Source organism: Crinia signifera, chromosome 2, assembly GCF_055691185.1.
Source record: "Crinia signifera chromosome 2, ASM5569118v1, whole genome shotgun sequence".
In the NCBI taxonomy this organism is placed as follows: Eukaryota; Metazoa; Chordata; class Amphibia; order Anura; family Myobatrachidae; genus Crinia; species Crinia signifera.
Window position 1 is genome coordinate 97,610,890 of NC_139218.1, and position 144,179 is coordinate 97,755,068.

The window sequence follows — 144,179 nt, forward strand, 5'->3', positions numbered from 1 at the left end:
ACAATTTTGAGCCCCAGGTTCCTGAGTTTTTGGCCATGCCAGGAATCCAATTTGATTCCACAGGTCTCAGAGAAATTGACTTTTTCAAATTATTTTTCTCTGATGATTTTATAAATTTAATGGTGGACCAAACTAATTTATATGCCCAGCAGTTTATTGCTCAAAACCCCACGTCATCATTTGCTAGGTGGACCCCTGTAGATGCAGTAGAGATGATGACGTTTTGGGGTCTGGTGTTTCATATGGGCATAGTAAAAAAGCCAGAAATTAGGCAATATTGGAGTACAGATGTTCTGTACAGCACCCCATTTTACCGTATGGCCATGCCCCGGGCTCGATTTAAGACGATCCTTAAATTTTTGCATTACAACGATAATGCACAGTGCCCTCCCAGAGATGATCCCACCTTTGACCGGCTATTCAAAGTCAGGCCGGTCATTGATCATTTCAGTGCCAAATTTGCAGAGATGTACAAAGCTGAAAAATTTATTTGTATTGACGAGTCCCTTATACATTTTAAAGGAAGGGTTAAATTCCGCCAGTACCTTCCCAGTAAGAGGGCAAGGTATGGCATAAAAATGTATAAGCTGTGTGAAAGCACCTCAGGGTACACCCACATGTTTAGGGTATATGAAGGGAAGGATTCAAGAATTGAACCGCCAGAATGCCCCCCCTCCCTCGTAGGTGTTAGTGGAAAAATTGTCTGGGATTTAGTGCACCCCTTCCTGGATAAAGGTTATCACCTCTATGTGGATAACTTTTACACTAGCATCCCCCTGTTTAAGGCCCTTGGTTCAAGAGGTACAGCAGCTTGCGGTACTGTGCGCAAGAACCAAAGAGGCCTCCCAAAAACGCACATTGCCCAAGTAATGAGAAGGGGTGAAAGCAGGGGAATATGCACCGAAAATATGTTGTTGGTCAAATATAAGGACAAGAGGGATGTCCTTATACTGACAACAATTCACGGAGACAGTACCACCTCCGTCCCTGTACGAGGTACCAGTACCCACACCTCCAAACCTAATTGTATCCTGGATTACAATAAGTACATGGGCGGAGTGGATCTTTCAGATCAGGTACTGAAGCCGTACAGTGCCCTGCGGAAAACAAAAATCTGGTACAAGAAGCTGGCCGTGTATATCATCCAGATGGCACTGTATAACGCTTACGTGCTATTCCGTTCTACCGGCCAGAGGGGGACATTTATGCACTTTCAAGAGGAAGTCATAAAGGGCCTAATATTTGGGAACCAGCAGGCAGAGGGCCCCAGTACTTCTAGTACTGGCCCCCGTATTGTACCAGGGTAGCATTTTCCTGATGAAATCCCCTCCACTGGAAAAAAGGGCAGGACACAAAAAAGGTGCAAAGTTTGCTATAAAAAGGGAATAAGAAAGCAAACTATTTTCCAGTGTGACACTTGCCCCGACAAACCCGGCCTATGTATAAAGGAGTGTTTTAAAATATACCACACATCTATGGATTATTAGGTTCATAATTTCACCGTGCTTCGGGGGTCTTGCTAATGCCACATAGCACCCACCATTCATTCCACCAGAATCTGAGCCGCAAAATCCAAAAATCACTCCTTCCCTTCTGAGTCCTGCCATGCACCCAACTGGTATTTTTCGGTCACATGTGAGGCATTGCCGTACTCGGGAGAAATTGGGGCACAGATTTTGGGGTGCTTTTTCTCCTTCATACCTTCTGAAAATGAAAAATTTTGAGCCAGAACTGCATTTTTGTGTAAAAAAAATGTAATTTTTCATTTTCACTGCCCAGTTGTATCAAAATTGGTGAAACCCCTGGGGGTTTGAAATGTACACTATACCCCTAGATGAATTCCCTGAGGGGTGTAGTTTACAAAATGGGGTCACTTGTGGGGGGGTTCCACTGTATTGGTGCTTTGGGGGTCTTGCTAATGCGACATAGCACCCACCAACATTCCACCAGAATTTGTGCTGCAAAATCCAAATATCACTCCTTCCCTTCTGAGTCCTGCCACTTTTTGGTCACACATGAGGCATTGCCGTACTCGGGAGAAATTGGGGCACAGATTTTGGGGTGCTTTTTCTCCTTCATACCTTCTGAAAATGAAAAATTTTGAGCCAGAACTGCATTTTTGTGTAAAAAAATGTAATTTTTCATTTTTACTGCCCAGTTGTATCAAAATTGGTGAAACCCCTGGGGGTTTGAAATGTACACTATACCCCTAGATGAATTCCCTGAGGGGTGTATTTTGCAAAATGGGGTCACTTGTGGGGGGGTTCCACTGTATTGGTGCTTTGGGGGTCTTGCTAATGCGACATAGCACCCACCAACATTCCACCAGAATTTGTGCTGCAAAATCCAAATATCACTCCTTCCCTTCTGAGTCCTGCCACTTTTTGGTCACACATGAGGCATTGCCGTACTCGGGAGAAATTGGGGCACAGATTTTGGGGTGCTTTTTCTCCTTCATACCTTCTGAAAATGAAAAATTTTGAGCCAGAACTGCATTTTTGTGTAAAAAAATGTAATTTTTCATTTTTACTGCCCAGTTGTATCAAAATTGGTGAAACCCCTGGGGGTTTGAAATGTACACTATACCCCTAGATGAATTCCCTGAGGGGTGTAGTTTGCAAAATGGGGTCACTTGTGGGGGGGTTCCACTGTATTGGTGCTTGGGGGGTCTTGCTAATGCGACATAGCACCCACCAAAATTCCACCAGAATCTGAGCTGCAAAATCCAAAAATCACTCCTTCCCTTCTGAGTCCTGCCATGCACCCAAATGGTATTTTTTGGTCACATGTGAGGCATTGCCGTACTCGGGAGAAATTGGGGCACAGATTTTGGGGTGCTTTTTCTCCTTCATACCTTCTGAAAATGAAAAATTTTGAGCCAGAACTGCATTTTTGTGTAAAAAATTAAATTTTTCATTTTCACTGCCCAGTTGTACCACAATTGGTGAAACCCCTGGGGGTTTGAAATGTACACTATACCCCTAGATGAATTCCCTGAGGGGTGTAGTTTGCAAAATGGGGTCACTTGTGGGGGGGTTCCTAAATTTTAGCATCTTATGGTGCCTAGAAACCTACATGGTGCCTAAAAAATAATCTCATAAAAAGGAGGCTCCAAAATCAAGTAGGTGCTCCTTCTATTATGAAGCCTGTGGTTTGGTCAACGTGCACACTAGGGCCACATATAGGATATTTATGAAAACAAAAGAATTGGGGGAATCAATTTTTAGTCACATTTCTCTAGTAAAATCTACTGTGTTTCTTAGAAAAATGTATTAAAATTGCAAATCTGCAAAAAAAATGAAATTTTGAAATTTCACCTACACTTTGTTTTAATTCCTGTGAAACACCTAAAGGGTTAACAAACTTCCAAAATGCTGTTTTGAATACTGTGAGGGGTGCAGTTTTTGAAATGGTATCATTTATGGGGGTGTCTCACATACAAGTCCCTCAAAGTCACATCAGAACTGAACTGGTCCCTAAAAAAAAATCAGTGTTTGAAATTTTCTTGAAAATTTGAGAATTTGCTATTCATATTGTAAGCCTCCTAGTGTCCAAAAAAATTAAAAGGAAGTTGAAATAATGATGGAAACATAAAGTAGACATATGGTCTATGTTAGTTATTAACTATTTTGAGTGGTATGATTATTTGTCTCACAAGCAGAAAATTTAACATTTTGCAAATTGCTAAATTTTCCATTTTTTTAACGACATTTTGGTATTTTTCACAAAAAAACACAGACTGTATCGACCCAAATTTACCACTAATTTGAAGTACAATGTGTCACGAAAAAACAATCTCAAAATCACTGGGATAAGTAAAAGCAAAAAAAAGTTATCCCCACTTAAGTGATACATGTCAGATTTGAAAAAAAGGGCTCTGTCAGGAACGCAAAAACTGGCTCTGTCAGGAAGGGGTTAAGAATACAAATAGGAAAAATCATATTCGTATTCTTAGTAAATTTCTTCCGAAGCCCCACTGGAGAAGAGGTAGACTAAAGCCTGTGGTTTAGTGCACCTTTATGGTATTTTGGACAGTATAGCACAGCCACTGTATCTTTGTATGCACTGGCTGTGAACAAATATAGAAAAGCAGTAAGAGGCATCAGTAGTTGAAAGATTCCCACTGCACCAGCATCACATCATTTGCATGAACAGTTGTCAAATAAATGACCCTCAGGATGGCTGTGTATTTCACGCTTCCAGGCCCAGACCATGGCCACAGCACACATACAAGAAGATAGGGCTGACATGACAGTTTTGCATAATGCTTCGAAATAGTGCATACATTGAACGAAATTACTACCAATAATAGTTATCAACATAATATGGTCCCTGCTCCATACATGCAGTCGAGGATATAATCAAACTGAGTTGCATATACAGGACATGGTTAATGACCTGCTGGAGCACATATTACGATCTAGCGTAAACCATACTGCTCAGAAAGACCAATATTTCGCCCCATATAAGGCCCTGTATTTAGAGGATTGGCCCCTACCGCAATAAAGCTACAGAGTAAACTGCGGCGGCCATATTGGTTGGGGCACCAGCTCCTTGTGTATGCCTGTGGGTGCCCTGGGAGAGGTGGCCACCCTTATCCGCTCTGAGACAAGTGCTTGCCCTGTATTATTGCCACCTGGCCTGGCTACAGTCTGCTTGCCTACACCACAGACCCCTGCCCGATATCCTGCTGCAGGCACCAAAAATTGTGAACATGACTTCGGGGAAAGGCCTACTATGCTAGTCCCCTAAGATGCTCCACCCCACAGTGTCTACTTAAATAAGACGAGCTCTCCAAATATATTCTCGCCCCCATCAGAGGACTTACTTGGATATTAAAGCTTCATCTCCTACTTTTGCAGTGCTCTCTCCTGGGTTACTCATTACGTAATATCTCTGAGTCCCACTGTTATTCAGCTATGCCGTCGAAGAGAAGTAAAGTGTCAAAGGCGGTCTCTCAGGTGCCTTTCTTTAAACCTTCACCGCGTCGAACTGGGGGCCCGGGGCCCTCACCCACCGAAGCGATTACGGCCAGCCCTCAGTCTCTGAGCACCGATGTATCCTCCCGCCCATCCCTAGCAGATCCCCTGGCGACTCCGGGAATTGAAGACACGGCGGCCTTGACCGTTGGTACCCTAAAACAACTACTCTACCAGTTTAAGGAAGACATGACAGCTGAATTCCGCACTTCATTCCAAGCGTGCCAAAGATCAATTGAAGATCTGGGCGACCGCACAAACTCCCTAGAGACCAAAATGGGGGAGGTGGTTGGCTCTCACAACTCGCTTATAGATGCTCATGCGGCCCTGGAGGATGAAGTAGCTGCCCTTCGCGATAAAATCAGCGACATGGAGGACAGAACCCGCAGGAACAACCTGAAGCTAAGAGGGGTCCCTGAGAACGTGTCCAACAGCAGCCTACATGACTTCACCATGGATGTTTTCAGGAAACTCCTTCCGTCGGCTGCTAGCTCTGACCTCCTCCTTGACCGGATCCATAGGATACCCAAACCCAGAAGTGCTCCTGAGGGTGCCCCTAGAGACGTGTTGATGCGAGTCCACTTCTTCCACATTAAAGAAGCCTTGTTGAAAGCTGCTAGGCCTTCTTCGGACACTGCTGAAGCCCTGGGGTCCCTACAACTCTTTGGGGATCTATCTAGAGACACGTTGAATAAAAGACGATCTTTTCACCCTATAACCAGTGTGCTACGTAAAGCTAATATTTTGTACAGATGGGGATTCCCCACGAAGCTGCTCATCTCAAGAGACAGTTCCACTATTGCTATATCTGAGGTTGAAGAAGGGATGAGACTACTTCAAAGGTGGAACTTGCTTGAGCCTCCGTCTTCCTCCTCTCCTGAACACCGGCTTCAGCAGGACTGGTCGGTGGTGGAGAAGTGAGAAGCTTATAGTTTATAGTTCCTTACGTACTACCAGCTTCCCTTTAACGGATCTGGCCTATTACCCAAGTTCTAGCCTGATGTTTAGGCGTTAACTGTATTGCTCCTTGTCTACCTTTGTTTTTTGTTTTTGCCTGCCTTTGTTGGTTATTCCAATGGGGGAGGGTAATAGCTCTGATCTAGGGGTCCAGATAGGGTTTGGATTGAGGGATCTTCCCTAACACGTGACATTTCTGTAAAAAATTTTAGGTACTGCTTTCGATAAGAGGTAACGTGACTGCAGTGCCCTTATTGATTCCCTTAACTATGACAGTTATGCTATTTTATACTCGCCCGAATTATCCTCTTGATTGTCCCTATTCTTTATGTTGTCCTTGATAGAAAGATATTACCTTTGTTATGCTGTTATATTGACACTGTGGGGTAGGCTGCCACTACCCCCCCTTTAGGATGCCTGGTGTGGCGCCTTATTTTTGGCGTCTCACTTCGACTCTGTCTAGAGCCGTTTATGTATGTCTTTGTGTCCCCTGCCCTTGTGTTTGGTGTCTTCCCTCTTGTTTCTTCCCCCTCCCCTTTTTTCCAGGTCAATCTGTACACGCTGGGTCAGTAACTGCCTTCCGGACTGCCCTATGGTGAATTTTATTTCCCTAAATGCTAAGGGGTTGAACTCCCCCCAGAAACGGAGATTAGCCTTAACTTCCTTCTTTAAAATGAAAGCCGGCATTGTAGCGCTACAGGAGACGCACTTTACTAGATCTGCTCCGCCCAAACTCTTTGACAATAGGTTCCCCCAATGCTACATGGCGAATGGACCTCTTAAAAAAGCGGGGGTGGCTATATTGATATCCTCCAAAATCACTTTCACTGTTGAATCCCAGGTTGCAGATCCGGAAGGCAGATACCTAATGTTGATTGGCAAGTTAGAAGACTCCGAAGTAACGTTGGTCTCATGCTATGCCCCTAACTCTGGACAACTTAAGTTCTGCAGGAAACTGTGTGCTCTAGTTAAGCAACACTCTAGAGGAGCGGTCATCATAATGGGTGATTTTAATATGGTGCTGGATGCTACGATGGATAAATCTAAACCTATTGGTGGTCGCCCCCAGTCCACACCCCCTCCGTCCCAACCATTAGGGTTCCGTAATCTATTAGGGGAATACGGTCTATTTGATGCCTGGAGAGCCAAAAACCCATCAGTGCGAGACTATACCTTTTTTTCTAACCCCCATCGCACATACTCTAGGATAGATTTAGTCCTGACTGACAAGTGGACTTTACAGTCTATTAGTAAGGCCCGCATCTTGCCAATGACGTGGTCCGATCACTCTCCTCTACTAGTTAAATATGAGGCGAACTCACGCAGAGTGCCCCCGGGCTCTTGGCGGCTGGGTGCCCATACCTTGTCAGATCCAGGAGCTTGTGAGGCTATCAAGTCCTCTTTGCTGAACTTTTTGGCCACCAACGAGCCAAGAGATACTAGTATCTTTAACCACTGGTGCACATTAAAAGCAGTAATTAGAGGCTCAATCATTCAAGTTGCTTCTAGAATTAAGAGAGCACAAACGGCAGAAGCTAAGCAGTGTGAGTCAGACGTGATAAAGTTAGAGGCGGAACATAAAGCTAATCCGGGAAATAAGCAGACACTCAATTCTCTCCTTAGTGCCCGAGAAAAACTGAATGCATTAGCTCTTAGAACAGTCTCGAAGAATCTTTTTAAACTAAACCAGAGATTTTATGTGTTAGGAAACAAAGCGGGACGCCTTTTGGCTAGGAAACTTAGGGGACGTCAAGCCAAAGCAAGAATTCACGGTATTTATAACGCGGCGGGGTTAAAAATATCTGACCCATTTGAAATAGCCAATACCTTTGCTGAATATTACTCTGGGCTTTATAACCTGAAACGTGATGATGAGACCCCCCAGCCCACGGTCTCCGAGATTGAAGCCTTTTTGGCTGATGTCTCCCTTCCGAGCTTGGAGCCCAGCACAGTTGATGCTTTATGCTCCCCGTGGAGTCTAGCGGAGGTAGAAGCAGCCATTGACTCTCTGCCTAGAGATAAGGCTCCGGGCCCGGACGGGTACCCCTCCACGTTTTATAAACATTTTAAATCTATTATAGCGCCCATTCTTCTTAACGTGTTTAATAAGGCCTCCGAGACGGGTAATTTCCCTAAAGAGATGTTAGAAGCTCAGATTGTCACTATCCCCAAACCAGGCAAGCCCCCTACAACAGTTCAAAATTTTAGACCAATAGCCCTATTGAACACCGACCTTAAACTATACGCCAAGCTCATAGCTAATAGATTAGGCCCCCTTTTACCTTCACTTATAGCAGCCGACCAGGTTGGCTTTGTCCCGGGCAGGCAGGCCCCCGATAATACTAGAAGAGTATTTAACATTGTAGAGAGCTGCGAATTTGAAAAGACCCCCCTGTTAATTCTGTCCCTGGACGCTGAAAAAGCGTTTGACAGATTACACTGGGGCTACCTTAATTCTGTACTGCTCAAGTTTGGGTTCTCCGGTAGAATTAGGGACTCCATTTTTGCACTTTACTCTTTTCCATCTGCGAGAGTGTTTAATAATGGCTGTTTATCCAACCCGTTTAGCATAACAAATGGCACCAGACAAGGCTGTCCCCTCTCCCCACTCATATTCGCCTTAGCAATGGAGCCTTTAGCAGAGAAAATCAGAAGCTCCGTCCACATAGAGGGCCCTAAATTGGGAGGGATGAACCATAAAATTAGTTTATTCGCGGACGATGTTTTGTTGTGCTTACTTAATCCAGAGGCCTCTCTATGTGAGCTTCATAAAGTTCTGACTTCGTACTCCAAGGTATCTTATTACAAATTAAACACCACCAAGACGGAAGCTCTCCCCATTAACATCCCTCTAGAGGTAGTTAGGCGGCTGAAAGATCAATACCGCTATGCTTGGCAACTGTCCTCAATTAAATATTTAGGTATTCATATCGCTAGAACCCCCGATATCTTTAAGTGCAACTACAAGCCTCTGCTGGGAGCAATGGAAAAATTGATAGGGGAGTGGGGCCTCCACGAAATTTCATGGCTGGGCCGTATCGCAGCAGCTAAGATGGTGCTGCTCCCGAAGATATTGTATTTGTTTAGGGCCATACCTAGAATCCCTCCTAAATCGTTTTTCTCAGACTTCAATAAATTATTTGCAAAGTACATTTGGAAAGGATCTAGGCCTCGCATAGCTAAACGAGTACTTATTCTCTCCAAACGACTAGGTGGAGTGGCCTACCCGGACCTGTGGTGGTACTTCTCAGCTTGTCTATTGAATCAAGCAAGGGACTGGTTTGCGGCTGGACAGGTGAAGCCCTGGGTGACTATAGAACAGTCCTTCTTGTCTAATGTTCGCCTGTCGGAGTTATTCTGGTTGCCCAGGAAGAAGATTCCCTCGTGGGTGGGACCAGGCGTGGCAATCAGGGATACCCTGATACTTTGGCATGACTTAATAACCAAGAACCCAGAGGCCTCCCTGCCCAGTCCGGACCTGGCTGTCCTAACGATAGCATCTCTAATTCCTAACCTGAAACTAGATAACTGGGTAACAAATGGTATATCCACACTCAGGGACATATGTCCAGTTGGCAATCTCATGTCCTTTACAGAAATTTCAGAGAAATTTAACATTCCAAGACATGATTTTTATAAGTATCTGCAGCTAAGGCACTGGCTGTCCTCAAGTGTGGGTAGACCGGTAGTGTCACTTTCCTTTCCTAAAAGACTGGTCATGGTTTTGACCTCGCAGAATAATAAAGGGGGTATCTCGAGATGGTACACTGAACTGGTTAATACACTACAGCCGGATAAATTAGCATCACAGGCCAGATGGGAGATAGATTTGGGTAGATCTCTCACCAGGGAGGACTGGGATTGCATTACCCTCTCCTGCTTTAGGATCTCTAAGTGTTTAAGCCATTCAGAAATGTTCTATAAACTGTACCACAGAGCCTATCTCACCCCTCATCGGCTACATATAATTTGGCCGTCAGTCTCCAACCTTTGCTGGAGGGGGTGTGGATACGTTGGATCTCTCCTGCATATCTTTTGGGAATGCCCAAGATTGCAGCCGCTGTGGGAGGAGGTGTTTACCCTTTTGAAAGAAATTTTAGGTACACAGTTGCCTATGGATCCTGTACTGGCCTTGCTCCATCTTTCTCCGTCCATCCCAGAACACGATAGGTATTTGTTGGGTCAGATCTTAATAGCCACTAAAGCAGCGATTGGTCAGTTCTGGAAATCCCCGGAGACTCCTGATATACATCTTATCCTAGGTAAAATTCATAAGCACTATCTATTTGAAACGTCTGACTGCAGATATTCCTCATCCGCCAACTCCATACATTTTAAGTGGCTTAAGTGGAGTACCTATAGAGAGAAAAAAAATCTCCCACTAGGAGTCTCCTTCCAAGTAGACTCTGCTCAGATTTTATCCATTAATTAAGATACGATACGTCATATTGCCCTGGTTTTCCCCTTCTCTCCCCCCCCCCCCCCCCCTTCTGCCTGTCTTCCTGTGTGTCTGTCCTTTGTGTCTTCTGGGTTGTCTTTTATTAATGTTTTGTTATGGATTCCCCACCCTTTAACTTAGTAAACACATCAGTACTATATTTGCTTGTGTTATTTTGACTTACTTGTACCTAACATTGCCTGTTTGCTTGTGTTATTACCTGTCGAGACCTCATGTGAGGTACCACATGTTTTCATTTGTACTGATTTAATAAAAACTATTCTTAAAAAAAAAAGAAAGACCAATATTTCAAATATTGCTTATTTTGTGTGGTGCTTAAAGGACAATTCCTATTAGCATAAACTAGCATGCAATGATCGTAAATGAATGAGATCCATATGAAACCTATCCCCCCCAAAATTTTCATAATCACCAAGCCCCAATGTAGATTGGTCCTCTTCAATCCTTGTAGGCATCACCGTGGTTAACAAAGAAATGTAAAATAACTGCAAAGTCCTAAACTAACGAACTGAGAAGAATCCACATATACACATGGATTCTTTTTCTCTGACTGGAGGCCCTCCACATTGAAGACCCATCCGTCAGGTATGTTATTCTGATCCCAAAGCAGCTGCAATGGGTACCAATTTGAAGTACTGTAGTTAACCTATGCGCACAGAACCTGTTCTGGACACGCTAAAAAGGTCCTGCAACTTAGCACACAATATAGCGTCAGATGGACAGTAAATGCCATTTCGAGTTGAGGAGGGGGTGACCGCTTTCCAAATGGAGAAATGTCAGAGACAATTAGAGGGAGGAAAGAGTCCATGGACATTCACAATTGCATGGAGAATTCCTGGCCTCTGCCACAAACATTTCCACATCTCCCATGGGTGCCCTAAGCCAGTGGTTCTCAACCTCAGCCCTCAAATACCCCCAACAGTTCACATTTTTCAGGTCTCCACCTGTGATCTTTTAAAGTGTTAGTGAATGAGTGCACCCAACTGGAAACCGTGTACTGTTGGGGGTACTTAAGGGCCAAGGTTGAGAACCGCTGCATTAATCATGCAGCCCTCACCTGGAAATGCTATGTATCAACTGCAAACCCTTCTATTCCCCCTGGGAATTTGCCTTGATTGTCCTAGTGGAAGTGCACACCCCCCCCAACCCACTGCCATGTACCAAGACCTAGCTGATGAGCTGATCAACTTCTATTGCAGGTTTGAAAAATTAGTCCCCTGTGAACCAAACCATACCCTCTGTGCCACCCCAAATGTCGACAGCCAACTCCAGGTCACCCAAGTAGAGGTGGGGGAAATGTTCAAGAGGGCCAAACCAAGAAAAGCACCAGGTCCTGATGGGGTGTCACCATCTGCCCTGAGAGTATGTGCGGGTCAACTTGCCCCCATATTCACCAGGATCTTCAAAAAAATCACTGGAGCTACGCAAGGTTCCCTCCTGCCTCAAAAGCGCCACTATTGTTCCGGTTCCTGCTCTGACGTCTGTGATCATGAAAACATTTGAGCGCCTTGTACTGAACCACCTGAAAGCTGTGACTGACAACCAGCTAGACCCCTCCAGTTTGCCTACCGACGCAGTCAACCTGGGCCTGCACTACATTCTGCAGCACCTGGATATGAATGGTACCTATGCAAGGGTCCTGTTTGTCAACTTCAGCTTGGCTTTCAAACACAATTATTCCCAATAGCCTCCACCTAGGAGTCCCTGAAACTACGTGTTCTTGGATTGTGGACTTTCTGAATGATAGAAAACAAGTTGTGAAAGCGGGGAAATTCACCTCCCAAGTGTGGTCCATCAGCACAGGAGCACCCCAAGGCTGTGTACTCTCACCCCTGCTCTGCTCCCTGTACACCAACGACTGCACCTCAGAGGTGCAATCAGTAAAGATAATCAAATTCGCAGATAACAATACCGTCATTGGCCTTATAAAGGATGGGGACGAATCGGCCTATAGACAAGAAGTGGATAGATTGGCCCGGAAGGCTGTCTGTATTCCTCCGCTAACAATTGCTGACAGTGTGGTGTCGCTAGTGGACTCCTTCAAGTTCCTAGGAACCACAATATCCTGGGACCTTAAATGGCCAAACACTGATAAAACACAGCAGAGGCTATATTTAATTAGGCAACTGAGGAAGTTAAACATCCCACAGAAGATTCTGCTCCTCTTCTACTCCGCAATTGTGGAGTCTGTATTCTGGTACGGCTTCGCCAGCGACAGACAAATGCAGACTCCAAAAGGTAGTCAGGACTGTGGAGAAGATAATCGGGAGGAAACTTTCATCAGGCAGACGCTACAGGGCTATTCCCACCAGAAGCTTAAAAAGTTTCTTCCCTCAAGTGGTTCACCTGTTGACACGTGAACTCATGAACACCTGTCTAGTCGCGCCATAACCCTTTGCACATAATCTAAGTGTCCCCTCGGTATAACTTTCTGTATGACTGTACATGTTCCCCCACCTGTTTATAATGTATGTTTACTTGGCTGCTGCACAGCAAATTGAAAACAAATTCCTAGTATAAGCAAGTATACCTGGCCAATAAAGCGTATTCTGATTAAGACACCCAATGGTGAATGAGTGATCTGATGTTGCATCGTAGGATGCAGGTCACAGCACTACTGCAGCAGGAAGCATCTGCTTGTAAATAGACAGCTCCTGCTGCATTACCATACAGCACTATCACTGCTGCAGTGCTAGCCACTCAAACCACATCAGAATCAAGCCTATAGTGTGTGCTCATCATAAGATCAGGTACATAACGGCACTGCAGGTTATTTTCCTTTAATTGGTCTATGCTACCCGTTGTGGCTTCCTCCCTCCATGTGCATAGCAGACACATTCCGCTATCCTCCCCTAGCTACCTTACTATATGTACAAACTATAATCTTTTCGGTCTTTTATTTTGTTTTCTGTAACCTGTGAGAATATTCACTCCTTATATTCTTAAGGTGTTATGGTCAGCCAGAATACTAATGCCAACATGGGTCAGAATGGCAATGTTAGCGTGTTGGGGCAGGATTGCTGGGACTTGTAGCTTTACCCCACCCATTTCACCTGTCAATCCCCACCAGCTAGTGGTGCAGGTGTACCAGCAGATATTTAGATATATTGGCCAAAGCAGACGCGATCCAGACATATTGCTTGTACACACACTGGCTTACTACGTAATAATCTATCAGGTGAACAGCCGATTAGCCAATATTTCTGCCAGTATGTACCAGGATTAGACTTTAAAACACAAATCTGAACAAACGGACTTTTTAAAGCCGCAATAATTACATGGCCTGATTTTGTCTGGAAAGTGATTGAACTCTGTAGTTTATCATAGCAACAGTCAGCAGCCCACGCCTCTGGCAAACTGAAGCTACAAATATATTCCATGAGTTAAATAGAAAAAAACTGTCCTGCTAAGCAAGTACACTGAACACAAGCATGACCAGAAAGGTCACAGGAGCCATACACGCTTTCTTGATTTTCTGACACTTCATCAGATTACTGTGTCACTGGATTCCTGCTATAGAACAGCTTGTGTACATTTTATATACAACTATTATTATTTCCCTTTATTAAAGCAGCTTATGCTAAACTGTCATTGATGTTCTTAGGATGGGTTCTATCCTTGGGAATGATGGCCTTTTCCATCAGTACATGTTTTCTTCCTGTACTATTAGACTATACAATAGTCTAATAGTACAGGAAGATTATACAATAGGTGGAAACAAAATAAAAAAGCTTTAACGGGTGTCACTGTCACATTATAAAGAGAGCCTGCTACAGTATGTCACTCAGCAGTGTATACTCACTATATTTCTAATACAAGTTATTGCTCATGTAAAAGTAAGAATTAAATATTAACAAACAGACTGTATGACCACTGTGTAACATTGGGTGTTAATCTTCTTAAAGCAGTGGTTTCCAACCTCGGCCCAAGTACCCCCAGCAGTTCATGTTTTCCACGTCACTCGGCAGGTGCACAAGTGTACTCATTATTCAGTGACATTTTTAAAGATCCACAGGTGGAGTGTTCTGTGTGGGGGCCTGGAAAATGTTAACTGTTGGCAGTACATGAGGACCGAGACTGGGAAAAATCGGTTTAGTCACCTCCGCATGGAAAAATTCAGTCTTCCTTCCCAACACATACCATGCCAAGCCAAGCAGGGGGCGGGATAGTTTTATAGCACTTACTCCCACAGCATTTCTTCTGCAACCCCTTCAGCTGCCAAATTCAGCAGGGTGTGATGCTTTAACACAGGGATGGGGAACCTTCAGCCCTCCAGCTGTTTAACTACACATCCCAGCATGCCCTGCTACAGTTTTGCTATTTGGCCATGCCAAAACTGTTGCAGGGCATGATATGTGCTGTTCAACAGCTGGAGGGCAGATGGTTCCCTATCCCTGCTTTACCATAACTGCTCATCTCTTCTGGCCAGTCTGTCCACAACATGAGCACACCAGGAACCAGCATGGAAGAATATAGTGGCCACCAAATTGAGAACTAGCTAGTCCCTATCCGATACTACAGCACTCCTGAAGGATTATGGAGGATGCTGACCTGCAGTGACCATACTAAATATGGCATGGAGTGTGACTGGATGTCTTAGATAATGTAAGAATATAGCAACACAAGTAGATAAATACTGCATGTTGGGAACCCATAATAATGTATTAAGTGCTCATGGGTCTACAGCTGTGTATGTAAACTTGTGCTAGGAATAAGCAAGTCCCAAAAACGATAAAGCCACTTTGTAGAAACTGCCGTTTTATTTTTTGTTGGATAGAGTTACTCTTGCATCTTCTCGATTGTTTCTTCCTTATATTTGCCCTTCTCTTTGCCAACTTGGCGAGACTTGGCTTTGCGCTCCAAGATCTTCTTGCGATCCTTGTCTAGCTTTAGTCTGGTGATCACAACCTGAGAATAAAACAGGAGGGAGTTAAATCCACCGAGTAACCAGCACAAAGATGACACAAGTATTATTCAAAGCATTACATAAATACAATTATACAGGTGAGACTTAACTTTATGGGTTTTACCAAGTAAGATATTTGTAATGGTGATAAATGCCATCAGGCGGGTAATTTTTTTCAAAAACTTTTAGAAGCTACATTGTAGTATTTGTAGTTTGGAAGATTCCACAGACTAGAATATAACCCTAAGGGTTAGTGACATTCATATGTTGCTTTAATGACCATGTGTACAGGTATATAGATCCCCCAATAGTGCTCCCATGAGCCTTGAGAACTGTATGCAAGGGAGAAGAAAATTACTTTTTTGCTGCTGCATGCTTTAAGACAAGATAGTGGTTTAAAATTAATCAATTGATATACATTAATATACAGACCAAAACAATAAGAACAGGGGGTGGCGGAGGGGGGGAATGAAAAGGGAGGGAGGCGTGATCATCCAGATTTTCTCAAGGTATCTCATTTGTTGGAACAATATACACATATGGGGTCTCCAATTCTTGTATATAAAAACAGATATTTAAAGGTGCCCATACACGATACAACTGCCCGGTGCGATGAGATGTGCGCTCCCGTGCACATCCTATCGCACAGCTCTTTGTGCTGCACATACTTTCTGTACTAGATTGCATCTCATTGCAAAATGTATGCAATCTAGTCTAAATTGTATACAATTGCACTGTGTATGGGCACCTTAATACAGCGCGTGAATTAGACCATCTTCAATTCTTGTGCATATACAATAATGACATGAAAAAAATTGTGACTTATGGAAAAAAGGTGTGAAGAAATGTATAGCTTAGTAAACATAACAGACGTAACCCACAAGGTAGGACATAAAATACAGAGGATAAGAGATACTAATAGGACTACCTGAGTTGTACCTGCTGCTCACTCATGTGTCTCAGGGGACAGTGAACAGGTGGAGTGAGGTTGCAGTGACCTGGGTCCTATAAATATGAATCCTAATACAGAAATACAATTTGTGGTGTGAAGAACCTTTTGGCCCATCTAGTCTGCCCTAAACCCCTACATGCATCCACTTTCACACTCAGGGGGACGATCCGATTACACCCGAAGGGTGTGATTGCCGTTCGCATGCAGTTTTAACGCTGTAAACGTAACCTAATTAACCCTAACTCACACCATTCGCAGAGCCAAATTTGCTCGCACCCCTATGGAGGTGCAAGCACTTTTCAGCCCGCCGTAAAGTGCACCCAATATCACGATGATTCCCAACTTGCGAATCATCCACACCCTTCGGGTGTAATAGGATCGACCACTTAGCACAGCCAATTAGCCTATCCGTATATTTTTGGAGTGTGGGAGGAAACCCACGCAAGCACGGGGGGAGAATATAGGGTGGAATTAGTGAGACAAGAAATTGATTACACCTGCGCTGCTGAGCCTATGAGCTTTTGCTGAACAAAAGGACAACCGGAGACACTCAGTAATAATGTAGCAAATTTTATAAAAAGAATATAAATAAAGATATATATTTATAAATTCATACAGGTATATTTAAAAACAGATACAATAAAGCATGCTCAATAGAGAAATATAGCAGGAAACACTCTCCACTTGGATCAAAAAATAAAAATGCCTGATAGCAGAATTATAGCCAGTCTTGTTAGTTTAGCAAGGTTCAGCTGTTAGATAGCAAGGGGAAAGGGGGGATTTGCGGGGAACACAAGCCAGTAACGATGGAAGCAGGCAGATAGAATATGCACAGATGACAAATAGCGCAGCACCCTTTTAACGCAGATGGATGGTGTTCGGGAGACGCACTAATGTCCGGGACCATATGCTCACCCTCCTTAGAATGGATAGCTGGAGGGGCCGGGGAGCACGATGTTGTAGGTTGCTCGACCCGGTGTCCGAGATGTTGCTGTGTCTGCAGCTCTGACGGGGAACCCGATGGTGGCAGGGGCTCTACCCGGAGCCCTAACTACAAGCCAGCCGACTACATTTCCCATCAGCCACTACTGCCCACGGCTTTCCATCTCAGCCGGCAGCAGTTTGGAGCCTCCGTCTCTCTCCCCCCTCCGGCGGACGTCACCAAGCCATCGCTCCGGGTAGAGCCCCTGCCACCATCGGGTTCCCCGTCAGAGCTGCAGACACAGCAACATCTCGGACACCGGGTCGAGCAACCTACAACATCGTGCTCCCCGGCCCCTCCAGCTATCCATTCTAAGGAGGGTGAGCATATGGTCCCGGACATTAGTGCGTCTCCCGAACACCATCCATCTGCGTTACACGCGCTAAAAGGGTGCTGCGCTATTTGTCATCTGTGCATATTCTATCTGCCTGCTTCCATCGTTACTGGCTTGTGTTCCCCGCAAATCCCCCCTTTCCCCTTGCTATCTAACAGCTGAACCTTGCTAAACTAACAAGACTGGCTATAATTCTGCTATCAGGCATTTTTATTTTTTGATCCAAGTGGAGAGTGTTTCCTGCTATATTTCTCTATTGAGCATGCTTTATTGTATCTGTTTTTAAATATACCTGTATGTTTTTAAATATACCTGTATGAATTTATAAATATATATCTTTATTTATATTCTTTTTATAAAATTTGCTACATTATTACTGAGTGTCTCCGGTTGTCCTTTTGTTCAGCAAAAGCTCATAGGCTCAGCAGCGCAGGTGTAATCAATTTCTTGTCTCTTTAACCTTTTAGTGAGATTCAGCACTCTCACTTACACCTTGCAGCAGCCATTCTTATATATACGTTTTTTATTATATTGTATCATTTTTTTGGTTAAGCCCTCTTGCTTACCTGAAACAGCGCCAGGATCTGTGAACTTGAGGGGCTCTCTTTGGGTCCTCTTACGCTCACAGAAAATCCCATTCTTTTGGAATTAGTGAGGCAGTAATGCCAACAATTATACAATCTATTATAGTGTTCACGCTAGGCTGTTTTAGCAGTGCCAACCCTGCTAAAATATTTAAGGGCTAATTGCACCCTGCCAAAACAGCCCGCCCTCTCCCTTTTTCTGGTGCCGCGTGAAAAGATGCCATGCACACAGCATCTATTAACACTAAACAGAGAGCTTGAGGGAAACCCGGCACCTCTGCAGGTGCGACTCCCCATTAGTGAGGGCAATGTATGCAGCATGCCCCAGATGCAACCTAGGTGGCTGAACCCCCTACACTTTTCATCTGCAAAATGTGGTGACCCTGGGCCATGCATCCTAGCACGATTACTATGGCACTGAATAGAACATTTATATAGCGCACACATATTCCATAGCACTGTACTGAACATTTACATCAGTCCCTGCCCCAATGGAGCATGCAATCTTTATTCCCCAACACATGTACACAGACATTCTAGCGTTCATTTTGCTGGGAGACCATTTTTTTTTGATTGTGGGAGGAAACTGGAGTACCCTGAGGAAACCCATGCAACCGCAGGTAGAATATACAAACTCTGCACAGTTCAGGTCATGGCGGGAATCAAACCCATGACCTTAGAGCTGTGAGTAAGCAATGATAGCCATTACACCATGTTATATTTATCCCAAATACTCAGTAAATTATTAGTGAAGAAGCATGAGATAGAAGCACTTTTTCCAACAAATGCAATTCATATCGTATTGAATATTAGACCGACAGACTGTTGGCTACACTGGGCATTTGCTCAGTGGGCTGATAACAGTGAGGGTCATGGTGTAACAACTGCATCTATATGTTCTTTAGAAGTTAACCTAAAAAAACTTAGTAAGTACCCCCATATAGTTTTCCAAACCCACACAAATACTAGGTCATTCTAGCCAAAGTTATTTCAGTAGTTATAGATTGTCATTATCAAAAGAAAGATCACGTCTCTAACGTAAATCAGGGGTAAGCAACACAAACGTTCTGCTGCTTAACTACATAGACCAGAATGCCCAAACCACAAAACTGGCAGGATATGCTGGGATGTGTAGTTCCACAGTGGCTGGAGTGTCCCTTTGCTATATTGGGGTTGTGTAAAAAAAATGCAGGTATCGCATGAAATTTAAACAATGACTATCCACGGAAGAGTTTTTTTTTTTTAAATGAATGCAAGGAACAATATGTTGAGTAACAAGGCTGCCAGGAAGGGGTTTGTGTGTGATAAAATGAGATTGCACATGGCTATGTCCAAGTATGCAAAACAGTACATGAAAGAATGCACAAGTTTGTTCACATGAACAAGCTCTTGTACTTGCATACTTTTGTGTCTAAAACATATCCCTACCAGCCACATTTACAGTAAAGCACAGTTTTGCAAGCAAACGTGGGAACAGCCCGCTTTGGACCTGCTACTGGGGGGCAGAACCTTGTCTTATTATTTAAATACCACCACAAGGGTTCCACAGCTTAGTGAAACAGTTGCTGATAGAATTAAGGGGTCTACATACTAAACCTTGGAAATTACCAACCAGCACCTGGCTATTCAAAACACAGCAAGTAACATGGCCGATAGGAGCTGATTAGCTGGCACATTATATGAAGCCACTGTGGCTCTCATAGGCTTAGCCCATAGACCTGTAGATCACCTGGCTATATATGCTGAAAACGCTAAAATTAGAAGATGCCAAAGGCTGTTACTTGTTTCACATTGAGGTTATCTAAAGCTGGGTACACCTTAGATAAAAAACCAAACAAAAAAAACCCACACATTTATTGTTTTGAGGAACATCGGAACAATAAACCATCCAATGTTCAGTGTAGATTCACTTTTGCGCACGCACAGCAGGTCAATCTAATAGTCAACAATTTACAGCAAATCGTGCAGGGTGTATGCAATACCTTCATACAGTATATACCTGATCGTCAACGTCAGTATATTGTTTGTAAAATTGCACAGTGCGTACACATTATATGGTTTGTTGCAGAGTTCATGGCGACAATTGCGGGTTTGCACATGTGTAGCCAGCTTTAGACAGTATTAATTTAGCTTTCGCAGCCAAGTTCTGTGATAAGGAACAGCAGTTCAAATCTTACCAGCGTCTGAGTAACGCCAAAACATACACCTGGTGTAACTGGTGCCACAGCCTAACCGGAGTCCACAGCATCACTAGGAGGCGTAACAATTATACACCTTTCACACCAAAATCCTGGGTCTCCCAACACTGATTTCCAACAGTGTCAATACCTGTTCACATGCGGGAGCTGTGTTCTCATTTGCCAGCAGATGACTATTCGGGTGTTCATGGCACCTAGGTCGGTTGACCAGGGTCACCTGTTCATAAGGTCCTGTTAGCAGGGTCCTTTATGGTACTAACTTTGTTCACTACCAGGCTTAGTTTCCTGGATCACTAGACCTTCATGAACTCTTTCACACAAAAGCTGCCCATACACGCTGCTATGAGGGCGTGCTTTCCGTGCTGTACTAGCACAGATCACATTGCATTGCCTGTGCATGCAATGTAATGTGATGAAACCGAAGTACAAAAATATGTGCAAGCACATACTTTTTGTACTTCGGTTTCATCAAATTGCATTGCATGCACAACGGATGCACATGCAATGCAATCCGTGCTAGTACAGAACGCCCACAAAGCAGCGTGTATGGGCTGCTTTAGCCACGACCTGGATTAAACCAGCAATAACCCTGCGTACTGCAGCAGTATGTGCACACACCTCGTACCAAACAGGACCACAAGATAGATGTGAAACCAAAGCTGGAAGGCTGCTTTTGGATCCACTACACTGTCCCTATATCTCATTACACCCCCTTGCCCCGTTTACAACACAGTAGTGCCCCTTAATTATATTATACTTTATAGTACTATCCAATGGGTCTTCAAACTGCGGCCCTCCAGATGTTGTGAAACTACAAATCCCAGCATGCCTTGCTACAGTTTTGCTATAAGGGAGTGTTAAAACTGGCAAGGCATGCTGGGATTTGTAGTTTCACAACATCTGGAGGGCCACAGTTTGAAGACCCATAGCACTATCCCTTACACCACAGTATATGAAATGCCCACAATAGTAGTGGCTGCGGTAGGTGACGTTAGGATTAGGCAAGAGGAGAGGTTGTGAGAAAGATGGTTAGGGTTAGGCTCCGGGAGTGGAGGTTAGGTACTGAGAAGATTAGGCTGCAGGAGGGGTTGTTAGGATTAGGCATTGGGGAGAGGGTTAGGAAGCGGAGGTTAGGTTTTTTTTATACACATGTGCACAAATCATGAATATATAAAATATACTGAATACATTTGCAAGTTAACCTTAAAAAAATAATAATAATTGAAAAGGGGAGACATTAGGATAATTTAATACCCCCTCCCCTAAGAGAACAGTCTACATCTGCTCCTGAGATGGTGTCAGATATACATGCGGTGACTGGGGCATAAACATAGGAGCTGGACACAGGAGGCATCTTAGCGGAATCCCCCTCACCAGCACAGTCTCTGTGCTGCTGCTCCATCCTCCCAGCCCAGTCTCCATGCTGCTTATACAAACTAGTGTTAGGTTCTAGAAAACAACTTCAGTAGAAATAGGTTGTATCTACACTGAATTTTGTTTGTATTTCAAAAGCTACAGTCTAAGAAGACAAAGCTATCATCAATATATATCTTATACACTGGTGTCTGTTAAGGTCAATTAAATACAATGGGCCCGATTTTATTCAAAATTATGTGAACACCGGGAGCTCCTATTCTTACCAGCAGACTGCTAAGTTGAAGAATACCAGTACTCGCAAGTGTTTAGTTTTGAGTACCGGCATTTTCCAAAATAAGTGTTCCACAGCAATGCTGTTTGCACCATGCGAGTGCACAAAACATTGCCGCCCTACTTTTGTCAGGTTTCTGCTCGCATCCCAGGAGGGGCCCCGAGTAGAAATTCACTGGTCAGTGGTAGCAGCGCACTGATTAAAATAGCGCTGGAGCTTCCGCTCGGTGCTGTTCATTGTTTTCAAAAGGATTGCCCACATTGGATGCTTTCTAACAAGCCTACAAGGGATGTCACCAGCAATACCCATTTAGATCAATCATAAAACCTACACCAGCTGAGTGACTTTAGCCCAGAGTATGGTATAAAAGCATAAATATTCTCTGAATTAGCACATTCCATAGTTTCCAACAAGCTGTAGGACAAACATTTAACAGCTTGTACAAAGAAGCTTGCCATACCTTGCTGGGGTGAATACCAACATGGACAGTGGTGCCGTTGGCCTTCTCACGCTGCACACGCTCAATGTAGATGACGTATTTCTTTCTGTATACCTGGACAACTTTACCAATTTGCTGGCCTTTGTAATGTCCACGAACCACCTACAAAAAAGCGGGAGGAGAACTTAGGTTTTTAGTTCAAACTATGTGCAAAACAGCATATAGGGATCAGCTTGTTCCATCCGTTAATGAAGTGTTTTATCACAGGATAGACACCGCTCAACATGAGATGGATTAGTCTACCTCCCTTTTATAGACCCTCATTAACAGGTATAAAGGGGTACGTCTCAGTTGGGAGGCAAAAACATGTACATTTGCTTTATACAAAGAAATCTACATTAAGACTTTAAGTCTCGCTAGGAGCGTTATAGGATTATGCTACAGATTTAATTATTCTAGTAGCCAGAAAAAAATTATTCCTACTAATACTGTACACGATTAAACTTCATATTTTCTCATGAGACATTCCTAAAAGAACTCACATTATTGACTGATCACAATGCATTAAATGCCCTCATCCCACATCAGTAACTTTACATAATAAATCTACCATAACTATTTCTGTAGTAAGATCACTACCAATAAGTCACATACCTGCACTTCATCATCTTTGCGGATGGGCATAGAACGGACATTGTATTTCTGCCTCAGCTCCTTGGACAGGGGAGAGGACATGATCTTCCTGCGCACGTGAGAGGGGGCATTGAAGTGCCGTTTACGGTTCTTACTGCGGTCTGAGGTAACAAATGGACTGAACTTCATGGTGACTGAGGAAAAACACACAAAATCAATGCTACAGTATAGTATGGGTCTGCATCTTTAATACAAACCCTTCCAGATCAGGAAGAGCCCAATGTCACAGCAGGGGGCTCAGCGTAGCTTTAAAAAGCATGGGTACGGTGAAAATAACAAGGGCATTAAAGACCATTCAACTGGAGATGCAATCAGTAATATTTACAAGAATGTTACAGATCACTGTACATAATGGACAGCTCTCTCAGACATTATGTAAGGCCGGCAAACAGCCCATTACAACAGGAACATGGAGCCTCAAGCAAGTAATGTGCAATGTCCCACATGTAGTAACCCAAGCTCAGCATGTACATTACATGCATGGGAGCTGAAACTGGCAGCAATAGCTTCCTCCATTCGGGCACCTGTAGCTGCCAAGCCCGGTTATAAAGCAGTACGCAGCGCAGAGAGTGCCCGGGGACAGGGTGTAGCAGGGACAGCTCAGTGGCGTGTGTATTGCACATGGCGGCCCTCCACCAGCGGCTGCTACAGGGTCTACTCCGGGCCGGCACACACACCGGGCGGAGGGAGCTACGTGACACAACAGCCCCGTCATCCTGCTAATATGTATTTCCCGGGCACGTCAGGGGCTCGCTCAGTCATTAACCACCGGGACGTGGCGCCCACACCGCGCTGCGGTGGGAGATGGCAGCGGATTGTACGGTACACCGCTCCCCAAGCTCCTTACCCAGCTGCACAGTCCGCTATGGCCGCCGGAAAAGAGACTCAACAGCAACTTCCGATCCCATTAGTCGTGTAGCGAACTCTCGCGAGAGGAAGTGACAGGCAGTGAGCGGAGGGTGGCAGCACACAGCGACCCCCAGCGGCTCCTTGTGGCATATAATCGGCGCTAGCAGGTAGTCATGTGACCAACAGGGAGCGCGTCATCACTGCGCTGCGGCGCAGTTAGTTTACAGAGCAGTGAGTTTCCGAAGAATCCGTACAGCGGCCCCTTATGGCTGCTTTGTATTACTACTACACAAGCTGAGTCAGTGACTTGAGTTATAAGCAATTGCTGTGTGTCATGGTCTCCAGGATATGCACCATACTTGCCTACCTGACCCTCTCCATGTGGGAGAAAATGCTCTGTTCCTGCACTTCCCTGGTAATGTATAATTGCCATCACCTGTGGTAAAATACCTTTCTTATCAATTACCTAGCTCACCGCAGATGCTAACAATAATACATTACCAGGGAAGTCCAGGAGCAGAGCATTTCCTCCCACATGGAGAGGGTCAGGTAGGCAAGTATGATATGCACTCTATAGGGCGTTAGGATGGCTGGTTACTTATTTTTGGTTGCGTTTTCAAGCTTTTCTCAGGAGGTGTCAATCATCCTTTGTGCTACGATGTGGCACTCCTGCCGGTACTTGTGTAGTTTCACGGCGCCACCGCACGCAGAGTCTGTGTCTGAAACTTGGCAGACTCCCTGAACTAGACACCCCGGCAATCTAGACACTAAAGTGTCTAAATCCAGCTGTCTCAGCCAATCAGCAGCAGCTTTTTTGTATTCTCCTGTCCCCCGCCTGCAGCTCCCCGGGAGTTTTACATAAAAAATTTGCACATCAAGTGCCAGATCGTAAGTAAGCCTCCCTGGGATAAGAGCATACAGATTGTGCTGAAAATAATGTAGGATATAATACCTCCAGTCCCAACCGTCCCGCTTATCACTGAACCGCCCCTTTTTTTGGGATGTTCCTGCGCCCCTACCGTGACCGACAGTGTCCCACGGCAGGGGGAGAGCAGTTGGGAGTCCCCTGTCGTCTGTGAATAGATGCCATTCTTGCATCCATTGGGGCAGGGGTAATAGCCAGCAGCTCACAGAGGCGAAAACAGGGCATGGCATCGCTGGTATAGGCCACACCCCTTTTTGGTAGTCACGCCCCAAAAAATTGGCTGTCCCGCATCCCTAGCAATAAATGTTGGGAGGTATGGGATATGGATACAATATGACGTCACTGTTATTCTACACCTGGGGTAGCCAACTCCAGTCCTCAATAGTTACCAACAGTAAAGCTGTGTACACATGGGGGCGATTACAGTATATATCGCTGGCAATATGGCAATATGTGCACCGGTGATGAATCGCCGGGTGCGCGCTCCCGTTTTTAGCCCCCTTATGGTGGCAGGAGCTTGCTCCTGCGACCAGCTGATTCCCTCTGCGGCTCCCCCCGGCAGAGGTTTCTTTTCACCAGCGACCATCTCTGGTTGCCGATGAAAAGGAGACACTGAGCAATATATTGCTCAGCAATATATCGCCCCCCTGTGTACACAGCTTTAATGTTTTCCATGCCTCCTCACAGAATCACAAGTGAAGTAATTAGCTCCACCTGTGGATCTTTTAAAATGTGTTAGTGAGTAATGAGTGCACCTTTGCAGCAGCTAGGTTGTCAGGAAAATGTGAACTGTTGGTAGCTCTTAAGGACTGGAGTTGACTACCATTGTTCTACAGAATCTACACTATACTATTGTATGCTTTCTAGACAGAATTGAGTTGCATGTTCATCTGAGCAGCTCCCTCCCATACACATTATACTGTAGTGCACTATCTAGCACAGTGGTAGCCAACTCCAGTCCTCAAGAGCTACCAACAGTTCACGTTTTTCAGCTCAACTCACCTGTCCACAGGTGCACTCATTACTCACAGACACATTTTAAAAGATCCACAAGTGGAGCTAATTACTTCACTTGTGATTCTGTGAGATTTGCAAAACATTAATGCTGTGTACACACTTGTACAATCTGCATTGACTATATAGTCAAAATCTCATCTGGATCTCATGCAGATTGTATGGGTTTTATCCCAAGCGATCCAGATGCGTTCAAGATGCGCGCTCCCATATCTCAGCCAGAAAGTCTTGGCTGCCCTGTCTATATAGTGCAGATCTGCACTATATAGTCTAAATTGTATGCAGATAGTCTAAATTGTAATCTCATCTGGATCTCATGCAGATTGTACAAGTGTGTACACAGCATAACTGTTGGTAGCTCTCGAGGACTGGATTTGTCTACCCCTGATTTAGCATACTATTCAAAACTAGCTAGATAGTCCACAATCTAGCACACTAAATCGTACCGCGTGTAAGCACCTTAAGGCCGGTTTCACACACTCCGGCTCCTGCCGGACGGTGAAATCCCGCACGGCCAGGGAGCCGTGCCGCACACAGTAGTTGTGAATGGACACTATTGTGTCCATTCACACGGGACGGCCACGGCCCGGCCGCACGGCTGCAGCCGGATCCCGCCACTGGAAGGGACGGCTGCCGGGCTGTGGCCATCCCCTCCATGATAAACTAGTGTGTGCTGCACGGCTCCCTGGCCGTGCGGGATTTCACCGTCCGGCAGGAGCCGGAGTGTGTGAAACCAGCCTTAGGGTATTGGGTCCAACTTGTCCTTAGGACAAATCGGACTAATGTAAGGGGGCCTTAAGACTCCAGGTATGCTCTCTGGTCTAAAGGGGTGTGCAGGCTTAAAATGCATTGATCAATTCATAGGCCAGTATTCAATGCTCCCGATTCACCGTTTTTTTCGGCGAATCGGGCTGTTTTCACTCCTTGCGGTGAATTTTTTTCACTGAAAATATGATTCACCCTATTCAATGTTCACTGTTCGCCGAAACCAAACAGTGAATGCCGGACAGATCTCTGTTTCATGCTCGCTGCAATTCACTGGTGTATTTCAATGGGGTTTTCACTGGGATTCGCCGAGAGTGTATTCAATGCTCAAATGGAGAACTGCTTTCTCCATTGATTTTCGCCATGATTCTCCATTTTACATTCATCATCTTTTTTAGGTGAACTGGAATGTGATCTTTTAAAATAAAGCTTTTTTTGTTTTTTTTTTGGTGTAAAAAAAAATCAGATTTATTTTTCTGTGAAGGGGCATGCCATTTTTATTCATGTGCTTGCAGCACATGAATATATTTGTAATTATTATTTAATTTTTTTAAACTTTTTTTTTTTTTTTACACATTCGGCAGCAGGGGGCAGGAGCCGGGAGCCGCTCATTAATATTCATTTATTCACTGCACACTGGTCCCGATCATTACATATGCACGATCGGGACCAGTGAGTGTAGCGGCTCCCTAACACAGCCCCCTGCCAGCTCTGGTGGGCTCTCCTTGTGTCCCCCACAGCCCTCCATCACCCCCTTAGTGTCCGGCGCAGGCAGGGAGGCTTCCATCTCCCTGCCTGCAGCCGTCTCCCAGCTCCCCGGCGGCATTCGCCGGGGGGGGGGGTTAAAATTCGCCGCCAAGGGCAGAGAGCCCCCGACGCGTTGAATAGGGCGAATGGGCGGCTACACAGGATTCGCTGCCGCCCGCGAAAATCCCCATTGAATACCTACTATTGACTAAATCTACACTATTATTGTTATTTAATAAATATTCTGTCTAAACAATGTGGTCACAGAGTGTGTTGCACCCCAAATTGTGGAACGGTGATTGCCATGGATTAGTGCTTTTTAAATATTTTTTTATATATAGATAGATATAAGCCCATCACTTTGTATAATCCTTTGAAATTCCTAAAAGGCAAAAAAAAAAAAAAATTATGAATAGAGTTGAGAAAAACGATGTAAAATGTATATTGAATAGAACACTTTATTTATTTATTAACAGTTTCTTATATAGCGCACACAGATTCCGCAGCACTTTACAGAGCATAGTTATAATCAAAAACACATAACAAATTACAGTACAAGACAGTTTCGGACAAGTACATGGTTAATATGGATAGGTGCACCAGGGGACAGGACACTGAAGCAATTATCAGGGTGGCAAAGGTTTATATATTCTTTGAAAGGCACATAAGGAGAGAGGGCCCTGCTCGTGAGAGCTTACATTCTAAAGGGGAGGGTTAGACAGAATGGGGTGACACAGAAGGCGAAGAAGTGAGCATAAACAGGTTAGGTTGAGAGATTGTCAGGTTTTATGCAGGAGGGTGGGAAGAGGTCAGCTTAGTCTTTAATATTTTAAGTCTAAAAAAGTGCTGGGTCATCCAAGAGTAGACAGCAGAGAAACAGTTGGAGATATGAGTGAGGATAGAGGGAGAGAGATCAGGAAAGGATCGGTAGATTTTAGTATTATCAGCATAGAGGTGGTAGTGGAAGTTAAGTGAGCAAATAAGCTCACCCAGAGAGGACATATAGAGATAGAGAAGAAGAGGGCCAAGAATAAAATGTTGGGGGACACCTATTATCAATGGAAGAGCAGGAGAGCTAAAGTCATTAGAGGTACAGCTGTGCATTTTTAAAACAGACAGTGCATATGCAAGCAGAAAGAGTAATATTCAAAGTTTTAGCAGTTAAGAGTTACACTTGTGTTGATTGTAGTTTCCTTCAGTTTCTGTCCAGTTTAAGTCCAGGCGACAGTGTGCGGTTGTATATTCCTACTTAGAATCTTCCTACTTTGAATTCTGACAAAATTTCTAAAGCCAGATTTCTATAGCCAGCCAAGGCTTAGTCAGCCTCCAATACTCTAATAAGTAGATCTGTAAAAGCTGTTTCTAACTTCAGTAATTAAGACCGCACCCAATGCCCCTCTCCCACTAGAGAAAGTGAGCAATAAAACTGAGATAAGCAAATGGTGAGATGTTACAGACCATGTCCAAGTCACTAGTCAATTTTAAGTCACTATCTAATTTTAAAAATAAATTTGTACATTTACCTAAGACAAAGCAGTATACTAATCACAGTGATGCTAGTTCAAATATGACTGTTGCATGAATGGAATTTTACCTAGGACAAAGCAGTATACTAATCACAGTGATGCTAGTTCAAATATGACTGTTGCATGAATGGAATTTTACCTAGGACAAAGCAGTATACTAATCACAGTGATGCTAGTTCAAATATGACTGTTGCATGAATGGAATTTTACCTAGGACAAAGCAGTATACTAATCACAGTGATGCTAGTTCAAATATGACTGTTGCATGAATGGAATTTTACCTAGGACAAAGCAGTATACTAATCACAGTGATGCTAGTTCAAATATGACTGTTGCATGAATGGAATTTTACCTAGGACAAAGCAGTATACTAATCACAGTGATGCTAGTTCAAATATGACTGTTGCATGAATGGAATTTTACCTAGGACAAAGCAGTATACTAATCACAGTGATGCTAGTTCAAATATGACTGTTGCATGAATGGAATTTTACCTAGGACAAAGCAGTATACTAATCACAGTGATGCTAGTTCAAATATGACTGTTGCATGAATGGAATTTTACCTAGGACAAAGCAGTATACTAATCACAGTGATGCTAGTTCAAATATGACTGTTGCATGAATGGAATTGTACCTAGGACAAAGCAGTATACTAATCACAGTGATGCTAGTTCAAATATGACTGTTGCATGAATGGAATTTTACCTAGGACAAAGCAGTATACTAATCACAGTGATGCTAGTTCAAATATGACTGTTGCATGAATGGAATTTTACCTAGGACAAAGCAGTATACTAATCACAGTGATGCTAGTTCAAATATGACTGTTGCATGAATGGAATTTTACCTAGGACAAAGCAGTATACTAATCACAGTGATGCTAGTTCAAATATGACTGTTGCATGAATGGAATTTTACCTAGGACAAAGCAGTATACTAATCACAGTGATGCTAGTTCAAATATGACTGTTGCATGAATGGAATTTTACCTAGGACAAAGCAGTATACTTTGAAGCAAACCTAGTGTTCTAGTGTCCTAGAGACAATACATTTGTTGATACATTTTGTAGTCTTGTGGTCAGCCACTCCCCTTTCAGCATCAATGACATAGCACAGAGCATACTTGCTATAGGAGACAATTTCAGGGTACTGTCCTATCCTCCCAACAAAGTTGGCTAATTTGGTTCCCACTTCAAGACTTAAGTTGGTGGCTACAAGGTTGGATGATGCAATTCACATAATTGTAGTGCCTCATTGCTGTAAAATAAAGCAAATCTTGGTTCTGAACGGCACGGATATGGCCCCAATTACATGTGGCTATGTTTTCCTCTGTAAAATTCCAGGTACTGCAGGTCTTATACAGCATACCCTCCAACATGACCTATTCCATCAGGTACAAAATGCTCTGTTTCTGAACTTCCCTCTTAAAGTATAATTGCCATCACCTGTGTTGGCACACATTTCTTATAAATTAACTAGATCAACACAGGTGATGGCAATCATACATTAAGAGGGAAGTCCGGGAGCAGAGCATTTTGTACCTAATGGAATGGGTCATGTTGGAGGGTATGATACAGCAAGTGAGGCCACAATTATGAGGATCAGAGCCACTCCTTGTCCATTAAATAGGGTTGCCCGGGACTTGTGTACTAGCACGGCGCCCATCCCATCGCAGACCATAAGGCATACGATGGTATGCGATGCGATGGCAGGCGATGTGATACAATTTTAAATTGTATACCATCGCATTGTATGCCAGTGTATGGCATTGTATCGCATATACAATGGTATGCGATTTAAAATTGTATAAGCACCCTAATGGGTTTTTCAATGTTAAAAATGCCCCCTATAAGATAATGAAACGTGATGGGTGCTTAGTATGTTAAAAGCACCCCCACTAGCAACGCCAACCCGAAGCGTGGCGAGCGCAGTGGTACGCGTCCTCCGACCTTTTCATACCCCCACTATCCACGTCGGTGTGGAGTTGATTTTATATAGTGTGGCGAGCGCAGCGAGCCACCAAGCCCGAAGCATGGCGAGCGGACACAGAACACATGTAAAGTAATACGCGTCCGCTCGCCACACTTCGGGCTCGTGGCTTGCTGCGCTCGCCACACTATATAAAATCAGATGCCGATATATTATTACATCTGCTAATGTGTGTACACTGCCCACTGACCAACCCATACAGATGTAGCCACACTTATCTTTGCTGTAGTTTGGCCATACACATGCCATGGCATAAATATAGCGCAGATTGGCATGATAAGGCATACTAAGGTGTAAGAGGATCTAAACATACAATACAATGAATATGGCATTACAGAGACAAAGAGAGACACCTTGCAGGTAATACACTCAGGATGAGATCAGTAGCACTGGCAAATGGCCTTACTTACCCAGCATAGATAGTAGGAGAAGTGGAATCTGAATGGCTGGGTAATTAGCCAGAGTGAGGCATCGACAGAATTGGCTGTAAACAGGACATGTGACAGGAAAGACATGGCTGCTCCCATGTCTAGGAAAGGCAGGAAGCCTTGTTTGTTTGGCACATGGTGTGAGGCCTACTGTAATGGCGGCGATGTGGAAGCCGCAGGAGACTGAAGCTGGACTTCAGGAAGGACAGGCAGAGAGCGGAGTGCAGCCGCACGGACAGCGGCACCGGTAGACTGCTGATGTTGCACATTGCGTGCAGAGCGTGCAATGAGAACTGATTTTCTTCTAGTTCTCCACTGGACTTGGTAATTGCCCTCTACTTGCAGTTTTAGGATCCCTGTGTTGTTGTTTTTACATGCTTATTTAAGAACTATTTTTAAGAAAAGTTCTCCACTGCTTTTGGTAATTGTTCCATTTCTATGGGAATTATTTTATGCTATAGTAAGAATATTAAATTGTGTTACGCTATGATTGATATTTTTTTCTTATCTTTTATGTAATCATATGGATAGCCACTTGAGCTTGGATTAATACCCCATATGCAGATGTGGACAAAATAAGGGACATATTCTCTTATAATTTGTTTGTGTTGGTGTAGAGGCGCTGAAGTGCGAGGGTTTATTATCATTTTACCAGAGCGGACACAGCGCCGATAGAAGTGTCTGGAGCACAGCGCAAGTCTTCTAAGGAATCTGGATGGTAAGTATGCATGCTGTAATACCCGGATCGTGATACACCCTAGACCTCCATTTATTTTATGGTGATCTCTACCCTTGATGGGAGTGACATCTTTAATGAGAGATGGGATGTTGCCCATAACAACCAATCAGATTCTATCTACAGTTTTATCTTCTAAAAAGTGCTAAAAAAATAAGAAGTAGACTGATTGGTTGCTATGGGCAGCATCTCTTCAACAGAACTCCCATCTAAGTAAATTTACCCCTTAATAATACTCTGGCCCCTTCATCTGTAATGTCTAATGAATTGTACATTTTGTATCAAACTGATGATCAATATTTAATCAAAAATGATATTACAGATGGAGCCGGCCTCTTCATTGCCATCGCCAGCCACCAGCCCCCGCGAGCCGTCGGAAGGGGGTGCGTGCGAACGAGATGCTCACATGCCCTGTTCCGATGGAGCTCCCTGCCGCCGCCATCGCCGGTCCCCACCCCCGCCCCAGACCCCCCCTAACCCTGCCCATCTCCCTGAAGCGGAGACGGGCAGGTTCACTCCGCCCAACCGCCGAGTGACTGGAACTCGCATGCGTGCGAGACTCACGCGTGTCCTAGTCTGGTGGAGTCCCTCTCCGCCAGCGCACCCCAGCGGGGAGGTTTAGGCGAGCACTGAGAGTGAAGGAGAGGGGCTCCATCTGTATATACAAAACTATGTGAGCTTTGCATTAAATATTATTGCTATTTTTTATTTTGGTAAATTTAGCCCCTCATCATTCATTTCTCCCTTCTCTAATGCTGGACTCCAGTGCCTACTGCTCACAATAAAGCCCAATGTCATTATTGGGTGCCGGACGGCTCCCCGACAGTTGGGATTCCCAGAGTCATTCCTCAGACGTCGGAATCCCGACTGCTCTCTCGTGGGGGTCCACGACCCCCATAGAGGGAGAATCAAATAGGTGGCGAGTGCAGCACACCACCGTGCCCGCAGCGTGGCGAGCGCAGCGAGCCTGCAAGGGGCTTCATTGTGCTCCCCACACTGTGCAGTAAGGATTCCGACGTCTGACTAATGACTGTCGGAATCCCAACTGTTGGGGAAATATACCAAACCCATCATTATTGATGTAGATTTTAACTTCTTGTTATGTTATTTTCTCCACTCACCATACAGAAATATAAATCCCATTTATTGATTTTCATATTCATCTGTTTCAAGTGTAATAGATTCCAAAATCTCCCCAGTTATAACATGTGTTTCTTTTAAACTAGCGTTCACCTCCGACATTTCCTGGCATTTAGATCTTGATTCTTTTTTAACTAAATCATCAACGATCCAGAGCACAGTCACTGGGATCCATCCCAGCACCCCTACTGCTATCAGCTCTGAAATTCCCCACACTTCCAGACTATACCAATAACAGCTGTTTTCACAGAAGCAGATGTTGCACCATCTTGTTGCTGGTACAAAACACTGGCACAACTTTAGTTGTATGCATGCTCTGGATCTCAAATACCCATGGCTGTATCTCAGTGCCAACAGTGGACCCTTTACTCCACTAAAGAGCTTATTACTTGGCAAACATGTGGAACAAGGTTCTATCAAGTAGCAAACTCTGCTGTTGCTATTACCAATAATTGTCCAGTTAATTTGAAACTAAAATGTACTGAAATTCGAGAGGTATATTACTGTGACACAAAACACAGTAATGATGGTGCCTCACCAGAGGTCACAGCTCCTAGTGTCCAGCTTGTATGCACTGGAAGGAAACAGTGTGTGAGTGCACTGTCCTCTAACCAGTGGCATCACTTGGGGGGTACAGGCCAAACACAGGTGTCCCCTGCTGAGGGATGACAACATAGTGGTGACTCCTGCTCAGTAAAAGGAGCCAAATACTGCACTGTAGTAATAATAAGTGCAGAATCCTGTCCGGTGTAGGAGCCGGCACTGCAACCAAAGGCACTCTCCGAGGGAAGCCTCCATCTCCTGGACCCCCGCAATGACTTGCTAAAAGGCCATGCACTGAGCCTGCAAGACTAAGCCTCAACTCACAAGGCCATGTCCCCAGCCCATGAGGCTATACCCTTTTCACAGAGACAATGCCACATTGGGGATCTACCGTGGGGATCGAAAGTTTGGGCACCCCAGGCAAAACTTAATTTTAATGTGCAAAAACAAGCCAAGGAAAGATGGAAAACCTCCAAAAGGCATCAAATTACAGATTAGACATTCTTACAACATGTCAAAAAAAGTTTGAATTTATTTCCATCATTTTCATGGGTCTTCAAACTGTGGCCCTCCAGATGTTGTGGAACTATATGTCACAGCATGCCCTGACAGTTTTGGCATGCTCTTAATAGGAAAAAATGTGGCAATGCATGCTGGGACATGTAGTTTCACAACATCTGGAGGGCCACAGTTTGAAGACCCATGATTTTACACTTTCAAAATAACATAAACCAAAAAATGGTGTCTGCAAACATTTGGGCACCCTGCAGATGGGGATGGCACTAAGATATACGTTGTGTGGAGAATGCTTAGTCTGTGATTGCTTTCTATGGCACTTACAAATTTTGTACATTTTCAGGAGCTATGACCATATTTGGACTTAAGTCAAACTTAAATTCAGGCCCTATATATATATTTTTGTCATTTACCTATACCACAGAGTTTCATACAGACAACTTTTCAACTTTATTTTAAGTTGAAATCTTGAATGTAAAATAGTTTTCTCAGGTCTGGGCTGGAATCTGGATAACAGGGGCTGGGCTGGAACCTGGATAACAGGTGCTGGGCTGGATCTTGGATAGCAGGTGCTGGCCTGGTCCTGGATAACAGGTGCTGGGCTGGAACCAGTACAAGTAGCAGTTAGCCTTCGGAAGGCGTCCTGTAAATCTGACTACCAACAGTCAAGAGCCTAGTAATGTGGCTGAAGTATAACAAAATTGGAATTTGAGGAAACCACTCTGAATTTGAATGAGGACCTGGTGGAACTGGAGGAATCTTTGGACCGATGAATGGGATCGAATAAGGTCCAGAGACTCTTGATTTGCATGGAACCAAAGCAAACTGGATCCAGCTGGAGCCAGAACAGGTAGAATCTGTTCGCATGGTCCATCTTGGACCTGGACCATGCTGACTATCAACATGGCAGCTCTCTCAATATATGAGTCCAGATAGGAGTTCATATTTGTATCTGTGGCTCGATACATTCAGACTAGGATCTTGGCCCTGGATACCTCTCTTGGGGCTGGAACTCTGGAGGCTTATCTGGAGACCCTTCTCTTAGCTTGAGCAGTTATAACACACAAGCCAGAGGCTGCAAGAACAGATGGCTTTTAGGGGCTATGGGAACATCGGATGCCTCTCTGGACAAATTAACAAATGTCCTACCAGTGACTATGATATCTGACCTCTTCCTGGTGATGAGAGACTTGAACAACCTCTTCCCAAACTTGAGATAAGAACTTCTAGTAACAGCATCACAATCATAAAATTTAGTCTCTTTTTGGGCAACCTTCTTGACACCCCTGCCAGAATTAGCAGAGATGGGTTATGCAGATGGCACATAAGATGACTTAAAGGCACAGATGCTGTGATGCTGAGACATATCTCCATTTATTTTCTTGGGAAGGGAACAGTCTCTGGTAAGGTAACCTGAACCACCACAGTAGAAGCCGATGTGAAACTATCTGTGACGCAGTGGTTCCACTTCCCTGGACTGCAGGGTGCCGTGGAACATATTCTTACTCTGCCCAAGAAATGAAAGATTGGTTCTTAAAGGAATCTGAAACAATAATTTATTTGATCACAATATTTTGAGTAAAAGTTTTCACTGAGCTGAAAGTACTTCCAATAAATTCAGAAATCGTCAGGGTAATATTGGACAGAAGGCTCTGCAACTAAAATATTCAAACAATCAAGATTAAGTAACTTGAGGAGTCCAAGAGTAATTATGAGAGAAGGTTGCACTCCCAGGAGAAATGGTTTTTAACATATTTGCTCAGTTTTTATCTGCAGATGAGACTTGGTTGTACTGACAACTGGTGGTGACAAAGCTGGAATTGCTAGTGTTGTACTAGAGGCCAGAACTACAGTAGCCAAAGTAGAATAAACTAATAAAAGAGTTTGGTTACCATCCACAAATGAAAAGTTCCTGTCAATCAAATACAGATTTTTTTTTTTTGCTGCTTGTCGCCGTGTATGCGTACTGCGATCCGTATTCATGCGTGCGCAGTCATTCAATAATTGATGCAAATTCACACAACATTAATCATCTCTGAATAAACCCCATAGACAGTAACCAGGCTGGAGCCGGTAATGCACTCAAACCAGACTGCACTGGCTATAGACAGGAACCAGGCTGGAACTGTTACTGCATTCGAACTGGGCAGTAATTGGGCTGAAACTGGTATAGTACTTGCTTTGGGCCATACTGGCTATTAACAGGAACTGGGCTGGAACCTGTATTGCACTCATGCTGGGCTAGGCTGGCTAAAGACAGGAACTGTGCTGCAACCAATATTGCACTTCTCTGGTCAGGGCTGGAACCAGATAAGCTTCTCAGGTCTGGGCTGAATCTGTATATATGCTTCTCTGGTCATGGCTGGAACCATATATACTTCTCTGGTCTGGGCTGGAACAGGATATACTTCTATGCTCTGTGCTGGAATCTGATAACAGGTGCTTGTCTGACACCTGGATAATAGATGCTGGTCTGAAACCTAGAAAACAGGTGCTGTGCTAGAGCCTGGATAATAGCTACTGGGCTGCAACCTAATTAAGAGTTGCTGGACTGAAACATGGATAACAGGCGCTGGGCTGAACCTAAATAACAGGTGCTGGATTACAACCAGTATGAGGAGCAGTTAGCCTTTCAATGGAGTACTGGAAATCTTACTACCCACAGTCAGAAGCCTTGTTACGTGGCTGAAGTGCCACGAAGCTTAGGCAACCAGGAAATACAGCTGGAACCTATTTATATATTGTGGAATGCAATCAGCTGAGCTAATGAAAAATGTCGGTACTTGTTTTCTAGCACGGTGCCAGCGATAAAAATTGTATCCATCGGGTCCTAAAAAATCGCGTAGATCGCATCGCATGCAACCAAATCGCATGCAATGCGATCTATGCGATTTTTACATTGGAACCAATGTAAAATTGTCCCTGAGACCCGATTTTACATTGGCCCCAATGTTAAATGCCCCCCAAACCCCAATTTTCATTGTATCCCCACCCTGATGGGTCAAATGCCCCCCCATTGTTAACGCCACCCCGCGATTAACGCCAACCCGAAGCGTGGCGAGCGGTGGCGGTACGCGTCCTCCGACCTTTTCATACCCCCACTATCCACATCGGCGTGGAGTTGATTTTATATAGTGTGGCGAGCACAGCGAACCACCGAGCTCAAAGCGTGGCGAGTGCACACGCATTACTTCACAGGTATTACGCTTCCCCTCGCGGGGCTCACTGCGCTCGCCACGTTTCGGGCTCGGTGGCTCGCTGCGCTCGCCACACTATAAAAATTCAACTCCACTCCGACGTGGATAGTGGGGGTATGAAAAGGTCGGAGGACGCGTACCGCTGCCCCTCGCGGGCTCGCTGCACTCGCCATGCTTCGGGTTGGCGTTCATCGTGGGGTGGCGTTAACGATGGGGGGGCATTTTACACACAAATTACCCATCAGGGTGGGTATACACTCAAAAATCGGGTCCATTGGGCCATTTAACATTGTTCCCTATGTAAAATCGGGTCCATCGCATCGGTCGCATTGTATGCCATTATAATGGCATACAATGGACCTGATTTTACATAGGAATTTAACATTGAATACAATGCATTTAATGTTAAATCGCATCGGTCGCGTCTGTCGCATCGCATACCTTAAGTTAAGGCATACGATGGACGCAATATTTTAATTGTCGGGGAAAAGGCTAAAAATAGCCCTAAAATCACGTCGGTCGTGTCCATCGCATACCTTAACTTAAGGTATGCGATGACCCACGACGGGCGCCGTGCTAGGAAACAAGTACCAAAATTTCCATTGGTGGACCAGCAGTCAGCTGGCAAAGTACTACATTGTGGTGCACAGTGACCAGAGTCAGCAGAAAGTCTGCTGGCCTCCTGCATGGCTGATGTCACCACTACATCAGTATACTGCCAAAATTATGCTGCCTGGGACTCTCACCAGTACAGTGCAGCGCAGCAGCACAGTGATTACCCGCAGCATGCTGCAGACAAATCCTGATGTAAAACTTACTATACATTGATAAATAGGACTGAATGTAAGGATCACGCTTGTTCAGATACAGTGCTGTGCAAAAGTTCTAGGCTGGTGTGGAAAAAGTGCTGCAAAGTGAGAATGCTTCAGAAATACAAGTGTTAATTTATTTGTATCAGTTAACAAAATGCAAAGTGAGTGAACAAGAGAAATCTAAATCAAATCAGTCCACAGCAGCTCCAGTGTGACCTACTGGGGACTATTTTCACCCGCTCCCCACCATCCTGCTGACAATGCATCTGATGCACTATATATTGTCCCTACCTGGGCTGACTAGGCACAGGGATTAATGCTTTGCCCAGAGGAACTACCGGTAGTATAAATATAATAGTTTGGGCCTGGTGCTGGTTCCAGGGCCGCCGAGAGGTATGTCAGGCCCTGGTAAAATTTTGGGGGAGTGGCCTAATTGTGGGAGGCGTGGTCACCTCCTGCAATTAGGCAACGCCCCCAAAATATTTAGGAGTGTTATTGTCGCCCCCCCCCCTCTCAGCAGCAGCACACACCTACAGCATGTGCTGTGCTGACAGCAGGCTCAGCAAGAGCTCTCATGCTGTCAGTGAGACACTCATGCTGAGCCTGCTGTCAGCACAGCACATACAGTCTGTGTGCTGCTGATGCCTGGGAGGGGGGAAGGGGGGGGGGGGGAGTCGGACCAGGGCCTCTGATGGGCCCCTCCAGCAAGCCTGGGCCCAGGTATTTCGTTTATTTCTTTCGAAAGTTGATATTTTATATTATTAACATATAAGGTTTATCTTGTAACCATTTTACCTGTCGGAACAAATCTTTGAAAAAAAGAAAACAATTGCAACATTTCTTGCATCTTCCCCTTTATATATTTACAATATTGTGGTGCCTTATAGAATTTACTTTTTGTATGAAATGTATAACATGGAATACACCATTGTGCGGTTCCCAGGATAAGATCACAGGCATCGTACATGTGAAGTTAATCTTGCTACAGTAGGTTATATTTTTCAGCTAATATAATGTTACAGCAACAGAATTGTGTTCATTGACAAGTAAGAACAAAGCTTCATTCTGTCTGCCAGTAATAGGTTTTCAAATATTTATTATACGCAAATCAAAAATACCAGATTTGTGGTTTGAATGCTTGTGAATAGAAATGTTCCTTGGCAAAAGAATTTAAGATGCTAATCTGTCTTTTGTATGCAAAGCCTTACTGGTATTTTACTTCACGCTAGCCCATAATAATGTAATCTGACAGCACATAAAAAGAAACAAGTGCACACATTGATATTCCCATGAGAACAGGTCATTGTTACTTTAAATCAGTCCTTGACGGATGGAGGCTTTCTGAAAAAGGAGATTTAAATCACATGACTTCTTCTACTTCCTCTCTGTGACATCATTGTTTCAGTAGCTTTACAACCTGGAAGAATGATGCTGTGTGTATCTATGGGCCTGAGCTGAAGGATGTTGCATTGCAGGTAAGAGCAGTGTGGCTGCATCTTCTGCATAAAAACTAATTGGTTAGCTAGCAAGGAAAAACTGATTCAGATATCAATACCATGCATTTCTCGAGGCAGCTGACATCTCTACAGAATTTCTACCATATGGAGCCGTGAAGGCCTTTTGTCCAAGTGTGGAGATAAAGGCTTTTTGTTACCGAATGTTAAACTGCATACATAATTCATTGCACGGATAATTAGTATGTAGAGAAAATGCACGCCTATGATATATGTAAATAGATCTCTATAATCTGGGATTAGACATCTCACAGCATGTTCAGATAATGCAGTATGACCATCAGTTTTGTTGTGAATATACAGCAGATTGCAATAATGAATATATATATATATATGTATATATATATATGTATGTATATAATTCTGTATCTTTCCATTAAAGACTGGCTGTAGCATTCACATGGCCTTTTATTGTCTGTGTAAGCATAGATTACACATGTGTTTTGAAAATAAAATGAATATACTGTACGTGTGCTGTTGAATGTACTGTACATAGAACATATTCTATACTTGCATACTTTTGGAAAGCAGTTTCAGGAAGATCATAGTCCACATTATAAAGTGCCATGCCATTGAGTGCACGGATCACAGTCTCTAGCTCCACCTATGGGTGTAAAATTATCTATTGTCACTCAGGGGTGTGCTCTGTGTCACTGGAGGTGAAAACATGGGCAGTACTTGCTACACATTGCACGGCAGGGCTATGCACTGCATTACTTATCAGGGCTACCGACATCACACCTACAGTGCCCGTCAGGGCTACATGCTGACATCACACCAGCATTACTCATCAGGGCTACATGCTGACATCACACCAGCATTACTCATCAGGGTTACATGCTGACATCACACCTACAGTGCACATTAGGGCTACATGCTGACATCTCACCAGGTTACATGCTGACATCACACCAGCATTACTCATCAGGGCTACATGCTGACATCACACCTGCATTACTCATCAGGGCTGCATAATGACATCACACCAGCATTACTCATCAGGGCTACATGCTGACATCACACCAGCATTACTCATCAGGGCTACATGTGCTGACATCAGACCTGCATTACTCATCAGCGCTACAGTCTGACATCACACCTATATTACACTGCAGGAATACACGCTGACATCACACTTCCATTGTACGGCAGGGCTATATGCCATCATCACACCAACATTATGCAACAGGGCTACACGCTGACATCACACATGCTTGACTCATCATGGCTAGATGCCGACATCACACCTACATTACACGGCAGGGCTACACACTGATATCATACTTATATGGCAAGGCTGCACACAGACCTTACACCAGCATTACTCATCAGGTTAAATGCTGACCTCACACTTACAGTATATGGCAGGGCTACACACTGACATCACACCTGCATTACACAGCATGGCTGCTGACATCCATGCCTGCATAACAGAGCAGGGTTACATGCCTATATCACACCTACCTCCAGAGGGCAGCTGGGTGATACCTACAAATGGCAGCTTCCTGTCAATCAACTTGTGAAGGGCCTGTAAATAGAGCAATTGCTGATTCTGTTTGGCCTGGCACATGCGCGGTTTGATCCGCATGTGCTAACTTTCAATAAACGGTCTGAATTATCCTACAAACGCCCTGACTTTGTGCATGTATACCTAGATGAACTGATGCTGTTTTAAAGGAAGAGGGTGGTCACACCAAATATTGATTTACTTTAGATTCCCTTCTGTTAATTTACTTTGCATTTGTCAATTGATAAAAATAAAGTATTAACACTTCCAGTTAGATATTTCTACGTTTCGGTATTACTCACAAAACCACAGCACAAGTTCACAGATTTTAGGCAAGTTTTGCTTGAAGATCTTTTTTTGAGAAAAGTTTGTGGTAAGATGGTTCCAATGCTTCTCACTGCTGAGCTGAATGAAAGCTAAAAGAAAAGTTGTACATATATTATGGAACAAATTCAAGCAGCTATGGAAAATGGTTTCATCCTCATTTAGGACAATGCACCAACCCATACAGCTCTCTCTGTGAAGCAGTTTTTGGCTGATAAACAGGTTACGGTGCTAGTACACCGCCTCCCGCCATACTCTCCAGGCAAAGCACCAAATGTCTTCTTTCTTTTGACTTAAGTTTGTACTCAATAGAAGCCATTTTGCATGTTACTGAGATAAAGAAGTAAACAATAGAGCTGTACAGACAGCTGAGAGATCATGAGCTACAGCAGGGATTTGACTAATATAAGATAAGAATGCAAAGGTTACAATTGGATGAGGCAGTGGTTCCTAAACTTTTTTAGTTTAAGGCACCAAATGGGTCTCCATGATTTCATCAAGGCACCCATAAGCCAAAATAATTACCAAACTGTCCAATTTTTTAAGTTTTTGCATCAAAATAATGCTTTTAGTATTAAGATCGGTACTTGTGTATTTTGGCGGCGCCCATCGCATCGCATACCATAACGCATACGATGGTATGCGATGCGACGCGATATACAATGCCATACGATGCGATGCGATTTAACATGGTATAAGCACCCTAATGGTGCTTATACCATGTTAAATGCACCCCCACGCCACCCCCCCACTATAAACGTGGGTGCTTACAATGTTAAATGCACCCCCACGCCACCCCCCCCCACTATAAACGTGAACCCGAAGCATGGCGAGCGCAGCGAGCCCGTGAGGGGCGTCGGTACGCGTCCTACGACCTTTTCATACCCCCACTATCCATGTCGGCGTGGAGTTGAGAATAGAATAGTGTGGCGAGCGCAGCGAGCCACCGAGCCCGAAGAGTGGCGAGGGGACGCGGATACCTGTGAAGCCCGCGAAGGGACGCGTTTACCTGTGAAGGTATCCGCGTCCGCTCGCCACGCTTCGGGCTCGGTGGCTCGCTGCGCTCGCCACACTATTCTATTCTCAACTCCACGCCGACGTGGATAGTGGGGGTATGAAAAGGTCGTAGGACGCGTACCGCCGCCCCTCGCGGGCTCGCTGTGCTCGCCACGCTTCGGGTTTACGTTTATAGTGGGGGGGTGGCGTGGGGGTGCATTTAACATTGTAAGCACCCTTTAGGGTGCTTATACGATTTTTCACCGTATAGGGGGTCAAAATCGCGTCGCATCGCATGCCATCGGGTACATGGCATGCGATACGTTCATCGTACGATGTACATCGGGGGCGCCACTATAATACACAAGTACCTTAAGATCAGCTAAAAAATACTTAACTTGTTTGCATAAAATAATAACCATAAATCCAAGAAAAAAAATATTTTTAATGCAGTTCCTAATTTTTCCAGCGGCACTCCAGCTCCATACTTTAGTATGGTGAGTGCAATTCATGAAGGGATGGAAAGTTCTGCTTCCTGCTTCTCCATGGCGTTCAGATTCGCCATCTCAGGATGGCGGAATCTGAACATCAGTGCGGAAAATGCAAGCAGGCTAAATGTATTTCTTGGAGCAGCCCTATTTCTGCAGCCTGCGCTCTATCACACCTTGCACTCTATCACACCAACTCTTTCCCTCACCCCTCTATCACACTGACGTAATATCTCACCATGCGGCCTGCACAAAATCACACTGACGCAATCCCTCACCCTGCGGCCTGTGCAAAATCACACTGATGTGCTTCGTCACCCTGTGGCCTGCTCTCTATCGCACTGACATGCTCCCTCACCCTGCGGGCTGTGACTTATCACACTGATGCCCTCCCTCACCCCGCGACCTCTGCTCTCACACTGTCGCTCTCCCTCACCCAGAGGCCTGCACTCTATCACAGTGATGCAATCCCTCACTCTGTTGCCTGCATTCTTTCACACTAATGCAAACCCTCACCGTGTGGACTGCCCTCTACCACTCTGATGCCCTACCTCACCATGTGGCCTGCCCTCTATCACACTAACCACCCCCCCGGCAGCCTAATCCTGACCCTCCCCTCTATTGCCAAACCCTCTTACCCTGTGGCTTAACCCTTACCCCCCCCCCCCCCCCACTCAGCCTGACCCACCCCAGGTGTTCTGGATGGCTGAGGGGGGAGGAAGGTTAGTTGAGGTACTGAGTGGGAGGCTGCTTTGGGCACCTCAGATAGGTGGGGCTTGGGAGGCTGCCCCCTTTGACCCCCCCCCCCCCGTCATCCAGAACAAAAGATCCCCTGACACCAGCTGACTCCACTCACCTCACAGCAGTCAGCACATCTACCCGCCCACCTGTCGCAACCGCATCCAGCCCGCGCATAACCCCCAGCGCTGTCTGACTCCGCTCAATGCTGGATTGGCTGTCTCCACAGAAAAACGTGTGGCTGCCAGTAGGCTAAGGACAAAGGCCCTAATTCAGACCCGAATTTTCTGCGGGGGCCGATGGTGCGCATGCGTAGCGGCAAATATACACATGTGTTCACCCGATGTGCGAACGCCTTTGGCGACTATCACAGTCGCTGAGGCGTTCGCATAGAGGGGGACGGGCAAGGGACTGTCATATGGGAACATCCATTGTTTTCTCGACGTGCCCACATAAGCATTGAGTTTTTATGCAGATTATTGTGTATGTGTAACCGTAATATAACTTTATCTTTCCTTATTTTTAGACGACTCTTACATGGGAGCTTTGTTTCCATGGATGCTGCAGCTCACTGAGCTTGGATTATAACAGTGGCTTCCTCACCTTCTCCAGAATGATGACTTTGTTTCTTTTTCTTTACTGTATTAATATTACAATCATAACAGCTTAGCAACAAAGCAGGTAACTGTTTGGTTACATTATTGCGATTATGTTACATCCAAATACAAAGTTTACAGTAAATAATGCATATTGGATCATAGGCTATGTAACCTAAAGGCCCCCATACACTTGTGTGACTTCTTCCCTACGAGAAGTCACATGCAGTCCCCCTTTGAGCCACCTGGGTCTATCCGGGAGGCAGGATTGCATGCGATATAGCGTATGTCGTCCTTTCACATATAACATATTGCATGCGTTCCCAGCCAAGCCTGCCTGGCATAGATGCAATCTAAATGCTTGCTTCTGCAGCTGGTGTGACTCGCAGGCTCCGGTGCGATGCATGACGGACCAAACATTGCATCGGACCTGCTGTAAATCACATGCGACACTTTTCCTGCGACTGCTCACCACAATCGCATGAAAAGAGCCCAAAATTGCATTGTAAATCGCCTAATGTATGCCCAGCTTTAGGGCCTGTTTCAGACATGCAACAGTAATGTGAAAATATTCTAATACAGCAGATGGCGCCTAAAGAAAAAAGGTGCCTCCTGCTGGCATTGCAGCTCTGAGTGCTACATCCTAAGATGCAGCATCAGCCGTGGAGTCATAGGTGCCGATTCCGTGGGTGCTTGAGGGCCCGAGCACCCACGGAAATTGATGAGCACCCACCTGCTCTGCAGAGGCCCACCCGCCCATGTCCCACTGCACTCCCCCTCCCTCGTCGCTGGCACAGGTACTGTGTGGGCATTTATGTACCTGCACTGTGGGGGCATTTATGTATTTGACACTGTGTGGGCATTTATGTATTTGGCACTGTGGGGGCATTTATGTATTTGGCACTGTGGGGGGGATTTTTGTAACTGCACTGTATGGGCATTTATGTATTTAGCACTGTAGGGGCATTTATGTATTTTGTACTGTTGCCATAATTTGAATATTGGAGACAACTGTGCTGCGTAATATAAACCAGTATAATTATTTGGTCACGCCCCTTTCCCATGAAGCCACTCCCCTATATTTTTGGCTTGAGCACCCACCAGCAAAAACATAAATCGGCACCTATGCGCAGAGTAACCATGAAGTTACTCAGATTAGCCCTGCACCTCTGTAGGTGACACTCGGGGGATGAAGACCCTGGTCTCTGCACTTCCAGTTTTCAGGATCACTGCCTGCTTTCCCACCCCTTAACAGTTACAGCCTGTTCATCATGCTGAGCCTCCGGATGCACTGCTTGCCTCAACACAGCACATGTACAGAATGGGTCATACATAGGTATCCCACCATTGTAGATGTACACAAACTATAAGGTTTAGGTCCTATGTACCAGTGGCCTATGTATAATTTGTACAAGGCATGTGGTACACATATGGCCCTGGGACCAGGGGGGGTACACCACACATCCTGCACCCAGTTCTTGACTATTTACCCATCTGGCAAAATGGCAACCACTGCATTTTCTGGGCATTTTGCACACAGTAGGAAAATCTCCTGCACATGCGCACTACACTGGCATGGCATCTACTAGTGACTGCAGAGTTGGGGGCCTGGACAGAGACTGCACACAGGCTCCCCTGTCTCCTAATAAGTACACTGCATATAGTATCATTTACTTTGTTAATATCTTCATAGATACATAATATATGTGCCACAGAACTCTGAATTACACTTCTGCTCCTTATACCAGTGGTTCCTAAACTGTGTGCCTAGGCACCCTGGGGTGCCTCAGGACACTTGCAGGGGTGCCTTGGGTTGGTGGACTAGGATCAATTCATATTTATGGGCAATGTAACAGGCAAAACCAGTGCTGGTGGCTGCCAATCATAACATGTGGACAAACAGAAGCAAATCCTGTCCCTCACCACACTTCTGTGATATCTAAACACAATATACAGTACCTAATTTTAATATTTTTTATCTGAATTTCTCAATAAACATTTGGCCTAGGGGTGCCTTGAAACTATTTTGATGCTTTAGGGTGCCGTGATTCAAAAAAGTTTGGGAATCGCTGCCTTATACTATACTTCAATATACAGTACATTACTCAGTGAAAAAGAGGGGCTGGGGCATGGCCAGCAGCTCATTGAGCTCTGGCCATGCCTCCAAAAGGGCCTAAAACGGGGGTGCCCTGTGAGTCCACGCCCCCTTCAACAGTGGCCTTGTCCCTTTTTATGGGTGCACGCACGGCTCCTGATCAACAAAATAAAAATGTTGTTAGATATGCTGCTGGTTTTCTTGTTAATACACCCCAAGCAACATTTGAGCATCTAAAGATAGTCAAATTGGACGTCTCAGTCCTCGCACTCAGACGCACGGCTATACACCAGAGAAGGGATGATACTAGCATTAACGTATAGTCAATATATGTGCCTCTGAACTCAAAGAATTTCTGCTCCTTATCCAAAATGCTTGGGACCGGATGAAGATTATTCTGTATTTCAGAATATTTAATATTTTAATGATGTATCTTGAGGTATCTTGCATTTGTGTTGTACAAACACATGAAATACACACAAATTATTTTTTTTGTGCATAAAACAAGGTTTCAAAACTTGAAAGAAAGTTTGCGTACTATCTCAGGTACTGAATATAAATGGCAAGCAATCATTGTCTTGCACTTATTTAGTGCCAGTTACATATCATGTCCCCAGTAGTGCTGTTACAGATGTCCCAGTAGTGCCAGTTACATATCATGTCCCCAGTAGTGATGTTACAGATGTCCCAGTAGTGCCAGTTACATATCATGTCGCCAGTAGTGATGTTACAGATGTCCCAGTAGTGCCAGTTACATATCATGTCCCCAGTAGTGCTGTTACATATCATGTCCCCAGTAGTGCTGTTACAGATGTCCCAGTAGTGCCAGTTACATATCATGTCCCCAGTAGTGCCAGTTACATATCATGTCCCCAGTAGTGCTGTTACATATCATGTCCTCAGTAGCACTGTTACAGATGTCCCAGTAGTGCTAGTTACATATCATGTCCCCAGTAGTGCTGTTACAGATGTCCCAGTAGTGCCAGTTACATATCATGTCCTCAGTAGTGCTGTTACATATCATGTCCCCAGTAGTGCTGTTACAGATGTCCCAGTAGTGCCAGTTACATATCATGTCCCCAGTAGTGCCAGTTACATATCATGTCCCCAGTAGTGCTGTTACATATCATGTCCTCAGTAGCACTGTTACAGATGTCCCAGTAGTGCTAGTTACATATCATGTCCCCAGTAGTGCTGTTACAGATGTCCCAGTAGTGCCAGTTACATATCATGTCCCCAGTAGTGCTGTTACAGATGTCCCAGTAGTGCCAGTTACATATCATGTCCCCAGTAGTGCTGTTACAGATGTCCCAGTAGTGCCAGTTACATATCATGTCTTCAGTAGTGCTGTTACAGATGTCCCAGTAGTGCCAGTTACATATCATGTCTTCAGTAGTGCTGTTACAGATGTCCCAGTAGTGCTTTTAGGGGAAAAAAAATGTTTTCACTTTCTGCAATGTATGGTTTTCGGAATAATTTGGATAATGGATATTTGGATAAGGGATACTCAACCTCTACTATACTTCAATATACAGTACATTACTCCAAAGTGCTGATTTGCAACACCATGCACTAAGGGGGTTGTTCAGACCTGACTGTGCATGCATACAGCCAGTAGTACGCATGTACAAGGCAATCCTGCAATAAAAACCTGCTACTTTTTTAATTGCTGACCCAAGTTGATTGCAGAAAGCCAGCGTTTGGGGGTGGTAACCGGACATTTTCTGGGAGTGTCCGGGAAAACACATGAGTGCCCAGGAGTTATGAAGAAAAGCCGTGTGATGTCAGTCCAAGCCCTGATCTGACTGTTTCGATATAAGCCCGATCAACAAAACAAAGTATTGGGAGTGCTGATGGTTGCTTGTAAGTACACTCCAAGTGGCATTTGAGCATCTAAAGATGGACAAAGTGGGCATCTCAGTGCTTGCACTCAGGCGCACAGTTGTACACCAGGAAATGGATTATACTACCATTAACATTATAGGGGTATTATTCTGGTTGATTTGCCCGGATGCGAATTTGCATCCTTGCGAGTCAACCAGATCCCGCCTTGCGAATAGTGGTACGTCGGCCCACCATTCGCACGGGCGTACGTTTGCACGGCATGCAAATGGATGTTTTACATAAACATCCATTCGCAGCCTGCAGGGGAACACCCACAACAGTTTGTTCACCATGGCCACATGCACCCAGCGCATGCGCAAACAACAAACATCGGCCCCGTGCGAACAAACACAGCCCTGCGAATGCACCTGAATTAAGTCCATAGTCACAGACACCATTGCTGCAAAATAATCTAAAGCAGATGTAGCAGCAAGTAACTCAGAATCAGCCCTATAACATATAAATATACAATTTTAACTTAATTTTAATTTAACTTTGCATGTTACATTGTTAGAAACCAAAATGTTATAGCTGGTACACACAATCATTGTTTTTTTTTTTGGTATGTTTGGTAGTTCCTATTTTACACCTGAAGGTGTCACTGTTGCTTAAGACTTTGTTGGGAAGGTTTAGTCAGTGCATGTCTTGTATGGTAGCAACAGCTACATTTACATTATTTGTTTGTTTAAAAAAAAAAAAAAAATCTTTCAGCATATTCACTGTACAGTAAGTTAATTTGATGTTTATTTCTACTCCTGTTATACAAATGTATGGTATGGTTGAAATCTTGGTCCCAAGTTCCCAACTACAGTGTCTGCACATGGTGACAGCACTATCATGTGGAGGTTCCAGTGCATCAGCTTTGAACAGCTGTAGTCATTGACAACTACATCCACAGATGGAGGTGGGGGAATGCAGTAGTATTATATAGCCATCTTTCTTTAAATATGTATGACATCACCACATGTGACATTTTTTAATATGTCAAAATACTGGAAGGGGGCAGTGTTTTAGAATTGAAATATGGGTCTAGTGCAGGGCTGGCCACATAGCAAAACTAATGCAAAGCATCCTGGGATGTGTAGTTCATTAACATCTGGAGGGCCGGTGTTGCCCAGACCTGGTCTAGTGGATACAGATAAAATGCCAACCAATCAGCTACTAACAGACATATTAAAAGCTGTGCTTGGAAAATGACAGTTAGGGGCGGGGTGGTTGGTACTTTATCTCAGTCAACTTTATCTGAATCCAAGGCTTAGTTAATAGACCCCAAAGTTAGATAAATTATTGCACAAGAAATTGAATTCCCTTCCATTGTGCACTAAACCCAGAACGCTAAATGGTTGGTGCCTATGTTAATAACAAAACTTGGTTAACAAAAGCCATTATACCCCCTCTTCCTGTCCATGATAAGGTTCCACTTTTATTTACACTTCAATTTCTTTTGAAGACATAAGTCATTGCCTTAGGAAATGTTTTCAAAAGGTTGACAGTGACAATGTCAACATTCATAGTGTTGACACTACAATGTTGACATTGTTATAATGTCAACAAGCTAAGTTTTTAGATTCTCAGAATGGGGACAAGTGAAAGATTTGTCAACATTGTTAGTATGTAGAGATTGGGGTTATGCTGCAGGTGGAAGGGTTACGGAGTGTCAGGAAGGAAGGCTAGGATTAGGCTGTTGGAAAAGTGAGATAGAGATAGAGGAGAAATACCAGAAAACCAGAAGATCACAGTTCATGTCTGGAAGGCACCATGACCTGATTGCCAGGTCCCACAAGCCGTGCTAAAGCCACTGCAGCAACCAAGAGAAGGTAAGTAACCGCTGGGCCACTAGGGAAGAAATGTCGATATTGGAACTTCTCCACATTTGATCATTGTCTACATCAGGAATGGGGAACTTTTGGCCCTCCAGCTGTTGTTGAACTATGCATCCAAGCATGCTCTGCTACAGTTTTGCTATGTGGCCATGTTAAAACTGTTGCAAGGCATGCTGGGATGTCTAGTTCAACAACAGCTGGACGGTTGAGGGTACCCATTCCTGGTCTACATGATGAATGTTGACATTCTAACTGTAGTTCTTTTGAGTTTTCAGTTCATGAGTGACTAGAAAGAAGTGTTTTCAGAGGTTGCACTTCCTCAGCTGCATATTGCCTTACATCTCCACCTTCATGACTGAGTGGGGAATTCGGTATAGCTGCCTAACTTGCCACATTTAAGGCAGCGTCAGTTACAGGTACAAGTAAAGAACTTTCAATGTAGCTGGACATGATTCCCCACTCCACACTGAGGTTGAATATATATATATATATATATATATATATATATATGAGCCCTCTGACTAAGTTGATACAAAGCGTAGGGGTGTGGCCTAGCGTCAAGATCACCACCACTGCTGTGCAGTTGAGGATGGAGTGTAACCGGCTTTAACAGAAGGTGCATTGCACCACATTCATGCTCTCTTCTTGCGGTGATTGAGAACCGCCACCGTTGGTACGTCAATATATGTCAATATATATGTCATTTCATACCTCTGCTTGCATGTCACTTTGTTGGAATAAACTTTTATAAACGATTCTTGCACTATTGAGCGCCCGTTTCTGCTTTTCTAGATTGATATATATACAGTGTATATTTATACAGTGTGTATATATATATATATATATATATATATATATATACAACCACACACACACACACACACACACACAGTTATGTATTGTCATTTCATAGGGTTTACTCGTTGTATACCAAAACAATTAATGAAACCGTGAGTCTTTCATATGACCAATCGGTTTAATTTCCATGATTTAGTAATAATAAATACAAATTCTTGTTCTCTTCAAAACAATACAAGATTGGATTAACATTTCACCTGATTCATATGGAGAGATGTTTGTGTAGTTGAGTGATTGTGACTCATGTGCTGCACATGAGTCACAGTCATATTGCACACACACAGCAATAGATTAAAATTGCAGGGGAGGAGAGGTGCCCCCTTGAGAGCAGGAGCCCGGCGGCAGATGACTCCATTGCCTCCCAGAGTTCTGCCTCTGCTTTGGTGCATCTTTCTATGCAAATTGGTGTCATTGGCACATATCTGTTTCTTGTGAAAACTTAGCTGCAAATGTCATTTTGAAGTCTCACAATTCAAAAACATTCCGTTTTTCATTTGATAATGCACTTGACAGAGACCTGATGCAAAAGGATATTCAAAGTGACATATCTTTATCAAAGTCTTTTAAATTTGGCTTAAGCTCAAAGTAGTGTATCTTGTGTTTGAGTACCGTTGGAATAATTGTGTTAAGTTTGTTCCTCTGCAACTGCAACTTAACATAGATACATAGAATTTTTTATCCTCATTCCTCATTCCTCATTCATCCCATGTCAAACATTTTTTTTCTCATTATTTATTCTTACATACATGGAGCCAAAATGGATTTACTTGGGAATTGTTCTCTCTGATTAACTTAAAATGATCAGAAATATCAAATACAAAAAATAAACTTTGAAGCTTCTTACAATACATTTTCCATACTTATGCAATTATCTGTGGTCTAAGAGCACCCTAAATAAGCAATAGTGAATTCAGAGGTTGTTATCTATCACACAGATAAGTCCAACTGGCTTCCAGTGGCGTGCGGTGGGGTGAGGCAGGTGAGGCACAGCCTTTTCTGTCATACTAGCATATATGCCAGAGTTTTGAATTGATAAATTATGTCAAAAATACAAATAATATATAAAAAATTCTTATTTTTATTATTCTAATCATTTTCATAGTCAAAACTCTGGAGTAAAAAGTCAATGGCAAGTGAGGCAGTGCCTCACCTGGCTACCTTTTCCGCACCTCTCTTATCAAAACTCAGCAAATATCCAGCAATGCATACTGCTGCACATTTGTATAATGCTGGCATATACCCCATGGCTCATATATTGTGTGCAAATCTGACTCTGGTACTTGTCAGGGACTCTTCAGCCATTTACCTCACCACACGTCCCTGCTGGCTTCTGTTTTGAAAGATTTTATATTGATTTAAAAATAGATGTAAAAAGACTATGCCCAGCAAGTATGGACAGCGATGATCGCTATCATCGCTGGGGGGGAAAGCCATTCAGTGCATACACACTGAGCGGCTTTCCCCCTGCCCGGCGCTGTCAGCGGGGAGAGGACGGCTTTGCATATCGCAGCGCTATGCAAAGCCGTCCTCAAAGCCGCTCATCTGCTGGTATAACCAGCAGATTAATGGCTTTCCCAGCGATGATGCGGGAGTGCACAGCAGCAGTGCTCACCGCTCATCGCCAGGTCATACACACTGGGCGACTTTGAGCTGAAAGCCACTCAAACATGCTGTTTTCAGCGGCTTTCAGCTCAAAGTCACCAAGAGTGTATACTACTTAAGATATCCCAAGGTTGTTAGTATACTCCAAACAACAATTGCACCATGTATATTAAAAACACATAGAGTAAATTTGATACAAATTGGAAAGACTTTTAATACAGTGCTGGATTTAGCAAGTGGTGGGGCCAAGTTCAACAATGGCTTTAACCCTTTGCAGTCCAAATTTTAAATTTGTTTGCAATTCAAACTTTCTGGTTTAAATGTTTTAATTAATTGTCTTTTTTATTTTTTTTATAAAAAAATGGTCTCCATTGAATGTTGAACAATGTTAATGTTCTTATTTTAAAGTGGCTCCCCATTGGATCTGCTACTAGGGCTACTGAGCCTGACTAGACGTTGGACCTGAAAGGGTTAACCATTCATCCTGAATAGGAAATAGAGACTTGGGGACAGAACTACTAGGCTTCAAAAAGTGATAAAGCGGAGAGTGCTAAACTGCCAGCCATTCAGCTCCTAAATGCCATTTTTCAAGCTTAGTACATCTTGCCCTTGTCTCACAGATCTGCAATTACAGTTTAAACTATTAAAGTTTTATTTTTGTTCCCTAGGATTAAATCAAAGTATGTGTGCATGCATGGGTGGGGCACTTATTTAATAAATATATGTCTGTGTTTCTTTATAATTAAGAACAAGCTTTAGAGGTAATTGCATTTAATTACATTTCAGGAATACTTATGATGAATTCTGAATACTTTTCTAGTCACCAACCTTTCTCTTCATCTCTTTTTTTTTCAGCGTTTGCTGTACTCACACCATAGACAGTCCAATCAGAGAACGTTGAGGTGATCTCACAAGGGTCTTCCAGATGCAGTTTAGTGGTGCTGCAATGCAGGATGGTAGGTGTAGTTGTCTGCCCCAAGTGTTGCACACAGATGTTTTAGGTTACTGCAGGCTGCCCCCTACCTGTTTGAATTATGTCACTCTGTGCATATGTTATGTTGCACCTAAACATATTTAAATGTTATTCTTAAGTGATGTAGCTTGGGTACTGACTAGTGCACAGGTACAAGGTTTGCATACTTCATATGAGAACTGCTGTATCATGTGTGTGAGCCCTTTTACCAATCACCAAGATAACATTTATTTTTCTTCTTCTTCTTCCTTACTTTTCAATGAGTCAATACCATGTTTATAAGCTGGAGTGTATGCCAGTAATTATACATCAAAAGTTGTATATATAACAAAAAAATATACACAAAAAGTACAATACAATCTGGAAGTTGCATTGTTTATAAGAGGCTTTTTAATAATGTAAATCATCTTTCATTTTAGAGGCCAACATGGTTAATACAGGAGAGATAAATGGTTCCAGCAACCTTATGGATTTCCTTGACGAGCCTGTTCCAGATGTTGGGACATATGAGGATTTTCACACCATTGACTGGTTAAGGGAGAAGTCACGGGATACGGACAGACATAGAAAGGTTAGAAGTCAGGAATGTACTCTGCATATGCGTTCAGTATTACTTCTTCAGCAACAGATGTCGACACTGTACATAGGTTTGTGAGTACACCACACAGTAGGTCATGGTGAAAAGTTTTGTATAAAGCTTTAACTTGAAGTTAGGAGGCTCCATGAGCATAGATCATTCTAGTGGAGGGTCCATACAGAGATGGGCAAAGTATTGCAAACATTGTAACCAAAACACAAAAATTGTGATGAAAAACTAATCTTAAGTATGCTAGGCACTTCAGTTGTTGTTCTTATTATGACTGTATAATGTATAATGATTACTGCCTCACCCATCCATAGTGCCCATGTCCAGGGCTGCTGAGATGGGAGGAACCGGTATTAATTACCCAGGCTCGGGCAGCAGCATGAGCTTGTGACAGTGTATGAGAAGCTGATGCTGTCAGCACAGCACATGCTGTAGTGTGCTGCAGAGAGGCTGCTGAGTGTGTGTGTGTGGGGGGGGGGGGGGCACAATCACACTGCTCCCACTCCCCCCATGACTTTCCTTGGCTGAGAGACTCACTCAAGTTGTCCCTCTGCTTGGCGGCTTTAAAATATATATTATTTCCCACTAAGAGGGCGATTAGGCCACACCCCAAAAATTTTGCCAGAAGTCCTGGCAACACTATTCATGTCTGGGAAGCGAACTGATCCTAGACATGACAATATGTTTTGCAATAATTATATAGGCCTACGAGAAAGCAACACTAATTACCTCAATGTATATTAATTAAAAGAATACCATGCAAACCTAAACTGAAAATGCAAAATATGTTTTGTCTGTGCCCACTATATTGGGAAACTCTACTCTACTCTGGTGAAAAGTGCCCAGATCGTTTGTGCCTAACCTCCGATTCCGACCCGATACGCGCCCCCATGTGCATCGGATTGGATCCGGAGATCACAAGTGCTAAACATAGGATTTATCTGATCCGGCAGCACTTGCTGGGGGGCGCGTACGATACATCATATGCTAAAAGACTGCATACAATGTATAGTAGGTTTTTCTTTCTTGTCCGCTAGAGGAAGGTAAACCCACAGAAATGTGGGCAATTCACAGGAGAGACAGCCTCTCTCCCCACAGCTGGCTCATGTGCAAAACAGGTCTTGCGACTTTGCTTGCAGCCCCCTGTCAGCCATGGCATGATTAACTTGCTGCAGAGTTTGAGCAGTGGATCGGGGGTGGCACCTGGCACCATTCTTCAAAACAGTGGCATCAAAGCAAAAAATTGCAACTTGAGATGGGCAGACCGTGGCACCATGAGGAGGTGCAGCAGCTGAGTGTGGGTTGGGCATTGGCGACGGCTCTCTCCTCTCCTGCACTCCTACTGGAGAATGCGAGCGGGAAGAGACCCAATTCCCGCCGCTGGGAGCTTTCCCATCCCTGGCTGTAGTGTAATCTGCTCATGTGCCGTGGCATATGATGCCCCTGCCCCCCCCAGCTCTGTGTGGCGTGCACTGGCCAATGGAACTCGGGGGGGGGGGGGGGGCTAAATATGTTGTACCTAGGGGGGGGGGGGCCTGAGCCCTAGTCTAGACCTGTCAGGGTACCTTAGCAATATTGCTCAAAATGAGAATTTATTTGCAAAGTAATTGACAGGAAGCATTTGAGGGAGGTAATGGGGAGTGGTAGCAAAAAATGCATGCGTGTTACAGCTTATAATTGCGATCCATACGCAGAAAGCATGGCGCCTGTGTCTCAGTACACAAGGCCATTCTGCGCAATCAAAGGGCTACTGAGAGTATGAAACAGTGGCGTAGCTACGTTTTGGGCACCCCCCCACCGTTAGGGGGGGGGGCGCCCATACCAACCCCCCGCCGCCGCCCCGTCAAGCACGGGTTTACAGTAATAATTATTTGCATGTGACATACTCTCTGATTGGTATCTTTGCATATACACTTTGTCATATACATACAGTCATTTGACTGGCGACTGTAAACAGCTATAAGCAGGTTTACATTTCACATTCTCTATATTAAAGCTCTTTTGTATTTTAACTTTATAAGGATCTATCCTTGATCATGTGCATACATTTTATTACTCATTTTGATTTTTGCTTTTGTGCTGCTTTTTTTCTTTTTCCTGCCACATACGTCTTTTTTTCATTTTCTGTTTACAAAGGGATTAGTAGATAAATTACTAGATATTTATTATTTTAATGAGTGTCTACCTTGTTTTGTTTCTTAAATATAACATCACTGCGTAAGAATGTTTCCTCATTAAATCATTATACTACGCTATGTACACCAATTGACTACATTGCTATTGCCGTTTCACCAAAATGCTTTGAAGAACTGATTTTCCTTAGCAACATATTTAACTAAATACAAATAATTGTGGAAACAAACTTTGGGCTATTCTTCTAAAAAAGTGGAATATCTTACAAACCTATCTTTCCGTTTGCAGCAATGGCATTTTATTGCACAAGTTCTATTTAACATATCAGAAGTTGTTCCATTAAGTTGTACTACCCAGTATACTGAGTTTCGTTTTTCAAGAACAGTAGGTCACATTCGGTTCAAATTATAAGAATATCAATATGCTGATAATGATGACATAATCATTTTCCACCAGATAACAAGCAAGAGTAAAGAATCTGCGTGGGAATTCATCAAGGGACTTCTAGACGCCTGGTCAGGATGGGTTGTCATGCTTCTTATTGGACTTCTGGCAGGTAAGGCCAGCACACACAATACTTGATTCTGAGTCTTTTGCAATATTTTTTGCTAATTCTGTGGCCAAATTCTGTGATTAGTGAGATAGACCACTTGCTGCAGGGTAAATCCGTCTTACTGCTTCTTTAGATGTACCATCACGCCCACTTGCGAATCTTACACCAGCCCTATGTAGTTTCTCCATCAGAGTATTTTGAGCAGCTGCTGTCAGTGACACAGCCATCCCCACCTAGCCAGCCCCATGTTACCTCCCAAGCACACCCGTTCAAGTCCACTTTGCCTGTGACAGGGCTGCATTTATCAATCTATATTTGCGGCTAAATCCCTGAAAACACACGTTTGGGTTAGCCGCAAATATTAGGTATCACCTGAAAGTATCAGGAGTGACCACAGCTGGAATCTCCGATCCCTCCTGCACTGCTGCCGGCCGCCTCCCCCATAGGTTTCTATGGGGGATGCAACGCTGCCCGATGTATCAACATTGGGCAGCAGTGTGTCGCATTCCGGGACTACTGCCATTCTAAGATGGCTGTAGCCTATGGGCTACACACCACACTGCTGCCGGGGCAGTGTGGTCACCAGGCCGGGCTAGTTGGATAATGTAATTTCACATCACTTAGTTGGGTTAAAATGACACAGTGCTCATACTAAGGAGGAACAAGTCATTATATAAAATAATCTGGCCAGATAGGTCAGCAACAAGGGGAGTCACATCATACAAATACCAGATCTACGGACTAACAGCCAGCTGCTTGTGAATACTATAATGTATGTCTGGCTAGTAACATTGGACACTTCTATTCCTTGAGAAGCACTACGATTTGATTAGTGTCACTGAATTATGGTTGGATCATTCTCGTGACTAAGGAGCTAATATCCTTTGTTTTACCGTCTTTGGGAGGAGTAGAGTTAATAGATGTGATTTCAGTGCGAGTTTCAAAAATGAAAAGAGAATAATAATGTTTTGTTATAACCCCCTCTTGTGTAAGTGATCACACCTATTGATTAGTTCCTGGCTGAGGTACAGGAATGTACCCCAAAGTTTTGCTGGGGGGGGGGGGGGCTTTGTAAGGAGTCACAGGCAATACCTCCTTACATTTGATTATGCCTCCCAGCCAAGCTCTCAACACCCTGGATCATGATCACAGGCAGAAGGCAGAAAAGGCTGCACAGCTGGGAGCTGCTCTAACTATGGGGTGATTCCGGACTGCTCACTAAACAGCGGCCGTTCGCTGCTTAGCGATTGGCTTTACATCGACCAGCCAAGCACCCCCACCTCACCGCTGAATCTTGTAGGTAACATGCAAGGGTTTGTACTCAAACACATCCTCTCACTTGCGGCCGAAGGGGAGAGAAATCATTCGATGGTCGGGCGCTTATGTCATGTGATGTCAGCCACCCGCCCCCGGCAGGCATCGGCCCAGCGCTTTCATGGGGACACCGATAAAATGCTGGTTGTTCTCCTGCTCTGGCCTTTGCCCAACCCCTCTCTTCCCTGCCCATGTGAACGCCTCGGGGACTGTGATAGTTGCCAAAGGCATTTTAAACTCTAAAAACAGTGAATTAAAATAATTTGGGATATATATATATATATATATATATATATATATATAAATATATAATATGTAATGTGCAAATCCAAGCATGCAGATACATGCTTTACTAATTGCATACATATGTTAGTACATATGCGATTGGTATAGGAGGATGTACTGGCAATGAATGGCGAGTAGAGCTTGGAGTGGACAGGATAAGTGGAGAATGATGGCGTAGCCTGTGTGACTAGGGGAGAATGTGAATAGGAATTGTGACCTCCACCCTCTTCCATCAGAAACTGTATTTTTACCTTAATGAATATAACCACACTGACTTTTTGTTCTAGGTACCTTGGCAGGTGTTATAGACTTGGCTGTGGACTGGATGACAGACCTGAAAGAGGGAATATGTCGTAAAGGGTTCTGGTACAGTCATGAACAGTGCTGCTGGACATCAAATGAAACCACCTTTGATAACCGGGATAAGTGTCCTCAGTGGCAAACATGGTCAGAACTGATGATTACTCAGGCAGAGGTAACACTAATATCTAGCAGTGGCCTATGTAAAACTAACATTTTTAGAGGAATATGCATTCATAATCGTGGCACTGCTGTTATTAACACTCTGTTTCCCTGCAGATAAATACATTATTCATGAAAATATCCCCACTGTGTACGTGGGGAGTCCACAGGGACAGTGGTAGCAATAACCGCTTTCCCTGCAAGTTGCGTCCCCAGAATTTCGAAAATGTAACTGGCTATGGAAATTCAACTTTTATTACGAAAACACGCAGATCTGGCAAATTATCCTAGTTCCTGTATTTTTCACAACATAACTGGTAATTTCGCCCCTTATGGACATATTTAAATGTTTGTGCCATTCCGGGGGTGGCAAGCTGAAGTCCCCAAAATTCACCCGTTTCAGCTATCAAACAGGACTTTTCAAGTGTGCCCATTAGTTTGCTCAGGTTTTGACAAACCCACCTTTAATGAGTGCAGTTAGCACGAAAAAAATCAATTACATATCGATCTGAGATCTCCTGTCACTTTAGACAAGAACATGTGGCGATACAGCAATTGAATACAGCCCATAGAATTTATTTTTTCTTTTCAAGGTAATTTAACTACAAATAGCGTATTATGTCTTACCACAATTCATCACAAGTTGGGCGGAATGTTAGTGTTCACGCTAGGCTGTTTTAGTGATTTTTAAAGGGGCAAACTGCGCCCTGCTCCTCTAGAAGCACCCTGCTAATACAGCCTGCTGACTTTTTTTAAATGGGCAATCACTTACAAGGCAAACCATGTCTTGTAAGGGATTGCTTCTTTAAAAACATGTTTGAGTTCGTCCGGCATCATTACAATCCGCCCATCATCTTATGCAGCTATATAAATGTATTACGCTTCATGTAACAAGTACAGATTTGTCCACATGTTTGTTGTTGCTGTATGTAGCATTTCATAGGCATGCCCCATTAATTCTCACCTGCCAGTCCTCCATTCATAGAAATAGATAGTGAATGCATGTATATGCAGGGGGTGCTGATAGGGGGAGCTGGTACCTCAGGCCCAGGCCTGTTAGAGGGGCCCAACATGGTCCTGCTGCCAGTGGCGGATTTAAGGGGGAAGGCGAACGGGGCAGTCACCCCCCCTAGGCCAGTAGAACCACTATGCTAATAGCTGAGGATCTCCTTTTTCCAGGGATACCAGAATTTTGAAAATCGGCCCTGGGGAACTGGAGATATCCAACTTCAAAGCAGCAGTCCACATCCGACCTGTTAATTGCAATTCCCAGTCATATTTCTCAGGTTTTCTCTTACTTACAGTTTTTGTGAGAGTGTATGCCAAAAGATGGGACTCTCCCCTTTCTGTGGACACTAGCGGCTTGTCCCTGCTCCAGCTCCAAACGTCTGGTGTACAGTTTTATTTTTTTGTCAATGGATTGCCCTGGCTCCTGATCTCTGATCCCCAAGGTCCCAGCACCTCTGGAAAAGTGGGACTCTAGGTTTTTATACTATTGAGGGCTAAGAAATCTATTTCCAGATAATGGCGAAATCTGCAGTCAAACAAGCTGCCCTTCCACCCGAAAATGATGAATATTAAGCCCACTCCATTATCCAACCCTTCCTTGCGTATAGAACACCCCCTACCTCCCTGGAAGTCATTTACAAGGGACCCTTCATTCAGCTCAATGCCCCCTTCCACACGTTAGTGTTCTCTCTCCCACCACCTGTGCAGTAAAGGAGTAATTAGCAGAAGTCACAGCTCCAGGTCCTACATGTTGAGTGGAAGATAGAGCACCCCCTGCCACCCGTGGGACACCAAAGCTGCTGCTGATACCACCCCCCACCCCTAGGAGGGGAGAATGGGTAAGGGCCCCAGTGCATTGCTTTACCCAGGTCCCACACTGCTGTTAAGATGGCCCTGGGCGAGGGGTATACTCCTCACTGCCGCCGGCCGCATCTGCAGCCGCACCTACTAAGTAAGTAATGATTGTAGTGATGATGGGGAGGTGATGACGCCGCCTCTCTCACCCAGTGGCTGGTGGTTTGCCACCCTGATTGCTCACAGACAGTGTGGGGTGGGCTGTGTCTGCAGCACTGCCCGGCGGGCACACGGTGGGTGTGTGCCCGGTTTCAGGATGAAGTCACCTGATGAGCGGGAGCAGCCACAGTCTGGAGCTCCCTTGTGTGTGCACTGTCCGGCTGCTGGTGTGTCCGGCTGCACATACAGTGTGTTTGTATGTGTGATATACTATGTATGTATTTCGGGTGAGCTGTGTGTGATGTGAAATGTACATGTGTGTTTGTGGTGTGCTATCTATATGTGTACAATGCAGACCCCCCCCCATGCAGGGTTTTTTCTTTAACATTTATTATTATTATTTTGTAATTATTATTGTTATTGGGGGGGGGGGGGTTATTTGCAGTCTTACGATGGGAGGAGTCAGGAATGGGAATGGGAGGAGTCAGGACTGGAGGGGGAGGGTCAAGTTTAAACAGTAAACCGCCCCCCCCTAGAAGAGAAATCTAGATCCGCCACTGCCTGCTGCCCCCATCACCCTTCCCTGTTGCAGATAGCTGCACTTGAAGAAGGTAAAGAGAGAACTGAGCACTAAATCAGCAGCCTATGTCCCCAGCACATGCTGTACTGTCAGCAGCAGTCTGTCCTCTTTGGGCTATTTCACACTATTCGGCTCAGCCCAGACGGGCAAAATCCATGCCGGACTTCTTAATTATTAGTGACAGCTTACGGGTGCTTTCACATAGCCAGTCGTAGCCGGCCCGTCCTAACATGTCAGTGTGTGCATGTCTTGATAAAGGGCCACTAGCCCGAAGCTTTGAAATATCCTCGCAAGTGCCTTCTGTTGTACTCTAAAAACATTATCCTTCTGGATAGAGTGGCACCTGGGTATCTGCATTATTCTTGGACGAGTGCTGGGGCTCCACTTCTCTATCTCCCTATTTATCTATCTATCTATCGTGCGGCACTCCCAGCTTGCAGAAAAAAACATATGATACACAAGTGTAGTTAGCAACGTTTCAATGCCGTTTATTAGGCATTTTCATCAGTCTCTTTGAGTGCCAGCCAGCAACAACTCCCTCTTCCGCCGCTGTGGGGCATGAATAGACGTCTATTCACGGGTGACAGGGGGGACTCTGCCGGCCCCGGGCGGGCCACGGAAACGTCCCCAAAAACCGAGACGTTCCCACGGTAACCGGAATAGTTGGGAGGTATGAGCCCTGTTTAAAATGTGTTTTTCTCAAGCAATTCATTATTCCCTATAAAGACCCTGGTAAACTAACACCAGACCTCCTTAATTTTTGCCTGTGATCTCTAACATACTTGTTATAGCATGCAAGGCTTCAACTCTTGCTATGCTGTGTCATGCTGGGATAATGCCTCTAGTACATGAACCTTAGACAGCCAGACAGCATGACTGACATTTGAAGACTGGACCTGACAGGCCTCTTGAATGCCCTGTGTACTCTTTGCAAATATTATGCTCACATTTAATCAGATGACAAAAGATGTACCTTACGTAGTGGGAGCATGATACAGTGTTAGTAATAATTCAGTCCAACCTTCACGGGTTTCAGAGCCCCTGCGGTTAAATGACTGAGCTCTATGACATGAGACAGAAGAGTCACCTGGTGTCAGTGTGCATTATATCAGTGTGACATAACTTCAGTAAAGGTCTGACACATTAGGAAGTCATTGTGTTTACATCTGAGGGCTGTAGTTATGTTGAAGAAAATAAGCCAGATAGGGCAAAAATTACTAAGATGGGAGTTTTATTTCACATGGGATGTTGCTTGGGCAACCAATCAGATACCCTAACCCAGTGGTCTCCAACCTTTTTTGGGGGTGTGAGCTACCCCAGATAAAATAAACCGCCTGAAGAGCTACTAAAATAAAAAAGAAATCTGCATAATAATAAAAAAAATGCCCTTTACACATTATGCCACATACCGCAATGCCCCAGACACAATATGACACACACTGCATGATGGGGGCATGATCTACTATCGTGGTACTCCTGCAAGGCCAAATGCCCCATTTTTCCCACTATGGGGGCATGGCCAGCACTCTAAAAACTGCTGGCCATGTCCCCAGCCTCTCTGAATAGACACTGTGCCATATATACACATTCCACAAGCAGTGCCAGTTACACAATGCCCCCAATACACGCAGTTATGCCATAAACACAATGCCCATCAGCAGTGCCAGATAGACAATGCCCACCTGATTGTGGTGCCATTCTAAATAAATGCTCAAGCGGTACTGTGTGCGTGTGTCATAGCTACTGGTAGAGCGATGGGTTGGTGACCACTGCCATAACCTTTTACTCCTCGCAGCCTAACCCTAAGTCCCCCCACTAGTGCCTAAACCTAGCCCACCCTTCTTTGGCTGCAAATCGAGCCCTCCCCACATACTCACTGATCAGGGTGCCGGCTGTTGGTATTTTGGTGTTCCTGTCAGCAGTCGGGATGCTGACAACGGTATACACCGATATAACACAGCCATCCTGACCACTGGGAAGTTGGCCCCATACTCTTTCTACTGTACCTATATTATATTATCTCAGTCTCAAGTACCAGTGCACTTTCTATCTGTATAATGTTATTTCAGTCTCATGGACCAGCTCTCTTTCTATTTGTATAATGTCGTTTCAGTCTCATGAACCAGCTCTCTTTCTATCTGTATTTTGTTTTCTCCTGAAGAGGATTGAGTTATTCATATGTATAGCCTCCTGGAATATGGTTTCTGTTGCTTTCCTAGGTTCATTTAACATTCATTATCAAATGTCTGTGTTCCGTCTCAAGTATCACATTAGACAGAGTCTGATTGAAGAGGGAGTGACAGAGGTATTCATTAAATGTTTTAATAGTCTTCCACAAAGCTTTGAGAACTTATGCCTGCTGGGCTTTCACTGGACATGTCTTGTGTTCCAGGTATATAAATGTTATGTGAATGGTGGCTCCTTTCCATAAGGTTCATATAAAACTTTAAAAGAGACGACACGCACTAGGCGAGTCGAGCAGCGCTTAACACAATGAATACTACCACTGGGTATAAAGGTAACAATTTTTACTGTTAAAAATGCATACAAATAATACAATAATGTAAATGAATAAAAAGTATTAGGTGGGGAAATAAACGTAAATTGGAATTAATACAACCAATAATAAAAAATTAAAATTGAAGAATATGGATCCTCGTCTCAGTGGACACAACTGTGGAGTCTATAATTCACTTATTGAAGATCGGGTAAGTGCACATTACCGGAATGAACAATGATGTCCCACGGGAAGTGTAGCAAAACTGGGAATCCTCACGATGTAGATGGCCAGGTGGAATGGCCACTGGAGGAAGTAATTGGATTCGGATGGAATCAGTCCTCTAATTGAACGGCGATCTGAGACTAAGAATATACAACTTCTCTCGCTGTTCAATTAGAGGACTGATTCCATCCGAATCCAATTACTTCCTCCAGTGGCCATTCCACCTGGCCATCTACATCGTGAGGATTCCCAGTTTTGCTACACTTCCCGTGGGACATCATTGTTCATTCCGGTAATGTGCACTTACCCGATCTTCAATAAGTGAATTATAGACTCCACAGTTGTGTCCACTGAGACGAGGATCCATATTCTTCAATTTTAATTTTTTATTATTGGTTGTATTAATTCCAATTTACGTTTATTTCCCCACCTAATACTTTTTATTCATTTACATTATTGTATTATTTGTATGCATTTTTAACAGTAAAAATTGTTACCTTTATACCCAGTGGTAGTATTCATTGTGTTAAGCGCTGCTCGACTCGCCTAGTGCGTGTCGTCTCTTTTTTCGTTTTCACTAAAGTGGGGAGTGACTACCCCCACATCTGAGCAGCTGCTTTTATTTGGAGATTTAGCTCTACACCAGGCGCCTGATTATTCCTTGTGAATAACTTTGTTTCTCTACTCATATAAAACTTTAAACACTTTTTTTATTTCTTTCAAAGTGGTTGGCATTTCCTTATGTGAACTGGGCAGCACTTATAGGCCATTGTTTTAATACTACATTCTGATTCGCTGCTGTCTTTTGTTTAGTCAAGTCAACAATATCACAGCCAGGATAGCATCCTTTGTCTGTGATTAGATCAGTTCAAAGACAGCTGTTGATTGGTGCTGGATAACGAATGTAATGGGGACAATCATATATGCTGTCATAAGGAAAGCAGGGAATAAGGAGGATAGACCAGGTGGGTAGCGCTAATCTTGCATTGGGACCCACTGATGTGGGTGATGTGTAAAACTAAAAGATGCCAGAAGTGTTTGTGTGTAAGTATGGGTGGTGGAGCAAATTCTTATTGCTTCACTATTATAATTAATGTCTTCCTATAAGTTTTCTCATGCTAGTAGATGTAAAATGTTGCCATTTTCGCTGTTTTCCAGGGTGCCAGCGCATACATTTTAAATTACTTCCTTTACACTATGTGGGCTCTGACATTTTCCTTCCTGGCTGTCTCCTTGGTTAGAGTATTTGCTCCCTATGCATGTGGCTCTGGAATTCCTGAGGTAAGAATTGTCAACATTCTATAACTTTTTATTTTAATCTGTTTGTTTCTGTGCTGATAATGGAAATGTCATTGGATTCTATTAGAAACTATGGGCCTAATTCAGGTTGGCTCCCAAAAACAAAATCTCTCTCTAATGGGCAATACCTAGGCCCTTATTCTGATCGGTGCGGCCGGAGCCGATTATGCGGCCAGGACCGTGCGTGCGAAACCCCGCCTTCCATACGGATCGCCAACTCCGTCCGTATGCGGTAAGAAGCTGTCCGAACGGACCGCACGTGTATTTTTCACGGAATACGCCTCCTCCATCTAAGGGAACCTCCCCCATCATTCGATGGTCGCAGACCATCGAATGCAGAACCGAGTGCTCCACCAGCACCCGCAACCTCAGACCACACGGACATTTTTCCGTGCAAAAGCAGAGATCTGGGCGGGCAGCTGACATCCGGCGATGTCATATGTCCGCCCCCTACACGTGCGTCACGGCCGCATTACCATACGTACGCCCAGCGTTTTCATGGGAACTCCCATGAAACGCGGGGCGTATACATATGGTAATGAGCCCAAATAGCCCTTCACGCCCCTCTCCACCCCCTGTTCGGAGTGTTCATATATCATGCGGAATTTGGCCGTACGCCCCGCTCGCACATGCGCAGACACAAAACATCGGCGGGCCGAACGCACGCGGATATATCCGCACCGATCAGAATAAGGGCCCATGTGCACTTCAGTGGGGGCAGATGTAACCTGTGCAAAGAGAGTTAGATTTGGGTGGGGTTTGTACTGCAATCTGATATCTATATTGCAGTGTAAAAATAAAGCAGACAGTATTTACCCTGCACAGAAACCAAATACTCACCCAAAACTAACTCTCTCTGCACATGTTACATCAGCCGCACCTGCAGTGCACATGGTTTTGTCCATTAAAAATAGTTTTCTTTTGCAAACCAACCTGAATCAACCCCTGTGCAATCAATTAACTCTTAAACAAAATGCATGGTAGATATAAATGATTAATTTATAGAATACAATAGAACAAATAGTATAGCTGATGTTTTCTAAATTATAATAATTCATCTTTAAGATTTAATCCAGGGGTGGCCAAGTTCGGTCCATGTTTTCATTATCTCGTAGCTGGTACACAGGTGTATTCATTACTAATGCTGTGCACACACACACACCCATCAGATATCATGGCATACACTTATCTGAGATATCTCACATTGGGCCAGATGCAATAGGCTGCATCTACACATTGCCTGTTGACAGGTCCCTTTCATAGGGACCTGTTTGGCAGGAAGGAGCCTGCACGTGTAATCTATGGCTGTGACTACACATTGCATTTTAGCGCAGTCGAACAGGAGCTGTTAAGAAGGATGCTTATTCAAGAGTATATATACACAAGCCTGCTGCACCCTGCTAAATTGCAATGTGTAGACACAAGAAGCTGCATCCTTCTAACAGGATCCTGTTCAACTGCATCCTGCTAAAACACAATGTGTAGACGCAGCCATAAGCTTCAAAAAGGTATAAGGTGGAGAGTAATAAACTACCAGCCAATTCGCTCCTAACTGCCACACTACAGGCTGGGTTTGAAAAATGGCACTTGATAGCTAGGTTTTATCATCCCCACTTTATCACTTTTTGAAGCTTGGTGCATCTGGCTCAGTGTACAGCCACCTGATACCTGGATTCCTCCTCTGTGGAGGAAACATTTCCCCATTCCTTCCTTCATTCCTTATGAAGGAACAGGGAAAATGTCAGACAGCCAAATACACTTCCAGATGCTGTCAACAATTGATTATTGGGGTATGTTGAATGATTTCTCATGTCTGATATTCTGCAGATCGGGCATAATGTATGCCTGGCATAACTAGCAGGTGTAGTCTATAGTTTTTATCTTTAAAGTCTTTTTAAACCTGGGTTTACTGTCAGATGTACTGTATAGGGCTTAAAATGTAATAGCTTACCATGGTAATCCCCACGGACAAATAAATATCCCCCTAGTGTTTACATTAGTTATTTGCAGTTAATGTGAACTTGCCCTTTAACCCCTTCCCGACATTTGACGTACATTTACGTCATGGTCGGGATGTACTTCCCGACACATGGCTTAAATGTACGTCATGTTTTTAAACTGTCACCGCGTCTATAGACGTGGTGACAGAGGGACGATGTCTGCTGTCCCTGACAGCAGACATCTTCCCTCATTGCCCAGGGAGGGCACCGATGCCCCCCCCCCTCAGCGATCGCTGCGATTGGCTGTTCAAAAGTGAACAGCCAAAAGCAGCGTTTACTGTGTTATGTGTATAATTTTGACTCTGCTGCCCCCTAGTGTCCAAAAAAATTAAAAGCAGGTTGAAATAATGATGTAATAATAAAGTATACATATGGTCTATGTTAGTTATTAACTATTTTGAGTGGTATGATTATTTGTCTCACAAGCAGAAAATTTAACATTTTGCAAATTGCTAAATGTTCAATTTTTTTACGACATTTTGGTATTTTTCACAAAAAAAAAACAGACTGTATCGACCAAAATTTACCACTAACTTAAAGTACAATGTGTCACGAGAAAACAATCTCAAAATCACTGGGATAAGTAAAAGCAATAAAAAGTTATCCCCACATAAAGTGATACATGTCAGATTTGAAAAAAAGGCCTCTGTCAGGAAGGCAAAAACAGGCTGCGTCGGTAAGGGGTTAAAAAACTTGTTGTGTATACAATATTTAGCAAATGAAGGAGCCTATTTATCATTGGGTGATGAAACTCGTTTTGAATTCTAAAACTCTTTCCGTATGATAAATGGTGCTCCAGCCTTTCAGCTCCCAACTGCCATGTGTTCAGTTCCTAACTGTCACGCAAAGACTTTTATCATTCCCAAGTTTTATCATTCTTTGATAAATGGGTTCCTAAATCTATAGGCATTTGTAATCAGTCTTTTTTTTTTTTTACAGATAAAAACCATCCTCAGTGGTTTCATAATAAGAGGTTACCTAGGAAAGTGGACGCTGCTAATAAAAACAGTGACATTGGTGCTTGTAGTGTCCTCAGGCCTGAGTCTCGGCAAAGAGGGTCCCTCGGTGCATGTCGCATGTTGCTGTGGCAATTTATTCAGTAGCCTGTTTTCCAAGTACAGCAAGAATGAAGGAAAGAGAAGAGAAGTAAGTTACATTTTAGAAGTTATTTTCTTTTGTGTAGCTTTTTCCTAAACTCTGCAGTATTTGTTTTACAGGTTCTTTCTGCCGCAGCCGCTGTAGGGGTCTCTGTAGCTTTTGGTGCTCCGATTGGTGGTGTACTTTTCAGCCTAGAAGAGGTACTGTACATTTTTTTTTAATTGTTACATTCCTTTAATATGATTTAGTTCAAGCTTTCAAAATATTGCGTGAAATTTAATAGGATGAGAGATTCAGAGAGTGAGAGATTTGGTAAGAAATCTCCAGTTTTTTAAAAGTGGCAATCATTTACACTACAAACCAGTGGCGTAACTATAAATTTTGCTCCCCCCTGCCAAAAAGTTTGTGGCGCTCCCCCCCCCCCCCCCCCCCCTCCAGGCTCCTCTCCAGCATGTTTCCCCAGCGTGTTACCTGATGACGTCACACGCATAAGGGAGAAGCTTAAGCAGGAGAGAGGAAGAGAGACCAGTATACACTGCTGCTTCCCTTGGCTCCAACGCATCCCAGGCCGCCCTAACACGCCCATCCGCCCGCTCATCCGCCCGCCCATCCTGTACACAGTAGCCAATAGCCGGCTCTGTGTACAGTCAATTGAAACAGTGGGAGAATTTGCCATCTCTGCCATGGCCTCACCCACGCTGTGGCTGACTCGCCTCCAGTGCTCAGTCAGTGGGCAGCGGCAGGCAGCAGCATGTCAGTGCTTCGAGCGGGTGCCGGCGCCCACACAGACCCTGCTGCTGCTTGCTCCCCCAAGCGGCTGCTGGGGCTGCCTTACAGTAGTTACGCCACTGCTACAAACCCAGTTTGATTTTGCAGTGTAAATGATTGTCGCTTTAAAAAAAACGAGATTTCTTACCAAATCTCTCACTTTCTTAATCTCTCATCCTATTACATTTTCCCCATTGTGTTTATTGCTTGTTACTGACAATTTAAAACAATAGTGGTACTTAATAGCTTGAAACTGTAATTTTAATACACCTAGAATTTATTTTATCTAACAGTACAGGGCTGCCCTACATGCTGGGTCCCTCCCCGCGATTTGTTTGCAAAATCTTGCAATCACAACACAAAAATGTGACCTCTTAACTATACATGGCTATACCATGCCCCCCCTATTCTGCGTCAACACCCTGAAAACAGTGCACTGCCCCTGGCCCTTAGACTGCAGTCATATTTTACAGACTTCAGTTTCAGGGCTCTCACATGCGCCCTGCCATGTACTCGCATATGCAGGTTAGCAAGGCCTGCCTAATTTTTGCTAATCAGCGATCACTGCTGAATTATCTCCTAGGCTTTATACAGTATATAGCCATTGTTCATTGCAGATGGTTAAATTGCATTAACTGAGGTACTGTAACTAATTAAGTTACCTGTGATCAAGCATACAGTAGCTATCTTTAAATCCTGTATTATTTGGGTGCCCTGAAGACCATGTTTGGGAACTTCTGTCTTAGAACCTTTTTTCGAACAGCATGTTTAAATAAAATGATAGAACATTCATTTTTCGCCAGAGCCAAAACCAAAGTTTGACATTGGAATACATTGAATATACTCTATATATACATATACATTATATATTAGTGAATATAAATATCCACTTTGCTGTGTTTAAAAATTACTTTGCCATGCCTTCTCTCATATTAACTAATGGCAAGGAGAGTCTAGAGGGCTGACACTTCATCTGAATTAAATTGTGTGTTCCTTATGATATCACCTGAATATTTTACAATGCCAGGAACCTGGCACCGCTTGGCACGTTTTGTGGTTTTTCCATTAGGCAATGAGACTATGGAACAGTACGATTGAGGTCTGCAGATTCCTGCTGCCTTTCAGGTGAACTGCTTAGTGGTTATTATAGAAGTAACAATATAATATGTCAGTATAGTTATGACCGTTTGCAGCTAACCACTAGATGGAGGCATATGGATTCATCTTGTTCTCTTATGGTGGATTATATTATGTGCCTTATGGAGTATTTGGTATCATTTGAATTATTTTGGAGTTTGGTATCACCTTCACCTATGCCCTTTGCTCTCTTGTCCTAAAATGAACTAGATACAATTAGAGGCAGAGTGAAGACAACATACTTATTTTCCTCCACATTTTACCTCAGTTATAAAGGTATACATTTTATTCATCCAGAGCAAGTTGTGAAAATCTGTCTGATTCTGAACTTGAGTATTTACAGAACTCCTATACACAACTCCTTTCTCAAATGTCTTGAACCATGTTTTTATTGGCAGAGTGTATATAAGTACGTGCAGTGTGGTTGTTAGACCTCACACTTAGAAGATATAACCAGTTTGAAGGGTTTATTCAAGTGGCAGGCTTGTAGGTTACAACAGTACTTTAGTAGTTAACTTCAAGCAGTAATACAACTTGTACATTTGGTAACGACAGTCTCTGGTTGTTACTTAGCTGTAGCGTTTTGGCGCGTGCAGGGTAAATGACAGTCTGCTGGTTTATGCTGCGGTATCTCTCCCAGTCTCGCTGCTGCCAATGATGACTGATCTCCCTGTGCAAAAGGTCACGCTGGTAACGGGTTTACAGCGGGGACTTGCTCCTGTGCGCTCCGGTGCACGTGGAGCTACAAACAGCATGGACGGAGTCACACACGATCTGAGGCACACTCTAACGCGGGGACTTCCTCACAGGAAAGAGTAACGCTGCCAGCAGGGTCAGGGGTCTCTGCCCTGCTATTCGCTTAAGCGACCTGTCACTCAGGGTGACGCTTAACTACGTTGGCTGCAAGGGGGAAAAGGAAGACTGTAAGTCTTACACTAAGCAGTGTATGCGGAGACAGGCGCTGAGCGCTGCAATCTAACACTCCCCCTCGCTTAAGGCTGTCTTCGGCTACATAAAAGAACTCAATACAATGCTTTGTCCTTTTGTAATACCTGTAACCGAAAATATGGTTAGAGAGAAAAAACATTCAGAACATCAAAAACTTCAAATCAACATTTTTGAACTTAGACAAGTCCACAGTCCTTCACGAACTTAGTAAGCAAGTTTCCCGACAGTCCTTTAGTAAGCATGTCAGCGACATTCTGTTCACTTGCAATGTATTCAACATCAATGGACTTGTTCTCCACTAGTTCTCTGATGAAGTGATGTCTTATCGCGATGTGCTTTGACCTTCCATGGTGCTTGGTAGTACAGGAAAGATCTATTGCTCCCCTGTTATCACATGCGATACTGATAGTCTCTTCTTCATAAAGTAGACCTAACTCACACAAAGTCTCTTTGATCCAGAGTGCTTCTTTTGATGTCTCTGTAAGAGCCATGTATTCGGCCTCAGTTGTTGAGAGAGCAACGGTCGGTTGTTTTCTACTCGCCCAACTAACTGCTGCTCCGGCCAGTGTGAACAGGTAACCGGTGTGGGAACGACGATCATCTTCATCTGCTCCCCAGTCGGCATCGCAGAAGACTTTCAAATTTGAATTGCTTGTCTTGGCGAATTTTAATTTCAAGGAACTTGTACCTTTTAGGTATCTCAGGATCCTCTTCACTGCGATCCAATGTTGTCTTCCAGGATTTATTGCAAATTGGCTCACCCGACTGACTGCATGAGTGATGTCTGGACGAGTTCCAATACTTGCATACATAAGACTTCCAACCACGTTCTTGTAAGGAACATCTTGCATTTCCTCTATTTCTTCTTGTGTGGTTGGTGACATACCTTTTGTAATCTTGATGCTTTTGTCAATTGGTGTATTCACTGACTTGGAGTCTGCCATCCCATACTTCAAGATTGTTGCCTCGATGTACGTTTGTTGGTCAACTGTGACTGTTCCCTTTTGCAAGTCTTGAACAATTCTCATGCCCAACAGATGATTGGCTGGACCTAAGTCTTTCAACTTGAATCTCTGTTTCAGTTGATCTCTTACACTTGTGATGTGATCTTCGTGACCTGCTATAAGTATATCATCCACATAGACTGCTATGATGAACAACTTTTCTCCCAGAGTTTTGTGATAAAGGCAGTGGTCAGTCTCTGATCTAATAAAATTCATTTCAAGTAGTACTGTGTCCAATTTTATGTACCAGCAACGACCACTCTGCTTCAGGCCATATATGGATTTCTTCAGAAGACACACTTTCTCTGTCTGAAGTTCATTCTCATCATAATGATCTGGTGATTCCATATAGATCTCTTCAAGTAGTTCTCCATTTAGGAACGCTGAATCGAAGTCTAGTTGGTATAGCAGTAAGTCTTGTAAGGTGGCGACTGCAATTACTAATCTGAGAGTGTTATACCTCGCAACAGGTGAGTATATCTCCCCATAGTCAATTCCGGATCTCTGTGTGTATCCCTTAGCAACAAGACGGGCTTTGTAACGGGCAACTTCTCCGTCTGAATTTAACTTCTTGCAGAAGACCCACTTGTTCTTGACTGTCTTGCGGTTGCTTGGCCTATTTACTATGGTCCAAGTATCGTTCTCTCTCAGTGCTGATAACTCTGTGTCTATTGCAGATTTCCATTTCGCCCAATCACTGCACGCTTTCGCTTCTTGAATACTCTGAGGTTCACTGAAAGCAATATTCGCATATTCTTCCTCATATCTTCTGGCTGGTATGCCCTTGTTTCTTCTTACAGAAGCTCTTTTAGTTGGTTCGCTTCCTTCTTCAGTATTTTCTGTTGCAGGTATGCTTTCTATTTCACATACCTCTACTAGTGCTTGCTTTTCTTGCTCTTTTGCTTTTGTGGGTGATGCTGTTTCTTGAAATATCACATCTCTTGATTTCAGGAGACGTCTGTTCTCTGCATCCCAGAGCCTGTACCCTTTGCTCTCCTCACAATAGCCTAGCAATATGCACTGTCTTGATTTTGGGTCAAGTTTCTTCCTTCTCTCTTTTGGTATATGTGCATAAGCTCTGCTCCCAAAGACACGGAGGTGACTGATGTCTGGCTTCTTCCCAGACCAGGCCTCTAAGGGGGTTTTTCCCTTCACGGCCACTGTAGGTGTTCTGTTTTTCAGGTATACTGCAGTAGATACAGCTTCTGCCCAAAAACTCTTCTCCAGGCCAGCATCGTTCACCATCGCTCGTGCTCTTTCAACGATTGTTCTGTTCGCCCTTTCACTTACGCCATTCTGTTCAGGCGTGTAGGCCATCGTCAGCTGATGCTTTATGCCATGCCTTTTTAGGAAGTCGGTTAGTACTTCATTTTCGTACTCTCCCCCATTGTCGGATCTCAGGACCTTTAGTTTTAGGCCCGTCTGAGTTTCCACTAGGTTCTTGTACTCCACAATTTTCTTGACCACCTCACTTTTCTTCTTTATGAAGTATACGTGTGTCATTCTTGTGGCGTCATCGATGAGAGTCATGAAGTATTTGTAACCACTGGTTGACTCCTCTTCCATTGGTCCGCACACATCTGTGTGTACCAGAGCTAATTGCGTTTCTGCTCTGCCTGCTGACTTGGGAAATGGGTTGCGGGTCTGCTTGCCTTTTATGCAACTCTCGCACACAGGTCTTCCGGTGTCTTTCACTGTGATTCCTGTTGCCATCCCATCAGCTAATTTCTGGACATTATCATATCCTAAGTGTCCCAAACGTCTGTGCCAGAGCTCCATGGACTCATTTTCAGCAGAGGCTGCCAAAGCTACACATTCATCTGTGTCTAGGACGTATAGTTGGTTGCATCGGGTTGCTGAAGCAATTACAGTCCCTCTTTCATTATGCACCATACACTTGCCCTTTGCAAACTGGACTCTGTAGCCTTTTGCCTCGAGTACGCTGATAGCGATGAGGTTACTTCCCAATTCTGGTACATACAGGACGTCTTGGATATCTGTGACTACTGTCTGTCCCTCAATTCTTAGTCTCACTGTGATTGTCCCAACACTTGAAGCAGTAAGGATCTTTTCACCAATCCCGGTAACTGTTGTGGGGTTACACTGTGTTAAAGAATTGAACCACTCCTTGTTGCAGCTGAAGTGTCTAGAGGCTCCCGAGTCCATGTACCAGAGATCCCTCCTTGGCTTGTCTGTTACATTCAGTGCTGACTCGTTCTTTTTATCATGCCGCTTGTGCATGCCACTAGTGTTCTTCAGCCTGCATTCTGAAGCCTTGTGCCCTACTTTGTGGCACACATAACATTTGAATGTGCATTTCTTGGGTTTCGCACCCTTTGCTACTAAGGCAGAACCTTCAGCTATGGCATCCTTGTGGATTCTCTCTTGGAACTGTAGTAGCTTGGCTCTCACAACTTCAGTTGTAAGCTTGGTCTCATTTGACTCTAGTGCGACAACCAGAAAGTCAAATTCCTCTGTCAAATTCTGCAGCATTACCATTGCTACTTCTTCCTCATCCACTTTTGCTCCTACACACGCCAATTGCTGAGCTATCGATAGTATTTTATCAATATAATCGTTCATGTCCTTGCATGCATTCAATTTTGTTCCATACAGTGTGCGTCTCAGACTTATCCTTCTCATTAAGCCTTTATTTTCATAAGCACCTTGCAGAGTTGTCCATATGTCCTTAGCGGACTCCTTCCCACAGATAGTAGAATAAACATGCTGCTCCACAGCCAGGCCTATTGTGCCAATGGCCTTGTCTACCTCTTCTGGGTTTGGACTTTCTCCTGGGGCTATTGTGACTTTCCATAGCTTCTCCCTCTTAAGCTGCATTTCCATAGCGAACTTCCATGTAGTGTAATTCTCTGAGCCTTTGAGCTTTGGAAAGTTCATGCTATGCCCTGTACTGTGCATTCTCGTTAACTCTTCCACAAATGGCAATTTAGAAATAATTCCTTTGTGTTCTTTTATGTACTGCGCTAGCACTTTGTCTTCAGGGGGTTAATCTTCGCGCACGTGACGTGCTGGGCCCATAACCTATTGGCAGAGTGTATATAAGTACGTGCAGTGTGGTTGTTAGACCTCACACTTAGAAGATATAACCAGTTTGAAGGGTTTATTCAAGTGGCAGGCTTGTAGGTTACAACAGTACTTTAGTAGTTAACTTCAAGCAGTAATACAACTTGTACATTTGGTAACGACAGTCTCTGGTTGTTACTTAGCTGTAGCGTTTTGGCGCGTGCAGGGTAAATGACAGTCTGCTGGTTTATGCTGCGGTATCTCTCCCAGTCTCGCTGCTGCCAATGATGACTGATCTCCCTGTGCAAAAGGTCACGCTGGTAACGGGTTTACAGCGGGGACTTGCTCCTGTGCGCTCCGGTGCACGTGGAGCTACAAACAGCATGGACGGAGTCACACACGATCTGAGGCACACTCTAACGCGGGGACTTCCTCACAGGAAAGAGTAACGCTGCCAGCAGGGTCAGGGGTCTCTGCCCTGCTATTCGCTTAAGCGACCTGTCACTCAGGGTGACGCTTAACTACGTTGGCTGCAAGGAGGAAAAGGAAGACTGTAAGTCTTACACTAAGCAGTGTATGCGGAGACAGGCGCTGAGCGCTGCAATCTAACAGTTTTCTCTTAGTCACTTACTGTTTTGTGCTTGTTTTTCAGGTCAGTTACTATTTTCCTCTCAAAACCCTGTGGCGTTCATTTTTTGCTGCCCTTGTTGCTGCCTTTACTCTGAGATCTATTAACCCATTTGGAAACAGTCGACTGGTTCTGTTTTATGTAGAGTATCACACTCCTTGGTACATGGCTGAACTGTTTCCATTCATCCTCCTTGGTGTATTCGGAGGGCTTTGGGGAACCCTCTTCATCCGATGCAACATTGCTTGGTGCCGCAGACGTAAAACCACCATCCTCGGCAAGTACCCAGTATTGGAAGTCATTGCCATCACTGCCATCACAGCCATTATAGCTTATCCAAACCCGTACACACGAAGGAGCACAAGTGAGCTTATCTCAGAGCTTTTCAATGACTGCGGAGCTCTGGAGTCTTCTCAGCTCTGTGATTACATCAATGATAGCAACATGACCAGACCTGTGGACGACATTCCGGATCGGCCAGCAGGCCCAGGAGTTTATACAGCCATGTGGCAACTGGCATTAGCTCTTGTTTTTAAAATAATTATTACTATATTTACATTTGGTATGAAGGTAAGTCTGCTGTTGTTGTTGTTAGTATTATTATTATTAATGTTTTAAGACAAATTACATTTACAGTAATGCTTTAGGTTATGTTTTTCTTAAAATCTGTTTGCTGATGGAGCGAGAGTGGTTATTTTCACCACACCCAGTTATCTCTTCTTCATCAACACATAGAGGTATATTCAATTGCTGTCGGAACTGCCGTCTTGTCTGTAAGACAGCAGGTCGGAAGGGGTTCCAACCAATAAGGGCAGTTTTTTTCCGACAGGTCAGAATGCTCCTGTTTTGTATTATGTTTAATTATTTTAGTAGTGGGCAGTATATTAAGTAAATTGAATACAATTGTGTTATCTACCTACTCCGCTGCACAGTACTTTTCCCGGTACTTGTGTATTATCACGGCGCCCATCGCATCGCATACCAAAAGGCATGCGATGGTATGCGATGCGATATCGCGCAATGTTGTACAATGTCATACAATTTTAAAATTGTATGACATTGTATATGGCATACAATGCCATACAATGCGATGCGATGAAATTAAAAATTGTATAAGCACTCTCATGAGTGCTTACAATCTTAAATGCACCCTAATGGGTGCTTACAATGTTAAATGCACCCCCACGCCACCCCCCACTATAAACGTGAACCCGAAGCGTGGCGAGCGGCGGCGGTACGCGGCCTAAGACCTTTTCATATCCCCACTATCCACGTTGGTGTGGAGTTGATTTTATAAGGTGTGGCAAGCGCAGCGAGCCACCGAGCCCGAAGTGTGGCGAGGGGACGAGGATACCTGTGAAGCCCGCGAGGGGATGCGGATACCTGTGAAGGTATCCGCGTCCCCTCGCGGGGCTCGCTGCGCTCGCCACGCTTCGGGCTCGGTGGCTCGCTGCGCTCGCCACACTTTATAAAATCAAATCCACGCCGACGTGGGCTCGCTACGCTCGTCACGCTTCGGGTTCACGTTTATAGTGGGGGGTGGCGTGGGGGTGCATTCAACATTGAAAGCACACACTAGGGTGTCGATTTTTTATCGATTAGGGGGCTAAAATCGCGTCGCATCGCATGCCATCGGGTGCATGGCATGTGATGCGATGAAAACATTGCGCGACCAATATCGGGGGCACCGTGATAATACACAAGTACCCTTTTCCCTTTCTTTCTGGTTTTTTAAAAAGGCTGAGCACTCCCTTCAGGTATTGCAGCAGAGGATATAGGTATACATTAATCTGCATCCTAATATTTGTTAGTGCTTATCCATACCTCTTGATGATTGTTAATATTAGACCTATCTGAAAAAGTTCATAGAAGTATGAGGTGATCTCTAATATCCATAACTAGTCATAAGGCCCGTCCGACAGGAATTTTTTTTATGCTTATGCAATCCTTGTTCCACCTGCCCTTCTCAACCATAGCAGAATAGAAGCTGCTGCAGCAGCCAGATAAAGTCTCCAACTATCCACCTTCACTTCACAACCACAGCAGGGCAGAAGCTGCTGCAGCAGCCAGAGTAAAGGTGGCCATACACACGCAGATTTATCTGCAGATCTGTCTGGTTGGAACAAAAACATGGTTATGGATGAGAGCAAATGACAGTTGACCATTTGCTTGGAAATGCTGGAAAACTGACAAACTGTCACTCATCCATAACCATGTTTTTGTTCCAACCAGCCAGATCTGAAGATAAATCTTACTAGTGTATGGGCACCTTAAGTCTTCAACTATTCACCCTCCCTTCCCAACCACAACAGGGCAGAAGCTGCTGCAGCAGGTCTCCACCTAGCCACCTACCTTACCCAACCACAACAGGGCAGAAGCTGCTGCAGCAGGCACCACAAGTCTCCAACTATCCACCTACCCTTCCCAATCACAGCAGGGCAGAAGCTGCTGCACCAGCCAGAGCAAGTCTTCAACTATTCACCCTCCCTTCCCAACCACAACAGGGCAGAAGCTGCTGCAGCAGGTCTCCACCTTGCTTCCTACCCTTCCCAACTACAGCAGGACAGAAGCTGCTGCAGCAGGACTCCAATTTACAGAAGTGGGTACATTGCTCATTATAATACACATGAGTGGTGACATCTGATCTCCCCATTTATACAGGTTACACATATATCAACATCATTTGTGTATCATTATGTTTATGCCATAACATTTATCTATGTGTATAAGTCTTATTCGCAAAATATTCTTGTTAGCTCAGATGTTACCAGTGCTAAATGTGTTTGTCAGTTAAAGCCTTCTCCTTTAGGCTTGTTAGACTGTGGACTCATAACATGTATCTTTACTGCTTTCGTCAATATTTATAGCACATTTTAATAAAAAAAGAACATCAGGAGACTCAGCTACAGAAATACTGGCGGTACTTTTCTAAATATTTAAATATAATAGATTAATAAACATGTATGATATATGTAAGTCGTTCATGGACTGCAGTACGTTAGTAATATCGACACTGTCCATTGATGAATTATTGAGTAGTGCTAACAGCGTAGGGTCTCCACTGGTGATGTGACATCTGTCAGCAAAGATGTTACCACACTTGTCTTCCTTTTTTTCGGGTGATATACAAAAAATCATGATTAATTAATAATAATATAAAGATATTATGTCATTGACAAGTATAGTTCAGTTATAATCCTAACTGCATAACCTTTTGATTTAAGGCTGCATGATTGTAAAAGAGAAAGGCATAGCAGGGAATTCAGTACAATGGCCATGTAGCATCTATGGAATGATTAGGCTGAAGAACGTCACAAGCGGTATTTAATGTCTTCACATCTCTATGATAGCATTAGACATATTTGTGTCCCAAAATAGGGATAGGATGTTGCTATGGGCAACCAATGAGATTATATATATTATTTTCTACAAGGTGCTAAATAAATAATAAGTAGATTCTGATTGGTTGCTATGTGCAGCATCCCATCTTCAATAGAACTCCCATCTTCTTAAATAAACCCCACAGACAGTAAGGTGCATAGCCAGACAACACAGTGATGTCCACCACACCTGCATTAAATTCTCTCTTTATGTCTCAGCAATGACAACTTGTTAGTGCTGTGCTAATAATCCGCACGCCACAGACCCCATAGATACTGTACCACATACTGTACTCACTGTTACATTTTCTGGTGTAAAAGTACCATGGGTGATATCCCCAGCTCAACAGATTGCTTTTTGAAGAATTGCTGTAAATGTATATGATTTTTTATATATTTCTATATTACAGTTATAAGATTGTACCAAAATAACACCTATTATTTAACTTTTTCTTTTGTACCAAAGCAGATGATTGAATTCTGTTTGTGTTTTGCAGATCCCATCTGGTTTATTCATTCCTAGCATAGCAGTTGGCGCCATCGCCGGACGTATAGTTGGAGTTGGAGTAGAGCAACTAGCTTATCACCACCATGACTGGATTATCTTTAGCGGCTGGTGTAGACCAGGGGCAGATTGTGTTACCCCAGGGCTGTACGCCATGGTGGGAGCTGCAGCTTGCTTAGGTACAGTAATGTACAATATACTGTAGTGATTGTATTGATTAGAGTTCATTTAAAGAACAGCGTTTTTCATAACAGCATTTGAGTACTTACGGTTATTACATGTTCTACCATTATGGTGGGCAGCTTGCATTTCCTGTATTAAAAATAAGGTTTCCAGAATAATTTACCAATAGCAGCAGCTCCTCCACACCACGTTATTAAATAATAAAATACAAGGACTGTTGCTACTTCCTGGGCCTTGTGCAAATCAGTACTTGCAACAATGGCGGCAGGTGCAATCACACATGAATTGACCCCCAGTAAGTGCACGTTACTACTACCTGCTATCACTCTCTGTTATGACTCCTCCATCTATTAAATGTTACAGAAGTGTAAATTGAATATTGCAAATGGTCAAAAAAGAAGCTATAAAATTATCAAATCAGCCCCAAACAGCAAAACTGAGATTCTTATTATTATAAGCATTTTCTCATACATCAATATGTTAATGTATATATGACATCCTTTTATCTTGGCGTATTTCATCGGCATATACAATAATAAGTCTGTGCACTTCGATTTTTCATAAACCTTATCATCCATGTCCAGTACTTGTTAAAACAAGGTAACTCCAGCACATGTTTTGTTTTTGTTAATTATTCTGCACGATTAAAACTAACTTTATTTTTCTGCCTTATAAATTGTATAATATTAAAGACAATGTATACTCAATGCAGTGCGTAATTAATATCTACATTTTACAGTAAAATAAAATGCTTTCATTATAGGTGGTGTTACTAGGATGACTGTTTCCCTGGTTGTTATCATGTTTGAGTTGACGGGTGGACTAGAGTACATCGTACCACTGATGGCAGCTGCAGTAACAAGTAAATGGGTAGCTGATGCATTTGGAAAAGAAGGAATATATGAAGCACACATACATTTAAATGGCTACCCATTTCTTGATGTAAAGGATGAGTTCACCCACAGAACACTGGCAACAGATGTCATGAGGCCTCGGCGTGGTGAGCCACCACTCTCTGTTCTTACACAGGACAATTTGACAGTAGAAGATGTGGAGACTCTAATCAAAGACACAGATTATAATGGTTTCCCTGTTGTGGTATCCAGAGACTCGGAACGTCTAATTGGCTTTGCCCAAAGGAGAGAACTCATCATTGCCATAAGTAAGTTGTGGAAGGAGTTGATGTGCTGCATTGCCTTACGTCTTGGCTGTGAAGCAGTAGTGGAGGTAGCTCTGCCAATGCAGGATGCAATTTATGTGTTTAGTAGTATTAGGGTTTTTCAATCTTTGATTAATCTTGCCTTCAGTTTATTTGAGAGTTAGTTGTAGTGCTGAATAAGATCCATATTTTAGTATATTTAAGTATCAGAAATTATATAATGTATGCAAATGTACAGACATGAGTTTCAGATGATAATGTAGAGCTAATATATTCTAGTGAAGATCCACCACACATTCGTGGCGAGTCCTGAGTGATGTCAGGTTGGATTATAAATAAAGAAAATCTGGTACAGATTAAACAGTACATACTGTAGGTCATGTGTCTTCAACCTGTGGCCCTCCAGATGTTGTGAAACTACATGTTCCAGCATGCACTGCCACATTTTTTCCTATAAGCATGCCAAATCTGTCAGGGCATGCTGGGAAATGTAGTTCCACAACATCTGGAGGGCCACAGGTTGAAGACCTGTGCTGTAGGTCATAGTGATGGCTAACCTTGACACTCCAGATGTTGTTGAACTGCACATCCCAGCATGCCCTGCTACAGTTTTGCTATTTGGCCATGCAAAAAATGATGTAGGGCATGCTGGGATGTGTATTTTAACAACAGCTGGAGTGTCACGGTTAGCCATCACTACTGTAGGTATTCTCAATAGTCAGTATTCAGTGAAGAACATTAGGAGAACTATTAATAGTGAATACATCAAAGTCAGGGTACAGAGAGATGTTTATCTACCCATATATGTATTTCTCAAATCATCTCCCAGGTTTACTACTAATGTTCCAAATGTTTAGACTCCACAATCAGCAAGTCTTTAGCTTATTGGTTAATGACTGTCACAAAATATGACCTGTAAATTACCTGTTTACTCCTGTCATCTGCTGTTTCCATACCTGCTCTCAGGCTAAGGATTCTACTTACTGTTATCTTGAATATATTGGGGTAGATGTATGAACGGAGGAGAAGTGAACCAGAGGAGAATTGGCCCATGGCAACCAATCAGCACTGAAGTAACTTCTGTAATTTGCATACTATAAATTATACAGAGCAGCTGATTGGTTGCCATGGGGCTCTTCTCCTCTGGCTCACTGCTTCATACATATACCCGATTACCTTGTCTGCTCTTCAGTCTTGTGGTGCTATTATTATCTCCAGGATTTGTGTGTGCAGTACTTGCTAATTGTTTTGAAAATCTTTCCTTTGAGAAATCAGCATAACTGAAGACCACTGAAACTATGAACTATTCCAGTAAAGAGACTGGCACAAGTGTTGATACTTATTCTGCCCTAGACATGCTCTGTATAGTCTCTTGGATCACATCAGGTTACATTGCATACCGCGATTGAAACCAATCAAAGAGAGAGAAAAAAATTAGACCAAATATTTCAACTGTTTTTCATATTTAACACAATTTTATAAACATACATGTGAAAGCAGTTGATCCCAGTCAGGCTGCGAAGGTCACTGCCAGGAAGTGCTTTTTCTGTGTTTTCTTCAGAAGTCTCTTTAATCAGACAATTTTACTATTCACAACTGCATGAAGTCTGTTTGCATAAAAGGCCACCACAGGGGACTGAAATGTATCACTTTCATTGCAGTAAAGTGTTCTTTATGACATGTTGACAGTCAAAACTAGATAGAGACATTCTGGTAAAGTTGTTAGTTTTGATACTTTGCCACACCAGAGCCATGGTGCTCTCTGCTTGGTGATTGTATGCCATGCTTTAGTTATTTAGCTCATGTGGATTTCCCCCAGGTGCTTCTACAGTGCAGATGTACTGCTATAAACAATATTATCCCTAAATGTTTGTCTTTGTGGTAGAGAAGCCCACGTCTATGAGAGCTTATCATCTGCTCTCCTTTACAATCTCCCCTTATAGAAGGGGTTCAGTGGCGGTTTTTACCTATGGGCTGCAGGGCTGCAGCCCCCCCCCCAGGTAAAATCTGCCACTGTAGTGAAGCCAGATGTAGTCTGTGAGACTGCACTGGCTTCACTGTGACTGGCAGTGACTTCCTATTGGATGTCCGACCTTCCATTCACCAAGGCAGTCCCATTGTGAGGTGTACCCTCCCTTCGGGACGCCTTTGTGCGGGCTGCCAGGCAAAATCGGCAATTGCGCACGCGCAGGTCCCGATGCCTGTAATTTATATTGTACAGGTGCCGGGACCAAGATTCCTTCTATGGACTGTTGCCGAAGCAGCCCATAGAAGCTGGCCGCATGCGCAGTACATATGTTTGTATTGCGCATGCGCCAGTCACGGCGCCTGCAATCATGGGACAAGCGCCGGGGATGGGAGGAGAGCATCGGCGGCGGTGGAGGTGGCGGCGACCAGAAGGGCAGCTCCCCTCACCCTAAAAGGTAGGAGCCGCCACTGATGGGGTTCCCAATCTTTTTCTAATCACGGCACCACAGAGTATCACAGTTTTTCCACGGCACCTCTAGGCCCCAAAAAATATATATAAAATTAAGTAGGTTGTGTTTATATGTGCTTCTTAGGTTCAGTTATATGTTAAAGGGCAGGATTTGCTTCTGATTGTACACATATTTTATGATTGGCAGCCACCAGCACTGTATATACTATTTGAATTGGTCCTGGACCACCAACTCGTGGCACCCCTGAAAGTGTCCCGAGGCAACCCAGGAACCACTGCCTTATAGCATCCTTACCATCAACATTTTCTCATTCTCCAAAGCCTGCTGCCTTGGTAACTTTTCCTTTTGCTTTATTCCTCATACCTTATCACTTCATTGTCTTTTGTATCCACCTTTGAAAATTTGCTACAATATGTCATTCTAAAGCCCCATACATACTACACGACGGGGGACTGTGGACAATATAGTTAATCATATCGGCCACAGGTGGCTGATATTGTCCATACACACTGACCAATATTGGACGCCGATATAATTCAGTGACATCACCGGGGCCCACTAATGATGCAGGTTGCTTGGCTATATTGCCAAATTGACCTGCATATTTGGAAGATATCAATGATCGTTAATGATGTGAGGGAGCAGGCTTAGTTAGCGATATTGAGTGTACACTCACGATGTTGTGAACAGTATCGTTCAAAAGCCCCTCTCTGATTCTCTGATCATCTCCCACATCAACTACTGCAATTTCTTTCTATCTGCATTCCACTCCCCTGTCTATAATCCTCTCTTAAGGCTACACATCTGCAATTTCTTGCATATTAGTGATATTGAGAGCTCGTCTCTATACATGTAACATTTTAATCTTCAGACCTATTTATATACTAACCAGTTTAGTCCCTAAGCAGTAATAATTGAAAGCCTGCTTCCTAACAGAAGTAACAGACATTTGTAAATCAGGAAACAAATTGACTTCGCTCCTTGTACAGATGGTGGGCTGAGAAGCTTCACGGTATCATTGTCCTTGTCTGGATGAGCAAAAAAAATGCAATCATTGATGCTTAATCACTGATATTCTTCACATCTGCTGCTATATCAATTAAAACATTGAAAAAAAGGCTAATTTCTTTACCTGGTCCTCAGTGGCGTAACTATAAATTTTGCTCCCCCCTGCCAAAAAGTTTGTGGTGCCCCCCCCCCCAGGCTCCTCTCCAGTGTGTTTCCCCAGTGTGTGACGTGATGATGCCACACGCATAATGGAGAAGCTGAAGCAGGAGAGAGGAAGAGAGACCAGCATACACTGCTGCTTCCCTTGACTCCGACGCATCCCAGGCCGCCTTAGCACGCCCATCCGCTTGCCCATCCTCTACACAGTAGCCAATAGCCGGCTCTGTACAGTAAATTGAATCAGTGGGGGGATTTGTCATCTCTGCCATGGCCACACCCGCCCTGTGGCTGACTCACCTCCAGTGCTCAGGCAGTGGGCAGCAGCAGGCAGCAGCATGTCAGTGCGTCGATCGGGTGCCGGCACCCACACAGACCCCACTGCTGCTTGTTCCCCCAAGCGGCAGCTGGGGCTGCCTTACAGTAGTTACGCCACTGCTGGTCCTCTATAAAATTCTTTGAAGACTGTTATAAACTATCAGCATTTAAATTGTGGTTATGGATATGATGCTGGCAGTTTTTATATATATATATATATATATATATATATATATATATATATATATACAAGACAGGAACAGAGTGCGCTAAAAGGTGCAAGTACACAACTTTTTACACAATATAAAAATTTAATAAAAGCCAACAACACGGCTCGAAAAAAATACAGTGATGATACAGTCATGTATTGGAATCAATTTTGACAGAATGTGTGGTAATTCAATACAACAGCAGGTCCAACGCGTTTCGTCACCCACGTGACTTCCTCAGGGGCAATCGAAGACTTGATTATCAAGGCTGTAATTGTTCTAAAAATAACAATATAGTGTATCAGAAACAACACACACAGAGAAAGATATATATATCTCATTTAAGCTGGAGAAAAGTTCGAAAGGAGGAGGAGGACAAATGGAGAAGAGAAAAATTGAAAACCAATATAGCAATACTGCCTACAAACAATATATATATCATCATCACTGCCATATTACATTAACATCATAGGGAATGTATACCCCTTTTTCATAAAAAATTCTGCATAATTAATTCATAAGGTCAATTTAAATTTATAATAATAATAAATATATATATTTAATTAATAGGTGCTATTCCCAATAGAGTTGCTCCCTCCCTCTCTCTCTGTCTCTCTCTCTCTTTCCCCACCACCGCCACCGCACTTCTTTGCCAACGTACCAAGTAAAGAATAATAACCACCAGCACCCTTCTTCACAGCTTTCAATCCATGACAGCGAGGCACCTTCTTATGCTGGGAATAAGGGAACAGTTAGTCATCAGTATCTGTACACATTTGTGGCAGACGCCGCCCCGATGATGTGTTTTTTGTTGGTGACATATTTTATATATAAACTTTCACATTCAGGGCCCTCTCCCCTTGAGTTTTCTTTGCTGGCCCATCTCACACAGGAGCTACTTATCACTGATGCTCATTATCAAAATATAACACTTCCACCTTTAGGTTACTTATGCTGCTCTCACATTGCCTAAACGTTTAAGACCTGGTATTTCAAAACGGTATTTAAAACGGGTCTGAGCCACTAAACCCCTTTCACATTGCCGGTGCAAACCGTTTTAAATAGTATGTAATACCATTTAAGTCCCAAAAACGAAACGGGTAGGGCACTGCTTTTTAACCGTTTAGCAAATACCTGTATTTGTTGAACGGTTAAAGCACCCTGGAGCTTTCACACTGCAACTCTACCTGTTTTAAAAGGTTAAAAAAAATGGCAATTTACCGTTTAAGAGCTGCAGTGTGAAAGGGGTATTAGCTTCAAAACGTGATCAAATAGTGGGTGATAAATAGCCAGCCAATTAGCTCCTAACTACCATGTTACAGGCTGGGTTTGAAAAATCACAAGTAGGAGCTGATTGGCCAGTTGTTTATCACACTCCACTTGATGACTTTTTGAAGCTTGATACATCTGGCCCAATATCCTTTTGGATTTTAACAGAACAGAGTAAAGATAAAATTAATTTGACTTCTTTTGTTATTATATAACCATGTTAGAAAATACATGTTTGTTTTTACAATTTATTTGATAAAATGATGCTCACTGCAAGTTTTTTTTACTTCTAGAAAATGCCAGACAGAGACAAGATGGGGTGGTGAGCAACTCAATAATATATTTCACAGAAGACCCCCCGGAAATTCCAGCTAACAGCCCTCATCCTCTGAAACTGAGACGCATACTTAACCTCAGCCCCTTTACAGTCACTGACCACACACCAATGGAGACCGTGGTGGACATCTTTAGAAAACTCGGACTCAGGCAATGTCTTGTCACTCGGAGTGGGTAAGCATCGCTTTCATTGAAAAAAAAAACAGGGTACTTGTGGACAATCACGGCTCCCACGATGTGCATCGTATAGCAAAAAATTGAATCGCATCGCATGCGATCGCATGCGTTTTTTAACAGAAAAGCATCCAAATGCATTGAAATTAGTATCAAACATGTTCAATGGCCCCCAAATGTCATTTTTGAGGCTGTACCACCCCTACTATCAATGCAAACCCGAAGCGTGGCGAGCGCAGCGGTACGCGTAGTATGACCTTTTCATACCCCCACTATCCTAGTCGGCGTGGAGTTGAGAATAGAAAGTGTGGCGCGCGCAGCGTGTCACCGAGCCCGAAGCGTGGCGAGGGGACACGGATACCTTCACAGGTATACGCGTCCCCTCGTGGGCTTCACAGGTGTCCACTGCGCTCGCCACGCCTTGGGCTCGGTGGCTCGCTGCGCTCGCCACACTTTCTATTCTCAACTCCACGCCGACATGGATAGTGCGGGTAGGAAAAGGTCGTAGGACGCTTACCGCCGCCCCTCCCGGGCTCGCTGCGCTCGCCACGCTTCGGGTTCGCGTTGATAGTGGGGGTGGTACAGCCTCAAAAATGACATTTGGGGGCCATTGAACATGTTTGATACTAATTTCAATGCATTTGGATGCTTTTCTGTTAAAAAAAGGCATGCGATCGCATGCGATGCGATCGCATGCGATTTTGTAAAAAAAATCATTAAAAACTGCAAAAATCGTATCCAATCGCATGCCACTATATATGGCATGCGATGGGAGCCGTGATAATCCACAAGTACCAAAAACAGCATATAATATTGCAGAAAATAAGTTTAAGCAATACAATGTTCCTAAAAAAAAAGGAAAATATAAGGATAGTACAATTTGAATCCATTTTTTTAAATTTAAATAAATAAGCATGTTTATCACCTACAGTAGTAACTTCTGCTGTTGCCATCCTGAGATAACTGGGCAATAGCTGTGAAAGCTATGATTGGCAGGGAGAGGTTTAATATAGAGGAAGAGGCCTTGACTCAAGAAAACACATTTTCCCAGGAAAAATGGCTTTTTATGCCTTTATTAAAATATATAAATGTTCTGGATCAATGCTGTCTGAAATCCTGCTGCGTGGCTCACTATAAAACTATGGAAGACCGCTCAGGCCAGCATAGGCAGATAAAATATTTTTTATCAATTGTGATTTTTAACAATTTAGAGGTAAACGCATTTGTGCTCCGATCATAGAAAGAAACACTGAAGGAACCCATATCTAGTAAGTGCATATTTTAAACTTGATTCATCTGTCCAGCACCTGGTGTAATTCAGAATAACAAGGGCGTAGGATAGCGTGAAGATGGTATAGATATGTACTGTAGCCACAGCAGGTAGCATGATTGACTGGTACTTTCTCCCTCTACTTTATCACCCTCGAATGCGTAGTACATCTCCCCCTATTAGTGTTAAATGCTAAAGTTACATGACTCTTTTTGTATCATAATGTAATAAAGTGTCACATACACAAGAGGGACTTTTGTCTGGTGTTATGAATTTTTAATACAGATGTAATCAAATCTGAATTTAAATCAAAACCTTGGAACAATAGGACACTCTATTACATCATTATTATTGTAAATGCTGAATTTGCATGATGTTAATACTGGCAAGTCACATCTCTACACTATCATATGGCGTATGTATCATACTTGCCTACTTTTAAAAACTAGATTCAGGGAGATTATAGTTGGTGATATAGATTTACATAGCGCCCCATTGAGGGTCATGCTCCACTAAAAGGGCGTGTCTAGTTCCATATATGGAGAGATTGTGAACGTGGCACCTAGAAGTGCGGGTGTATACTGCTACATCTGAGAGGAATCTTTTCAAATGACTTACTGTATATCCAAATGTAGATGAGCCCCAAAGCAGTTAGTAGGGATGTACTAAGCCTTGAAAAGTGATAAAACGGAGAGTGATAACCTCCAACCAATCAGCTCCAAACTGTCATTTTCCAAACCCACCCTGTGACATGACAGATATGAACTGATTGGCTAGCACTTTATCACTCTCCATTTTATCACTTTTCAAGCTTAGTACATCTTAGTCAGTTGCTAGCGATGTCTTTGAGCCGGCCAACAGAAGATATCACTAGCAACCCAGGGCAGTGTCAATGAAGGGTGGAAGGATATGTCGTTCCGTCATTAATATGTGTCGGCTCAATCTCCACTAGTCTAGTTTAAAGGCTATTTGGCCCAACCATCGGGCCTATTGGCCATCGCTCTAGTGTGTAGCTGGCTTCACTGTCATCTTTCAAACACAGCCTGTAAAATGACAGACACTGGTTGGTACTTTATCTCTTTCCACTTTATAATTTTCATAGGGTTTGATAGATCTCCCCTATTGGTACTCTCTGGTGGCTAGTCATTTTCTGATTTACCCCATTCTAAATTCTAGCCCAATCCCTTCAGTATAGTACAGGAAATGGAAGTTCTATTAAAGAGTCCCAGCTGCGGTATGGAGTTTAGAAGACAGGCAGAGTGCGTGTTAGCACTTCCACAGGTTCAGCTGCAGTAAAAAGGGCTGTTCGAGAAGAGGAAATGTTGTTGTGCCTCTGTTAATAGGCAGCTGCCAAATAATTGGTTGCAAAGAGCACAGTATATGGTCACAACAAAATATTTCTACAAAAAAATCTGGATTGGGCAGATCAAATGAAAAACCATGTGTGTTATTGCTATTTTTTATTTATTTAGCTATTTAACTTTATAACAATGAAAAAAAGATTTCTGTCTTTTTTTTTTTGTTGGTTTTTATTTTTTCCTTCACAACCAGGCATGATCTATTGCCATCACAATGCTTGATACATTTGGTACACTAAGACGCCTTTCTCAGCTACAACTTATGGGTTTACTCTCGCTATCAGCTTTAATCACTGAAACGTCTTAATAGACAAACCAGCACAGCTTTGTATTTGCATTTTATTAAATAAAACCCAAAGTGGAGCAATACTTGACATCTTTGACATACACCAGTCAAGTATAGAGCTTTTGCCTGGTTTCTTTCAAAGACCTTTCATAATATCAGAGAGAATAATGTGATTCAGGCCCACCTTTCCAACACACAAGGTCATTTGTCACAACACGTGTGTGTCTGTGTCACCTGCTGCATGGGATGTGTAAAGAAAAATACTTTCCATTACAGCAGTGGTTCTCAAACTGGGGGTCCTGACCTGAAAGTGGGTCGCGACTCCATGTTGCTGACCATCAGGTTGATGACTTCTCTAATCTCTCAGTCAGTGATCCAAGACTTCTGAAAATTAATTTGAATTGTCAGCCTCCTTGCATCATTATGGGCCTCCACAATGCTGCCATGCATGGGCGGATTGCTGACCACAAATGGGTGGCGACCATTCTGCGGTAACTTGCTGGGGTCCTGCAATAATTTTTATTGTCTGACAGGGTCTCATAGCAAAATCATTTGAGAACCTTTGCATTAGAGCATGATATTAATTACATAAAAAAACAAAAAGCTGGTTAAAAAAGGTCTAAAGCCCCATGCACATGGGGCGATTTCAGCATGAATCACAGAGGATATGGACGCTCAGCGACCATATCCCTGTGTGTACGGAGTGACGGTCACAGGGAGCATGCTACATGTTTCTCTCTCCGGCTTTCCGGCGACCAGTGGCTTTCCTTACGCATTTTCATCAGCAGCCATTACTGGTCACTGATGAAAATGGGATACTCAGCAATTTCGTAAATATCGCTCAGCGACCAATCGTTCCATGTGTTTGGAGCTTTAAAGGGTGATTGGTTTCTGATAACTGCAGCTGCCTGTTTAGCTCTTTCTGCCCAAAAAAAGGAAATGTTACATATCAAACAATCCACCTTTAAAGAAAAAAATGATATATATATATATATATATATATGCAAAAGAAAAAGAACAATGCGCTGTAATAACAAGTCCAGAAAAACCTTGCAGTGTCCAACAAATCGTCCAATCCTTCAATTAGGATAGTCTGTAAAGGCACTTAGGATATTGGTCCCAGCTGCTCCGTCTCTCATGGGGCAAATGAACCTGTATCCAGCAGGTAAGAGATTTGTAGAGAAATAAAGACGGGCGCTTCATAGTGCATAAATGTCGTTTTTTTGGAAAATTTATTCAGACATATAAAAACATGAAACATAGGAATGGGTAAACGTACCAACGGTGGCGGTTCTTAATCACCGCGGTCAAACAGCTTATGAGTGGTGCATGCAAGCACCCACAGACTGGAGCCGGTTACCTCCGTTCCCGGACATACAGCAAAACAGCAAGTGGTGGTGTTCTCCTGTGCTAGGCCACGCCCCTACGAAGTTGATACGAAACGCGTAGGGGCGTGGCCTAGCACAGGAGAACACCACCACTTGCTGTTTTGCTGTATGTCCGGGAACGGAGGTAACCGGCTCCAGTCTGTGGCTGCTTGCATGCACCACTCATAAGCTGTTTGACCGCGGTGATTAAGAACCGCCACCGTTGGTACGTTTACCCATTCCTATGTTTCATGTTTTTATATGTCTGAATAAATTTTCAAAAAAAACGACATTTATGCACTATGAAGCGCCCGTCTTTATTTCTCTAGATATATATATATATATATATATATATATATATATATATATATATAGCAACATTTCGATTTATTTAAATCGCCATCAGGCATGTATGCCTGATGACGATTTAAATAAGTCAAAAGGTTGCTGATACTTTTCTGCTGGATTCGTGTACCTTATTGTGACTGAGTGATGCTGCTGCTGCTTAAATTGCAGCATGAGTATACATTGTATAGATTCTTTGCATTGGGGTCTGCAGCGGGCATCGGGACATTTGTGTTTGATTTTGCGGTTGTGCCTAGCCTCTTGGACATTGTATGTATGTATATATATATATATATATATATATATATATATATATATATACATACTTGGGGATTGGCGGCACTCCAACAGACTTTCACTCTCCAAATAGATGCAGAAAAACTTTTATTTACGGTCCTACGCCGTTACGAGGTGTATATCCCGTCTGACGGGGTATACGCCGTGAAACGTTGAAGCATGTTATGGCTATGTTACCACCGCTTGAATCAATACATGACTTACTAAGTCTGTGTTGGACACTGTCTAGGTTGACAGCCAATAGGTCGACATGCACAAGGTCGACATGAGCAAAAGGTTGGCATGAAAAATGTTAACACCTGAAAGGTTGACATTTTACTTGTTTTTTCGTGTTAATTATTTTTTTTTGGACTCTTTCTTACTTTTTTCCATCCACATCAACTCCGAATGGGAACGGTAAATTGTGCCAATTGTGCGGTTCAAGGCACCTGGTCCGAAGCATGGTGAGTGAAGTGGTAGGGTTCCACATGCTGTGGTGTTGACACGGACACCAAAATGCATGGAAAACTAGTGTCAACTTTTCCATGTCGACCTTCAGTGTCGTTCTTGTGCATGTCGATTTTTTGCTGTCAACTTAATTACTGACGACCTAGACATTGGCATTCATTTTACAAAATGTCAGCCCTGATTATACTGTTGTGAATTGTCCCACTCCCTTGGCATTTATCTTTCTGTAATTCCAAATACTGCAGATTGTTTTCTTCGAACATTTACCGAAAATGCTGCCTGCCATGTAATAGTGTTGATTCAGAGGCTGCACAGCTTCTAATGTGTTCAGTCATTTGAGAACCACATCTGCTCGGTTTTCTGGAAACTAAATGGAAATTAAAAAATAACACATCATGTCTTTTTCTCCTTGTTTCACGCTGTTTTATTGATGCACAGAGACAGATTGTGTGTGAGTTACTGGGGCCACGTGCACAGTAAAATAAGATGTAGTAAACTGTTTTCTAATGATCTTTATGTTTTTTTCCTGCTTCTTTCCGACAGGAGGCTTCTGGGTATTATAACGAAAAAGGATGTTTTAAGGCACATGGCTCAGATGGCTAATCAAGACCCTGAATCAATCATGTTCAACTAGACTGTGTACGGGGTGTCCTACATACACATTCTTCAATTCTTGGTAAAAATAGGAGCTTTTCTCCATTATTTTACAAGTGTGAAGAGCAAGAGCTGGAACCCGAGTGAGGTTTGCAGTGAAGAAATTGTCATTGGGTCACAAGGATATGTATATACAGTAGACTGACGGCAGCATTGGATACTTGAACAAAGGAGTAATGAGAAGTAATGATCAGAGCTCACTGAAAGCTGCACGTTACAGAGTTCATTCTAACTTTTAGTGAATTCTTGCATGTGTGTGAGTGAGTATGACACTCTCACTAATTTTCTGACCATCTCACAAAAGTATTTTTTTATTATGGAAAACAATAGAACAAACATAATTGTTTCATTTAGATTCACATTTGAAGGTTTTGCAAACTACAAGACATTCGAGAATTCCAGTTGCCATAAAATTTGTCCCAAATTGAAATACTATATGAGCTCTTTCCCTGTAACCAATAGACTGCTAATGGCATATGTGGCTCAGTTCTCACCCTAAGTGCACCCAATTTGGTCTTTTGTCCAAGTATATCCAAAGAATATAAATCAGAATAAGAACCATCTGAAGAATATCCTAATAGGGTGTCCTAATGGGGCAGCAGTACGGCTTGTGTCAGTATCGCCCTTAAATCTATGATGTCATGAAGCCATGTTCAGGCGGTGGGGCACCAGATGCGGCCTGTACAGTTCTGTCTGCTAGTCCTAATGACTCTCTGAGACGCCTCACAGGCTGCGGGGTGCTTGTCTGGGGCATCCTGTGGATGCTCCAGACAGCTCTGCTGGGTACAGGGTGTCATATCCGATACTGTGCAAGCCACATACAGATGCTTTGGGAAAGTGACTGCACCAATCATGGCCCTGATGGGAAATGAACGGTGGATTAGATACAACCCTGGTGAGCCCACAGGTTACTCCAGCCAGGGAAAGAACCTTCCATTCATTATCTTTAGTTTTGTGAATTATAAGTAATAAGGAAGGACACTGGATCTTGGCTAAAAAAACATTTAAAACTAATTATTCACATTTTATAGTATAAAACAATATATGAGGTACAGTGAAAATGGATTTCCCATTTAACAAGCACTTGACTACAAATGTGATCAGTCTAGAGCGAATTTTCTGATTTTTCTGCTGTTAGCATCAGATTTTTAAGCAAGTTTCCATATGTGTTACCATTGCATATGTAGCATTGGAATGCTATTGTGATCAAACCGATTTCGTTTTAGAAATATCTATTTATTAATGAGTTTAATGAAATGTTCAATAACAATAGATACTATTATTAATAAATTATTGACAAAGAACAAGTGGAAATAAAACTACTGAGCCATAACACATCATAGTTCAAAGAACACCAATAATGTAGATTTATGATTCTTCTGAAAACTATTTGCAGATCATATGTTGGATCTAAACTAATAGTATTTATATATAAATATATGATCTATAATGTATGAAGTGTATAAATGTGTATGATAGGCTGGAGAGTAAATATAAGGGATGATTCATCTTAATACATTATGTAAAGTATCTTCACCTTTTCGTTAACTGTCATGCCTTTAATTATAATTTGTATTATTGACTGTTTAGTTGTCATTGTTATTTGCCTAAAACTACAGAAATGAATATTAAGCTGCTATATCTGATGGTGTGTTTCAATTACTGTACGGTGGCTGTGTGCTAGAGAATGCTGTGCCTGGTCAATATGAAAGCAGATTGATGAAGGATGTATGGTACTTGTGTACTAGCACGGTGCCCATCGCATCGCAGACCAGATGCAATGCGATGCGATATCGGCCGATGTTCTACAATGTCCTATGACCTTTTCATACCCCCACTATCCACGCCGGCGTGGAGTTGACTTTATAAAGTGTGGCGAGCACAGCGAGCCGACGCGGATACCTTCACAGGTATCCGCGTCCCCTCGCGAGCTTCACAGGTATCCGCGTTCCCTCGGGCGACTAATTATCGTGGGCGCCGTGCTAGTACACAAGTACCGGATGTATTTTATCCCTGTATCATACAATTGCTGTAGAATACTAGGGCACATACAGTATACATTATATTATAGTCCCATAAGCATTGTAGCTTTAAAGGGGTAGATGTATCAAACTTTGCAGTGGTGCATTTTTAACATGCCTAATTTCCCCAATCTCCTGACTGAACACTGACCATCGCTGGCTGCGACTGTAATTAGCGCATACAGTTGGCGGTCCAGCGTATCAAGAGATCATGCCCATACATGTATGGGGGACATTAGTTATTTGCAGCCACCCACTAAGCAGGAATGTTTTTTAAATTTGACTACTAAGGGGGGAAAAAAGAGGTAAAATGTTTTGCCCAGCAAATCTCTAAAGCCAGGTGCATCAGCTAGTAAATGTACATATGTGTATTGGATCCTTGTCCAGAGGTCTTATATGTCCGTCCATCTGATAACTGTCTCAGTATTTCCTCATTGTGAAGACTTTACATTTTCATCTTTCTGGTATAAGATACACCTGTATCAGTTATTATAACTGTTTGCATTGTTTTAAGCAATCATTATAAAGGAAGCTCTTCATGTTTCTTTTATTATAAGACATCTGTCCAGAAAAGGTGGCAACATGCTGTTCACTCAGTTCAGATGGTTCACATTGTAATTCATACAGTTCACATTGGAAGGATTTGTTGACTGCGCTCCTCACAGACAGCTGCAGTGGTAGTGATGAGGTGGGGTTGGGGGGGATATTAAGCCGGTGGTTTCTCCATGTCGAGCAGATGTGACATTATGCAACACTGTGAGCTGTGTCATGGTCCTAGCAATGTTCAGTGGTGTGAGCTGGATACACGGGAGGCAATGGTCAAGAACCTTTCGCAATGGCGGCCCCATGTTTCATGGTTGAGATGAGAGTCTTATGTTGAGTATGGATTTCTCCAAACATGACATTTCCCATTAAAGGCACATCATTTTAAATAAGCAGCAATGTTCTTTATGGAGACTAGCGGCGCGATCCTTGCTTTCCTTGGCACACAGTGGTGATTCAGATGTGGATGGAGTTGCTTCTTTCCTAACGATATACTGATTAATTGGTACTGTGCACATGTGCAGAACCCGTTCTTGCATGCATTAATGGTTTCTGTCTGCAACCTCTGAAGCAGTGCGTCATTCATCAGGCTGTCAGTGGTTGACCGTTTGATGCTATTTAGGGAGGGAAGGGCGACAGGCTCTGTTTGTGAAAACTGAGATACGGGACCACCATATAGTTAGAGGGAAGGGCCAGGATCTCCATCATTGTGAAGATTTGTGGCTTCGTATAAGCATCTGCGACAAGCGGCTTGCACAAACCCATGGATGCAGCAAGCCATCCAATGATCTGATGCTACATCCTAGGACGCAGGTCTTATCACTACTGCAGCACTACTGTAATAGATGCCTTCTGCTTCCTTTACATATGGACATATGGAGGAAGCGGCAGCGATAGCTACTTCATCCACTTCTGAATTTGCCCCACTATTCTCGTTCTCTGTTTGAAGGTGGACTCGTTAACAGAAAATTCTACTCCTTGGAAAGATTTTTTGGTACTCTTTACCTAGAACGGCGCCCGCGATCAGAATCGCGGGCGTCGGGGGTAAAAAATCGCGGTAATCGCGGGCATCGCGGGTAAATCGCGGGTACATCAAAATCGGGTACCCGCGATTACCGCGATTTTCCCATAGGGAACAATGTTAAAAAGCCTGATTGACCGCGATTTTACTGTAAAATGCCTCAATGCCCGCGATTTTCCCATAGGAATCAATGTTAAATGGGCTACAGAGCCCAAATAGCCCCAATTAACCCTTAAATGTCCCCCCAATTTTTGTACGCCACCCCACGATCCACGCCAACCCGAAGCGTGGCGAGCGGCGGCGGTACGCGTCCTCCGACCTTTTCATGCCCTACTATCCACGTCGGCGTGGAGTTGAGAATAGAATAGTGTGGCGAGCGCAGCGAGCCACCGAGCCCGAAGCGTGGCGAGCGCAGCGAGCCCCGCGAGGGGACGCGGATACCTTCAGAGGTAAACGCGTCCCTTCGCGGGCTTCACAGGTGTCGGCGTCGCCACGGACACCTGTGAAGTCCGCGAGGGGACGCGTATAACTGTGAAGGTATCCGCGTCCCCTCGCGGGGCTCGCTGCGCTCGCCACGCTTCGGGCTCGGTGGCTCGCTGCGCTCGCCACACTATTCTATTCTCAACTCCACGCCGACGTGGATAGTAGGGCATGAAAAGGTCGGAGGACGCGTACCGCCGCCCCTCGCGGGCTCGCTGCGCTCGCCACGCTTCGGGTTGGCGTGGATCGTGGGGTGGCGTACAAAAATTGGGGGGACATTTAAGGGTTAATTGGGGCTATTTGGGCTCTGTAGCCCATTTAACATTGATTCCTATGGGAAAATCGCGGGCATTGAGGCATTGAATGCAAAATCGCGATCAATCTGACTTTTTAACATTGTTCCCTATGGGAAAATCGCGGTGATCGCGGGCATCGCGTCGCGGCCGTTTATGTGCTGCCCGCGATGTCGCGATCACCGCGATGGGCGCCGTTCTAGGTAAAGAGTACCGATTTTTTTTATGGACAACCATTCCTGGTAAGAGTAACAATGTATTGCATTTACTCCATTTGTTCACTATCTGCCTGACAATGTACCTGATGTAGGCAAAAGTCTATGGAAATTATTCTGTAAACTTTTACAAAGCTAATGGGTCAATCCAATTAGCCATGGGATTTTTAGAATAATTTTGCTCCGCATAATTTTTTTAAAGATTTTTACACTTTTTTCAAAAACCTTGTGCTATGAAAATATACCAGTTTTTCTTGCGCAACGATTTCTTTTTTTTGAGTACTGAATGGAACATTCCCATAAGTTCCCTGTTTTGAAATCACTGTTCTTCTTCCTGAAAATTACAGGAGCAGGTCTAATTAGAAGGAGAATGTGAGGGTTAATGGAGGATTGTGGGTGCTGTGAATAAACAAAAAATGGTTGTAAATAAATCAGTGATAAAAGTATGTGGGTTAAAGAAACGGGGGTGTTGAGAAATGTGATAACAGGGAAGGGGGGGTATTTGTGATGTGCTTTGGGGAAATGAAGTGAGGATTGTTGGATGCCAAAAACCCATGTGTAATGATTTCTAAGTACTGCGCGCACCATAATGAACCTTGTAATTATACTAATTCCATGCAAGGTTTAATTCTAATTGGATAGCGCTCAATTTGTGAATGTGCAGTACAAAATCTGGGAGGGAATGACGCGGGAATTTAAACTGATGGATTTTTCAAAAATCCCATGGCTAATTGGATTGACCCCTAAGAGCATGGACAAATGGTAGGGACAGAAAATCTTCTAATGTTTAAGAAGATAAAGCGATGGAAGTAACTAAGATAACATCGTGAAACACTGCAATCACTGTAACCATAATATTTGGGTGGATCCCCTTTTCTGGGATCATTCTCATGAAAGTTTTTATGAATGTTTAACCATTTGAAGGAATGAGACACAAATAAGCCTCTGTGGTCTTGTTAGACTTGTGCTTTTACCACTGGGAATATTTAGCCACTTTATATTTTATTATGCGAATAGTGGAATAAGTAATACTGTAGATGTTTCCGTTAGCGACTTCCAGGGCAAAGGACCAGAATCAGCATGGATCAAAATCAGGGCCGGTGCAAGGTTTCTCGGCACCCTAGGCAAACTGTTAGCCCAACGCCCCCCCCCCCTTCCCCCACCACCGCTAGCAAAATGTGTTAACGCTAGGCTATTTTAGCATGACTGTCACTTAATGCAGGCTACTCGGTGTCCTGTAGGAAAAGCCCCACTTTATAGCTAATAAGAACGCTGGACACACAGTAGCTGCTGGGAGAGGACTGACAGGCATGATTTGTACTGTAGCTTATGAGACATACACTGACCAGTGCTAGTGCAAAACTGCATGGCTCCAGACTTTGTGGTACTACACGTGCCAGCATGCAGGAAGTGGTCTCTACCTGTGTTAAAGCAGGCAGGGGAGCAGCGGAGAGCTGTCACACACTGGCTCACCCTCCGTCCTGTGAGTGGCCCTGGGGCTGCGATGATGTCACGGTGCGCGCGGTTCAGACTTCCAGCCCTGGGATAAAGCAGCGTGAGGTGCTCCGGCCGGCAGCACAGTGAGAGCGTGAGGTGCTCCGGCCGGCAGCACAGTGAGAGCGTGAGGTGCTCCGGGCGGCAGCACAGTGAGACAGCGTGAGGTGCTCCGGCCGGCAGCACAGTGAGACAGCGTGAGATGCTCCGGGCGGCAGCAGTGAGAGGAGAGGTGACTTGCGGCAGACTGCGCTCCCTGTCACTGCAGCACCACTGCTACTAGTCCCTTACCACTGCCAACAACTCCTTAACCCACTGCTACTAGCTCCTTACTACTGCCCAGAGCCCTGATGAGGGGCGATACATGATTCCCTGTCCTGCTAGAGCGCTAGGGACATAAGTGTGCATCAATGCCGCACTTACAGCTGTGGGGCTGGAAGCCAAAATATGCACATTGGGGGTGATCTGGCGTGCCATCACGTGTATCCTTATGCCATAGCAGCAGCACCCACCCAGGATTTCCTAATGAGCCAATGAGGTCATGTGTGTAAATATTGGACCTGTCACTTACTTCACAGATGGTAGTGGCCGGGTCGGCTGGGATGGTTAATTGGCGGGCGGCTGTATCTGTCTTGGTCCTAGTCGCATCAAAAGAGCTCAGTTTGGTGCCGCCCTCCAGTGGCCGGCGCCCTAGGCAAATGCCTAATGCTGCCTAGTGGTGGCGCCGGCCCTGATCAAAATATCTAAATCTTTCTCTAATGGGCAAAACCATGTTGCACTTGGGTGAGTTATTTTGTTTCTGTGCAGGGCAAATACTGTCTGCTGTATTCTTATACTGCAATTTAGATTTTAAGTTTGAATAAACCCCACCCAAATCTAACTCTCTCTGCACATCTGCCCCACCTGCTGTGCACATGATTTTGCCTATTAGAAAAAGATTTTGCTTTTGCGATCCATGCTGAATCAGTCCCCAAAAAAGCTCTAGGAACCAGCAGATACAGTAGATATATTTTTTATGGTTTTTTTTTTTAATGTATGTTTGTTTGCAACAGTAAACTATAACTTATTGTAACCCAAATTCCGTCCAGTGACGGCCACTGTAATTGAAGAGTCTCTTTTTACTCTCTCTCCCTCCACCCACTCCCTCTCTCTCTCTCTCCTGGGAATATTTAGTTTTATTCTGTCCCTAGGAGTGTGTAACCTAATCTCCTATGCTGACAGTCAGACACCTGTTTTTCCCCCCTCTTACACTTATTAAACAGCACATGTTTAGTGTTTGAAGTCATGATCGCAAGGTGGATTCATTTATATGTTCTTCACCCATTTATTTGAAAATATTTACAGCATGGTGTATACTGTTCATTAACTCAGCAGGCTTAGAATATCCAATATCATTTGTTATACAGACATCTCCATTGTGTGTATTTGAGACAAAAGTAATTTTTAAGCATTTGAGTATTAGATCCACCAAAAAGGTAAATTACATAAATGTGGGTATGAAAGAAATGAACATTTTTGAAATGTATTATGTTGCTGTCTGAGCAGTTAGCTTGACATATTGCGTTGAGTGTAAAGATATATTGAGCGTTGTGCTGTGGATGGGTGATCTGCCAAGTGCCCATACACTCACTGCATAAACTGGCGGGATCTGACAGCGGGAGTGGGCTGGGTGTGCCCACACAGTGGTGAGATCAGTCATGACTATTTGAGCACCGTGTATGCAGAACATGCTGCCCGATCTGTCTAGAGATATATCTGCAAATCAGTTGATCTAAAGAACTATCTTTACGTTTCTACCCAGCCTTAGGCTGGTACACACTGGCTGATGGAATAGCAATACAGGGTATTTCTGGAAACTAATCTGACTGATATTTTTTTTTACTCCATGTAGAACAGACACATGGCAGTGCTGTAGGGCAGGATGGGTGGAGGGATGTCTCAGCTACACATTTCCATCAGCGCCATTTGCCTGTGAGCCTTTTTTTTACCTTGGTTGAGGTTCGAGATGGAGCTTACCATCGAGCAATAATATGCAAACAAGTTTTGTGTTTAACTATGAAAAATGGGTACCAGGACACTTGCCATGCTCCATAAGGCCCACAGCAAGGAATCCTTGTCCAAGGCACTCGTTTACCGCTGGTTTAAATTCTTCTAGGATGGCAGATCAGACATTAAGGATGAACTACACTATGGATGACCTTCAACAAGCCAAAATTAGCAAAATGAGGACAAAGGGTTATTCTGGTTCACTTGCAAAGGCAAATTCCTTCTCAAGTGGACAAAACCATGTGCACTGCAGGTAGGGCAGATGTAACATGTGCAGAGAGAGTGAGATTTGGGTGGGGTATTACTTCAACGTGAGATCTAAGTTGCGCCAAGTCACACATCACAGAGTTTTCGGCCAAGCACAACATGACAACGCTGCCTCAACCACTCTACAGTCCAGATCTGGCCCTGGCTGACTTCTTTTTGCTCCCCCGAATCATACATGGCCTCAAAGGAAACCATTTTCAGACCATACACAATGTAGATGCGGCTGCAACAAGGGCGCTCAAGGACGTTCAGGTTAATGCCTTCCAGGAGGTGTATCAAACTTGGCAGGCATACTGGCAACGGTGTATCGCTACTCCAGGGTCATACTTTGAAGATTATTAACCCTATATATCTGAAAGTTCAATAAATAGTTTTTCCCAGATTTAGTCTCATTACTTTCTGGACAGACCCTGAGGTTGATCCTATTCTGTGAGTGCGAATCATCACGGCACTGGGCACACTTTACGGCAGGCTGAATTCGATTAAAAATGCTGGCACCTCCGTATGGGTGCGAGCAATTTAAAGTGATTTCGGCCCAGCAAAGGGTGCAAGATCGGCTTAATTTGGGTGTCGTTTTCAGCATTTAAACACATGACAACAGCACCCGAATTGCACCTCGTACCCTTCGAACCTAATGGGATTGATCTCCCCCCCCACCCCCCGTATATCAGCAACTCAAAAATTGAACGGCTGATGTATCTGCCAGTGTGTTCCCAGTGTTACACTGCTACTTAATCATTTTATACATTAACATCTGATAAACTCAGTAAAGTGGCTCAGCAGTGTATATATATATATATATATATATATATATATATATATATATATATATGATATGTTTATGCTAAAGTTTGCACTCATTTTGGTACATACAGTACACTGCATAAAATATGTGGTTTTTGAGTAGGTGGGATTGAAGAACATAGATCAGAAAGCAGGGTTTATGCACATTGTTCACCAGGAGAAGAATAAGGTTTTAGGCTTGGACTGAATTTCAAACTGATTTCATGTAACCTTGTATGTGTGACACATGAAAGATCTGGTTCCTGTTTAATATGAACTAGAGCTCTCAGTTTTCAAGTTTTATTGTCAACTAATGTCAATGAGTATTAACCATTGAAAGCCCCCAGATCTGGTAGTGACATAGAATAAAAGACAGATATACTGTAAATATTTGAAGAATGTGAATTCAAGGAAAATGTACCAAAAAATAGACGTTTTTAATGATCACCATGTGCAGCCTCATTTTAGTTTAATTGTTTTCCTTTTTACATTGAAGTAACAGGAATACTGTAATGTACAGTATACAATCCTCACATTTTGTCCATTAAGAAAACACTTTAACAACTGCTAATTAATAAAGGATAATGCACAAAATACTAAATTATTCTGCCTATAATCCGTTTAACTATTACCATATCTGTATTCCATTTAATGAGCTTTTTGGCTTCACTGTCATTGGAAGGAACAATGCTTCTAATTAAATATGTAGCTTATGTTTTGCAGATATACTTTCCGTGGGTTTTCTAACGAGAATGAAAGCATTCATTTAGTATTTCAAATGAATTGATGTCTACCCTAGGGTGTACTTATCTTTTATTTGATTAGTTAGGTCTGCCATCTGAATCAAGTCATCATTTTATTTGTGTCTTTATTTGTAATGACGGTGTTCCTTTCCTTTTCATACATGCTAAAAGATGATTAATTGGAAAATGAACGGTGTATATTATAAACATTTTATCTTAGTTATGTTACAGAATGATTTCACTGTATTTTCAATAATCCGTTCCCATTACCACTTGTACTGGATGGATTTTTCAGCCTCAGGTTTAAAGGATGAACGGTGCATGTTCTAAGAAGCAGGTTGTCAAAGTCATCAATCATCAGCGGCTTTGACTGATAGATTTACAAAGACAGCCACAATAGAAATAAATGCTAAATCAGCTTGTTCAGGATTTATGTCTATTGCGGTTTTAAATCCACATTTGAAAACCACCGATGACTTGCTCCTTTGTAAAACTACTACAGAGATCTAATTTTATTTGTTTCCCTTTGTTGGAAATGGATATAATATCAGAAAATACTGGCCTACTCTCCAGGAACAGCTTGTAGATCTCTGGTGGCCCGAAAGAGCACTCGTGTCTCCTAGAGCTGTGATGTCTGCCTAGCACCACCCACTTTCCGGGCAACACAGGTGGTTCGAGGTGATGCAATTAAGCACTGACTAGCATCATCTTAACCATGTCTCCTGCTTTGCATAGCTTGTAATTTTGCCATTGTAAAGTGGAGATGGGAGCATGAGGACCATTTCTATTTCACACCCCTGCACCGCCCACCTTTACTGCACCATGCCCACCACTATGTTAACCTGGTTGCGCCCTCTGTGAGGGGGCATCCAGAAAGTTGCCAAGTATGCAACACTGATATGTACTGTATTCCAGGTGATCTAACTTATACACTACTGTGATGTTCCACAGCAGTGTGTGACCATCCAATCCCCCTTAAGCTGCCCATACACGGTCCGTTTAACGGATCCGTTTGGGACTTAAACAGCACACATCGGATCGGATCGCATCCCTAGTGCATGCAGTGTGCATGCACTGCGATCCGATACGATGTGTACCTAGTACAAAAAGTGCAGCACATACTTTTTGTACAGTACTATGTGATGTGCGGGAGCGCGCATCGCATAGTACAGAACGGATGCCGGCGAACGGCTCCGTGTATGGGCAGCTATAAACCACCTGGAACCTTCCCGAGCGACAGGAACGCATGCGGTCCTTTCATAAGTGATGTATCGCATGTGACCCCATTCCTTACCACCAGAGTGGGTCCAATTCAGAAGTGTCCTACCACTGACTCCAGTCTGATGTGTACGGGACCATACCATCCGATTTGGGCCGCTGTCTTGGGCTGATCCGTCGTAATTGTGTGAAATCGTCCCAATTCGGACTAGTGTATGTAAAGGGGCCTTAACATTTAACCCAACCACAACAACCCTGTGTTATTATTTTCACTGTATAGACAGTACACCTACTCCAAGATGTTTACATGCCTTAACAATGTCTGTATTTGATAAATTATCATATTCTTGTGCACATATTTTATTTGATTTGTTATTGTACCTTGTACATTACTTTTTTACTATATTTTTTGATGACTATTGCATTTTTGTTTGGAAGAGGGTAGGAAGGTTCTGCCCTTCTTTACATCAATGGTTTTAGTCAATATTTATAATATATATTGGATATTTAGCTTTGTATGCTTTAGTATTATACATTTTAAGGTATATACTTTATATTATATTATTGATATGACAATGATATAAATTGATCTTTTGGTACTTGTTTCCTAGCACGGCGCCCAGATTTCCTACATACGGCACCGTAGGGAAATCGCATCGCATCACATCGTTATAGTGGCATGCAATGGCATGCGATTTAAAAAAAAAAATGTAAATGTCTTTTTTTCTATGGGCATTGTACCCCACTATATTGCATTGCATTTCCCGCTAAATCGCATGCAATCGCATGTAGACATCTGTAGACCTAAGTAAATTACAGATAATATAAAAAACGCTGTGAGGGCATCTAACAACTTTTGCCCTGACATCCTGGTGGATCTAGACACAACCATTTCCCTTCCTACTGTGCAAGCTCATGCCTCTTTTTCAGGCTGGATTTCAAGTTGCAAGAAGTTAGGAGTTATGGTGTAATACATTCAGAAAACTAATATTACCTTAATCAATTACCTTATCTGATAACCTTATTAGGGAATGTAGTTATTATAAAAAAAATGTTGAAACCAAAATGTCAACACAGTATGATTACTGACATTTAGAATGTCAACACAGTCTAAATGTCGACTGTGAATATATCGTAATACACAATGTTGACAAATTAACGATGTAATTGTCACAATATTAATATTACTGTTAAATTAGGGGTAGGGAAATAAAACTGTCGGCTTGCAAAATGTCAACAATTTGATATGGTCGGCAATGTGCATTCCTAATGTCGACATTGCATTCCACACCCCTGATTTACTGTAGGTGATTAACACGTATTACAACATAGCTCCTCCTGTTCAGGGCCAGCGCTACACACTCAGCAGCTCCTGCGGATTATACTGTATCAGCCTATTACAGGTGCAGGCTGAAGGCCTAAACACTTGCAATGAGTCTTATGGATGGAGTCCTCCCTTCTTCTTCCATCCACACTGCCAGGACCCATTATCTGGCTTTTACTAAAAGCCCAAATTCTAATGAAATCTAGATAGCAAAACAGACATTTCCTGGTGGTTTACAATATAAATGCCAGAAATCTGTGTCTCCTGTTTATCACTTTACCATTCATTCTATTTAAATGGACATTTGTCAAGACATCATAGGGCAAAAATTGATCATTCATCATGGACACCTTATGATGTGTTGACAAAAGTCCCTTGAGATCCGAAATCATGACTGCTTTTAAGATGTTTTTTACTCTTGCTCTCTCTCTGTGCCAGATGTATCAAGCTTCAAAAGTGATAAAATGGTGAGTGATAAACAGTCGACCAATCAGCTCCAACCTGTTATTTTTCAAACCCAGTCTGTGACATGGCAGGTAGGAGCTGATTGGCTGGTTGTTTATCACTTTCCATTTTATCACTTTTGAAGCTTGATACATCTGGCCCTCTCTCTCTCTCTCTCTCTCTCTCTCTCTCTCTCTCTCGCACTCTCTCGATATTGCTCTCTCTCTCTCTAACTAGCTATATATATGTTAAGCATTGTCTCATACCATATATCCTTTTAGGTCTGGAGTTGAATAGTCCTGGTCTGAGCAACAAATTATTTGACTAATAACATTTTTATTTGGCTGTGTTCTGACTTTTTCACTTAATGAATTTCACAATTTACATTTGTTAAATTCATACTTCTTCCTAGAAGACATATTAAGATAGGATATCTATTTACATGGGATGTTGCTATGGGCAACCAATCATAATCTACTTATTTTTTATTTAGCACCTTCTAGAAGATAATAGATAGTGATTGGTTTCCCATAGCAACAGCCCATGTGAATTAGAACTGCCATCTTAGTAAATTCCCCCCATAGGCTCATGGGCCATTTAAAAGGAAAATAGTTAAGTTGCAATTTATTGAAAGGAAGTTGCTAGCAGAACTGGGTCATCTTGGTTATGAAACTCATTTAATTGCATGTTGCTGCATACATATAACAAATGATTTTACTTTTAATTGTGTATGTACACATTGCTTTGGGATATTTACATTAGCCAGCGGAGATGTTAAAATGGTAACATTTCTAAATCGTGATCGTGACCTTAGTTTTATCTGGCTACATAAACTGCTATATAAACTGCTATAATAGGCACTATTCAAATGATTACTCCGCTTTTTTTCAACATTTGTTTTAGAACTTTTTAGACTTAAATGCATATCGTTTTTTTATAACATCAGTGTTTTTGTTATTTGGCGAAACTTGCATTATTAACCTTGTTTTCTGTATGATGGATTATATTTTGAAATAGTTTTTGTTAAAGCATCTGTTCAGTTTAGCAACTTATTTAAAAATGATATCTTTGGACACTATTTTATAAATAAAGTTTAACGCGAGTCAGGTTTTTTTTAGTGTGCGGATGCTTTATGTATCTGTGAATAAATGTACATTATTTGGCCAACAGCATGTGGACTCCAGAACATCATAACCATATGTGCTTGTTGTGTATGTAATTCCAAGACCGTGGTCATTAATATGGACTTTGGAGGTCATTCAGATTTGATTGGTCCCCTGCATGTTCACACGGCGGAGTGATGTTTATTGACTGCGCATAACAATTTATGTGCATGTGAAGCCACTTTGTTGCGAGCGGGCACGGCATCAACATTTTTCGACATCCTGTTGGAAATTAGCAGTGGTAGCCGGGGGTGTGGGGCGGTGGGACGGGCTGCGCCCATGGGAACATCCAGCGTTTCATGGGTGTTCCCATGAAAATGCTGGTAGTTCCCATGGTAATTCAGTGATGATGCTGGTGCCAGGGGCGGCTAGCTGACGCCACCAGATGTCAGCTGCCCGCCCTCTTCCCGTACAAGGTAGTTGCAAATCTGCGTATACCATCGAATGATTTCCTTCCCGCACGCAAGCTGTGAATGAATGTTAATGCTAAACATCCATGCGCACACGTGGGGGGGCAGTGTTCGTGCGGGCGGTGTTTAAAGCACAAGCAAAGCTGCGAATTTCGCAGCTTTGTGTGTGAACCAGAATCAATCCCCTCGTCTGCTGTTGCTACTGTTAGAGGGACTTCCCTGATCTGCTGCCGCAAAGTTGGAGGTGGCAGCAGAAGAGGCATCACACCTGTGCATGGGATAAAGTGAAGAAGTTGTCCATAGCAACCATCACCATTTTATATAACCAATAATCAGGGCCGACGAGAGGGTGAGGAGGGTACTAATTGCCTCACGCTGTCAGTGTGTTAGAGCATATGAGACGCTCATGCTGAGCCTGTCCTCACAGCACATGCTGTAGATGTGTGCCCATGGACGAATCAGTACCTGCAGCTCTCACAGCCACAATGGTCCAATCATTACTAGACCGATATAGGGTTTATCATTGTTCTGAAAAGTTGATATTTAACATAGAGTGGGATACGTTTTAAAAAGACGTTGTTAAATTAATTCAATCAGCAAATTGCTGAGCGTTTTTTGGAAAATATATTAGCCAATTAAGGGACTAAATTGAAAAAAGGATAGGATAGAAAATGAAAAATTATCTTACAGAGCTCTCATTTCTGTTTATCTGAACCTTAACAGTTAAGTCTTAAACCGCATTTAGCCTTTTCTGGAAATTAAAAAAAAAATAAAAAAACTCTTTAAAAATTGTTGCAAAATCCTCTAAGTAAACACGGAAAATAATTATTGCTGAATAAGAAATAAATTATCAGCAAAAGTGATATGTGCAGATGGTTCATTTCCTTTTAGTAGATATTTTCTGTTAGAGGTCACATTGTACTACAGTATATTATAGAAAATATTAGCTTTTGGCTCTTTAGACTTGTACATTGTTAGTTGGTATAGTGCGCAGTGCACTGGTGCCTACCGTGGGCAAGTCTGTAACAGGACAATACAAGAGGAATGTAAGGAGGCAGAGAATTCTACATCAGCAAGAGGCGACTTCTGTTATAAACAATGCTTTAAGCTGAGCTCATAGAACTGTAATGCATACCTGTACTAAAGGGTCAGGTACAAAGCCGGAATCTGACCCTGTTGCAGACAGCTGGCATTTGAGTACCGCATGTTCACACAAGGGCCCACGGTGAGAGAGAGATCTACTGTAACTCAGCCTTAGTCATTCATAAACTAGCGTAATGTTAGTATTCTGTGCACTTTTAATTACACATTCAAATCTGTCCAAGAATGCCAACTAGTTCAAAACCTCTACATATTCTTACCATGTGCTTCTTTTTTTCCTACAGTGTACTTCTGCCACACCCTATGCTATTCGTGTAATGTGTACATCCGCTGATTACACACCCTGCAGAGAGCAACCAACAAAGTACACCCCAGATTGTTGCCTCAGATGGTTCCACTGCAGGCAGGATGTACTTCAGGTGAATCTTTCAGCGAAGGTTATGTCATATAAGTGTCAGTTTTCCCATATATGCATTAGGTCCTTGTAAAGCTCAACTTCCAAAGTGTATTCTTTGTAGTGTGCCAAACATGGCTGCCGCATTTGAAACGCTTGTGAATAGAATTAAAAATACATGGACCTGATGGTTTTGTTGGGATCCTACTCTGACCGTTTGGATGCTGCAGCCACCTAATTTTATTGAATCTCTTCTAGGGGTAGACTTTTCTACACAGAGTAATCCTATGCAGTGTACCCAAGATGGCATGGTGGTATAGTTTGAGCAGGATTAGTTTTTTTGCTGTGTTTGAATTTCATCAGGGCCATGAAGGGCTACATGGTGGCCATCTACTTGATTGTGGAGTCTCTGAATTGAAATGTTCATTTAAGCAACTTCTAAATGCAGAGAGCTCTAGCAGAAGCAAGGAATACCAAACAGTATATTATAGCTGAGTGACTGCAGTGGAAGGCTATAAATAGGAAAGAAGGAACTTTATTGTTGAATGCCACAGTATACAGATTTTCCCATGACTTATCCAACTCTTAGGGGTAAATTTACTAAGATGGGATATTGCCCACAGCAACCAATCAGATTGTACTTATTTATGTAGCAACGTCTAGAACAGTGGTGTCAAACTCATGGCCCTCCAGCTGTTGTGGAGCTACATATCCCAGCATGCCCTGCCACAGATTTTATATAATCTACTTGCTAAAACTGGATTGCTAAAACTGTGGCAGGGCATGCTGAGACGTGTAATTCCACAACAGCTGGAGGGCCATGAGTTTGACACCACTGTGGGCACCCTCCCATCTTCAATAGAACTCTCATCTTAGTAAATTTATCCTAAAGGATACCTTTTCTGTGGATTGCAAAGATGGTTACTCTGTTGACTGCCGCTTTTGGCACAAACCACTCAAATACAGGGCACGATGACAAAAATGAAACACAGGTACCTGGATTTTAGGGTCACTGACAACATTCTCCCCTAATGGTAGGTTAATTTATGTTTTTAAGTTTGGTTGGGAGAAGCTCTGGCACCCATTTCCTTCAAACATTGATCACCTATAATTAATTTTTGCTGTTCACTATAGGTTATGTCAGAGTCAGACTGGAAAATGAAGAGCCCACTGGCGAGTGCAGAGATAGGGACCCTCATTTAGGGGTATGGCTAATCTCCTGAGGGGGTGTGGCCAGAGGTTTGGTTAACCATTAGGAGTACAAGCCCTGGGTCCCATGACAAATATATATAGTAAATACTGCTATTGCATGCATTATACTGTACCAGATTTATTAATGGCAATGGAGTGTAGAAAATAGGAGAATAGGAGGTGGGCCTTCCAGGCAGTGAGGCCTACCGGGGGTTTCCCCTTTTCCTCTCTAGGCCAGGCCAACATTGGGTTATGTGTCTGGTAGTACACACCCATTTCTCCAGTGGTTTTGCTGTATATCCTATTCAGGCGCTCATGAAAGATTTGGCACATAATAGAAGATAACATGTAGAGCAGAGGTTCCCAAGCACGGTCCTCAAGGTACCCCATCGGTCCAGGATTTAAGTATATCCATGGCTCAGCACAGATGGTGAAATCAAATTGACTGATATACTAATTAATTCACCTGTTACCAAACATAGATATACTTAAACCCAGGACCATTGGGGTGTCTCGGGCACTTGGTTTGGGAACCTCTGGTGTAGAGATTAAGATCACAGTAAAATTTTGCCAGCACCTGGCCTGGAATGCTCAGTGCTCACCCTTCTTATTCCCACATCAGCTACTAACAGAAACAAAAGTGTAAACTGTGCTACATTCCTTTCTAGCCTGAATCTGGCACAGCGCATTTCTATTTGAACTTTTCCTGGTTTGAACAGCTGGTTCTCTTATTAGAACTACCGGCATTCTGCTACGGTACTTTGGGGGTGTGGGAAGAATAACATTAAGATAAAACATTGCTTTATACAGAATTAGTGGTGTTTGGTGCACCCTCTAAGAAATAAATGAAAATCTCTAGGCCCCCATACACTATGTGATCTCCCTTCACATCCCCTTGAGCTGCCTGGAACTTTCCATTGCGACAGGATCGCATGTGATATATTGAATGCAGTACTTCTGCGTGCGATGTATCATATGTGATCCCTGTTCTATGCCACTGGAAGGGAGTCCAACCAGGAGATCTTACATGCAGCATGTATGATCTCCAGCTTCAATCCGATATGCACGGGACAACGCATTGAATCAGATGTCACACAAATGCTATTTGAGCCGATTTCCCATCCCGATCTGCTGGGATCTGGTGAAATTGGGCCCAAATTGCATAATGAATGGGGGCCTTTACAGTCCAGCAGCAGTGCCCTTTATGGTAACATCAATACGGAGGAAGTGTAAAGCTCTAGCAATTGGAAACCTTCACTGCGACACAAAGAAGGGAAGTCATTTCATTTTCATGTTTCATTCCATAGTGCTTGTATGATATACAACTGTACCCTTGTTCTATTGTAAACATTGGAGAGTGGTGACTCTCTTAACAGGTGTTGAGATCATATAGCAGCTGTACCAGGGGGTGATTTATTTGTATCGCTGTATAGTATGCTATTTGGGACGATTCCCCTCTATTTCTCATCCCAACAGGTGAAATCAGGCCGAAATTACATAATGTATGGGGGGCCTTTATAGTCTTGCAGCAGTGGAGGCAGGAGCTGTCCTGTCCGTTATAGCAGGTGCAAATTATCTACATTATGTAGCAACAGCGGGTGCGCTCCAGAGCTCCACTGGAAGAGCAGTGGTTACACTTGGAATCACGCAGGTGCTGCTTTACATCAGGGCTTGGAGCCTGGAGGGTGGTGCTTCCATTGCCCCTGGGAATTATGCCTCTGTACAGAGTTGTCACCATCATGTCAGACAGAAGAGTCTCTCTAGGCTGCGTCCTGGACAACTTCACTCAACAGTGTTAATAAACAAACCAAGGAAGAAACAAGGTTAAAATTTGTGCAGTAACGCTAATCTGCTAATTTATTCTCTCACAGTTCAAACCAAGGCAAAATCACTTGCATGTTTGTAAGTATAATATTCAGTGGTTCAGGGAGAGGTGGCGGGTTGATACTCTTTACCTGGGCCTGGGTCTTTGAAGGATCCCAGAGGTGATCGGAGTCCGACTCACCTGCCCCCTTTCACCCTGCCCGTCCATCCATCCTTCTGTTGCAGTGAAAGAAAAGACTCTCTCCTCAGGGGAGTACATGCTGCTATGTGCTGTCTGGGGAGAGAGGCAGCTGCAGAGGCAGTCAGTCATCGCTCTCTGCATGATTATAGGGAGGTGGGGCAGTGATCACAACCACACCCCTGCCACCCATCGTAGTTGTCAGCGGCACCCTCTTTGCAGAGTACATAATACTCACTTTAAACTATTTTCAATAGTTGCGTGTCCACCTCTCATTGCTGGGGCCCGAATAGAGCTGTCTGTTCCCCTATTTATATTGATGTCATTCCTCTGGAATTAATATTCCCCTATTTATATTGATGTCATTCCTCTGGAATTAATATTTACATTTTCCTTAGAAAGGGGACTATTGTTTTTCTGCAAAATATTGTATGTTTCCTCCTGAGATGCAAATATACATAATTATTTTGTGTGAAAAGCCTGGCAGCAGCTGTAATAAAGGGAATTTTGTACTCAGCATAACAATTTAAATTTTTACAAATTTCAATGCATTAAATTAATAGCAGTGTGCTGAGGGCTTTAATATGAAAAGCAACATATAAACAGACTGGTAAAGCCAATACAGAATGACATTTTCATGGATAATATAAGTCAATATTTCTAGGGGCAATGACAAACAAGATGCACATTGGTAATCTTGCTCACATTGGTGCTTTAGGCTAATGGTTATATCACTTTGCAGAATACAGTAACACGCATTGATGGATCTGGCAGCTCGGGTGAGTTTGAAAACAACAACTGTTAACACTTTCTTATTCACTGCTTCAGTCATTAACACAGTGGGCGGTATTCAATGAGCCTGATTCGCCATGTTTTTATGGCAAATTTGTGCTGTTTGGCGAATTTTTGACTAAAACGGTGAATCACCCTATTCAATGACCAGATGGCGAATACATTTGAAGGTTTTTTTCGCCATGATTCACCGAGTAGCAATCGCTATCTTTTTATGGTGAAGTGGAATGTGAACTTTTAAAATAAAGTGTTTTGTTTTTTACATTTGGTGTCAAAAAATCAGGAATTTTATTCTGAGGAGGGGCATGCTATTTTTATTCATGTGCTGTAAGCACATGAATATATATTTAATTTTTTTTTTTTTACACTGACCAGCCAGCAGGGAGCGCCGGAGCCGAGCCGCTCATTAGATATTCATATATTCACTTCACCCGATCATTACATATGCATGATCGGGTGTAGTGAATATGCCCGGTCCCCTGCTGGCACCCCCAGGGGCCAGCCTGTGCTGCCTGGCACCCGGGGAGCCCACCTCCCCCCCACAAACGTTGTGGGGCAGGCAGGGAGACTTCCATCTCCCTGCCTGCCACCGTCCCCAGGCTCCCTGCGGCGTTCGCCGCAGGAGTTAAAATTCGCCGGTCAGGGGCAGCGAGCCCCTGACTCGTTGAATACCGGAGCCGGCGAGGCTCCGGAACACGGTGACCCATGGCGAATGTGCAGCGAATCCTAAACAGGAAATTGAATACCGCCCAGTGGCTCCCAAACTGGGTGCTGCGGGCTCCCTGGGGTGCCTTGGGGTAATTGAGGGTAGTGATGTGCTGGGAGGTCAATGGCTGGGGAGGCTTTGGTTAGTTCAGAGCCATATTTACACACAAATGTATGAACAGACGAGGTGTGGGTGTGTATATATGTGTGTGACTGCGTATGTATGTATATATAAATCTTTATATCTAAAGTGTAAATGGCCACAATTGCACTTTTACATCTACTATATCTGCTAGGATGCCGCCTTCCAGTGTCCTTATATAAAATGTAAGCATAGTAATAGCGCTCAACAATCTATTTAGTGCAAAATATAAAATGTTAATTTATTATTAATCCATTAAAGTGCATATTGGTCGACATTTCGGCCCTCTGCTGGGCCTTGATCAAGTAGACACTAATAAGTCTTCTAACAACCAAACAAAAAGTGTTCAGTGCAGCATGGGATCTCATTATACCCGCATAATAGTATTTAAGTCCCATTCATCCACGTGGGTTGTCACCAGAAGTTGTCTCACACAATACTCCAACACATCCATGTCTACAATATCAAATCATCGCAAGCCATCTCTTTCACTGCTCATAAGAGAAAGAAAAGGCAGACAGAAGTCAATTTTAAACATCACTTCGGATTAACAATGGCCCGATTGAGCTCCAGCTACAGGCCTCCATATAAAAATAGCCCCCATCAACTTGACAGCATATAATCAGCCTCCCTGCTTGCCACAGTCAGCCATAAATTATAAGTACTGTATTAATTTGTTTTTCTGTTTTTCTTAGAATTTTTTTTGTATTTTTATGTACTTGAGACACTGGTCCCATCCACACAGCAATGGAACGGAAGTATGTGTAAGCATCAATTCCTGTGTCAGCAGTGGAGCGCACTCGACCAATACTGGAAATTCAGGAGCTGAGAATCCCCCAGCATTGGAGATCTAGCGCACTAGCTGTGAGGACTCCCGGGTTCATGGGTGCACGCAGGGACCTATCGCTCGTAACCGCCTTGAGAAAGGCAGTGTTTACAGCGGTGCACGGTGCCCCGGGGGTCATGGATTCCAGGATCACACAGTAAAAGCAAGGTACAAAACACACCTTTATTTCATATTAACAGTACATATGAAAACCATAACCACACAACTAACACTACACAATACAGGTAGCACTACTACATAACACAGCACACACTAACTATTATCAGAACCACACAAAGGCGAACACTTCCCCTTCCCCTCCACAGTCAATAATCACCTTGGGCAGTCTATGAGCTGGGGCACAGCTGGGTGATGCTCCTGCAACGTGTTGGTCGCTGGATGAGCTCCGCTGAGCCGGGGCCGAATGCCCACCACTGATTCTACAGGTGATGAGTCCCAGCCGCTTGGCCTGTTGGTGCTGTCGGGGTCCGGGTGAGCTGGATGCAAACACTGGCTGCTGGAGGGGCTCCACTGAGCCGGGGCCGACTGCCCACCGCTGATACCGCAGGTGATGAGTCCCAGTCGCTTAGCCTGTTGGTGGTTGAGGGGCCCTGGTGAGCTGGATGCGAACACGGGCTGCTGGCCCAGAAGATGATGCTGAGGTTCTGGTGGGGTCTGGAGGGACCGCAGTCTCCGTCCGTCTGCCCCTGCCTCTCAGGGTCAGGGCTCCATATGTTGTACCCAGAGCTGCTGTTTCAGCCCATTTTATCCTTGAGTTCTGAGTCAGGATTGGTTGTTGCTTGAATCCTGAGATGTAAATGACCCCTGAAATCTGTGTAGGGATTGGCTGCTGCTAGAACCTTGGAAAGATTAGTGTTCTCTGGGGCTCTTTGGCTCCCTGTGGGTCTGGTGCCGGCCAGTCTATAAAAAGCCCAGGGAGAAACAAAAGCCAGGTAATTTTGCTGATAAGGGGGTGGGCCAGCTGTGAAGTAAAAACACCCTATTGTTGGGTGTGAAGTCTCAGCCTATTCAGCTTGCTGATGCTTCCTGTGAGAGAGGGGGATGAGATAGGGGGGAGGGGGTGTCGGCTGTCCACATTTCCTGCTGGCCTCAGGCACCCTTAGAGAAATAGTACCATCCTCCATCTGGCCTGGTGTTTTCAGGCCTGAAAATGTCTGGTAGTCACTGCGCACTGTTTCGGAATAGGTGGGTGTCCGTCACCCTGTGTTGGGGTGGAAGCCGGTAGGGCTTTAGGGTGGACTACCCACTGACGAACCAGGGTAGGGCACCTGAAGGATCGTCACAGTAGCGCCCCCCACTTCCGATACCATAATAGTGCATTCCGCAGCTATGGAACAAACAGACATATTTATTCATAGGGGTCGGAGTTATTTACACAAAATATGTGTTCAACATAAATGAAGGCAGAAATAAATTCCAGGCTGCACAGTTTACAGGGCCCCACTACCGCACAGAGGTCCAGGTGTGTTCCAAGAGCCTTTGGAGTCATACCCTTGCTTGGAGGATACCTGGTCAATTCCATGAGCAATTTTGTGAGGTATAACCACAATAATCAAAAACCTACTAGACTAAAACACTACAAAATGTATCTTCTCAAACCGTATAACTTGACTTCCTATCCGATAGGTTGATGATGATGCCCCCTTTAGGGTGGTGCAGCAGACTTAAATAGTTAAGGCATTGTTGGGGGTGTTGGGATGGTTTCGATTGGAACACAAATGAAGCCCATCTGCTTCTATTGGATAATTCCATGTAAAGAAAAAAGACTTCTAGAAATCATCTTGTACCATTTTCAGTCCTGCAATTGAGTCTGTAAACCCTGTGGCTGTTTGGTTTTTCAAATTTCCCGCTGCAGTTGAATTCCACTGTTAATGTTTGAAATCAGGAAATTAAATGTAAAATGTTCCTTTTATTATTTATTGCTATATTAATTATCCCTCTTGCATGCTGTGCCCCTTTTTAAATTCTTTATTCAGTGCATTAGTCTCTGTGATGTAAAAATAATAATTGAATATTAAAAATAACATTTATTTTAGTTTTTGTTGCCCACATTGGATAGAGAGAGGACTTAATGCCAGATATTCTTGGATTTACACGTCACATTGCAAAAGATGAATTTCTTAGAAGAAGCATGAAATGTAGATTATCTTCACCACGGCTTCACATTTTGAACATCAGTGTTATCAAGAGCCGAAACATTTTGAAGATCATCATTATCTGCCTCCGTTCCCCTCCGTTCCCCTCCGTTCCTACTTATCCTATTGTTTTTCGTTCGTCCACCCACCTATTTTTAGTATGTTAACTCTTATGAGTAGGGTCCTCCTTCCTCACGTACTCACCCTACCTATTTACCTCACCTGTGCTCCTGTCCTGTTCTTCCCTTCCTCTACTTCATCTTCAGTCTCCTTGACAATTTTGACACCTACTTCTGAACTGATGCTGATTTTAGTTCTACCAGCTATACCCCTATTCATACTGTATTTTTCAACACACCCTGTACGTTACCTTGTAATTTGCTTTTTGTTTGCTATGTACGGTGCTGCGGACACTTTGCGGTGCCTTATAAATAAACGTACTACTACTACTACTACTACATTACCATGACTACAGTAACTTTAAAATGTTACTACACTTCAAGCACAACTAAAGCAATTGTGTCTGCTACAGTATTTAATGTTGTCAAGAAGATGACACCAAAACAGCTGGCCTAATAACAAATGTTGTGGCTATCCTAATACTCCCACTCTAAGGCCCTTATTCAGATCTGATTGCAGTACAAATTTGTTCTCAAAATGGGCAAAACCATGTGCACTGCAGGTGGGGCAGATGTAACATGTGCAGAGAGAGTTAAATTTGGGTGGGGTGTATTGAAACTGAAATCTAAATTGCAGTGTAAAAATAATGCAGCCAGTATTTACCCTGCACAGAAACAAAATAATTCACACAAATCGAATTCTCTCTGCACATGTTACATCTGCCCCACCTGCAGTGCACATGGTTTTGCCCATTTTGAGAACAAATTTGTACTGCAATCAGATCTGAATAAAGGCCACATGCATGCAGAATGCAATTCCCATAGATGCTCCTAGGGGTATATTCATGATTTGTGTCTGGGGTTTTCCAGTAACAGGGGGGGGGGGGGGGGCGGCAGGAACATTAAGCCAAATGTTCAGCTAAGTACAGCAGCCCCCATAATTGTCAATGGGCACTGGAGTCTTTACCTATCGCAAAGTAAGTTTTTTGGAGGATAAACATTAACTTTTTAGCTTGAATTAGCTATTGTTGCCTTTTTGCTAAATTTTTCTTTTTTTGGGGGGGGGGGGGGGGGGAGAGAGAGAGAGAGAGAGAGAGAATACTGACCATGCCTTGAGCATCCCCTTAAATGAGCACACTAATGAGCATTAGACAAACAGCACATGGACATGATAATTATTGCCCTTACGGTGGCCCACATCAACCAAACAATCTCAAGCTAATATCAGCCAGTATTATCACATGGCTGACAGTTAACTCACCATATTAATAAGGTCAGAGCCAATACGGGCATCCGTAGCCCGGTATACATAGCGAGTCCCCTGCTGCAGGCTTTCCATGCTGAACAGCAGCGCACACTTTATATTCCTGTGCATGCCCCCGGTAAACCAGTGTGAATGTGGCAGCAGGATTTTCATCATTCTTTCTTACTAAGATACCAATATTGGTTAAAAAAATAAAAAGTCTCCTACAGTAGGTTCACTAAAGTATAGCTATTTAAGTTTTTTTTCATAATTGCTAAATAAAAAAAATGAAAGTTATGATCTACAACTCTTATGAGAAACTCATGTGTACAGGACAGTTAATTCTATGAAAAAATTGATGTCACCGGATCAGATTGCTGAAATAATCCATAAAATGACATTTAGCTTCCACCCAATGCACTTAATTCACATTATCATGATTCAACAGAAACCATAGGGAATGTGACATATTAAAGCCTTCTAATCTCCCTCCCACACTGTTTTCCTGCTGTTGGGAAACCGCATATTTTTCTACTTAAAACATTATCAGAGTAACTTAAAGCTGATCTGTTTCTTGGGTCTTTTTTCTTCTTTTATAAAGAAAACAAAGGAAAGATTTAGCAGTGAAACACAACAGCTTAGTAGTATTCAACGGTGTCTGCTGCCCCTGCTGCATCGCAGGCTGCAGATTTACAGCGCTGTGACATCAATAAGCCCACCCCCAACTCTTGTGAAACTAGCCAATGGGAATTGCGGGCATGCTTATTGACAATAGACAGGATGGGGGAAATTGACCAAGGCGAATACTCCTGAAATAGGCGTATTCATAGGCAGTTGTATAGAAATATGATTGCCAAAACGTATTTTTGGCATTTACTATGGGCAATATACGCCTATTCTTTTGACAGGAATATTCGTATTCCTAATCAGGAAAAGGAATGCATACGCCATGGAAAGAATCTGGGTAGGAATCACCATTCAGTCATATGGTGATTCCTAATTTACTAACCATCCGCTTGTAATATATGGCTGGTAACTGACCCGAAAATACGCCTGGAAAATACTCCTCATTTTCCAGGCGTATTTGGGTGAAGTCTGCACGGATTATTCAGAGCCTTGCAGGCTTCAGTGTAAAAAAAATAGTTAAAAACAAAAGTAAATAAAAAAGGCATGGGGTCCCCCTCCACAGCCATAACTAGCCCTGGGCTCAAAGAGCCGGCGCTGTTTTTAAAAATGTATGAGACAAAACATGTATGGTTCCCTTGAATTTTTAAAGCCAGGCTCAAGGGCCGCTCCTGGTTCCTAAAATACAGGGACAAAATTATTAGGGTCTTGAGAATCAGCACCGGGCCCAACCAGCAGGGTAATGCCACAGCCAGGGGAAACTATATATATTAGTTCCCCAGTGAAGCATTCACCCCCTGACTAGTCAGCTTGGGCAGGGACCCTGGGGTTGTGGGTAGCCCTAATAAAGGGGTTCCCAGGATTAACCCTGCCCGGGTTGAAGCCAGGAGTTGACCCCAGTGGGCATATAGCTGATGGCATTGGTGTAAAAAAAATAATTAACTATTGGGTTCTGCTGTGGAACTACGAGTCCCAGCAAGCCTCCCCTGCATACTGGAACTTAAAGAACCACAAAATGGCATTAATGGTCAAGCAGGGACTCTTAGTTCCACAGCAGAGCCAATAGGCCAATAAACACCCACATACTGTACACAGCAGAAAATAATAACTTTATTACACACACACCCCATACATACTGATACTTACCTACAGTACCTTGACACAAACCATCGGTGCCATTGTCCAGTAGAATGCAAGTTAAGGTTCCTGTGGAAGGAAATGATACTTCCGAGCTCCTATGGCGTGGATCGTTCCTCTTAATTCCATGTAGCATCCCGTAATTGTCAAAATAACAAACGCTGTATGCAAAGCCAGCACAAACTGGGAGAAGCGCAGAACGTAAACAATGCAATGTGGCCAATCAGGAGCCGAGTTATCTTAAACTAGGCGGCCAATAGAAGTCAATTTACGGAAGTATACCTTTAGCCTCGATTTTATTTTTTTGCAAATAAAAAGCAGGATGATATTGTGACTGGAGCCCAACTGTGAGCATCGGGCCATCCTATAACGTCACATTTTGTTCCTTCAAAAATAATGTGCCGCCATCGCCCGATAACACCTGGGATCTGGTATAAATTCCTGCTCCAATATGTTCTCATGGGTCTGAAGAACTGCTTATTCAGGATTATGGCATAATAAAATAGCTTATAAACATAATACCAAATAATAAAGTTCCAGCATTGGGGGATTTATAAGCTGGCATCCGGGCTAATAGGATAGCCCCCAGTGAACCTAGCGGAAAACTGCTACTAAAAGAATGTCCTCCTTAGAATCAGCCCCTTGTGGGGAAATTTACTAAGCTGGAAGTTATATTTTATATGGGATGTTGCTATAGGCAACCAATCAGAATGTAGTTATTCATTTAGCACCTTCTAGAAGATAATAAATAGTATCTGCCCATAGCAACATCCCATGTGAAATAGAACTCCCATCTTAGTAAATTTCCCCCAATGTCTCTTGCCCATCTTGAGTGTTATAAATGACCCCCATATGATTGCAGCACAGTGACTCGTTCCAAGAGGTATAGCAATAATGACATTATGATGAAGAACAGCGACATGTGAATCCTTTACGTCGCAGTCATTTTTACTCCGATCTCTATTATTTTTCTTTTAATCCCCATAAAATGTTTCAGGTAAGCTCATAACACATACATTGCTCTTGTATGTACTTTAACACATTGGCAATATGCACATTCTCTCTCACTTACCCAGTGTCACTATGAATATTTGGCAAGTTCTGCACATGTAACACTTCTCTCTATCACATTTTAATATAGTTTGAAGTTCTGTAATGTCTGAAATGATACCGTACTGTAAATATTTGTTTTTCTGTAAACCTACAGATCTCCTGATTTACTGACATAACTTCAGTTTCTACAAATTCCTTATGTTTGGTGCAATATACAGTATATATAGTTTGCTATCAGACTATACAGTAGATTTAAAAAGTAAACATGCTCTTACTAAACATGCTCTTACTAAACATGCTCTTACTAAACATGCCAATACTAAACATGCCAATACTAAACATGGTCTTACTAAACATGCCCTTACTAAACATGGTCTTACTAAACATGCTCTTACTAAACATGCCAATACTAAACATGCCAATACTAAACATGCCCTTACTAAACATGCCCTTACTAAACATGCTCTTACTAAACATGCTCTTACTAAACATGCCCTTACTAAACATGCTCCTACTAAACATGCCTTACTAAACATGCTCTTACTAAACCTGCTCTTACTAAACATGCTCCTACTAAACATGCTCCTACTAAACATGCCCTTACTAAACATGCTCCTACTAAACATGCCATACTAAACATGCTCTTACTAAACATGCTCTTACTAAACATGCCAATACTAAACATGCCAATACTAAACATGGTCTTACTAAACATGCCCTTACTAAACATGGTCTTACTAAACATGCTCTTACTAAACATGCCAATACTAAACATGCCCTTACTAAACATGCTCTTACTAAACATGCCCTTACTAAACATGCCCTTACTAAACATGCTCTTACTAAACATGCTCCTACTAAACATGCTCCTACTAAACATGCCCTTACTAAACATGCTCCTACTAAACATGCCTTACTAAACATGCTCTTACTAAACATGCTCTTACTAAACATGCTCTTACTAAACATGCTCTTACTAAACATGCCCTTACTAAACATGCCATACTAAACATGCTCTTACTAAACATGCTCTTACTAAACATGCCAATACTAAACATGCCAATACTAAACATGGTCTTACTAAACATGCCCTTACTAAACATGGTCTTACTAAACATGCTCTTACTAAACATGCCAATACTAAACATGCCCTTACTAAACATGCTCTTACTAAACATGCCCTTACTAAACATGCCCTTACTAAACATGCTCTTACTAAACATGCTCCTACTAAACATGCTCCTACTAAACATGCCCTTACTAAACATGCTCCTACTAAACATGCCTTACTAAACATGCTCTTACTAAACATGCTCTTACTAAACATGCTCCTACTAAACATGCTCCTACTAAACATGCCCTTACTAAACATGCTCCTACTAAACATGCCTTACTAAACATGCTCTTACTAAACATGCTCCTACTAAACATGCTCCTACTAAACATGCTCCTACTAAACATGCCTTACTAAACATGCTCTTACTAAACATGCTCTTACTAAACATGCTCTTACTAAACATGCTCTTACTAAACATGCCCTTACTAAACATGCTCCTACTAAACATGCTGGGGGACATTTACCAAAATGGATTCGTAGAAAAAAGGTGTATTTGTAGGGAGAAATACACCTTTTTTTTACGAATTTGTATTTTCGGGATTTACAATCCCAAAAATACAACAATTCGTAGTCCTAAAGATGGAACATTCGTATTTGTATTTACAAATACGAATGTCTACACCATCGATAGGATACGACAGAAATCACCATTCAAAAGAATGGTGGTTTCTGATTTACTAAGCAGCCGTATGGATAATACGGCTGCTAAGTGGTGTGAAACACCCACGCAAATACGACAGGAAAATAGAACACCATTTTCCTGTCGTATTTGCATTAAGCCTGCACGGATCAGTCAGATCCGTGCAGGCTTCAGTGTAAAAAAATATTAAAAAAATTAAATATAAAAAAAAACCCGGCGTGGGGTCCCCCTCACAGCCGTAACCAGCACCAGGCTGACGGAGCCTGGAGCCGGTAATTAAAAATCAGGGAACCCGACAAATAGGGGTTCCCCGATTTTTAACAACCAGCCCCAGGCTCCTGCTCTGGGGCTGGTTCCCAAAATACGGGGGACAAAATGAGTAGGGGTACCCCGTATTTTAAGAACCAGCCCCAGGCAAAACCAGCCAGCAGGGTAATGCCACAGCCGGGGGGAGACTTTTTATACAAGTCCCCCCGGCCAAAGCATTCATCCCTGTGACCGGTCAGCCTGGCCAGGGGCCCTGGGGGAGTGGGAACCCCCCAATGAAGGGGTCCCCCCCTCCAGGACTTACCTGACCAGGCTGAAGCCTGGTACTGTCCCCGATGCCCCTGGGCGGTGGGCATCGGGCTGATTATGGTGTAAAAAAAAAGATGAAACTATTGTTTTTTACTGTGGCACTACAAGTGCCAGCAAGCCTCCCCAGCAAGCTGGGACTTGGAGAACCACAAGTCCCAGCCTGCTGGGCATTAAAGGGCCCGCTGGCACTTGTAGTTCCACAGTTAAAAAAATAGTACAATAAACACACTGACACAATGAAAATAAAAGTTTAATACACACATTACATACATACTGATACTTACCTTTCTTGATCCCGTAGGTAGCCCTGGTCCTGATGTCCTGTGTCGTCCTCCAGGTCCATGTCGGCTGTCTGCGTCGTCCTCCAGGTCCATGTCGACGGTCCGTGTCGTCCTCCAGGGATGTATTAATATACATCGCCGCCCAGCCGCCGCGATGCCAGCGCATATATACTAACATATGCGGCTGGCATCGCGGTGTGGTGACGAAGGCCCTTACGTGTCCTCCCGACCTTTTCATACCCCTACTATCCACGTCGGCGTGGAGTTGATCATATATAGCGTGGCGAGCCGGAAGCATGGCGAGCCCGAAGCGTGGCGAGCTCAGCGGATTACGTTACAAGTGTTCCGCGTCCCCTCGCGGGCCGCGCTGCGCTCGCCACACCACACTTCACTATATAAATTCAACTCCACGCCGATGTGGATAGTGGGAGTATGAAAAGGTCGGGAGGATGCGTTCCTCCGCCCCTCGTGGGGCTTGCTGCGCTCGCCATGCTTCAGGATGGTGTGGATAGTGGGGGTTGCCTAAATCTCATTGCATCTCATAGAAATGTATAGTAAAGTAAATGGCATCGCACCCTATAAAATCGCATGTGATTTTGCGTGCGATGCGATCGCATGCGATGCAATCGCATTGCACCGTCTGAGGATAGAAAGCAGTGAATATATTACATAGGAAAATCGCATCACACGCAAAAAACGCATGCGATGTGATGCGATTTTGTTACGCAGAATCGCCCACTAAGCAATCTGCTTAGTGGGCAACCCTGCTAATACACAAGTACCAATAAATAAACAAAAATGTGCAAAGTGTAGCAGCAAAAATGGTGAGAGCATGGTTCCATGTAAGGCAAACATGAGGTACTTATCCCACAGGAGTATAGTAATCCATCTCTCCAACCATATAGAACAGTCACCGACAGCTGTTTCGGAGTGAACAGCACACCTTCATCATGGGAAAATGACTAATGCCAGCAAAAAACTTTATATACCCTATGTGTGCTCCAAATGCATTCCCGGCGACTTCTACCGTCATCACTTCCGCCCTACTACTGGTGGATGTTGTGCTAGTATGGGCTGTAATGCCAGGTGAATGCCGTAATACCAGCTTGGCGTTATGCAGCGTGTGAGTGCGCTACAGGTGAGTTGCCTTTTCTAATCATCACATAAATTTACACTCAAATTTATTAAAGTGCCAACTCCTGCAGAGCACATCTCTATCCCCAAGGTAGAAGACTGCAGTGTCCCCTGTGGATTTGGAGAAACGGAATTAATGGTGAGTACCAAATTCCTCTTTTGCTTGTTTAGTAGAGGTCATAACATGCATCAAACTCCTTTTAAGAAAAAAAATATTTACAAAGTTAACATAAGCTACAGTTCTGTATGTATGAAATAATACCCAATGGGTAATTTAAGAAGAATAGATACAATTTGCACATTTCATGTTGATTTTCTGGAAAATTGTGTATAATGATTTCTCTATAATGATTAGAGAGGTTATGCGAAATATGGTCTTGATATAGTTTAAGCAAAAACGGCTGCTGAAAAGGAAAACATTTAGGTACATTATTATGACCAACATCGGCGGTGATCTCTATGGAGTTCTGAATCTGCATCTGCCAATGGAATGGGATCATTCGTCAGACTGCATTTAGGTCTACAGTCATTAGGTCGACCCCACTAGGTCGACTGGCAGGAAGGTCGACCTGACTTAAGGTCGACATGGGCCAAGGTCGACATGACTTAAGGTCGAATTTGCATAAAGGTCGACATGAGGAAGGTCGACTGGTCATAAGGTCGACATGGGTTTTTCACTGTTTTTTGATCCGAATGTCGACACAGTCGACATGGACACAGTTAGCAATGAGAATCGGACCCTCGCATCGCTCGCTTCGCTCGCAATGCTTCGGGCACGGTGCCTCGCTGCGCTCGGCACACTATTTTATTCTCCCACCACGCCCTAGTGGATGGTAGGGCATGAAATACCGCCTGTCGGCACATGTCGGCTCAAAAAACAGTGAAAAACCCATGTCGACCTTATGACCAGTCGACCTTCCTCATGTCGACCTTTATGCAAATTCGACCTTTAGTCATGTCGACCTTGGCCCATGTCGACCTTAAGTCAGGTCGACCTTCCTGCCAGTCGACCTAGTGGGGTCGACCTAATGACTGTAGACCTAAGTTCATTCTAATAGATGACCGCATCCCCTGCCAATATACTTTTCAGCAAGAGTGATCTATGGGGGGGAATTCAAGTGATTTCCCCTGCGACTACCACTACATGGAGTCCAATGGAGCAATTTAAATGTTCCTCTGTTCAGGTGCGAATAGCATCCTCCTGAGAGCCGGCCCCCTAGGCATAGGCAAACTACGCAAATGCCTAGGGCGTTTGGAATGCCTAGGGGCACCAGCAGCACTGCAGTCACACACAGAATATAGGCATGCCGCATATCATTTTAATCATGGGAAGCTCCGTATGTGTCCTGGTCACATAACAATGCAAATAAGACGAATTTTCAGCAAAAAAAGGCACCCAACGTTAGCAAAACTGGCCAGGAGCAGCATGGCCTATTGAGGCAAGATGTATGAGGAAACATCTGTATCCAAGCAAAGGCAGAGGTCACAGTGTTAGCGGCTGTGTGAGTGCTCTCTGTGGGTGGGTTGGTTGTGCAATAGTGTTCGGCATATGTGTAAGGGGCATTATGTGTGTCATGCATAAATGCATTAATAATGTGTGACATATGTGTAACAGGCATTATGTATGTCATGTGTATAAGGGCATTAATAATGTGCAACATATGTGTAAGGGGCATTATGTGTGTCACGTGAATAAGGGTATTAATAATGTGCAACATATGTGTAAGGGGCATTATGTGTGTCATTATGTGTATGAAGGGCATTAATAAAGGTTGGCATATGTGTAAGGGGCATTATGTTTATAAGGACATTAATAATGTGTTTGGGCTGCACACCGAATGTGTGCACTGTTTCTTTTTAAAATATTGCGGGTAGGAGCACCAAAATGATGATTATGATGAGGGTTGATGGTGCTGGGAAAGGGGAGCAGGGCCAGAGGTAGAACTAGTGGCGGTGCTAGGGGGCACCAGCCAAAATCTTGCCTAGGGCATCATTTAGGCTAGGGCCAGCTCTGTGCTTCCTGGTCTATGTGTTACAGCGTCACATGTAAAGGACACTGATTGGGTTAAGTATAGAGGTGAAGTGTAGTTCATGCTCTTTCTTGCAAGTGGATGGGTGTTCAGTCTTAAGGATCCCTGGTTTATGACCATACCTTTTCCAGATAATTGTGTGTAATTCCAACCCGCAGTCCAGTAGGGCTAGCCGGCCATATCCAGGAAAGAGGACAGGACTGGTATATACTTTCTGATTTCTCTGATGTCACTCTATGGCCCTTATTCTGGTTGGTGCGGTAATATCTGCGTGCGTTCGTGCCGCCGATGTTTTGTGTCTGCGCATGTGTAGAGGCGTCTCTGCGCATGTGCGAGCGGGACGCACGGCCACATTCCGCATGAAATGTGTACACTACGAACAGGGGGTGGAGAGGGGTGTGAAGGGCTGTTTGGGCTCATTACCATATGTTTACACCGTTTCATGCTCGTTCCAATGCAAACGCTGGGCGTACGTATGGTAATGCGGCCGTGACGCACGTGTAGGGGGCGGACATATGACATTGCCGGATGTCAGCTGCCCGCCCAGATCCCTGCTTTTGCACTGAGAAATGCCCGTGTGGTCTGAGGTTGCGGGAGCTGCCTGGCCACTCAGTCCTGCATTCGATGGTCTGCGACCATCGAATGATGGGGGAGGTTCCCTGAGATGGAGGAGGTGTATTTATGAGAAATACACGTGCGGTCCGTTCGGACAGCTTCTTACCGCGTACGAACGGAGTTGGCGATCCGTATGGAAGGTGGGGTTTAGGACGCACGATGCTGGCCGCATATTCGGATCTGGCCGCACCGATCAGAATAAGGGCCTATGTGCCTTGTTCTTGAGATGTGTTGATTATTTTCACTGATATCTCTTTTAGCTATTATGAGCAAATAGCATAGAATACAGCCTACTTATTGTTTGTTCCATTGATAGTTTTGGCCAAGGTTTAGTTAGTCCTAAGTGGTTAATAAAGAATCAACATTATCTTTTGCATATAGGATTATTTATTCATATTTTCAGCATTATCTTTCCACATTATGTAAATGTAAAACATACAGTATACAGCAGAAATAGATCTTCTATGCTACCTAAACTGTACATTTAATTTATTCTGACAGCAAAAGCCTAGTCGATTCTTGTAAATGGTCTTACACTCTACTCACATTTTCTCACTAAGGTGTAAAAAACATTAAGAGTGCCAAAGAAAATGACACATCATGAAATTCTCAGGCATCATACAGACAGCAGCATTCAATCCAATTAAGAAGCGAGCCATGAATATAATGTTTAAGAGAATAGCATATCAGACATGGTTAATGTATGTCACTGTCATTAGTATCCCAGTCATTGTAAATCCCAGTGCAATGACAAATTTGTTTTAGATATTTTTGCCTGATATTAAAGCCTGTCAAAATGATGGCTTCTGCTGTGTACTTTCACTTTGAGCTGTGACAGTTTTTAGTTCACAAACTCTCCACCCCAGTCCCCATCTGCTCCATCTCTGTCTTCACAGCTCCCTCTCCTAATATCCGGCACGTTTGAAACAGATCAGTGTCCCCACAAAAATTGCTTCCACTTTCTGTTATAACATATTTCGGCACACAAAGGAGTAATTTGGTCCATTGAGTGGCCTCTATTGGTCAGTGGCGGTACTTCACCTCATAGAGGTGAGGAGAGTTAGCCTTTTATATATATATAGATTTACAAATTAGAAGATAAGTGAGTTTAATAAGAGCAGATATGTTCTATTGGTAATATATAGTTAGATGCACAAAAGTGTACTCTCCCGCTGTACTGTTTCGGGGAAGTGATTTAACCTGTCAGCAGTAATGTAAATGAGGTACTTCCTCATCTTTGCATCCACGCTTACGCTATGGAACTCACGTAGGAATTTTTGCATACCACTACCCTGGGTCCATGTCACCACCCTGGGTCCATGCCACCATCTATTACCTTTAGTAAAGTTGTGGTGAGCGTAGTGAAGCGAGCCACTGAGCCCAAAGCGTGGTGAGCGAGGCGAGCCCGTGAGGGGGCGATGATGCTATTCTGAAAGCGGCTAACGTAACTGGCATATTGGTGGCTGCAAATATAAGGAACTAACGTAAATTAACACGTAAAATACAGTAAATATCATGAGAATATTGTTGATATTGTAAATAGAATACTACCAAGTTATTTTTGCTTTAAGATAATTGGCTTTTTAAATCTAATGACTGTCTTGACAGTATCACTGACTATTACATTTTGCCCACAAACTCCAGCATTGCTGTAATGCTGCATATCTCTCACTGTGTAATGTATGAGCTGGCTTGTTTCTGACTTTCTTATGCATGATGGAAAGTTGTATCAGCCCTAGGCTTTGTATTGTGCTATATGCAAGAGTGTTTTAACAAGGGTGGGGGCCTGTGTGCAGTACAGATCAGTAGTGTCAGGTATCTTGCCAAAGTCAACTGTGCATACGCGGGTCTCCGAAAATATGGCCCCACCATGTTCAGGAGAATTTTACTACTGTGCATAAGTGGAGGCCATTTTGGCTATGATTTTTACTGTGATAGATTTACTCGTACAGAGATGCTCAGCTGCTCTTAAATATTAGGCCAGACTCATGTGGAAAAACTGCAATTGTCATAGAACAAGTTGCAATCATAAGACTGTTGGTGTGTTTAAAAATGGGGAGATACTGAAAGACACACTGCTGGCATGCCACAGACAAAACAACGCAACCCAGACAAAGGACAGAGAAATATACTTTGTGACACAGTACAGTATAATCCGCCAACCAAATTAAAAACATAGTTAACAAACAATGGAACATCCTACTGAAGGATGACATTCTCACAGACATCCAACCACCAAAATCCAAGATTGTATATAAAAAAGCACCAGACATTAAACAGAGACAAGTACATAACCACATCCTTCCAACATCAAGCAAGCAAACCACACTAATTGGCATGAATAGATTGCAAGGGTTCCACCACTGTGGGTCCTGCATGGGCTGTAAAACAATGAAAAGCAATAACAGAAAAATAAATACTGAAATCACATCACATAGCACAGGCAAACAGTATACCATAAAACAGGAATTGTGCTGCCACACCAAGGGGGTAGTATATGTGATTGCATGCCTGTGCGGAACACAATATGTAGGTAGAACCATTAGACCATTGAAATCAAGGTTATATGAACATGTAAGGAACATCAAAAGAGGTTTTGACCAACAGAGCCTATCACTACACTTCAAAGAGGCACACAATCAAGACCCCTCTCACATGAACTTCTCAGCAATAACACAGGTACCCCAAAATTGGCAAGAGGGTGACTACAACAAGAAAATCAAATCAAAGTTATAGACATAATGTAAACAGAACAAAAGCTGCATGCCACATTGAACTTTAACATAATATGTCAATCACTTATGCCCACCAATAAGCGTAGAGAAGTCTGACCAGGCCCACCAAATTCTTCACCAATGAAGGATCAGCACACAGTATAAAGACCCAAAAGAAAAGACCTTTTGCATCATTGAAAAAGGCTGAAAAGCCAAAATACGTTGGGCCCGATACACGACATCAGGCGCAGGCACCCTGAGACCTTGCACCCCAACACCCTGCCCGCATTGCAGTACTCCAGCCCGGTGACGTGGTGAGGACTGAGCCAGAAGCCGTCATCCGTTTCCAGGTACCTGGAAGCACCAGTCCGGTGTACAAGAGCCAGCACGACCCGCAGCTCCAGAGAAGGCCGACGGCACCCCCACTCAGACACACCAGCACAAGTAGGAGAAAGGCATGCGGACGCACACCACACCGCCACCGGACAGTTCCCTCTCCACATCGCAGTGCGACCTGATAATGACCCGCACAACCATCCACAGCCTCCAGGTAAAACCCTCCCACCTCCACTCTACATCAGGGGAGTCACCACTACGCCACCAACGAAAGTACATTATTCCAGGGCACATACACCATTTAGCACTAACAGTGCTATCAGCAATAAAGTGTGTAGCTTGGCGGAGCACACACTTAAAGACCAATGGGACTTAGTAGAACTTTTTTAACCCATCCTCTGCACCAGAACTACCTAACCAAACCTTCCCATATTGCAGCAGGGTCAGCAGCTATTACCAGGAGGGGACCATAGGTTCCATGTGAGGAACCTATGGGAAAAAGGGATCCCTAAAAGATCAACTTAGACCTCTTGAGTAACAGTGTGCTGACCCTCCTGTTGAGACAGAGGTCCAGTGAAGCTAACTGATATTGACAACTACACTATTGAAGTCTAATAAATATCTTTGCATTTTACTCTTTTTCTTCTCTTCCTTTTTTCATTCTTCCAAACTGCACCATACATACAAAACCAAATCCATATTGTATAGTGCGCTAATCACATTGCTTTATCATTATCTTTAAGGGTGAGGACCAACCTTGAACCAGCAGCACTACCCTCACATCCTCCACCCCCCGCCACATCACCCCTCTCTCCCCTTCCCCCATCAACCCCAATTTTCCACCCCCCCAACCTACCCAACTCCACATACCCAACTCCTCCCCCCTCGATCCTGTCCGGTTATCCCCCTAATCCCCCCCCCCTCCCCACCCTGCCAACCCCATCCCTTCCCCCAGGTGGAGCACAGTGCAAACTCTTCTTTGAAAACCTGTTTAAGGATGCATCAAAAAGTATCTCAGTGGTTTCACATGCGGGCACACGGCTGACAACAGGTAAGGGCTATGTTGCAGCATTAGAAAATAGGCGCAGATGTGCGACCGGCCAAAGATGGAAATCGCTGCCTGCAACTGAAAAACATCCCAATAATGTGTTGTTCAGGTAATTAATAACCAAATTTTCATGAATAACAAATAATAAATGTTATATTTAATGAAAGATAAAACGTTTGAAATGTAATTGTTAATTTGCATAGAAAAACATACAAAATGATTCAAAGCGCTGTCTTGGGCATAACCTGCAACATGTTACCTTGAAATCTCCTAATTAACTCCAACATATTGCTTGGGGTGTAAAGTAAAATCTTGAGAGATTCGGAGCGGTTTGGTTCTCATAGATCACCACATGTTTATTAGCTAAACAGAATTACTTATTGTATCAAAAGCTAAGCCAACTATCAGGGTCTAGTAAGGACAAAGTAATTAACTGCACATATATGGCTTTAATCCAGATATACTATGAAATGTTGCTCAGTCAGCAGGTTCAATAAAAATAAGATCAAAAAAGTTCAGTAAATATATATTTATGTGCTTGATGTTCCAAACATTGATATACTGCATTGGTAATGTTAATGGAAATGATGTGTGTACTGCATGTATGTGACTACTAGTGTGTGACACAGAGCAGCTATATCTTGTATACTTATTGATATACGATGACAAGTTGTGCAGTGTGGAACAGATTCTGATTGGGGAATAAAGTAAGAAACAGCAGGTTACTGTGCACCTGGGCAAGACAGGCAGGGGGGACAGATTTAAAATGTGCAGAGAGATTTAGTTTCGAGAAGGGTTAGTCCTAATAAATTATTATTATTTTATTATTAGTAAATGTGGTCAGAAGTATACAGCAGCTGTGTGTATGTTTAAGCCACACTAAGAAGCCATGCTCTTGAACACTTGTTCATCTCATGTGTCTCTTTCTTCTTACTGTGTCTCAAAGTATACAAGAAGTTCCGGATCAATCTGACTTAGATCCTATGTATTAGCTTGTCGAGCTTTACATGGAGCGAAACAATCATTTGATATTCGCATGCATGTAATCAGTACAAATAGCAGGATTGGGTAAAACATGGAGCAGTTCCAACCCAGGAATGCCATAGTCCCATCCAGATGGACGTTTGTGACAGCTGCCACTAGAGAGGCAGTGAGAGAGCACAACCTCCCTGTATGGACCAGATTGGTCCAGACCATAAAGAGAGGATGTAATCTCTTCCTACCTGCATCCCCGGTGACAGCTCTCAGATAGGACATCCCCCTGATGGGGACAGATGGGACAGAGCAGGAAAAGCTCCAGAATGAGATTGGACCCTGTCCAGTCCAACATTGGGTTGTGCAGACCATTACAGCTTTTACATAATCCCCTAAATAGATATAGCTATAACATTGCTACTCTGACCAAAAAAATCACACTTAAAAAAATCACATCCAGATTTTTTTATTGAAAACATCAAAATCGCAAAGTAATAGGGTGAGATTTTTCAAATCCCAACCTAAACATGACCAAATATCGTAAGAATAATAGTTCAGTTCTGGCCGGCGAGATTGACAGAACCATGCACAGATCAGTTAGATCTGTGCAAGACGCTGTCCAAAAAAGTATGTAACAGTATATATATTTAAAAAAATGGCATGGGGTTATCGTCATCCCCCACACCTTCCCGAGCTTTACCACTTTACCAACCATGGGCTTTTTAAACCGGTCCTGGTTGCGCAAATATAGGGGGGGGGGGTTTGTTGGTGTTCCCCCATTTTTAAGATACCAGCACCGGGCTTTTGGACCAGGGCTGGTTCCAAAAATACGGGGGATAAAAAGACTAGGGGCCATATTCAATGAGAAAAATTTGCCGTGTTTTATGGCGAGTTTGTGCTATTTTTGCGTTGGAAGGAGCATTTTGCTCTCCAAAAGTGAACCACCCTATTCAATGTGATATTTTCGCCGTCTTTCTAAGTGATTTTCGCCGTGTCTCTCCGTGTAGCAATTCTCCATCTTTTCATGGAGAGCTGGAATGTGAACTTTTGAACTAAAAGGTTTTTTTTTTAATTTTGGTGTAAAAAAATCAGGAAATTTTTTTCTGTGAAGGGGCATGTTATTTTTATTCATGTGCTTATAGCACATGAATATATATTTAATAAAAAAAAAATATTTTTTAAATAGCGGTGTAACACAACAGCCAGGTGACAGTTGTATGCAAGGTCACATGCCGAAACATTAACAGGTACATGTGTATTTTCATGGCGCCCCCGATTTCCATCGCAGGGCATTGTACAATGAAAAATCGCATTGCATCGCATGCGATATGATCGCATGCGACGCAATGCGACGCAATTTCACCCTATTTCTAATTGTACAGGCACCCAGATGCCTTATTACCATATTAAATGCCCCCCCTGACCCGATTTTTAATTGTATACCCACCCTTATGGGTCATGAGTATGTGAAATGCCCCCCATTGTTAACGCCACCCCACTATGAATGCCAACCCGAAGCATGGCGAGCGCTCGCCACACTTTATTAAATCAACTCCACGCCGACGTGGATAGTGGGGGTATGAAAAGGTCGGAGGACGCGTACCGCCGCCCCTCGCGGGCTCGCTGCGCTCGCCACGCTTCGGGTTGGCGTTGATAGTGGGGGGCCGTTAACAATGTGGGGGTATTTTACATATTATATTAAAAATCGGGTCTGGGGGTGCCATTGTAATGGCATGCGATGTGACCCGATTTTAATATTGTATACTCAGCCCGGGAAAAGGCTGAAATCGGGTCCATCGCATGCCATCGCATACCTTAATTAGTGGTATGCGATGCGATGCGATGGGCGCCGTGATAATACACAAGTACCCATTAACACTGTGACTGTTCAGCCCTGGCTCTGTGCGAGTGGGAACCCCCAATAAAAGGGCACCCAATAGGCTTCACCTGCCCAGGGATGAAGCCCGGGGCTGTCCCTGGTACCCCTGGGTAGTGGGTGCCGGGATGATTGCGCTGTGGTTGTGCTGTTGAACTACAAGTACCATCAAGCTTTCCCCCATGAAGAGACTTGGAGAAACACAAGTCCCTGCATGCACGGCATTAAAGGGACTGCTCGGACTTTAGTCCCACCAATGTTAAAATAAATACTCACACACATACACCAAGAACAGTACAACCATAATATCATACATTAACACACCTTTCATACAACATACAGTATATAAATACTCACTTTGCCCCACTCCCCTGCAGGTCGGTCCCCTTCTCCTGTAGTACTCCATGGGTTAAAAAAAAAAAACCTTATACCTAGACCAATGCACAAAGAGCCACATGTGTCTATACTCACATGCATCTCTTTCCGATACTTTAGGCATAATGTGCACCACTACTGATTTACTTTGCCCATCGACATAGTAACCTGGCAATTTGTTGCCGCTTATACCATCATTTTGTTTACTTCATTATAGCATAATATAGGACATTTTGCTGAATATACCAGCACAATGTCCCACAGACTGAACCAACAAGTTGCCCAAGTTTCATTGCCAGCACTGTGCTCCTACAATTGTACCAGTATTGTGTCCCAATGACCATGCAATCGCTTTGCCTCACTGATTGTGCCTGTCACCGCACTTGAAGAAAAACCAATGGGCAGTAGTCCAATGGATCCTAGAAATTCTAAAGTCGAACAAAAGACCCAATCATGACTCTCCCATTCATGGCTGTGTGTGCCAGCCGACGAAAGTGAGAGTTTTACTATTCTAAAACCATTACTGGCATGTGAATGGCTACTAATTGCTGAACCATGCAATCATTATCATTGCTGTAATACGTTGTTGCACAAAAGGTAAAATAACTCAGTATCTGTAAATATGATTTAAAAACCTATTTGTCTTGCTTTTGCTCTTTATTGTAATTGAAAACAATAATAAATAAATAAGAATTGGATAAGGGGTAAACAAACTGTTCCTATAAGGCAGTAATGGCTCCAGAGGTGAGGCTGCAGCACAGTTTAAAATTCAAATAGGGGAGAAACACCAACTATTAACACAAGTATTTTCACTGGTGAGCTACTCTGGGCTTTTTAGCCGCACCCTGCTCCTAGATATAGCGCTAGGGACCCCCAATATACAGTGCAGCCTTGACGATGGCTTGAGGGCTCACACATAACTATATATAACCAATATCTCTGAATTATATTACCATGTAGTGTTCTAGACTGGTTACTAATACCATTCAGTGAGCTGGGAAAAACCATAGATTTTTACTTACTCAGTATTACCCCTCCTTTCCATCCACCTGAATGGTATTCTAAACTAATTGAGCACCTGCCACTATCTTTATGGAATAATTTGATAGTCGACGACCATGGAATAATCTCTCCTGCTAGCGGAGGCATGCAAGGTATTCGGGCAGGCGGCGTGTGGCGTTTCGGGCGCTTGGAAAGCTGTGATGTTGAATTAGGGCCAATGAGAGGATATCATACATATTTTGTAGTATGTATGAAATAATTGACAATCATCTGTAGTTCATTTTTGGGGCACCTAAGGAAAGAAACTCGTTTGGAATGATATAATAAATCACTAGTATGTAGACTTATAAGGGTTTATTTATTAAGACTGGAGTTCTATTGAAGATGGGATGTTGCTATGGGTAACCAATCAGAATATATTTATTTAGCACCTTCTAGAAGATAATCAATACATCCCATCTTCGATTGAACTCCCATCTTAGTAAATAAACACTAATTGGATTGGATATTCTTATGAAAATCATAACCTTGGATTGTGAGTGAAGTCATTCAGGTGTGCGTCTAGCATTAGTCCCACAATACTGAGCAGGCATGCCCTATGTGACAATACTGAGCAGGCATGCCTTCTGTATGTGACAATACTGAGCAGACACGCCTTCTTTATGTGACAATACTGAGTAGCCACGCCTTCTTTATGTGACAATAATGAGCAGGCGCCTTCTTTATGTGACAATACTGAGCAGGCTGCCTTATTTATGTGACAATACTGAGCAGGCATTTGCCTTCTTTATGTGACAATACTGAGCAGACATGCCTTCTTTATGTGACAATACTGAGCAGGCTGCCTTCTTTATGTGACAATACTGAGCAGGCTGCCTTATTTATGTGACAATACTGAGCAGGCATTTGCCTTCTTTATGTGACAATACTGAGCAGGCACGCCTTCTTTATGTGACAATACTGAGCAGGCTGCCTTCTTTATGTGACAATACTGAGCAGGCACGCCTTCTTTATGTGACAATACTGAGCAGGCTGCCTTCTTTATGTGACAATACTGAGCAGGCACGCCTTCTTTATGTGACAATACTGAGCAGACATGCCTTCTTTATGTGACAATACTGAGCAGGCACGCCTTCTTTATGTGACAATACTGAGCAGGCACGCCTTCTTTATGTGACAATACTGAGCAGACATGCCTTCTTTATGTGACAATACTGAGCAGGCACGCCTTCTTTATCTGATCTATCAATCTGAAACAAATAATATTTTGGACAGCAACAAAGTTTTTATAGGGACAGAGGCCGTTAGGTGTGGCCACAGAGGGAGAGTTTAGACAGACATGTAATACAGTACATTTGATAGCACTGCTGAGATGTACAACTCCAGGGGAATTATCTGATTCCTTGTGTAATCCCTTATTTTAATTATTCTTATTTCTTACTCAAATAAGAAACGATTTTATACAGAAAAGACAGTAATCTATATATAAGGGTTACTGCAATGTAGCAGTTTGAATATTCTCAAGAGTATTTGATTGCAATCAACTGTGAATCATAATATTTGGATCCTTGCCCACATTTATTATTTCAGCAATCTTGCCCCTCGCAATTCATTAATAATCCCTCAAGCAGCGAAAGCAAAGATTGTGGGCCAGATGAACTAAGCTTGTAGAGTGATAAACAGACAGCCAATCAGCTCCTACCTGCCATGTCACAGACTGTGTTTGAAAAATCAGTTAGAGAGAAATCACTTTCATAAATGTTGTGTCATATAAGGGGAATAAAATTCCAGCAACTGTATTTCAACCGATATTTCGATCCCTGGCATGGTAACATGGCATCGCAGACTACCCATCCAGATGTTGCATTGATTGTCAGGGATTTTAATCAGTCCAGCCTGGATATATGCATCCAAACTTCTACAAGAAAGTGGAAATACCTACTGTACACTTGCCATAATATTAGTTTTTTTGCACATCCTGTTTTTATTGAAAAGCATAAGCCAATATAAACAGTCCACTCATGTACACAAAAAAGGAAAATAACATCAATCAACCACAATATCAAAAGAACTGATGGCATAATATGTAACATATATGGCATAATGGTAAATAAGCTAACAGAACAATATAGGAAATGAGTAGAAAGAGAGAAGGAAGGAACTTACTTAACTATGTACATAAAAAAAAAACATGTGTACCCCCCTTTTGATCAGTCAGACCACTCTTTCTTGTTTTTGATATCTAAATATTGTCTGCTTGTCAAAAGGGTCAAACCAGCACTTAATCAAGTTAATACTTGGCCTGAAGGAGTGATGTTGAATCTTGAATTTACAGAATGGGAACTATTTTTGGAGGAAGCCTCTGATCATTTCTTTATAATGATCAATTGTTTGAAGAGGAGCACAACAAGGCTCAGTAAGGTAAGAGAAACCGAGGTTAGAGTAAGTAAGGTGGGCAATGATAAGGGAGTGAATGATAGTTTCATGTTTTTTTTTGTAATTGTACTAGTATGGCAACTACAAAAAATCAGTACATTGATTTTCTTTAGTAAGTTTTGAGTGTAGTTACTTTTATTTTGAAATTCCATTTTTTAATGCTGCAACTGCCTCCACGGAATGTGACATTTCATCGCCTCCAAACCGCCTGCAAGTCAGACCAATATCCAGATCACTGGGCCATCAGACATCCTCCAAAATAAGAACTGGCCCAAGAAAATCAGGACCGTTTCACTTGGCTGTCTTAACAGTGGTTATGATTACTTTAAAATACCAAGACTCATCACGTGTTGTAATACTATACTACTCTAGTTCAGTACTTCCATGGCAGCTCTCATGGCGGAGACTAATGCTTAGTGGTGGCACTGCTTTGATAATAAGACCCAATACGAAATGATGGCTGAACCAGAAAAGCAGTGGCTCTATTCAATTAATGCAGAATCCCTTGCAGAAGTCCTTTTGTTTATATCAAATTTATTTTTGTACCCCCAAATCATGTTAAAATTAACAAGACAATACTGAACAATTTTTTTATCAGTGGCTAATAGTAATCGAAAAATGTGCAGTGTAAAATTTCAAATATTTCTATTGTAAATATTATGCAGGAAATGTTATTGACCTAGCCTGCTTGCATAGTTGCTCGCATGTTAAAATAATTATTTCCAGTGGCATTTTGTTGGCAGGTATAGTTCAACCTTTTGGGCCTCGTTTAGTTTTGGAAGTAAATCCAGGTGCTGCAAGGCCTATGTGTGTGAGCTACATCCACCATTATGACAAGTTTCCAAAGAAGTTGCAATGTATATTCCAGAGAAGGTAAGTGGGTAGTGAAAGGTATAAATAACAGAAGTAAAGAGGTATTGTACTGGGAAATTGGTAACGTTGGGAAATAGGATTAACTCCTGGTTCATCATCCAATGCAGTTTACATAGATTGATCTTTGGGCCCCAGAAACAAGAAATGTGCAATTTTCAGATGTGCTTGAAGCCCAATCCAAAAACATGTTTTTAAATATTCATCAGATCTCAACAAACTTGTGGGGAGCAAGTAATAGTGTGTGTGGGCAGCAGAGTCCATAAAGAACCTATTAGAGCACAATATATTAATATAAAGTAACTGCAACCATAACAAACATTCACATTCTGTATACGTTCTTTTATAAACTATACACCACCACCAGGGGCAGATTAACAGAGATGGGCACGTGAGCACACTCCATACGGACTCCTCTTCTCTACTGTGCATGTGCAGGTCTCCTGGCACCTGTTATATGTCAGAGACTAAGGGGGAAATTTACCAATATGAAAAACCTAGTTTTTCATATTGGTATTTCCCCTACGGTTGCATACGACTGTTTAAGTCGTATGCAAACTCGTGTTCCGGAGGGTCAGTTACAAAGCAGTCAGATGCGACTGCTTTGTAACCCTCCGATGGTGTAGCCATCCGTATTAGCGGCCGTATATACGGCCGCTAATACGAATTAGTTCTAGCAGTCTGCACGGATCAGTCAGATCCGTGCAGGCTGCAGTGTGTAAAAAAAAAGAAAAATAAATAAATGAAAAAAAAAACCGGCGTGGGGTCCCCCCCACAGCCGAAACCAGTACCAGGCTGAAGGAGCCGGGGCCGGTAATTAAAAATCAGGGAACCCGACAAATAGGGGATCCCCGATTTTTAACAACCAGCCCCAGGCTCCAGGTCCGGGGCTGGTTCCCAAAATACGGGGGACAAAATGACTAGGGGTCCCCCGTATTTTAAGAACCAGCCCCAGGCACAACCAGCCAGCAGGGTAATGTCACAGCCGGGGGACACTTATAATATAAGGTCCCGCGGCCAAAACATTAACCCTACCGACCAGTCAGCCTGGCCAGGGGCCCTGGGGGAGTGGGGACCCCCCCAATGAAGGGGTCCCCCCCCTCCAGGACTTACCTGACCAGGCTGAAGCCTGGTGCTGTCCTCGATGCCCCTGGGCGGTGGGCATCGAGCTGATAAATGGTGTAAAAAAATAGATTAAACTATTGTTTTTTACTGTGGCACTACAAGTGTCAGCAAGCCTCCCCAGCAAGCTGGGACTTGGAGAACCACAAGTCCCAGCCTGCTGGGCATTAAAGGGCCCGCTGGCACTTGTAGTTCCACAGTTAAAAAAATAGTGCACAAAACACACTGACACACATTTAAAATAAAACTTTAATACACCCATTACACACATACTAATACTTACCTATCTTCTTCCCGTAGGTAGCCCTGGTCCTGATGTCCTCCGGTCCTGTGTCGGCGTTCCTCTTCATGTCGACGTCCTTCTTGAAGTCGACGTCCCTGTCGGCGATGGGGTCCGGTGTCCGGGTCCGACGAAATCCATGGAGGAAGCTGTGGAAGGAAACCATACTCACCTGTCCCAGCGCGACGTAGTCCAGGTAAGGGTCTTTGCAAAAAAACAAACCGAACACCCCGACTCCAGCCGGACAGAGAGCCGCACAGTGTTTGTTTACATCGTGCGGCTCCGCCTCCCGAATGTCGCTATTGGCCGCCTTGCGGCCTAGCGGCTCCTGATTGGCCTGTGGAACTACAAGTGCCAGCGGGCCCTTTAATGCCCAGCAGGCTGGGACTTGTGGTTCTCCAAGTCCCAGCTTGCTGGGGAGGCTTGCTGGCACTTGTAGTGCCACAGTAAAAAACAATAGTTTAATCTATTTTTTTACACCATTTATCAGCTCGATGCCCACCGCCCAGGGGCATCGAGGACAGCACCAGGCTTCAGCCTGGTCAGGTAAGTCCTGGAGGGGGGGGACCCCTTCATTGGGGGGGTCCCCACTCCCCCAGGGCCCCTGGCCAGGCTTGGTCGGTAGGGTTAATGTTTTGGCCGCGGGACCTTATATTATAAGTGTCCCCCGGCTGTGACATTACCCTGCTGGCTGGTTTTGCCTGGGGCTGGTTCTTAAAATACGGGGGACCCCTAGTCATTTTGTCCCCCGTATTTTTGGAACCAGCCCCGGACCTGGAGCCTGGGGCTGGTTGTTAAAAATCGGGGAACCCCTATTTGTCGGGTTCCCTGATTTTTAATTACCGGCCCCGGCTCCTTCAGCCTGGTGCTGGTTACAGCTGTGGGGGGGACCCCACGCCGTTTTTTTTTTTTTATATTTAATTTTTTTTCTATTTTTTTACACTGCAGCCTGCACGGATCTGACTGATCCGTGCAGGCTAAAACGCAAATAGAACAGGAAAATGGTGTTCTATTTTACTGTCGTATTTGCGTGGGTGTTTTACACCACTAAGCAGCCGTATTATCAGTACGGCTGCTTAGTACATCAGGAACCACCATTCTTTTGAATGATGATTTCTGTTGTATTCTATCGATGGTGTAGGGCATTCGTATTTGTAACTACAAATACGAATGTCCCATCTTTAGGACTACGAATTGTTGTATTTTTGGGATTGTAAATCCCGAAAATACAAATTCGTAAAAAAAAAGTGTATTTCTCCCTACGAATACACCTTTTTTCTACGAATCCATTTTGGTAAATGTCCCCCTAAATGCGGACATTTTTGCAGTGATTTTTACAGTGGCTGATGCCCATTGCTCTGAGACTCCAGAAAGGTAAATAATGTAACACGGGTGCAGGTAATAAATTAAATGAAGTAATTAAATATGACCTTAAAGTAAGCATCAGGGTGGCAGAAACCAATGGTTAGGTGCCATTGTAGGGAATATGGAGTGGATGATATTCTAAAAGAAAGTAAAGCATATGCAAAGATAGGGTCCTGCTAGATTGTATTCGTATAGAGTTTACATCCTGAAGAGAAACGTTAGACAGACAAAGATCGGGTAGAAGTGTGGATTTTATAGAGTGCTAGGTTGAAAGTTAGCTGGGCTTGATAAAGAGGTGGGTCTTAAGAGCCCATTTGAAGTTTTGTAGTTATGTGGAAAGTCTGGTAGGGAGAGGTGGAGAATTCCGGCGGTAGGAAGCACTACGGCCAAAATCTTGTAGGCAGGAATGGGAGGAAGTTATCATTTGGCAGGACAGGCGTCATGAAGTGTAATGGAGGATAAAGTCACATATGTAAGTGGGAGTGGAATAAGTGAAGGATTTGTAAGTTAATTGAATGCAGAAAAGGAAAGGGAGCCAATGTAGGGAGGGGAGGTGGATGTAGTACAATTGTAGAGGAAGTTGGGCAGCAGCATTGAAGATCGATAGGAGTGGATAGAGGCATTTGTCAGGGAAGCCAGATAGGAGGATTTTTAAAGGTGGCTAAAAGGTGGCTAAAAGAACAGCAGCTGTGTCAGATTAATGGTACAATGGAGAATTTAACTGGCATAGTGGAATGGAGAGTGGCACAGCCTCAGTAGGTCACATCCCCACTACACTGCCCACTTTGATTGCAGCCCTAATGGGGTGGGGTCTTTTTATTAGGTGGAATTTTCTGAGGGCCTGCTTCTAAGTTGATCACAATTTTGGCTGTCCTTTAATCTTTGCTGCAGTTGCATCTGCACTTATTTGTTCCTAAAAAATCACTCTGTCTTTACTGCAAATACACTACTGATCCCGCTATACCCTCCACTTCATTACTGATCCCGTTATTGCCGACACTTCATTACTGATCCCGCTATTGCCGCCACTTCATTACTGATCCTGCTATACCCGCCACTTTATTACTGATCTGTACTGTACTACCCATCTGGGGTTAGGGTCAGGCTGTGGAAGGGGGTTAATTAGGTTTAGGCACTAGTGGGATTTAGGGTTAGGCTGTGGGGAGTAAAGGAGTTAGGATTATGCTGAGGAAGGGGGGACAGCTTCAGGAGGTGGGGTGCAGGGATTCGGCATTAGTGGGGAGTGACATGGCCAGGCTACAGGGGGACGGTTAGGGTCAGGCTTTTTTTTGAGGGGGAGGGTTAGGATTAGAAAATATTAGTCTAGAGCAATGTTTTGCGTACCCTGTCCATATGGCCCATGTACAGTCCAGATTCTAAGGCTATCCATGCATAGCGCAGGTGGCTTAATTATAACCTCAGTCAGTTTTGAGACCTGTGCTTAAGCAGAGATATCCCTGGACTGTGAGAGAGCCATGATGTTGAGGTTTAGGAAATACTAATAATCTATATTCAGCTATGTTATAGAAATTAATTTCTTACCTAACGTCATATGCCTTATACCATGATGTGCCCTATAAATGCATGGTACAGAGTTAAAAAATTGTTCCCTATATATTACTGTTTTTTTTTTATAACAATGGCAATTAGGTACTGTATGATTTCAGTTGTACAGTATGCTCATTTAAAAGAGTCCAACACTGCAGTCCTTGGGGTGAATTTACTAAGATGGCAGTTCTATTGAAGATGGGATGTTGCTCTTAGCAACCAATCAGGATCTACTTCTTATTTATTTAGCACCTTCTAGAAGATAATAGAATCTGATTGGTTGTTATGGGCAACATCCACCTCCAATACAACTCCCATCTTAGTAAATTAGCCCTCTCACTCACCATTCTTCACGAGAACCAGCAAAATGTAAATTTTCTTTAGAAATAGGGATTTCACCCTTTGATATATCGGGAGGTTGACGCGATTAAGGTCGACTATTGGTCGACAGACCAATAGGTCGACGCATGAAAAAAGGTTGACGTGGCTTAGGTCATCATGGTCAAAAG

The 144,179-nt window shown here is 43.3% G+C and overlaps 2 protein-coding genes across 2 annotated transcripts; one reads left to right on the forward strand and one right to left on the reverse strand.

Moving 5' to 3' along the window:
- Positions 1-15,133: 15,133 nt before the first annotated feature.
- LOC146059924 (large ribosomal subunit protein uL24) lies at positions 15,134-24,136 on the reverse strand. The gene is made up of 4 exons (XM_083172591.1): positions 23,979-24,136; positions 23,093-23,265; positions 22,460-22,600; positions 15,134-15,303 (listed from the first exon to the last, which is right to left on the reverse strand). Exons 2-4 carry the CDS (start codon positions 23,258-23,260, stop codon positions 15,175-15,177), a joined length of 438 nt encoding a protein of 145 aa, XP_083028717.1. The 5' UTR covers positions 23,261-23,265; positions 23,979-24,136; the 3' UTR covers positions 15,134-15,174.
- A 15,507-nt stretch (positions 24,137-39,643) lies between these two features.
- CLCN4 (Cl-/H+ antiporter 4) lies at positions 39,644-94,967 on the forward strand. The gene is made up of 14 exons (XM_083172592.1): positions 39,644-39,795; positions 44,414-44,568; positions 53,601-53,701; positions 54,138-54,289; positions 56,894-56,993; positions 58,877-59,064; positions 65,474-65,596; positions 68,554-68,760; positions 68,832-68,912; positions 76,246-76,791; positions 80,099-80,285; positions 81,053-81,451; positions 87,140-87,356; positions 93,270-94,967. The coding sequence occupies exons 3-14, from the start codon at positions 53,671-53,673 to the stop codon at positions 93,358-93,360; spliced, it is 2,322 nt and encodes a 773-aa protein (XP_083028718.1). The 5' UTR covers positions 39,644-39,795; positions 44,414-44,568; positions 53,601-53,670; the 3' UTR covers positions 93,361-94,967.
- Positions 94,968-144,179: the final 49,212 nt, after the last annotated feature.

Coding starts and splice junctions, on each gene's coding strand:
- LOC146059924 (XM_083172591.1), bottom strand. CDS start 23,260: ATGAAGTTCAGTCCATTTGTTACCTCAGACCGCAGTAAGAACCGTAAA. Junction 22,601..23,092: donor GCAAAGATGATGAAGTGCAG/GTATGTGACTTA, acceptor GCTTTTTTGTAG/GTGGTTCGTGGACATTACAA. Junction 15,304..22,459: donor TTGGTATTCACCCCAGCAAG/GTATGGCAAGCT, acceptor TTTTATTCTCAG/GTTGTGATCACCAGACTAAA.
- CLCN4 (XM_083172592.1), top strand. CDS start 53,671: ATGCAGTTTAGTGGTGCTGCAATGCAGGATG. Junction 59,065..65,473: donor TGATGATTACTCAGGCAGAG/GTAACACTAATA, acceptor GCTGTTTTCCAG/GGTGCCAGCGCATACATTTT. Junction 76,792..80,098: donor TATTTACATTTGGTATGAAG/GTAAGTCTGCTG, acceptor TGTGTTTTGCAG/ATCCCATCTGGTTTATTCAT.